This window comes from Gadus morhua, chromosome 8, assembly GCF_902167405.1.
Source record: "Gadus morhua chromosome 8, gadMor3.0, whole genome shotgun sequence".
NCBI classification, from domain to species: Eukaryota; Metazoa; Chordata; class Actinopteri; order Gadiformes; family Gadidae; genus Gadus; species Gadus morhua.
In genome coordinates, this window is record NC_044055.1 from 13,058,032 (window position 1) to 13,181,493 (window position 123,462).

Here is a 123,462-nt window from a genome sequence, read left to right on the forward strand (position 1 = left end):
TCTGCCTCAAAAAAGTCTGACTGCTGGAACTCCATCCAGGTCAACTCCTTGGCCATGCCCTTGTCCTTGTAAAGGGACAACACTCTGGAGGGGCAGTATATGTATTTCCCTCGGATGTCAGGGAAACAGGCATGGACATGAGGGCTGCCAGGACCCTGCTTCGGTGGCTGGTGACAAAATCTGAACAGGCGACCTGTTGGACGCTGCAGTGCAGACTTTCTCTTTGTCCTCTCTGCCACCTTCTTGCACACTGCACTCCTCTCTTCTACAGCCTCAAGCTCTCTGGCAAGAAAGGGGGAGCCAGCAAAGTCCTCAAAAGACATCCTGAGGTCTTTGAGGCCTTCATCTCCATACATTTGAAAGACCCGTGTGGAGCAGTAGAAGTACTTGACGGCACCTTTTTCTTCTGCTGTGGTTGTTGTTGCTGTTTCTGCAGGATCTCTGTCACGACCTTCTCCACTGTGGCCCGGCTCAGTGACTCCTCCGGGGGAGGGAGCCACAGCTGGAGGGTTGACGGTTGCAGGAGGCAGGGTTGTGACGGGTACACAGACTGTTTGGCTGCCTGTGGTCAAACTCTGCCACAGCTGCTGAGTCTCCAAAACCTTCTCTGTGCTAGTGTTGAGAGAGGAGTTGGTGTTCTTCAGCTTGGCCAGATGCTTTAAATATCTGGAGATATGTTGGCATGTGGTAGGATGAAGGAGGCTGTTGGGATCAATGCACGGCCTCTGCACCGTGGCAGCATATTCTGCATCCACCCTCTTTTAGAATACCCTTGGCTCCATGGTGTTTAGCCAGAAGCCCATTGGTGGCTGCTCTCATGGGGGCCGTCCACCGGCCGTGGTCCAGGACTTGAACCAGGCCTCCCGTCATAATGGGTCCAGTGCGGGCGGCTCGAGGAGAGCAGGATATGGGCAGTGGCGCTACCCCTCGCAGGTCTTGGGAATAAAGCATATGTTTATTATATTGTTTATATTATTATTACAAGCTAATTTTATACAGTAGCCATATGTGAAGTTGTTTTTAACGGTTAACTGTTGTGCATGAGGAATGGTAGGTGGGTAACCTGTATCCATCAAAGAGTGAGACTCTTCTTTGGCTGTGGCAGATGCTGGCATCAGTGGCTGGAAATGGAGGATCGGCACTGCTCCCACTGGGCTGTACTGGGCAGTGCCATCACTGGTCTCCTGAAATACAGCATCAAATATAATGATTGAGTCTGTCAGTCCGTCTGTCAGTGGGTTGGAAATTGACAGTGCGTGATTCATCTGGATTACCTGAGAGTCTGTGCCCGCTTCAGCAGCAGAAATGTCATGCACTTCATCCTGGGCAGAGGAGTGCAGCTGTGTCTCCACGGTTACTCTCAGGTAATCATCTGGATTGCCTGAGAGTCTGTGCCCGCTACAGCAGCAGAAATGTCATGCACTTCATCCTGGGCAGAGGAGTGCAGCTGTGTCTCCACGGTTACAGCAGCAGAGGTGTTGTGCTGTGTCCTGGGTGTGTCCCAGTTTAAAACCACAGGACGACAGCCTGGCTCCACATACTGCAGCCTGAATCTCTCCCCTGTGTCCCTGTTTGATATGTGCAGGGTTGGGTATTTTGTCACCCCTGTCCCCCTTTGACAGGCTGCGTTCAGTTCCCAAATGAGCAGAGGGTCAAACACAGCTGGCAGCTCCACATCAGGCTGCTTCAGGTCCAAAAGCCTCTGAAAGAAGGGGGGTGACTTCGCCACTCTATAGAGTGGAGCCCTTCCGGTAGAGCCCATGGGACCTATGAGATCGAAAAATATGAATAGGTTTCAATGGAGAGAAAATAATTATTTTCTGGTCCCAATCTTTATATGCCCTGGATTACACATAAATTGTTTTTGGATTAAATGATACTTTTTCATGCAAAGAAAACAAAAAAAAATTCTCCAAGAAGTTTGATAATGTTAGGTTTTGTGTGAGGCTGCTTTGTGAACTACAGCTCTTCGCCGTTCTCGACGCGAACGATATACGTCACCACCCGCACTTGGAACTCCGGTACAAACATGGTGACCTCTCTGCTCCACTTCACCGCTTTTTTCCAAGGGGAGGATAAAAGCATCGAAAGAGGTGAAAACCATTATTAGTCGGGGCATCTGGAGAGTTTCAGTTTCGCCGATGGGGAGATTGTCGGTCTTGTCCGCGCCATTCGCAGGGAGCGTGACGTCACGAGACGTGTAGTCTTTCTCATTGTGTTTTCTCTACAGCCTTTAACTGAACAATTGCACAATAAACGGTCAAACTCTTGACACGAAAAATTATAATTTAAATCCACAAAAAAGATATCTGTAATCCGGGGCATATAAAGACTGGGACCAGAAGATAATTACTTTCTCTCCATTGAAACCATGGGCTCTACCGGAAAGGGCTTGACCTCACCACTCAATACCCAGGTGCATACCTTCGAGCAACAATTATCTTGTCCAGATCTAAATAAAGCTACTGTAGGCCACATCGGTTCTAGGAATGAAAGTCTCCAGCGTCCGTGTCATATGCTCTCTGGGGCCTGTCGCTCATGCAGTCTTCCGGCAGCTCAGGAACATTCCCTGCACGGGCTCATGTCGCCATTCCAAGAAATCTGCCACGCAAAACCCGTCACTAATGGCAGTGAATAATAGGACTCCTACAGCAGCCCCCCAGACAGACCAGTACCGGGACTGGGTGCAGAACAGTACCGGGACTTAGTGCAGACCAGTATCGGGACTTGGTGCAGACCAGGACCAGGACTGGGTGCAGACCAGGTGGCATTGCGGGCAGATGTTGGTGTTCTCCGAGCCGCTTGGCGCCTCGTGGTATGAACCATGACCGGTCTGCGCAGTAATGAAGGTCGATCTCTGGGATATAGTTCACCCCAACGCTCTCTTACAGAAACCCAGTCTGAAATCAGAACGAAAAATACTACTGCTCGGTAGGTCAAGTGCCTACCGGGAGGAAATGGCACGAAACAGACGTTGCATTGGCCGGGAATCGTACCCGGGCCTCCCGCGCGGGAGCCGAAAATGGTTGAGCTTAACTTCCTTAACTTTCCCCATTCATTCTCAATGGTAGTTCTTAACAGTACGGATGTAATATATTTCCGGTCACTGGTGGACATTTGGCGCTGTCCCGAGTTTCCGTTATTTAGGTTAGGTTATTACAATGGTCTTACCTGTCAACAACACTTATCGCGGACCTTCATATAGCATAGGCTTACACTTTTTAGCTTGATGGTAAAACGCGACGCTGCTTCAAAACTGAAATGCTACGTAGGAGAATAGATAGTATTCTCGATCGTCAATACTATATATATATAGAGAATATATAGTATTGACGATCGATTTGATGTACAGTTAGTAGTCATATGCAACGTTAACGTTGTATATCAATCTACTTTTGGTCTGATATTTGCTGTGTATAGTGCTACCAATGTATGTCTTTTAATGTTTGAGCCAATTTAACTTACTGTCTATTATTATTATCAGACATCACATCAATCAATGACATGGTGTCATTAATTATTAGTATTATCATCTGTTTTGTTATGTTTAATTATTTTTTCTTCTCTCCTACTATTTTTCTCCATCTTTCTAGCAGCCTTTACACCCCTTAAATTGTGTGCAGCTCCTGCAACTCACAGACACAAAGTAGTGTTTATTTCAGCCAGCATGAAGGTAAAGGTTATTTTCCCGGGAAAGGTCAAGGTTTCTTTCCGGAGAGGGCCGACTGGGTATTTGAGGCAAGACCCATCAGTCGAGGCTAAGAGGATTAAAGACCACCCTGACCTCCAGGACAAGTCAGCGGCCCAGAATGAAGACCGGGTGAAAGACAATGCCAGGTTTGTCGTATTCATGAGAGGGGGGGGGGTATATCAGACAAGCAGGAGGTGCTTGGGGAGTATGTCCTGCAGTTTGGGAAATACAAGGGAAAGTTATTCCGGTGGCTTGCAGAGAATGATGTAGGGTACGTAACATACCTCATCAAGAAGGTCAGGGAGGAGGAGAGAGCAGGCCAGTTTAAGCCAGATGGTCCCAAGAAGGACAGCTTTTTGTCACTCCTGCAGTACAGCTACAGCTTCCAGGAGATCAAGGACCTGCTGCTGTATCTGGACAGTCCGGTAGAAACACCACCAGCTAAGGATGACGAAGACAACCTAGTTGGTTTTGGGGTTCACACGAAGAGGACGTGGAGGGATGTTTGGAAGCGGAGAGACGATGGATTTTCTGCGTTCATCCTGCGAGAGCAGTGTACGCCAGGCAGCAAAATGTTTAGGCTCCAGGACTACCTGAAGAGGCAGAGTGCTTCTGAGGGACGTGCATCCTCAGGGCATGCAACATCGGCCTCTCATTGCCCAGGTGTGTTGAAAATACAAGTCACCATATTTAGTCAAATTAGAATGTTGTGTGTGAACTCACTTATCTTTGCCTTTGTTCTAGCTTTCACAGAAATGGAGGATGATGATGAGTTGGCGAGGATGATGCTCTCTATATCCCCATCCAAACTCCAAGGTCAGCTGTGCAAGGCAACCTGATAAAAATAAAAAAATGTATATTTATCATGTCTATATTCATTTTTGTCCTAATACACATCCAGATGAATGTGAACTTTTGTTTGTTTGCATTTTCTCAATTAAGCGGAGGATGGAGTTGAGGAATGGGAGAGAATGATGCCAGCCACACCTATTCCAGGCCATCTTGGTGAGAAACACACACACACACACACACACACACACACACACACACACACACACACACACACACACACACACACACACACACACACACACACACACACACACACACACACACACACACACACACACACACACACACACAGTCAAGTTATATTGCTGTTTAATGTATTGTAAAATGATACATGCTTGTTATCTAACATTATTTTCTGCACTGTGCAATCAGGTTCCCAAGTTTATGGAGTCCCTGTGGTCAAAGGTTTTATTCTTACTACAGTACTACTGATTGTCCGGACATGAATTCGGATGATGTGTTCCACATTTATTTGTTGGTTAAGCCACGTTCTGGCCTGTTTGTTACGCCATGTTCCGGCCTCTTTTAATGCCTCGTAGTATGAATACACACAGAGATGATAATACTAATAATACATTTTTTCTCTGTCCCCTATTCTTCTTCCTCTCCCTCCACTACTCTCCATTACTCCAGCATCCTCTGCCCTGTCTAGAGTACCTGCTCTGTCTACGGCATCCAGGTCCTCTTCCGCCCTTCCTGAAGCACCTGCTCTGTCGGCGGCGTCGAGGTCGTCTACAGCACCCTCAACATCATATCCACCTCCTGCAGCACCCTCGGCACCTTGTTCACCTGATCCACCACTCCCAAGGTACGACCAGGATGTGATTCGTTGGAACTGCTCTCACCATCAGAGTATCTGGATGAAGATTGAGATGGAGCCCTTGGGGCTTTGGCCAGGTCCTCGAACGGTGAGACATCCAATGAATATAATCTCCTTGTGGCGTTACCCACCTCAGCCTGAGCTTATTGACAGTGTTTACGAACTACCGTCGCCCAACTATTTCCAGCTCCATCCATTTTTTATATGGAAGCCAGAGCACACCATCATGGAGCGAGTGAAGAACAACTACACTCTGCCCTGTCTCTATAGCTGTGGAAGTCCTTTCGTAGTGTCATCAGGAGTTGGGCGACCCCGTGTCATTATCGGCTTGGGTGGCCAGTATTACATCCTGGCGTCACGGCTCTGTTGCAAAGGATGCAACAAGTTCTGGCACGCAGACAAGCCTCAATGGTTGGACATGTTGCCGAGCCGATTCACCAAGATCTTACCAGCTTTCCTTACCTTTAAAAAGGCAATTTGTAAGACTGTGATGGATGAGCTGCGGCACTCTGGAAAGTCTCCCAATGACATGGCCAACCAGTTGAATGAGGCTCCCCACCTCAAGTATGAGCGGGCACACTTGGCATACCTGGCAAGTGTGAAGAACGTGCTGGATGGAGAGAGTGGACTGTATGGACAGTGAACCATCACAGGGGCAATGAGAGCAACATCAACTCCTGCTCCATTTGGTGGGTATGTGGATGGGTGGCACGGAGTGATGTTATCGGGGCATTACCTGGTCGAGTGCCTAATTCAGGAGTTCCCCAGACAGGAAGACACCCTTGTTCTCCTCCTCCAAGGCACATTTGGTCAGGCCTTGAGAGCTGACCACACCAGGAAGGTGGCTCGGAAAGTGGTTCTTGCCTCAAGCACCATGTCATCATATGCTGTGATGAATGAAAATTGGATGATCCTGTCCTGGGTTATGCTTCAGACAGAGGGGGACAGATCCTTGGAACCCATGTACGAGGGGCTGTCTTGCCGTCGCAACTACGCAGACATCCCCAAAGCCCAATACCAGTGGGTTGACAGGTAAAAACTAATCACCACCTTCCCCTTTTCACTTATTTACTGTTATTGCAACTTGAATAAAACACAGTGCATCTTAAACATTATTCTCTCTGTGTGTGCAGGGACTGCTGTGCAGCCTTCAGGGTTTGATTTAGTGGCTGAGGCTACTTCAGGGCCCCTCAACAACACCTGTGTATCCCGCAGCAAGTTCAACAGCGACATTGACATCAAGCTGGACCTGTTTCATTGCATGCGCCGCCTCTCCAGAGTGTGTGTCAGAGCACCATCCACTGCACAGCTCTTTCTGCAAGTTCCTTTCTGCAGCTTTCACTATCGTGGACCAGACAGACCTGCAGAAACTTAAACAGGCATACGTCTTCTGCGGTGTTGTGCCTGCTAATCCCGCCAAACAGCACACCAAAGAGCACTGTCGCACCAGGGTACCTGGTCCCTGAGAGCTGCTGGAGAGAGTCGAGCGCGTTCTGCAGCGATTCCATTTGGAGAATGATCCCGATGGTATGCCACTGTTTAAGCCGTCAATGTTGACGGTGTGGAGGATTCAGCGTTTTCACATCCTCAGAGGCTGCTTGAGCGACCCAGAGGTTGCAGAGGGAATCCTTTACAGATATGGCGGAACAGTGCAGCTCAACCATGTCAAGGGAGACGGAGCTACTGTGCCCCTGTGGATCCCTGTGAGAGGTACATCACAGCAGCAGGGGTTCCATTTCCATCAGGCAAAATGGGTGACGGGTAACAAGGTCTCCACAGAACTCTTCCAAGCTTAGGGCATGATTGGTGTGGCTCAGTGGAATTTCAAGCGCTTTGTGGACCTGAAGTTGCCTGATGTGATGCTGCCTGCAGTCTTTGATCCAGTACTGATGATGGAGCTGAATAAGCTCTCTGAAGTGCTGACAGGTCATGCCAAGTACCCTGCCTTGCGTGTTTCACACACTGACACAGGAGAAAGGTTTGGACTCCAGTATCTAGAACCTGGCTGTCGTCCTGTCCCGCTGGACTGCAGCAAGCACAAGACCCAGAAGGTTCCTGTTGCAGGAGAGAGAGAGCACCACTCCTCAGAACCGTCTCTTCTCAGTGAGACATTCACTGAAGACCCATCTGAGGAGACGAGGGAGGAAGACTGTGCTCTGGTATGTTCTACATAATAATGAAACATTATGTATTAAGTGTGAGTGGATGTATAATGTGCATATTATTTTGACTAATGTAAATTGTTGATTACCCTATGTTTCAGGATGACCTCTTTGGTGTGGCTTCCCTTGGCTCACATGCAGTGGCCCAACCCTCACAGCCATTCAAAGTTCTAGGTAATTCCATTGAATTCTTTCCCCCTTAAAAATACTTTTATTTATTTGATGTACAGTAAACTTGTTAAAATGGAAATGACACTCTCACTCTCTCTATCTATCTCTCTCTTTCAGTTCTCCCAGTCCCAGTGATGCCACCGATGCCCATGTCTGCCTCTCCACGTGCTGCACGCACAGGTCCAGTCAAGGCAGGCGGCCTACTTTTTGTCCTGGACCATTCCCGGTGGACACAGCCAATGAGGGATGCCATCGACGGCCTTCTGGCAAAGCACCATGACCAGAAAGACCTCCTCGCCAAGGTGGATGCAGAGTATGCTACCCTTGTGCTTGCTGCCTCCAGAGATTCGAACAACTTGTTACATCCGACCACCAAACAGCACATCTCACGGTATGTGAAACACCAGGCCAAGCTGATGAACACAAGTTTGTGTCTGAACACCGGTCCAGAGAAACTCCTTGAGACACAAGAGCTGTGGCATCATCTCACAGAGGGTAGTGAAACTGTTTGTGTCCCGGTGGTAACCCTCCCACCTGCACCTGTGAATCCGCCCAGCAGTAAGTCGCAAGAGCCCTCTCTCACAAAGGCTGAAATGGAAAACCTGGTCAAAGAGCTTGTGCAAAAGCAGGAAAAGCAGCAGCAGCAGCAGCAACAACAGCAGCCTGTGCCAAAAAAAAGTAGGAACTGTCTTGCATGTGGCCCGCCTAATTCCCGTTACCTTGGTGATGGCTGCTCCATTCACTTCTTTTACCAGGCAGGAAAGGTAAAGTACTTTAACTGCTCTACAAAGATGCATCGGACCTATGTAGCAGAAGGCCTTAATGATCCCCTGCATGGAATTTCTTGACTTTGCTGCCTTTTTTCAAGAGAGAGCTGGAGGCAGCAAAGCAGCGGTCTGCTGAGTCCAGGCAGGTAACAGAAGAGCGGGGAAAGAGAAAGGCCATGGAGCAGCTTCCCACTGGTCGCCTGTGTAGGTTCTGCCACAAACCTATAAAACAAGGCCCAGGCGGTCGGCATACACACACTGGGTTCCCTGGTGTGACCGGGAAATACGTGTACTGTCCTTCAAAAGTTTTTCACCTGTATCAGTCAGAGGGGATGACTTCGGAGATGTCTTGGGAGGAGTTCTGTCAGTCTCCCTTTTATGAGACTGAAAAGAAGAGGTGGGTGGCAGAAAAGGGAAGGTGATTGGTCCGTTTGGAACACTTATAGTTATTCAATTTGGTTCATCTTTTATTTTTTTTATTTTGTTATGGGTATTTTCTGATCAGATGCTGGAAATGCACTACTTTAAAGGTCTACCTTAATTAAAGTTAATTTCTATGTCATTTTTGTTATTCATTCAGTTCATTTTATCTTAGCTATTTAAATTACGCTGTTTAGTGTGTGTGTGCTTATTTTGAAATAAAACCAGTTTAATCCAACCCTTGAAACTTGACTCTTGGTGTATTTATTAGTTAATTATATTAGCTGATTTCCACTGGTTTAGGTTTTAACTCTCTTAGGGGTATACTATTCCTCAAACTTATTTCAACTACTCAAGCCTTCACTGTTATTTCTCACAACAAGTGTACACAGATTGATATAAGCACTTCAATGCCTTATATAAGCACTTAAAGGCCTCATTGATTTAAGTTAAATGTTTTATTTGTGTAAAAAACATCTCTAGCTAAACATTCCCATTTTCACTTCAACCGGGATTCAAACCAGAGCTTTTTTATATACGCACACATTTTCTTTCTCTCTTCTGATTTGCTAGTCAGCGTTCTATGGCTATGAAAATTCTAACTATGCACCAATCAGCGTGGGCACCTCCCTCATTTCCCACGGTATCGTGTCTATATAACGCGGTGTATACCGTCGCTCATTCTCCGTTTTCTTTCAGCACTTGTGCTTATCAGCTAGAATTGAGAACACTACAAAGTAAGAGGAAGATGACTTCAGCACGGATCTCCCAAGCCGGTGGCAGCGGCTTGGGCGAGGATGCGGACAAACTGCCATTTTCAGGGCCACCTGAGAGCGCTCCTGGAGCTAGGTCCTTTTCAGGACTCCTATGCGCCTCCTGTCCCGCCTCCTTGGCACCGTGTGACGGGCCCTTGGAGTGTTTTCGGCGCCGACCACGCCGCGGCTGCTATGGCGGCCTCCATCTCCTGTGTCGCCTGCCGGGAGCTGCCCGAAGAGGGGATCCTCTCCAGGCATCTCTTATTTTCCCCTGCGGTGGACCTGGATGACGCCATCGACCTGTTCAGGGCCGGCCCTGACGACAACGATGGCATCATCGACGCCAACGACGACGTCTTCGGCGACTCGGCGTCCGGTTTTTCCTTCTCCCGGGTTTCAACCGCCACCGCCGTGCAACACGAGAGACCGCGCCGGATGGCCGATATCTTCGGGGAGATCATGAAAGACAATCATTTCCGTGCTTGGATACGTTTCGTCCAGGCAAAGAGAAGCAACTTCGCTGCCTCCTCTTTGACGAGACGCACGGTGTTGTGTGAAAAAAATCTTCACACCGGACAGCTACAACCAAGGAGATCTGCTGGAATTGCGCCTGGGATTATCGCAAATGGAGCTGTGCCATCTGTGCACACAAGTCAGTCTACCAGTACCAGCAACATCTGGCGGGAGTGAGTCTAGCACTAGCAGAGAATCTGCGCGCCGAAAACGGGAGCTTTGCACAGTAAGTCTTATAATACCTATACTATAAAAAATGTTCCATCGAAATGTAGCCGCCGCACTGCATGTACATTTTCTATATATATTCTTTTTTCTTGACGTTATAATGGATTAGCCTTGGCATTGCTTTTGTTGACAGTAATGATGATAGTGAAGTTAGCACCATGAAGGCAGGGGAGCCCACCTAGCTGCCGTCAGCTTATAGCCTAGCTAATCTAGTTTATTTTTTAATAATGTGATTGTTAAATCAACTATCTATAGTTTCTGTAGGCTTTTCAAATATTTTTGGTCTGTTGATATCAAATTTTGGATAATGGTGGCGATTCTAGTTGAGTTTAACGTTTCATGCGATGTTGGGGCAGCTCAGCCCCATACATATTACATATTAAAGGCCCACTATGCAACTTCGGGAATTTCTTCGCTGTTTTCTTGGTTTTGGCATGCACATTTCTCTACACAGCGCCCCCTACAGCTTCTTGGTAGATATTTTACAACACTGTCGTAACAACTCGTTGACGACCCTTCCCCATGCACTTCTACGCGAGCCATGTGCATTTGTTTTCAAAGAAGCCGGCGAATGCGTGGAGCCATGTCCGAAGTAAATGTTCATAAAGTGTAGGCAAGGTTATACATTTTTAAAATGGTGTATTTGTATTGCAATAAACATAAAGCCATCCTTTTTATAGTTGACGGGGAGAATTTATATCCTAGATTATAATTGTTTTATCTTAGGTTGAACAGAACAATCAGTGTGAGAGTGTTGGCCAACGTGGTAATCTAAATAAACAAGAACCTGGATTCGGGGATTCAGTCTGTATCTGGGGGACGAGACAGACGAACAGCAAAACACCAATGGAAACAAAGGTGTTTATATGGTTGCAACCAAGCAAGCTAGAAACAGGTCGCGAAAACAATTTTTACAGGGCTCACAACAAAATGGTGGAGCAAACACATTTGTGAAGAAACTATCAACATCAAGAATACCACGAGGACAAAGTTCACCCAAGGGTACTTTCAATTTCAAAAGCAACACGGCCAAGTCGGAGTCTGATTTGAAGTCTTCTTTTTCTTTCAGTTCACGCTATTCCTGAAAAGCTTGCCCAACGTTTACTCGTGTCTGGCCTCTCTGTCGGTCAGTCTCCCTTTTCTCTTCTTCTGTTCCTCCGACATTGGGTTTCTCTGTCTCTTTTTAGTCGGCTGATCTATGATGAATGTAACAATCCCTTAGTTACTTGTGTTTATATCGAGCCGGTTCCGTGTTTGGGGGTCTGTGCCGCAAAGCAATTCGTTACTTCGCGAGACCCGAGACTCCTGCGAGAGTGGGCGGTGGGTCGCCGGCAGAAACATATTCATTTTCTCCGCCAAGATGCGCAAGGGGGAGTTGAAACAACGAACAATCGAACAAAAATGTATAATGGAACCATCACAATGACTCCTAGCCTGTTATATTAAGGTAACTCAAGCCAAAAAAGTTGCATAGTTCCCCTTTCACTCGTTTCTGATCTCTTTTCTGGTCCATTCTTCTTTTGTTCCACCGACAGTCGCCTCTTGGGTCCCTTATCAGTCGATTGATCCATGATGAATGCAACAATTGCCTCGCAACTGGCTGTTTATATCTAGCCGGTGCCATGTTTGGGTGTGTGTCTGTGCCGTAAAGCATTTTCGAAACTAAAATCTGACCACATTTTCGAGGATACTTCCGCTGCGTCACATCCGGATTGGCTCGGTCTGAACAGATCAAGTTGCATATGCGCTTTTTCACTGGAGAGGCGACATGGGTAAATGACACACCCACCAATCGACCCAGAAATGGATGCAGAACCATCAGCATAACTCTCAACCTGCATACTTAATGTAATTTTGGCTAAAAAAGTTGCATAGTGGGCCTTTAACTAGATGCCCTACGGCGGCGTCTAGAACGTCACCATAGGCCGCCATCTTACCACAGTAAAGCTTTCTGGTGGAATCTGTTGTAGCGGACGTAAGTCAGTGATCTGCACAAACGCTAATACTCTTATCTCGCTGAAATCTTGATGGATTTACAAACGGTTTGGTGTCTTACAAACGTTATTAACGTGATTATAATTCTGGATGCTTGAACATGTTTAAATTGCAGCTTTTCTCTTCGAAAAACGACTTAATCATGCAGCTTAGTTGTGTATCACGGGTAGGCTACTATCTACCCAGTAATTTTTCATCGATGGGAGAGGCAGAATTACTATTTTCAATGTAATTTAAGTTGAATATGATTAAACTGAAGTTGCACATGATTTCCATCAGGTTTGTTTGTCTTAAATTATGAATTATACAGGAAATTGCTGACAAGTGAAGATGCCAGACTTTAGTGCAGCCTACGAATGCGTTAATCTGGGAACTCCTGTGGGATCACCTTTCACCTGTAGGATATTTCAACATTATGACATTTATTTTTAGGATAATCTTGAGTTACTTAGTGGAAGTATATACAACACAGGTCCTGTTACACAGGAACAGCGGGGCTAGTATGACATCCTAGTATTGCTAGGTTGTTGTTGACAAGGCTTTTTAGAATGTTTATTAACACAATCACTGAATGGAATTTTGGACACCTTTTTATTATTTTTAGTGTGGTTAATCTTAAATACTGATTGAAAATGTTTACATTAATTAATATATCTGGGTGCAATTCTCACTTTTTTTAAGGTTTCAAACCTATGGTGGCATCAGCCACAACAGCCACAAAGGTTGCACATATTATATTCATATTTTATATATATATTTTTTATATTTTTATTTGTCTAAATGCATACTTGACTGTAGATATATTTGAGTGAAGTTACCAACACAATAGATTGCTGAGTTTTAGTTACCCATATATTGATTTAACATAAATAACATGAATACCTGGTGCATGTGTGTATTTATTGCACATATCTGTTCTGTTTAATGTTAATTTTTACATGAAAACACATGGTTATAATTAAATAAATACAACTCTGTACAGGGTGGGAATTTCAACATGCATTCTTGATGTATATTTGTAAAGGGAAATCTTGTACCTATTTTAGAACATTATTCTATTTTTCTTAGAACCTAACAATTATTCATAAGTATGTACCGTCATACCTACATCTTTGACGTTTATAACAAACAGAACTGTTAGAAAATCGGTTGAAAATTGAGCAAGTTATGGTTATTTAAAAAGTACATGAATCACTACCAACACAATGTTATTGGAGAGCAGCTTACTGTGGTAAGATGGCCGCCAGTGGTGACGTTCGACTCCATTGGCCAGCACCGCGGACGAGGCATCTAGTTAATATTAGAGCTGTCAAGCGATTAAAATATTTAATCGCATTAATGTCATAGTTAACTCTAATTAATCGTAAATTATTTTTCTATGCTAAATATCCTTTGATTTTTTTGTCCCATAATTCTTCTCATTTTAATTCTCTTATCAACATGGTGAAGTGCATCGGCTTGCCTTGTGCAAATGATTTTTTATTGATGACAACATTGGCATATACACTGATCAAAAAAGGACGATACAAAAAAAGAGCCTATAGCGCAATTAAACGACTGCTTTGAACAAATGTCATTTGAACATAGCAGTCAGGCTACTGCTTCTTTGTTTTGAGCCAAAGAAAAAAAAAAAAGTTTTTTTTTTTTTTTTTTATAAAGTAATTGCGTTAATCGCGCGCTAAAAAATTTAACGCCGTTAAATTTGGTTTGCGTTAACGCCGTTAATAACGCGTTTAACTGACAGCTCTAGTTAATATATATATATCTATGAGCTCAGCGACCTCGTCCCTCCGTATGTTTCTTGCATAACCCTGCAGGCTGCAATAAGAATTGCAATCCTCGCTACAAGACGCCCATATGGTTGTGAAGTAGTCTGCCCCATGGTCATATTCTAGGACTGTTTTAACTCGAATTATTCTGCTAGTATCTTTCATTTTTTCGGCTATGGCGACACATGAGTGCCATAAAGCACTCATGTGATAAAAGATGCATTCGGGCGTATTATATTATTCCACCCACGTAGATATTAACTGCGAGCGTGTAAATGATCTCTGCGCGCACGCAAATTACCTCTGCGCAAGCAAAACAGCCTCTCGCACGCGCAAATTACCTCTGCGCGCGCAAAACAGCCTCTCGCGCGTAACAGCCTCTCGCGAATGATGTTCTGCTCTCGCACGTAAATTTAGTTTTGGCACTATGGGGGAGGTAACCAAGGCAGGGCGGGCTTTCCTATGATTGGCCGTTTCTGAAGCGCGATATTTGATCGACAGCCCTCCTCAGCCCTCCTCTCATTCAATTCTGAATTGTACAGTAAATGGCTGAAACGATAGTTACGTATTGTAACTCTAGATTCTATGAGTATTAGGGGTGCAACGGATCATCATTGATCCGTTCGGATCATCTATTTCGGTTCGGCACACGCATGATCCGCGGATTGATTTATGAAAAAAAAAAATTGTGCGCATGTTCAGTCCACACACAGCCGTAACCATTCCTGCTAGTTCCAGGGACAGAGCTAACGCGCTCTGGGTAAAAGTCTGCAACAGTTCCCTTTTCAATAAGCAAACAGTCCTATGGCTCGTTGTGATTTATTGTCCTCAGCGTACAACATGAAGAACAGTGGGCATGGAAAATAAAAGTAGGCTAGACTTCGGTGACTGCTGTAACGCGATAACTGCTGCCTCCAGTGCTACGTCTGTTTCCATATACTCGCGCTGCCACACAAACCTGTCGCCTAGGTTACCACACAGACGTAACACGTAGCTGACATGGCGATTGCTAACATAAAGAAAAACACATAGAGCATGGCCACGCATTTACAGCGACATCACCCCGGTGTTTCACTGACAGGAGTGAAACCGAAAGCGGCTCAACAACCGCTCATCACCGGAATTGAATGAGAGGAGGGCTGTCAATCAAATATCGTGCTTCAGAAACGGCCAATCATAGGAAAGCCCGCCCTGCCTTGGTTACCTCCCCCATAGTGCCAAAACTAAGTTTGCGGGCGAGAGCAGAACATCATTCGCGATAGGGCTGGGCGATATGACGATATCATACCGTGGACGATATGAAAGTGTCTACCGGGAGAGATTTGGCCATATCGTTTATACCGAGAGAGAAAAAAAAAATAAAAATTATATTGCACTGCACTGACTGAAGCAAGGCAGGTGTGAGACGCACCTGTTAACTTGAAAAAAAAATCTCATTTGTATTGAAGAAACAGTTCTATTTTTACCATCAGCTATTTGCACAGCACATAACTTTATTTTATAAGTGTATAATTAGTATTTAAAATATTTGTGTGATGCTGTGATTTTTATTTTATATTACACTGCACTGACTGACAGCCAGGCAGGTGTGAAGCACACCTTTAAAAAAAAATGTTATTTGTATTGAAAAACAGTTCAATGTTTGCACTATATGACACTGCAGTTAATGACAGATTGTTCGCTACTTACTCCTTTGTAAGCATGGAAATTCAAGTTCAAAATAAAAGAAAAAACTGATCAAATGTGAAGTATGGTTATTTTAAGCCATTTATTATTTTAATTTACTTAAAAAAATACCATATTGTGATATATATCCATATCGTGATATAAAATTACTCATATCGTGATATAAGATTTTGTCCATATCGCCCAGCCCTAATTCGCGATAGGCTGTTACGCGTGAGAGGCTGTTTTGCGCGCGCAGAGGTAATTTGTGCACGTGAGAGGCTGTTTTGCGCGCGCAGAGATCATTTGCGCGCTCACAGTTAATATCTACGCGTGTGGAATAATATAATACGCCCGAATGCATCTTTTATCACATGAGTGCTTTAAGGCACTAATGTGTCGCCATATTCGGCAGACATGGCGAGTGGTGTTGCACCTGCGGTTAACACTGTTGAGTCTGTTAAAAAAAACATTTGAAAGGTTCAAATTTGAAGATAAATTAGCCAGCAAACAACTTGGACCAGACAAACCGGACAGAACTTTCTCCCGAGCATGGTATGAGAAGGGAAAATGGCTATGTGGTTGCTCAAAAAGAAACCGTTTTTTGTTGTAAAAGATGTAAATTGTATACCTGATTTCATACCTGATTCAAACAGAAGGTATTCGGGTGGAATTGTTAAGGCATTGTAGCCTATTCATTTATTTTTTTCAGCAGGTATTTGTGTGTTATTCAGCTGAGTGTAACAATAAAATGGGGAGGAATAACTTCCCTATAATGTCGAATTTGTCCTTGAAAATCTTGACTTTGCAGACCTAGTTGATGTTTCCATTGCACAGGCTATTCTAATAATCCCGACATCATATGACGAGTGTTGCGGATGGCACTTCAAAAGCGCGCAGTAACATTAGGCTATTCGTTTATTCTTAATTCTTACTCACAATTAGTTTAGTTAACATGTTTAATGTAGCTCAAAATATACATGTTAAAAATATAGTTAAATTGTGGTTGTGGTCATACGCCAGTAATTTCTGCCCCACCGAAATCAAGGGGCACCGCAAGAAAATGCAACTGATGCATCGGACTGCATTGAAAAGATTTCGAAAATATTAGCTGCTAGCAGTCTTTTAAATAATGCATGAATGGGGGATTTTCATGAAAGGATTCAATTTTTTAAAGTTGTAATATTGGTCTGTTTTCAGATTTTTGGGGGAGTGCTGCCAGCAAAGATGGGGTGCGTGCGACTTCCACTTTAGAGCCTGAAGATGATGGAGATAATGGAGACACCTCTACGATAGACCCTGAGCCAGTAGTGGACCATCGTGGATCTCAGTGCAACATACGATGTTTTCATCGTTCATTAGGTATTTAGCTTATATCTAGCATTCACCATACATGCCATATACAATCACAAATAAGGATGACATGTCAACATTTTTCATTTTTTCCATGGTTACTATTTTGCCATTTACACTTTTCAGACAGAAAACATTGACATTTATGAACTTCATATTGTTAGAAAAAGATATAGTGTACTGGGTTGCATTAGATACTGCATGTGTTGTTACCAATGAATGTGTAATGGTGAACAACTATTAACTTGAATCTCTTTCATCTAAGCTGTTCAGGTAAAGCCTCAGATGGTGGATGTGGGGACTCAAACCGAAAGGTTTGAGATACGAAGATCGACTCCACTGGCCAGTCCTGAACAAAGTATGTGTACTAATAATTACTTTTGTTATGTGATGCGACAGACTATATGACAGAATATGTTTCATGCAGGATCACCAGCAGCCACTAAACTGGAGAATTGCTGCCAGGAAAGCACTGGTGAAAGATGTTCGACAATTGTCAACTCAGCATCAGACATTCTCCCCGGAGGCCTACCATTCCCTCATCCTGCACCTTGCTCCCAAACACACTGGTTTCTATTTTCTTGGGTGGTACAGCAGGTATTGCTACTGAAATGTTACTGATAACATCATTACATATTGTGCGCAAAAGTCGAGTCCTTAACTTAGATCCATTTGAACTGAAAACATTCATCTCATGTAATCTATTTCTGTTGCATTAGACTGCGTTGGGTTAACTTTGGAGACCTAATGTTCTATCGACTTGTCTCCTACAGGCTTCTCTTGGCGGCCCTACATTTCAACAGTAATGGCAACAGAGATGTAGCTCGAACCAGTGAGGGTGAGGCACGCTATGCCGTTCGCTACCCGCTCTTTCGGAAAGGTGGCTGGGTAGTCCGCCCCATCAAGGATAAACCATCTTACGGTTAGGTTCACTTAGTTTCTCAATATCTTTGGTGAATCTATCTTTTTTTTATGCAAGTCAACCATGTTACTAAATGTGTTCTTAACATTTCTCTCTTTAAGGATACGCAACAAATCTTATGGTCTCTGGCAGAGGAATACTCTAGATCACCCCAGGCCCTACAAGAAAGCAGTGCGGTCTTGTCTTCTGCTGCCCCGCCCCCCCTCACCACTTCCCTCCAGAAGGTTGCCAAGGATGAGGCAGACAGCCTCCATCTCGGACGACACTTGCGTTTTAACATGTAATAAATTATATGTTAAAGAAATTGTGAGAAAACACGCGTATCGGTACTCTTTAGTTAGTTTATTAGCCTAAAAAAATAAAATAAAAACAAGAATACATACAATGGCACTGATTTCCCTGTGCAATGACAAATAAATCTAATCTAATCTAATCCATTTTACCAGTACAGTTTGTTTCACTATGAATTTATTCATCGTCTTCAAAAAGTATTTTAGAACTGTAGTAAAATGTGTTTTTAATGTTTTAGGGACTGCTGTGCTGCTTTCAAGTTCCTGGACACCAGAGCTCAGAAGCACCTGTCACGGGACTGCTGGAAGACCACAGAGGCTATTATCAGAGAGGCCACTTCTGGAAATCTCGGAAACTGTTATGAAACGATAAGTCCTCCTCAACTCCTCTTTTCTGAAACCCATCGGTCCCTTTCTGCCTCAAAAAAGTCTGACTGCTGGAACTCCATCCAGGTCAACTCCTTGGCCATGCCCTTGTCCTTGTAAAGGGACAACACTCTGGAGGGGCAGTATATGTATTTCCCTCGGATGTCAGGGAAACAGGCATGGACATGAGGGCTGCCAGGACCCTGCTTCGGTGGCTGGTGACAAAATCTGAACAGGCGACCTGTTGGACGCTGCAGTGCAGACTTTCTCTTTGTCCTCTCTGCCACCTTCTTGCACACTGCACTCCTCTCTTCTACAGCCTCAAGCTCTCTGGCAAGAAAGGGGGAGCCAGCAAAGTCCTCAAAAGACATCCTGGGGTCTTTGAGGCCTTCATCTCCATACATTTGAAAGACTCGGTGGAGCAGTAAAAGTACCACACCTCGGGACTGAAAGAAAAGTGAACAGTGGATCCATCGCAAAGGTACCTGGATTTTGGCTGACCACAGGACAAGCTGTTTCTGGGCACCTTTTTCTTCTGCTGTGGTTGTTGCTGCTGTTTCTGCAGGATCTCTGTCAGAGGAGGCTGTTGGGATCAGTGCACGGCCTCTGCACCGTGGCAGCATATTCTGCATCCACCCTCTTTAGAATACCCTTGGCTCCATTGTGTTTAGCCAGAAGCCCATCGGTGGCTGCTCTCATCGGGGCCGTCCACCGGCCGTGGTCCAGGACTTGAACCAGGCCTCCCGTCTTAATGGGTCCAGTGCGGGCGGCTCGAGGAGAGCAGGATATGGGCAGTGGCGCTACCCCTCGCAGGTCTTGGGAATAAAGCATATGTTTATTATATTGTTTATATTATTATTACAAGCTAATTTTATACAGTAGCATATGTGAAGTTGTTTTTAACGGTTAACTGTTGTGCATGAGGAATGGTAGGTGGGTAACCTGTATCCATCAAAGGGTGAGACTCTTCTTTGGCTGTGGCAGATGCTGGTATAGGTGGCTTGAAATGGAGGATCGGCACTGCTCCCACTGGGTTGTCCTGGGAAGTGCCATCACTGGTCTCCTGAAATACAGCATCAAATATAATGAATGAGTCAGTCATTCTGTCAGCGGGTTGGAAATTGACAGTGTGTGATTCATCTGGATTACCTGAGAGTCTGTGCCCGCTACAATGTCATGCACTTCATCCTGGGCAGAGGAGTGCAGCTGTGTCGCCACAGTTACAGCAGCAGAGGTGTTGTGCTGTGTCCTGTGTTTGTCCCAGTTTAAAACCACAGGACGACAGCCTGGCTCCACATACTGCAGACCGAATCTCTCCCCTGTGTCCCTGTTTGATATGTGCAGGGTTGGATATTTTGGCACCCCTGTCACCCTTTGACAGGCTGCGTTCAGTTCCCAAATGAGCGCAGGGTCAAACAGCTTGCAGCTCCACACACACTGGGTGTGGAGCACCCACTGTCACCCACTGGGCCTCTAGTAACCTCTGAGGATGTGAACACGCTAAATCCTCCACACTGTTAACATCGACGGCTTAAACAGCGGCCTACCATCAAGATCAGTCTCCAATTAGAATCGCTGCAGAAAGCGCTCAACTCTCCACAGGGGTTGACACTAACGGTTGCCCGCTTGCCCGGGGCAAGTAAAAAAAATGTTTGGGCAAGTTGAGATTTTTTCTGGTTGCCCGAACGGGCAAGTGGATTTTGGGTGGATGTTAATATAAAAGCTATTTATTCAAATGTTTTTAGAAACGGCAGAACAACCTTTTGTTCCGCAAAACCACACAAAATAGAAGTATTTGCAATTGATCAGCGCGCTGTCTTCTCTTCTCTCGGAAAGCGAGTTAACAGACACGCATCGCTTCAGTGCGAATATAGCCCCGCCTTCTGTCACTCACTCGCAGTGCGGTCTCTGGCAGTGATTCGCTAAAGGTTAGCCAACACAGCTAGCATCTCAAGTGCAGCACCTCCGCGAACGGTTTAGGTTAAATGGAGTAGTGATGGAGGAGTGCAGTTTGGAAGTACTTTGGATTGAGGCAAATTATCAAGGAAAGTCAAGAACGCGGTTTTGTGTTTCATAACTGTGCACATGCGCACAGCAATAGCGATCTTTTTCACGAAATTGGACTCTCACAAACTACTGTATATATTACATGAAAGCTGAGCCTCCACTTATTCCAACAGTCCAAACCATATCATTCTGTGACTAAAACTCGCAAATAACAACTTAAGAAGAAACGTCCCCTTTTCTTTTAACAACCAAAAATGAAGTATTACCTTTGTGATTTTTGTCCATAAAGTTGATTCTGATCGAATAAAACCACCATAAACAGATTATCCAGTATCTGGGCCAAATTTTGCAACTTAACATGGTGTTTTTAATCAATGAATAAGAGAAGGTTTCTTAGGAAATAGGTAAATTGCCTTCAATCAGAAAACATATTCTTCAGCGCAATCTAGTGGCCATATATTTATTTGCGAGTGTTTGGCTTGGTGCATTCGATTGCCCTGAACTTTAAATAGAGGTGTCAAGTGTCAAAATTTTAAGATATCTACCTTATTTGTGTCTCATAGTAAGACGGCGCTCCCAACTGATAACGACCAACTGATACTGATAATTATTTCAGGTGGAAATGTTATCTTCCACTTATGCTGTGTTCCATGGCTTTATTCACTTTAACCAAGTATTATCCCCATTGAATATTTCACTTGCACAACAATCTTTCTTTTGGCCCAAAGATGACATTATCGCCCTTGCAGTTGTGGAGATATAATCTCTTTACTTTGGGTATGTTCTTTCCTGAAAAAGACGTTTCCCCTGATATCGAAAATGGTATAGAATATCGATCTTTTTCCAGGAATAGTGTTGAAATTAGAAAATCCAGTATCGTGACTGACAACCCTACTAGAAACGCGATTGTGATTATTCAGTTAGAGCTACAAGAAACTTGAAAGTTAAAAAAGACATATCTTTGCTACTACCTCTGACATTTAGTTATGTACATTTGCATCAAATCATGCAGGTCTACATATAACTGGGCGATAGCTTTAATAGGTTGCAACTGTGGACTGAAATCACTTCATGGCACGATGTGACCGCTCGATAAATAAGTAAACAAAGAGAAGTTTGTTATTTTTTAAACACATGTGTGGAAGCTAACATTCAGCTTCAGTCTGAGCTAGGATGATTTTTCTGAGCCCCCCCAAAACCAGGCCGGGTGCCTGGCAAAAAGAGGCCCGTTCACGATTCTGATTATAATTTGGGCAAGTGAACATTACATTCGGGCAAGTTGAACCTGACCTGTACTTGCCCGATGGGCAAGTGCTTTTGAACCCTAGTGTCAACCCCTGCTCCAGTAGCTCTCAGGAACCAGGTACCCTGGTGCGACAGTGCTCTTTGATGTACCGTTTGGTTGGATTAGCAGGCATACCACAGAAGACGTATAGCTGTTTCAGTTTCTCCAGGTCTGTCTTGTCCACGATAGTAAAAGCTGCTGAAAGGAACTTGCAGAAAGAGCTGTGCAGTGGATGGTGCTCTGACACACAATCTCTGGAAAGGCATTGCATACAATGAAGCTGTTGAACTTGCTGAGGGATGCACTGGTGTTGTGGAGGGCCCCCGAAGTTGCCTCAGCCACTAAATCCTCTGTGGTTTTCCAGCAGTCCCAGTGGAGCTGCTTCTGGGGACCAGGGTTTGAGATCCTGAAGGCTGCACCGCAGTCCCTGTACACACAGAGAGAAGTATGTTTAAGATGCACTTTGTTTTATTCAAGTTGCAATAACGGTAAATAAGTGAAAAGGGGAGGGTGGTGATTAGTTCTTACCCGTCAACCCACTGGTATTGGGCTTTGGGGATGTCTGCGTGGGTGTAACGGCAAGACAGACCCTCGTACATGGGTTCCAAGGATCTGTCACCCTTTGACTGAAGCATAACCCAGGACAGGATCATCCAGTTTTCCTTCATCACGGCATATGAGGACATGGTTCCTGATGCAAGAACTACTTTCCGAGCCTTCTTCCGGGTGTGGTCAGCTCTCAAGGCCTGACCAAATGTGCCTTGGGAGAGTAGAACAAGGGTGTCTTCCTGTCTGTTGTACTCCTGAATTAGGCACTCGACCAGGTAATGACCCAAAAACGTCACTCCGTGCCACCCATCCACATACCCACCAACTGGAGCAGGAGTTGCTATTGCTCTCATTGCCCCTGTGATGGTTCACTGTCCATACAGCCCAGCTTCTCCATCCAGCACGTTCTTCACACTTCACAGGTATGTCAAGTGTGCCCGCTCATACTTGAGGTGGAGAGTCTCATTCAACTGGTTGGCCATGTCATTGGGAGACTTTCCAGATTGCGCAGCTCATCTAACAGTCTTACAAATTGCCTTCTTCATTGTGTTGAAAGCTGGTCAAATCTTGGAGAATCGGCTCGGCAACATGTCACACCAATTGAGGCTTGTCTGTGTGCCAGAACTCTTTGCATCCTTTGCAACAGAGCCGTGACACCAGGATATAATACTGGCCACCCAAGCCGATAATGACACGGGGTCACCCAACTCCTGATGACACTACGAAAGGACTTCCACAGCCATAGAGACAGGGCAGAGTGTAGTTGTTTTTCACTCGCTCCATGATCGTGTGCTCTGGCTTCCATATAAAAAATGGATGGAGCTGGAAGTTGGGCGCGGGTAGGTCGTTAACACTGTCAATAAGCTCAGGCTGAGGTGGGTAACGCCACAAGGAGATCATATTCATCAGATGTCTCACCGGTCGAAAACCTTGCCAAAGCCCCAATGCCTCCATCTCAGTCTTCATCCAGATTCTCTGATGGTGTAGCAGTTCCAACGAATTACATCCTGGTTGTAGCTTGGGAGTGGTTGATCAGTAGACTTGGTGGCCCCGTCCATTCTGCCAGTGATTTGAGTTTGCCCTGCAGAAGCAATACTTTTCCTTCTAGTTTCGATACTTTTTTGCCGGAGCCAATCACCAAGCTGGCTTTTCGCCCTGGCGCGCTATTGGCTGGTTTAACACAATGACGACAGGGAAGCGGCGGCAAGCAGCCAATTGCGTACAGAGTGTAGTGTTATGGCCCCATGCAGGGCTATGTTTTGTCTTGCAGGTCGGGCTGATTGGTGACACTGGATGATTGGGGATTGACACTACATGCAGTGTCCTCCACTCCCTTATAAGCCAGACTCTTGTCCTTGTCACCCTGATAACATGCTTTCTTTTTAGTTCTCACGGGTTAATAGTCCCTGTGTTAAATTAGCTTTTGTCATGTAGGTTTTGGTTAGCAGCATATTTTGGTATAGTTGAACTTTGTTTTTGTTAAATAAATATACTTCTACTGGCTTAAACTATCCGTGGCTGTTATATTTGTTGTGGTCCAAGAGCCGACCATAACAAATTGGGGGCTCGTCTAAACTAGGAGTTTGAGTTTGCGACTTTCCACCGTAACGGACTGGAGTGGTTTCCCCAGGGTGGTGAGGTCATGTTTGCGATTCCTATTTTTTTTCTTAAGCGCTTTTGTAGAGCCTCGCGTAGTGAGTGATTTTGTATTTTCTGGGCAGTCTGTGGGACTGATGCTCGGAATGAATGGAGTCATCATTTGCCTTTAGAGCAGGGGTGGGGAACCTTTTTCACATCAAGGGCCATTTCAATTTTTCCAAAGTCCTCAGAGGGCCATACCATTATGAACACATAACTAAAGATAAAAAAAAAGACAAAAAAAGTCTATAACTGCTCTGTTACTAAGCCTCATGTTTGCTGCATTTCTAGACTCACCTAATGTGATGGCTGGAACTGTTTTTCTCTAGCAAGGCGTCTGATGTCAGCTGGCAGTGATGATGATGCTACTCCAGGGATGGGCAACTTTCATGATAAAGAGGGCCACATTTTTTATCATAAAAATCGGAGGGCCACATGACTGCACACTTCAACTATACGTGGGCTGAGAGAAGCTACATAATTTTGAATTTGGTAGATGATTTCCTGTATTCTGGTGCATTTTGGCGATGGCCACTACCTAAAAAATCGTCCAGAATCATAACCTATGTACGGTATGTTAATTGAACCAACATACATTAATTTCATGTTTTCCATGCTCAAACAGCCACATGAATGGTCAGTATTTTTATCAGTGCAAAGGGCACACATACATCATCATTCAATGAAGTCAAAAAACTGAAAAACAGTGGCCCAACATTAAGTGCAACAACTCAATGAACTCAAACCCAACAAGCAGTTGTAGTAGTTGTAGTGGCGACTTAAGTGGATATCTTTAATGACTGATATCGCTTATAAGCAAACTAGACGCATGGGTTTGCCTTTGAATTCTATGAATTCTTATCTTTCTTGAACGAGTTTTCTGTAACTCGATCAATTATTATTATTATTATAATTTTTTTTTTTTACTTTTTTTTTTTTATTATGTGCAGGCTGAGTGGGCATGCGGGCCGCGGCCCGCGGGCCGCCAGTTCCCCATCCCTGCTTTAGAGTTTGGTAGACCGTAACGGTTCAAGGGAAGGGAAGTTTTGACCATGAAAAGCACACATGCTGGCCTCTGTTGAGTTCCTCTGTAGGCATAGCGCGTTTCCCCTTTGGGGTTCGTGGGCTTTGAACTGTAGTGTGGGGTGAAAGTGGTTAGAGCAGTCGTCTCGTCTTGAGTCTGCTGCAGTGCACACGAGAACAGTTAGTTAAAATAGTAGAACATTTCTGTGGGCGATAAACAGCTTAAAGATAATGTTAAGTCTCTTCTTAAGTCAAACTTATGGGAAATGAAGGTTTTGAAATCATCCGTGATGCCACCTGTACCTATCTATCCAACTGGGTTTGTGTCACAGGAGACGCTGTCTTTGACTTTTGAGCAGCTGAAAGAATTATTCTGCCTGTGCATGCAGTTAGAAATGGAGATGGAGGTTACTCTTGAGAAGTTGAGACAGCGGACTGAATTGGCTAAATTGGGGGTAGAAACTGAGAGGCTAAAGTTAATAAAAGAGGGCATATTGGGTGACAAATCGAGGACTAGGGGTGGGAAAAATAATAGATTCTTCGATGCATCGCGATTCTCGCTAGAACGATTCTTTCTCGAAGCAGATAAATTAATAATCAGAATAAACAAAAAAAACATCATTTTATTTTTTATTTATGGCTGCTGCAACATTCTGTTCGCCAGAGAGGGATAATTTTTGTGATTTTAAAATTATTGAATTTATCTTCAGTGTGTATTGGCCAATCTGATTTGTCTTGACACGATTGCAATTCAGCCTACGCATAGCATGTGCGCAAACTCACAGCCAGACACAAGAACTCCTAATTCAAGAGCAGCTTTTCCTTTAATGACATAGAAAAGAAAGATTAGAAATAAAATAAAACTGAAACCTATTTTTTGCATGCTTCCATTTTGTGTTATAATGCAAGCTGCATTGATTATTGCATTGTTCATAGAAAGTCATATTTGTGACAAAAGCTTTCTCTCTTATGAAATATTAGATAAGTTAATTCAACTGTTGTCTTTAATGATCGTCACATAAGTAGGAAGTGATTAGCAAACTCTGAGTAGCAAACCCAGATGTATATATTTTTGAAAATCACCCATGGAAATGTACATAAAAAAAAAAATTGTATCGAGATGCATCGATAATCGCTTCAGAATCTCATCGTTGACATCATAATCGGAATCGAATCGTGGGGTGCCAAGAGGTTCCCACCCCTATCAAGGACGCGTGAAGGCTCACCGGATGACGATGGAGCCTGTGATATTCTGAGTAGTCTCCGTTTAGTGGCTAAATTAAAAAAAATTCTTTATTCGAACGTGTGGCAGACGCATGGTTGGACTCTGACCGCACAATTTTGTTGCAGTGTGTTTTCGCGGGGCGCGCTCAGGAGGCTTTGTCGTCATTGTCAACAGCAGTCAGTGCCGTTTATGCTAAAGTTAAAGTTGCGTCGCTCAAAGTGTACAAGTTAGTCCCCGAAGCATGTAGACAGCGTTTTAGATATTGGGAAAAGGGAGATGGGTCTTAATTGGAATTTGCTCGGGATTTGGGTACTCACTTCACTCGCTGGTGTGCAGCATCTGGGGTTGATGATTTTGATTTGTGTAATTTAATGTTGCTGGAACAGTTTAGGAACTCAGTCCCTGAGAAAATAGCCATGTACATTAGTGAACAAAAAGTAAAGACTGCGGCAGAAGCTGCTGCTTTAGCTGATGAATATTGGCTGACACACAAAGGTATGGATCCCCACGCTCACTGTTCAGGGTCTTGACAGGGAAAATGGCCAGGCTCGGTATTCCTCTGGGCGATCAGGTGGAGGTTTTGTCCGGGGGATGAGAGATGATCGTGGCGGCCGCGAGTTGGATGATGTGTGCCTTTTTTGTCAAAAAGGGGTCATTGGAAAAAGGACTGCAGTGCGCCAAGCTTGTGGCAGGCACATTGGCACACAGGGGAGACCAGTGGCATGTGCTGTTCGAATTTCGGGCCAAGCAAAGGCTGACCATCCAAAGGGCCCGGTATCAGGTAGAATGTCAGACCAGGAAGGGAGTGGGTTGCCAGATGCGATTGCAGCTGATCCTGCTTTGCGGCCTTACTTGCCTTTCATGTCTAAGGGGCATGTTTCTTTGGTTGGTCGTAATGGTCAAGTGCCAGTGATTGTATTGCGTGACACAGGGGCTTTTGATACGTTTATCCTGTCCGTGTTGCCGTTTTCTGAGGAGACTGATAAAGGAAGTGTTTTGCCTGTGTTGGGCATGGAGATGTCTAACTTTTTTGTGCTGGGGCATAGGCTTGTGTTGCACACTGCATTGTTTGATGGGGAAGTAAAAATGGTAATGGTTCGTAATAGAGTTTTGAGGGTGTCACATGATGAGTCCGGTCATATGGGGGTTTCTAAAACATATAACCGCATTTTGAGGCATTTATTTTGGCCCGTGTTAAGAGGAGTGTTGCTGATTACATCAAAACATGTCATACTTGCCAGTTAACCGGAAAACCCAATCAGACCATTAAAAATGGCACCATTGTATCTGATTCCGACTATTGGTCAGCCATTTGAGCACTTAATTACTGGTTGTGTTGGGCCGCTTCCTCTTACAAGGTCTGGTGCGGTGTATTTGCTGACAGTTATGTGCCAAAGCACAAGATATCCAGCCTTTGTGAACATTAACAACAAAAGTGGTTGTGCGTGTTTTCAGCCAATTTATATCCATTTTTGGTATCCCAAAAACCACTCAAAGTGTCCAGGGGTCAAATTTCACAGTGCATCTGTTTGCACAGGTATGCAAACAGTTGGTACGCATCAGACATCATCAGTCCTCTGGATATCACATGCAGAGTCAAGGTGTACTCAAATGGTTCCATCATACATTAAAGTCATTGATGCGTGTATACTGTGGTCAAATGGCTGCTGACTGGGAAGAAGGTTTACCTTGGTTATTACTTGCAGTAAGAGAGGTCACTCAGGAGAGCACTGGTTTCAGTCCTAATGAGCTGGTGTTTGGTCACACTGTAAGGGGGCCGTTAGCGGCTTTGCAGGAGGATGGGTAATGTTCAATGGTTTCAAACAGCGTCTGTATGCCGCAACGGAGCTAGCGAAAGAGTAACTAGCTGGGGCACAAAAGAAAATGTAAACTTCGTTATGAGCGTCGGGCTGAGCGGCGTATTTTCAGTCCAGGTGACCAGGTTCTGGCTTTGTTACCGCTGGTCAGTTCTCCCTTTCAGGCCAAGTTTATGGGGCCATATACGGTGATTAAGCAGCTGTCCGACCAAAATTTCCTAATGTCTACTCCAGAGCGTTGTAAAAATCTTCAGCTTTGCCATGTGAATCTGTTAAAGGCATATCATGTGCGTGAGTCTTCTGAGCAGGGTACAGTTGCAGAGTTCGCTCATCCTGTTTGTTATTAACACAGCTACAGTTAAGGATGATGCGTTTTGTGAAGACGGGTTGCCTAACCATGACTCTGCGTTTTTGACTGGTCGGCTTAAGAATTCTGAGGTATTTGCAGATGTGATGGAAAATCCACCCGTTACGTTTTCGTCTGTCTATGAACTTAAGTTTTGTTACTATTTTGTGTGATGCATATATATTGCCTGCCTTCTACACTCCTTGTGGGTCATCTAAAGTGTGAACCTTTTGAGTTTCGTGTGATGCATTTTATTGCCTGTCTCTTCCTCTTCTTCTATGTGATTTAATCTGTTTCCATGCAATCCTTTGATGTGTGGGCCTGTTCCTTGACCCCCTGGCTAGCGTCGAGGGAGCAAAGGGTTACATGGCACGGCCGCCACCCCCTTGAATGGCATCCAGGGGAGCTTCAATTGTAAAGATTACCATCTGGTAAACAAAGGGTTTTGGTTTATTGGGGGACACACCCCCTCCAGAATCCAACCCAAGTGAATAAGAACTCATGACTTGGAACACTCGGTGTACTTTTTCCGAGCGTACCTTTTAGAGTATGAAGTAAGACGCAGGGAGAACTCCCATCTGAGGCCTCAGATTATTGTAGTGTATGCCTGTTGTGTTGTCTGTTGATGCATGTTGTGATGTATTTTTGTTCGTACTTCTATTAAAAATATATATAACGACCAAGTATTGTGTGCTTTTTGCATCTAAATATCTCATCTGTCTTAGACGCAAACTCTTCTAGATAAATTGCCACGACACAGATTTAAATGGCGTTTTGGATCATCTGTCTGGGCCGGAGCGAGCTGAGTTAGTGGGGCTTAGACAGGGGTATCCCCGTCTGTTTGTTGATGTTCCTTCACGTACAAATGTTTTGGAGCATGATGTTGGAGATGCAGAGCCAATAACACAACGGTTTTATCGGGTTAACCATGATAAGCGTACGTTTTTGGACGCTGAAGTCAGTTATATGTTAGAAAATTGCATAGCAGAACCGTCATCTTCCAGCTGGGCGTCGCCTTGTTTGCTTCTGCCGATATCTGATAATACTCCTCGATTTTGTTCTGATTTCAGGAAAGTTACCAGCATCACTAAACCCGATTAATTTCCTTTACCACGCATGGATGACTGTTGATCAAGTTGGAGCTGCAGAATATATAAGCAAATGTGATCTCTTGAAAGGCTATTGGCAGGTCCCTTTATCCAAGAGAGCAAGGGAAACTGCAGTTTTTATCACTCCATCTGGGCTGTATTCGTACTGTGTCATGCCGTTTGGTTTGCGTAACACAACCGCTACCTTTCAGCGTTTAATGAATAAGGTGGTGGTGGTTCTAGACGGTTGGGCTGTTTATCTAGATGTGGTATATTCTGACAATTGGTCTGACCACATTGAACGTGTTAGCGCACTGTTTGACCGCTTGGCAGAGGCTCACCTTACTGTTAATCTAGCCAAGTTTGAGTTTACGAAGGCAACAGTGACATACCTTGGTCAGCAAGTGGGGCATGGTTAGGTGCGCCTCTGCTGGCTAAAGTACAGGCCATCAAACAATATCCTCAGCCAGTGACAAAAAGGAACTGATGAGTTTTTTGGGGTTGGTGGGCTACTACTGGGGGTTTTGTAGGAATTTTCCCACTGTTGTAGCTCCACTGACTGAGTTGTTAAAAAAAACTAAAGTATACGTGGTCTCCAGCTTGTCAAATGGCATTTCAAACTGAAGGCGATCCTATGTGATGCTCCTGTCCTGGCTGCTCCACACATGGAGGTCCCATTGAAGCTGCAGGTTGATGCCAGTCACGTGGGGGCAGGATGTCTTTGGTATTGATAGACCTGTGAGTTTTTTCTCAAGGAAGTTTAAGAAGCACCAGTTAACCTATTCTGTAGTGGAAAAGCAGGCATTAGCTCTGGTGTGGTCATTACAACAGTTTGAAGTGTATGATGGTTCTGGGCCTGCGGTGGTGTATACAGACCATAACCCATTGACGTTTTTGAACTCGCTCCAATGTCCGAATCAGAGGCTGAATAAATGGTCTTTGTTCCTCCAGGCCTATACTTAAGACATTTGGCACATAAAAGGCAAAGACAATGTAGTGGCGGATGCACTGTCAAGGGCCCCGCACCAGTGAACATTTTTGCTGTGCTCATTGTCTCTTTATTTGTTTCAGGGTACCGGTTGCTTAGCCATGGCAGGACTGTGGAAAGGGGGTAACGTGTAGTTTGGATAAACTGTTAGGATTTGTATATACGTAGTGTGTGTCTATAGAGGGGTAGGCTTATAGAGACTATGGTGTTGGTAATGGCCAGGGGTCCTGTGGGGACCCTGTCTTTATGGGGGGAAGTTACGGCCCCATGCAGGGCTATGTTTTGTCTTGCAGGTCGGGCTGATTGGATACACTAGCTGTGTTCGAAATCGTTCCCTATACACTCGTTCCCTATTCCCTATATAGTGTAAATGATATAGTGCACTATATAGGGAATAGGGAACGAGAAATCTGACACTACGCTGAACATTTCTAAACGTCATTTGCGTCAGTAAATGCGCCTGGTATTTGTGTGACGTGATGCGCCGACATCATCTAAACAAACCGGGCTGGAGATGCATTGATGTTGAATGTTACATTTCCTTGTTCAAGTTTTTTTAAAATTAATTTTGAATGTTAAATATTCTATGTTAAATCCCAAATAAATTGTTGACATTTCTTAACACAAGCCGGAGACTCCATCATTAAATGTATTCGTTTTCGCGGTTATTCAGCTTCTTCTTCTCCCCTGGAAAAATACAACCGCATTGCATTGTGGTATACGGGAGTAACATGTAGGGAACATCGTATGTACCCTATTTTAAGTCCACTATATAGTGCCCTATATAGTGGACCACTGAGAATTGGAACACCCTACAAAATGGCGTGCACCCTATTTAGTGCACTACATCCATGATAGGGAACGATTTCGAACACAGCTACTGGATGATTGGGGATTGACGGCAGATGCAGTGTCCTCCACTCCCTTATAAGCGGTGCCAACCTGCCAGTCTGTGGTCCGTCACCCTGATAACATGTTTTCTTTTTAGCTCTCACAGGTTAATAGTCCCTGTGTTAAATTAGCTTTTGTTTTGTAGGTTTTGGTTAGCAGCCCATTTTGGTATAGTTGAACTTGGTTTTTGTTGAATAAATATACTTCGACAGGCTAAAACTTTGCGTGGCTTCTGTATTTGTTGTGGTCCAAGAGCCGCAATTGTAGTTTGATCTCTTTTCATTATGGGTTATCAAATAAACCTTGATTATTGTTGAATAGAATCACGCTTCCAGCCTCCCTCATTATCTGGTTACCCTAACCTAGGCCATGACGGAGAGGAAGAAGAAAGGGGACAGAGAAAAAAAGCGGCCTAAAATTTGTCAATGAAACAAACTTTGAATAAAGTTTAAAGGATTCCAACTTCAAAAGATATAATGTAATGTGGGTATGTGTGCGTGCGTGCGTGTGTGTAGGTGAGAGAGATCCAAGACTTGCCTGTGGCGAAAGCAGGTGCTGTGGAACGAGCAGGTGTTGAACACACAGACCTCACAAGGAGTAGAGCTGCTGGATGAAATAGGATACATTGAAAACAACATTAAATTGTATTGTAAACATTTACGTTGACACAACATGTTGTCTGGCGCTGATGTTGTGGTCTTGCTTCAAGGCAACCCCAAGGCAAACAACTCCGGAGGTACTGTCAAGAACATTTGTACATGACGTGTACGAATACCAACTTGGCAAGGGAGATGTAAGGGAACGACCAGGGCCCCGTTTCCCGAAAGCGTCGTTAGCCTAAGTGGATCGTGAAGTGCGTCGAAAGGGCATCGTAGAGTTTTCACCGCGTTTCCCGAAAGCATCGTTGGGAACGAACGTCTTGAAAACGCTCGTAGCTAACGAGTACTCCAGGGGTGCTCGTAGGTACTCGTAGGACGCTAAGAGCTCTCGTCAGCTATAGCCTCAGTGGCGTCACCATCGGACATTCCGTCTATTGGATGCGTTTTATTAAAACGCATTGCGCCTTTATGTTCTTAGTTTGGTAATTAATAAAGATTATTAATTTATTTATTAATAAAGATGTTAAAATGGCCAAAATAAAACGGGACAGTCCAGAAAATGTTTGCGCAGGCAGGGCACTCAAAATGTGTGAGAGAAAGTGGGGGGATTTGTGCAGACTGACATAGGCTACTCATAAAACGTAGCATAAAATAATGTAAGAAATAAAATAAAATTAAAAAAATTAAATAAATTATAAAAAACAAGCAAAGGAGCAGGCAAAAGGCTGGGATATGGTGGGGATTGTTCACGTTGACGGGAATGTTTAGTGACATGTGGGAGGGTGGAGGGGGTTAAAAAAAAGTCTCAATCACTCTTCGACGCGCATGAAAACCAGCCGCGTAGTTATGAGGGAGGCCGTCCTCACACCGATCTTCCTCGTCGTCATCGTCCTCAGCGTCCTCCGGTTCAAGCAATGCCACCCCAGCCTTAGCTGCAATGTTGTGCAACATAGCCGTCACACATATCACGGCGCATGACTTGGCCGGCGAAAACTGGAGCCCTCCGCCTGACTTGTGAAGGCATCTAAAGCGCAACTTCCCCCTCCCGATCGTGCGCTCAACGATGCACCGGGCCAGACGGTGGGCTTCGTTGTATTCCTCTCATCATGGACGTCTCCCGGGTTATTCACAGGTGTGAAGAGGAATTATTTAAGGGGGGAAAATGCCGTGAAACGCACAGTGCATTCAGGATTAGGACCGATATATGTCGGTTTAAGCCTAATCAATTGTGTTTTAATGTCTTTAGCATTCATATAATTGCAGTCTATTTTTTTCGTAGGCTACTCTGCTGTTGTCCTTGATGGGGATATATTTTAACCCTTTTTAACACAATTTTCCTGCGACATTCCTGCGTCTCCCCCTCCTACGGAGCCCATTTCAGCACCGTGTCAGTAGACAGTTACAATCCTACGACGTCGTGAGTGCAGCGAATGCGCGTTACCGTTAAGAGGAGTTTCGGGAAACGCGACAAAGAAATTATCGATGGATCGCAAGATCCATCGGGAGAATGATCGTACGAGCGAAGATCCATCGTTATCGGGAAACGGGGCCCAGGCCGCTCTGCTTTTGCTGTTGTTGGTGTTGACTTACGCCCCCCTAACACAGCATATAAAAGGTATTCTAATCCATTTCATTGACATGTGTCAATATTATATATTATATCATATTATAGCTGTGAGAATTGTTTAGAAAAATCACCTCCATAGTCGGAAAACCAAATCATATAGGCTAGATTCACCTGAAATTATTCAAAAGGATGCTTACAACTTACCACATTGAATAATATTTATTTTTGACTTGGCCCCATGTTCGTAGGAGCAAACATGGGGCCCCACATATATGGGGGTAAAAGGGATGATGATACATAATATTTTTTAGACAATATGCAGAATCTTTTCACTTACGAATTAACACGGTCGGCTATTTTTTTGCCAGCACGCCACCCTAGCCATGGGCAACCGTTTTCCCCTTGGCTGTGATTTGAACTTTGAATTCCTCGTAGGAGTTCATACTGCTCGCCTTGGATGAAATACACCGCTCTCGTGCGATTTATTTTGCATAAGGGTGAGTCAAATGACGCGATAAACGCCCCTTTTATGTGACCGCGCATTGAACCTAAAGTGGAAAACCTGGTTCAGCTAATTGAATCTAAAGTGAACGTCGTGGTACCATTTAACTCTGATTGCGAGTTGCGTCTCTGTCGAGACAGGTTATCCCAAGAAAGCCTGGGTATGTTCAGCGAGGTTCGTGCTATACCCCCCTGGTCTGCCTGGAGGGCTGCTGTACGAGTCCTTATTTACTGCAGATTTGCGTGGCAAATTTCTTGGAATGCCGACATGAGCCCGTGCAGGGAATAGCAGGCCCCAGAGATTGAACCGACGTTACCTCCAGTAACTGTTTACAATTTAACAAGATAATTGTTGCTTGAAGAAAACAAATAATTAATCGCCAAAAGGCAGTAAAATCTTTCTTACTTGAATTTCAAGCAACATTTGGACCATTGCACCGCTCCTCGTTAGTATAGTGGTCAGTATCCCCGCCTGTCACGCGGGAGACCGGGGTTCAATTCCCCGACGGGGAGTTGCAGAGTCTTTTATATTTTCTCTGAATTAAAGGCAGAATATGTAGGTTTTCAGCATTTAAATATTTAAAATACTACTACAGAGTTGGCCTATGTTTTAAACAGAATTTTTTACTTATATTTTATAAACTTGCATTGTCCCAAATGTGTCAAACCATTGCTGATCTCTGGGTAATCCATTCGTGAAATAGAAACTTTCCGGCAACTTTGTCGAGTCTTAATGGCTTCTTGTAAATAAAAGAATGTGTTGAAAATAAAAATATGTATATCATATATATATATATATATATATATATATATATATATATATATATATATATATATATATATATATATATATATATATATATTAGTATTAGTGCTGTCAGTTAAACGCGTCATTAACGGCGTTAACGCAAACCAATTTTATCGGCGTTGATTTTTTTATCGTGCTGTTTTGATCAGTGCATGCCAATGTTGTTAAAAAAACATTTGCACAAGGCAATCCGATGCACTTCTCCATGTTGATAAGAGCATTAAAATGAGAAAAAATAATGGGACAACGAAATCAAGGTATATTTAGCATAGAATTTTCAATATTTTAATATATATATATATGTATAATTTTTTTTAACACATTCTTTAATTTAAATTCGACAAGACTTGACACAAAACATCAAAAAACGTCAAAATTCTCTCATCAAAATACTGCCCTTTTGATGAGAGAACTGCTGATATCAGAGCGCATATTATACGTGCAATCCACCGGGAGCGATTGATAAGACCACGGCTCGACATCTTGGCATATTGGATGACTTTTTGCTGGAGTGGAGAGATATAGATTCTCGCGCAAATCTTTAATATATTTAAATAGCCTTACCATAGGCGTCGATTACGCCGGGGACGCCGGGGACGTGTCCCCACCAGTTTTCGTAAAGACTAATTTTGTCCCCACCAGAAAAAAAAATGAAAAAAAAATATATATAGTTTTTTAAAAATGAATGTTTATAGCGCGAGACAGATGCGAACCAATCCACAAAAAAACGATCTGCATACGGCGCACAGGCCAGCCGTCAACAATTTGCAACAATTATAACATTTGGATGAGTAGTTCTAGAATGGGGGAGGGGTGGGTGGTACGGTGGGCGGCTCCTTCTCTGTTGCCCCTTTCACACCGCCGCAAAATCGGGGCCGGTTCCGGGCCAGTTCGGAGCTAGGGCCAGGGCTTTGGTTTCACACCGCCAAAGAACCGGCTCCGGCCCCTAAAAACCGGTTCAACTCTGGCCCCGCTTTAGAGCTGGGCTAGAACTAGAACCGCTTTTACGCCGGGGGCAGGGGGCGGAGTTATCCGTACCTTCATAAACAGGAAGACCAACGAAGACCGGCATTTTTTAAAACACCGAAGTAAACAATGGACGTGAATCCGTGTATGGTTCTTTTTTGTTTTTCTGATTTTGTTTTAAATCGGAATATTCAAAGAACGAACCATACACGGATTGAATCGAAGAAGAAATTGTTGTTGTTGTGTTTGAAACTGGCGCGAGGGTTCTTCTGCGCGCCTATTGTGTGGTGGTTCAACGCGTCAACGCGCCAACGCAGCTAGATGAGTCCATGTCCATGCAAGTGAACGGAGCGTTCCCTCTTCGTCATAACTATCAAACCAAACATCCTTCACGTTCTCCGAGCGAACATTATGAAAGTAAAATGCACATTTCTCGCTAAAAATGTTTCCATAAACGCATTTGATGGCGTAACTATGTTACTATTTCCACCCAGAATAAAGAAAGATGTCGGCCGTATGCTTCTGTCCAAGCTCACTAGCCGAGACGTTTGCAGTGACGTCATGACGTTGCTCACGCCGGCTCCATGGCTGGCTCTGGCCGGTGTGAAACCAACCGGTTCTTAACTGGGGTAAGGCTGGAACCAGTTTGGAACTGGCCCTAGCACCAGCCCGGAACTGGCTCTCGGTTCTTTTTGGTGTGAAAGCGGCATGTGTAATCTGAACCTGACTGCTTGCTGCGCACTTCCATGGACAATCTGCTGCGGTTGCAGCCTCATGCATTTGAGGAAAGGAGGTCCGGAGGAGGTAACGTAAGGTATCTATATTTATTCATGATGATGACAATCTGTACAAACTCCTTTGTCGTAGTTTGACCGAGGGCAGCGAACGATTTATCTTGATAGTTTCTATCATTGACGTTGAAGCTATAGCCAACATTAGCTTCACTAAGTTCTGATTGACTTAGTTCCTCTCCCTGATCAAATGTAAACGAAGACAGAAGATTGATAACTTAATTGATTTAGCTCTGTCTTATTTATTTATTTTAAAATGCAGTGTTTTCTCCTTTTAGGAACTTGTTTCTGCCAACTCACCTTCATTGCCATCTACCAGTTCCTGCCTTTCATTAAGCTCTGATGTTCCTTATAAATAAATAAAAATGTGTTAACTCAATTGATTATGCCCTATATTTTATGAGATTTATGTGGTGTGCAAACAAAAGTCTTGTAACCTTTATTGTAATGATTTGACCACTATGACGGTATGTTGGTTGTGGTATATGTTATCAATATTGTAATTGGTTTTTGACAAAATATTGGTGTGGAGTGTGCGGTTGCCTGGTACCATGGATGTTACTTGGTACAAATAATATGGATGATTTACGACCATCTAGTGGGGAGTCTGAAAACTGCTAACGAAACGTCATTGAAGTGAAAATAAAATAAATCATTCGTACTGTTGTAAATTCAAAATTAATTTAAATAGGAAAGCTAAACGTTGAAGCACATAGGGCAAAACACTCCAGTAGCACTAGGCATGCTAGCCAACAGTGTGTCGCGCTGGTAGAGGCTAGCTAGCTAAAAAAAACTCAAGAATTACAATATATTTCTAGAATAAATATTAATTTAGCTGAGCTCATAAGACACTAGCACACTTACTGTGCATGTCAGCTTCAATCGCTTGGCTTTAAAAAAAGCTCTGATGTCCTGTCCACTCCTTTTTGACATTTTGCTGTATAATTAACTAGGTAGGATCAGAGAATGTCGGGCTCTGGTTGTATCGCTATCTCGTCTTTTTTCAGTTGTGACTAGATGTCCCCTCTGCGGCACCGTAGTTGTGGATTATTTTCGTATGAGGTGCCAGCCTGACTTGGACAATGAATGAGATATTAATACCAATACTATGGCTGGTATGCAATGATGAGGCATCAGACAGTCATTTAATTTTATGCCTGAATACATAGGTAAAAAGCACCAGACCGCTAGTACCATGGATGGACAGTGTCAGAGCGAAAACCTGTTGAACTAAATGGATGTGGTTAGGCAGCAGGCACGCAGGCTACACCGCGGGATACATCTGCAGACCACTGGCACGTTAATAAAGGTAAGATGCGATATTTATTGCTTAAGGTTTGCTGGTACTTTGGTGAGATCTTTTGTGTTTTTTGCCCTCATGTGGTCAGCTGTTTTAACTTGAAATAGTACTACTAGCCATAGCCTCCAAGTAGCCTAACTTAAATTATCCAGTGTTAGCGTTCTTACGGTGTTGGGTATAGACTAGTGGAGATTACGATAGTGGAGTCGGTGGAGTCAGTCTCTTGTTGACTCAAAGTGACTTTTGGTCATTCGCTTTGCTTGAATTATGGAATGATTGTGTGTGTGTGTGTGTGGGGGGGGGGGGGGGAGTGCATGGGTTTTGGTCAGAATGCCATGTAAATTGGATGGATGTGTGTTGTGAATTGAGAACTGTCAGCTCATGATGTGATATAAAGCGTTCAGCTATAATTATTTTTAGCTTTTTCGATCTTGACATTTGTAGTGCTGTGTGTATACGTTTACCCCTTCTGAACTTAAACACGTAGGTAATAAGCCCCTCTTTGTTTATTTTGGTATAGCTCATGTCATGTCACGTCAACATTGAGTGCATAATGGAGCAGAACATTGTGGGTCATCATGTCCAATGCTTTTTGAAAACGCTTTCTTCATAAAACGTGTCAGACATAATTTTTTTGTAAAAATCTTATTAATTAGTAAGCTACACAGGTATCCCGTCTTCAGAACCTTTCATGACCTGCGCTAAAGAAAAATAAGGTGCATCCCCAGCACTTCTAAAAATGCATTCCAGATTGCGTCTCTGTCCCCACCACATTTCAAACCAAATTGACGCCAATGAGCCTTACATAGCCAACACTACCAATCGAGGCCCTGGCCTCAGTTCACTCCAGACTATTTGCGTAGCCCTCCGTTTTTTTCAAATGGTAGTTTTATCTAGGCTATAATGCTGGAGATGCTGAGCACATCACAGTCGTTTCAGATGACCCATCCAAGATTTGTATCGGCCTCCTATCATAGAGCAATATTGTCTGAGTACTATGCCGAGAGGGAGACCGGGGTTCAATTCCCCGACGGGGAGTTTCAATGACTTTTACACGAGATTCTCCTCTCTGAATTAAATGCAGAATATGTAGGTTTTCAGCATTTAAATATTTAAAATACTACTACAGAGTTGGCCTATATCTTAAACAGAATGTTTGTACTTATATTTTATAAACTTTCATTGCCCCAAATGTGTCAAACCATTGCTGATCTCTGGGTAATCCATACGTAAAATGGAAACTTCCCGGCAACTTCGTCGAGTCTTAATGGCTTCTTGTAAATATATATACACACACACACACACACACACACACACACACACACACACACACACACACACACACACACACACACACACACACACACACACACACACACACACACACACACACACACACACACACACACACACACACACACACACACGACAAGACAAGACAATATACATGTATATATTTTTTCAACATTCTTTTTTTGAAATTTGATAACAAGACTGTTGACAGAAAACATCTAAAACGTCGAAACCCCTTCCAATCCACAAGAATATTGAAATTAGGCCTCATGAAATGTCATAAATATGCATTGGTGGTTCAGTGGTAGAATTCTCGCCTGCCACGCGGGAGGCCCGGGTTCGATTCCCGGCCAATGCAACACGTTTTCCTGCCACCTTCATCCGGGCAGGCACTTTAACTTACAGGGCCACTACCTACTGTATTGTTTTTTTTTTTTTTTTTTTTTCTGATTAGGTGTGTGCTGCATGCAGCGCTCAACAATTGTCCTTTCTTTCTTTTTTTTATTGGTGGTTCAAATGTGTCAAACCATTGCTGATCTCTGGGTAATCCATACGTAAAATGGAAACTTCCCGGCAACTTTGTCGAGTCTTAATGGCTTCTTGTAAATATATATACACACACACACACACACACACACACACACACACACACACACACACACACACACACACACACACACACACACACACACACACACACACACACACACACACGACAGGACAAGACAATATACATGTATATATTTTTTCAACATTCTTTTTTTGAAATTTGATAACAAGACTGTTGACAGAAAACATCTAAAACGTCGAAACCCCTTCCAATCCACAAGAATATTGAAATTAGGCCTCATGAAATGTCACAAATATGCATTGGTGGTTCAGTGGTAGAATTCTCGCCTGCCACGCGGGAGGCCCGGGTTCGATTCCCGGCCAATGCAACACGTTTTCCTGCCACCTTCATCCGGGCAGGCACTTTAACTTACAGGGCCACTACCTACTGTATTGTTTTTTTTTTGTTTGTTTTTTCTGATTAGGTGTGTGCTGCATGCAGCGCTCAACAATTGTCCTTTCTTTCTTTTTTTTATTGGTGGTTCAAATGTGTCAAACCATTGCTGATCTCTGGGTAATCCATACGTCAAATGGAAACTTCCCGGCAACTTTGTCGAGTCTTAATGGCCTCTTGTAAATATATATATATATATACACACACACACACACACACACACACACACACACACACACACACACACACACACACACACACACACACACACACACACACACACACACACACACACACACACACACACACACACACGACAAGACAATATACATGTATATATTTTTTCAACATTCTTTTTTTGAAATTTGATAACAAGACTGTTGACAGAAAACATCTAAAACGTCGAAACCCCTTCCAATCCACAAGAATATTGAAATTAGGCCTCATGAAATGTCACAAATATGCATTGGTGGTTCAGTGGTAGAATTCTCGCCTGCCACGCGGGAGGCCCGGGTTCGATTCCCGGCCAATGCAACACGTTTTCCTGCCACCTTCATCCAAGTACCCCTGACTGCAGCCCGCAGACGGAGCCCACATGGAGGGGGCGGGCACTCAGTCCACATGGAGGGGGCCGGCCCTCCGCCCACATGGAGGGGGCGGGCACTCAGTCCACATGGAGGGGGCGGGCAGTCCGACCACTGACGATTGAGCAGATTTCTGCTGCTCTTGTTAATGCAAGAAACGGTAATACTATGTTAAGCTAGCGGGAGCCCATGCTGTTAATTAAACTATACAAACAGATGGTACGGGAGTATTGTGACTTGGTATCTTTCTTGCTGCGTACCATGGAACTATTATAAAGTTAAGCATAGCCTAAACGACTTGCAAATACATATTCTCTTGTTTATTTTTTTTTCGCTTAACTGTTCCACTCATGGACCTATTAAGGTTCCACTTAAGAGTTCACGTTACTACCGTTCGCCGTTGCTCAATGTTTAAATCACAGTGCGTTGTTCGTGACCTGTCTCAAATTCACTAAGTGAAATAGTGCCCCCTAGTGATCTTTTTTTTTTTTTACTCAGTATTAATAGCCCTACTATTGCCGTTTTCGCTTGAATTTTTGTATTTCTCTACTGAATGTTGCTTTGACAATGCAACATTAAAAGTTACTAACAGCGACTTCACACAGAAGCTCTGGCTTAGGGCCGCCCTTGGGCCCCTGGACATGTGCCCGGTGTGCCCGTGCGGTAATCCACCCTTGCCTGTAAACAATGCAACGTGTCCGAACTCCTGTACCCGTCTGTCTGTGAGTTACAGGCCCAGTAAGAGCCAAAATAAGATTTGGGGAACTATGAAGACTGGGACCCAAAGGTATGACCTTAACAGATGTAATGTGAGGAATAACGAAGTGACCACATCTAAGGGCAAAAAATGTACCTCAATAGACATAATGAAAAGCTACATGTGTGAAGCACATTAAGTTACACCAATCACAGGAGCACTAACAACTGTCTTTTTATTCAACAAAACAATTAAAAAATAACAACTACAAAAAATAGATTGTAAACTATTAACATAAAAGATAAATCAATAAAGAGTAGAACAAACAAAGTCAAACAACAAAGGGGGAACACACTGACGCCTTCCTCAGTGAGGTGGATGCCACTCTTGCTTCACGCTCTGTCGCCCGACATCGCCGTCACCGCCGCCATAGCTGCCAAGCGCCGCCATTATGCTGCATCATCAGACTACATTGGAGTCGTGTGGCGCAGGCGTCACGGGGAGGGGGACGGGGAGGGGGAGAGGTGTTTGACTCAAAAGAGGCAAACACCTTCAGGTTTCTCCTGTCCATCATCTCCACACAGAACAGTTCATAGTCAGTATGTAATCTGAATGAGAATTGGAATGGTTTCCACGTTTCTTCCTCATCCCCGCCGTCATGGGATTTGCGCTGTGTTGATGCTGCCATCTGCTCCCAACCTTCCATCCCAATGACCTCTGGGAGAGAAACGCTGTCCTTGAAGGACTGTAAGTGGCACCATGCTGCTGCCTGAATTGTGTCCTTCAGGACAACATAATCTTCCTTGAAGAAGAAAGAAAAAATATTTGTGTTTGTACTTGACACCCTACCCTCCCAAAACCACAAAATGGTATGCAAACAAAGGCTACTACTACTGATGAGTTTTCAGTGATAAAAAACACTATTCAACTAGTCATCAGACTATTTCATCTGGCTATACAAACAACCTCCAACATTACACACATATTATATACTAGGTTCCCAGGTTCCAGTTCCTGGTCTTCAGTTTTGTCTGGAAATAAAACAGATTGTTGTCTGTAATGTTGAGTAGGCCAATACAATGGAATAATAAAAGTAGGCCCTAGTATGCGCAATAGATCAGCCATGGAGTAGGCTATAACTTGTATATTGATGGAGATATGTGTACAACTTAATTTGGAAGTAGAAGCCTAATAGAATCAATCATATCTCACAAACACTCTGAATATGTGTAGGCCTACATGGATTCACCTGGATTAACAGTCTATACATGACCTGATCCTTCAGAGCTGGATGCTGTTGGAGCAACTCTAGCCCTTTTTGTGCAGAGATCTTTATCCTGAAATGTATTAGTGGTGGGAGGGTGGTAAGACTATAGTCTTTCACAATTGCTCTAAGACAACCTCACACATTACAGTATATGACACGTACCTGTAGCTTTTTTTCCTCCCGTCTTCTCTTCCTGCTTCCTGAAAGCTCCTCTGCAGACCTTGGTGAATAAACAGCATACATTACATACATACAAATATATAATAACAATAATAATATAAATAATAATAATAAAAAAATAAGAAAATGTACCTCTGTATTTAACCGAGGCATGGCATTTAATGTGATGGTCGATATCACATTTTGACCCTTTGTATCTGCAGAAGGGGCAGTGATGTAGACCGCTGCTGTCCAGCTGTATTTCAGGGCTCTCGCCATTCACAATTACACTGACGTGTCTCTAAAAGTCAAAGAAAACCAGTATAAACATAAAAGCAGTTTTCTACAAAAAAACATTGCAGCGTTTCGGTTTTCTATTTTTCGGCTGCTTTGTATAAGATGGCTTGTGCATATACACAATGTAATTAGACTAAAATAATATTGATAATCGATTTTTGTGGACGCTTATGAACATTTCAAGACCCAACATGAAGTATCAACTCATTGCTAAGGATATCCACAACTACGATAAAGTTAGAATGGACCAAGGGAGGAGGAGGGTGAGGGGGCTATTTTGACCTAAGACACTAGGATATATTTGATCTATATTCACTAAACATATTTATTCCACCGAATGGTTGACATTGATTGACAGATTCTAAGCTTTCAAACGGTGTATGACATGACTATATCACTCAACCTTATGATGCTGAAAATTGACCTAGCATGTTGGGGGGAACATGCTAGGTGTAACTAAAACTTAAAAGACGATTAAGTAGTTAACAAGACATAATACATAATTGCATGAATATTACTAAATATAGGCATTTTGACAGTCTCACTTACTTGCATGTTTTAGGCATCACTAGCTCGGGCGGGCACACTCTAATTTCAGGTAATTTCAGGTCAGAAACGGGATCAGATGCTGCACATGCTGTTTGACCAGTCCTCAATGTGAACTGAGTGGCCGCCCCCTCGATGTGGACGGGCGTGGCGTCAGATCCGAGATCCGAGTCGGTTCGCAGAGAATACTCGAACGCAGCATGAGTATCCGCCCCCTCCATGTGGGCGGAGTGCCGGCCCCCTCCATGTGGACTGAGTGCCCGCCCCCTCCATGTGGGCGGAGGGCCGGCCCCCTCCATGTGGACTGAGTGCCCGCCCCCTCCATGTGGGCTCCGTCTGCGGGCTGCAGTCAGGGGCTTCTCCCTTCATCCGGGCAGGCACTTTAACTTACAGGGCCACTACCTACTGTAGTGTTTTTTTTGTTTTTTTTTTCTGATTAGGTGTGTGCTGCATGCAGCGCTCAACAATTGTCCTTTCTTTCTAAATTTCCTCTTTATTATTCTCTGTAAACTTTGGGACCTTTCTACTTCTGCGATTTTTCACCTAGAGACTCCATTCAAATTTTAAAAATGTTCAGAATAGCTTGGAATTCAGATTTTTAAATATTTATACTTTTAAGATATTCTACTTTTAAAATTATATATATTTTTAACATAGATTTGATTGATTTAAGCCATTTAACGTTTCCTTATGTCTTAATCTATGTGGCTTCATTAAAAAATATTTTCAACCTCACTTTGGAATACAGCACTCACCGCATTTTCTGCAGGAAATGCATTTTCTAGTTACTGATTGGGATGCCTGAACACTGCAGCTCCATGAGTGTCAAGCCATAGAGTTTATGACACGTGACGTTGGTGATTTTCATTCATAGAACCGAGGTTACCTCCAGTAACTGACAAAATAATTCTTGCTCGAAGAAAACTATTACTGCCGAAAAACTATAATCGGCAACTCATTAATGTATATTTCTTATGAATATCCGCCAACATTTATGTCCGTGCACCACTCCTCGTTAGTATAGTGGTCAGTATCCCCGCCTGTCACGCGGGAGACCGGGGTTCAATTCCCCGACGGGGAGGTGTGTCTTTTCCAGGTTTAAGCTTGATTTATGCATTTATTCACTTTCTACCTTCCACTTTTTGGACTCACTGTTACTGTTATCTTCCATTGTAAATAAATCGCTGGATGTGCCCTCGACAGTATTTCTTCCGTCTTTCACGGTCAGCTCCGAAGCTGAGACGCCGGGTCGTCTGTTAGCTTCAAGTGGAGCAGGCTAACGGAGTGCTAGCCCTCAGCCCCCTCAGACCATTGTTGGTGCTAGTGGTGAGCATAGCTGCGTTCACACAGCGTTGGTGGTATAGGGGTGAGCATAGCTGCCTTCACACAGTGTTGGTGGTATAGCGGTGAGCATAGCTGCCTTCACACAGAGTTGGTTATATCGCTGTGAGCATAGCTGCCTTCACACAGCGTCGATGGTATAACGGGGAGCATAGCTGCCTTTACACAGAGTTATTGAAGTTGTCGCGAATATCTTAGGCTGTACACAGCGTTGGTGGTATAGTGGTGAGCATAGCTGCCTTCCAAGCAGTTGACCCGGGTTCGATTCCCGGCCAACGCATCACTTTTTAACCATGGTCGGTTTAATTACTGCTTCACTTATCTTTGCACTAGCATAAATACTGTTCTAGTGTTCCATCTTTGTACTAGTATAAATACTCTTCTAGTGTTTTATCTGTGTAATATTATAAATACTGTTGTAGTATATAATCTGTGTACTAGTATAAATGCTGCTATATATAAATGGCTGCGTGGAGAGGGTCGCAGCCTTCTGCTTCATGGGGGTGCACATCCAAGAGGACCTGTCCTGGAGGACCAACACCACAGCCATCATTAAGAAGGCACAACTGCGACACTATTTTCTGAGAGTCCTCAGGAACTACCACCTTAGGGAGGAGTTGCTTGTGACCTTCTACCGCTGTTCAGTGGAGAGCATCATCACCTACTGTATCGGTGTGTGGTTCTCCAGTTGCACAGCTGCAGAGAGGAAGGCACTACAGCGGGTCGTTAAGTCGGCCCAGAAGATCATCGGCTGCCCTCTCCCCTCTCTGGAGGAACTGTACAACACCCGCTGCCTCAAGAAGGCTACCAAGATCTCCAGGGATCCAACCCACACGGGTAACGAACACTTTGTGCTGCTGCGCTCAGGGAAGCGGTTCAGGACTATGGCTGCACGGTCAAACAGAGTTATATCTAGTTTCTACCCCAGGGCCATACATTCATTCATTCATAAATACTGTTCTGGTGTATTATCTGTTTACTAGTATTAATGCTGTTATAGTATATCATCTTTGTAGCCTACGAGTATAATTACTGTTGTTTAGCATCTGTGTACCATTATAAATACTGTTCTAGTGGTCTGTCTACTAGTATAAATACGGTTTGTACTAGTAGTATAAATACATCATGTAATTCTCTATTTGCACCTAAACATCCTAATTCGGTACGTAGCGCATTTGGATCAAGACTACTGATTGGCTGCAGGTTTATTTTACTGAGAAGTATTATCAACATCATGTGGTTTCCGTAGTGTAGTGGTTATCACGTTCGCCTCACACGCGAAAGGTCCCCGGTTCGAAACCGGGCGGAAACACTTTTAATTTCCTTTTAAATATGATTAATGTGAGTTGAACTACCTTCATTATATTATGCTTCCGTTCCGTTCACTAGTTATGTGCTTTCAATAGTTTTTATTCTGCACGCTTAAACCCACCCTCACGTATTTGATTTGTGTTGTAATTAGTATTATTAAGTGGTCCATTAATGTGTCGCCCACACATGAAGAGCCATGTGAGGCTTTATACCAGAACAGTGAGACTTTCTGTCAGCAGACCCACAGTTGTTCAGTGGGTCTGCTGGTCCAGACCTCCCCTGGGTCCCAGCCTCTGTAATCCCCTTGGATGTGTTGTGATGAGGAGGAGGATGAAGGTAAGTCTGTAAGCCTCCCGTCTCCTGACAGACCGCACAGTAAAGACCACAGGGTGAAGACCACAGCAGCGCTACCAGAGACCCACCAACCCAAGGTAAGGTCTGAATGTAGTCCTGGACCTGGATGGGTGGTAGACCGGGGGGTCTGCTCTGGGGGTCGGGTGGTTCTGGTTCTTCTCAGCTCCCGTCTAGCATGGCAACTTATTAATGAACATATTTTCAATGGTTAATGTCATGTGAAATATTTGTGGCTATCTGTTTTTTTGGTAGTCCAATATATTCCCATCAATTGATTGTGCAGTGTTTGGGTTTTTATATTTTGGCTGGGTGTGAAGTTGTCAACCTGCACTATGTTTAAAGCTTATGATGAAGCTATATCACTAGCCACTAGAGGCTATCACTGTAGCTACATCACTAGCGGCTAGTGATATAGCTGCATCACTAACCTGTAGTGGCTAGGGGTGCAGCTACATCACTAGCCCTGTTGTTTTGCGGGTTGGAGGAGAACATATCGATATATTGAGCAGAGGTTGTGTATTGATAATGGCGGGCGTGTCAGGAGTAGTGCTGCTGTAGAGAAGATACAGCTCAAGTTGAATGTGGATCTATCTCGAGCTCAGCCTAATAAAGTACTGTGGTGAAACTGTGAGATAATGTGGAGGATGATCGTTTCTGATCAGACTACAGAGCAGCTGGAGTGATGGAGAGCATTTTGCTCAGACCGAGAAGCTTTAAAACCGGAAACCAAAGGAGAGAAGTCCTTATCATACACCAACAGACACATTAATAGTCCCAGAGTCTCTGGCCGGGACAATCATAATCCAAGATAATCTGATTATTAAACCTCAGCCTTGATTACAGTAAACGGATTTGACATGTTGCGCCGGCTGCAATAACACTTATTAAAGTAAACACTATTCCTACCGTATCATAATCAAACTGGGAATATATTCTGATGAAGGCCAAATAATGTGGTTCTCCCTTTGTTCACTGCTTCCTAGTGGCTCTTGACTCTTGCGTCTGATTCCAGGTTTATTAATATAATAATCCATACATCTCTTAGCGAGGTATACGGAGGTTTGCAGGAAAAAAAATGTTCTTCAGCCAATGGCGGTTCTTGGAACAAAGTAACTATTGGAGAATTTCTTTTGAAGGGTAAATATGTGTATGAAAAACAAATTAATATTGAATAATATAATATAATCACCACGGTCATCTGACCTCTAACTAACGGATCTCCGGTCATCAGGGAAACGTTCCTCAGTCTGTGATCTCCTCCTTGAGACCAGACGGAGATAAGGGTGAGTCAAATGTTTCAGATGTTCCCCTACATTTCACTTATACATTTAGGGCAATTAGCAGACGCTTACTATACATTTGACAGAAGAAAGGGAAACAACAATACATCTCTGCCAGTACAGTGAGGATGTTTATAGAACCAAGTGCCAAGGTGTAAACAATCACTAGGTTAACCCTTTCCCCATATACAACAAAGATAGCTCTGATAAGATGCTACACAATTTAGGACCATATCTAAGTACAACATATAATAAGTGCCAGGACGTACAACATACAACAAGTAGGAGGGGTGGGAGGGGGTAACTGAAAAGGTGAGTCTTTGATGTGTGTATCAGATGTTTTTTACATTTCTATTGGTAGTGAACTGCAGTGGTGTAATGTGTCTGGATGACTCAGATGTCCTATATTATTGTAATGTGTCTGGATGACTCAGATGTCCTATATTATTGTAACGTGTCTTTTCTTCACCGATAAGCAGAGCAGAGATGAGCCAGGCATCATGGCTGCTCTGCCCCCAGACCAGCAGTTCTGATACCCCCAGACCAGGAGGTCTGACACCCCTCAGACCAGGAGGCCTGATACCCCCAGACCGGGAGGCCTGACACCCCCAGACCAGGAGGCCTGACACCCCCAGACAAGGAGGTCTGACACCCCCAGACCGGGCGGTCTGACACCCCCAGACCGGGAGGCCTGAGACCCCCAGACCGGGCAGTCTGACACCCCCAGACCGGGAGGCCTGAGACCCCCAGACCGGGCAGTCTGACACCCTCAGACCGGGAGGTCTGACACTCCCAGACCAGGAGGCCTGACACCCCCAGAACAGGAGGCCTGAGACCCCCAGACCAGGAGGTCTGACACCCCCAGACCAGGAGGTCTGACACCCCCAGAACAGGAGGCCTGAGACCCCCAGACCAGCGGGTATGACACCCCCAGACCAGGAGGTATGACACCCCCAGACCAGGAGGTCTTACACCCCCCGACCAAAAAACAGGTTCAAGAAAACCGGGACCATTCAAACCAAAGCAGAGGAGGCTGTTAGGAGAAATGGCTCCAAAACCCACTCAGGAGTGCAGGACAGTGAGGTCTTTAGCATCCCAGCACCACCAAACCAACAAGGTGAACCAGCTGGAGCCGACGTCCTCGTGTCCATGAGAGTGACGCCTCGAACCCCGACTCAGCAGGGCTCACAGGCCCAGGGACATGCCCAGTGCGGCACCCAGACCTGACTCATGAGTGGCCCGCATTCAGGGGTCCAGGACCACATCAGTCCATGGGAGACCAGACCCACTGTAGGGACCGGGGAGGCCAGACCAAGTGGAGACCAGACCCAATAGGGCAGGGGAGACCAGACCCAGAGGAGACCAGACCCACGGGCGACCAGACCCACTGTAGGGACCGGGATGACCAGACCAAGTGGAGACCAGACCCAATAGGGCAGGGGAGACCAGACCCAGGGGAGACCAGACCCATGGGAGACCAGACCCACTGTAGGGACCGGGGAGACAGAGTATTGTATCCAGGAGGGTGACGGTCTGAACATGGAGGAACCGGCCATCAGAAGAATAAAGTTGGAAATGTATTGAAGGGTTAAAAAAGTATAAATATATATTCAATAAATATGTAAATAAAGGTCATTGCTTTTTGCCTCTTATTTCCCACAATTCAGTATGCTAATGTGACATCACTCAGTGACATCACTCTGTCTAACTCTCTGACATCATTGTCCTCTCTTCAGGAACCAAGTAGAATGTCTAACTCTGCACAGGAAGGGGAGGAGCTACCAGTCAACTATACGGGTCAGACTAACCTATCACTAACCAGTTATAATCAGTAGTCACTTAGCAGTAGTAATCCTACCAGTTTTGGTCAGACTAGCCCTCACTAACTAGCCGTGTGTCAGACTAACCCTCACTAACCGACCCGTGGGTAAGACTAACCCTCACCAATCAGCCGTGTGTCAGACTAACCCTCACTAACCGACCTGTGGGTCAGGCTAACCCTCACTAACCGGCGTCGGGTCAGACTAACCCTCACTAACCGACCCGTGGGTCAGGCTAACCCTCACTAACCGGCGGTGGGTCAGACTAACCCTCCCTAACCATTCTGTGGGTCAGACTAACCCTCCCTAACCGACCCGTGGGTCAGGCTAACCCTCACTAACCGTACTGTGGGTCAGACTAACCCTCACCAACCTGCCATGGGTCAGACTAACACTTACTAACCGACCCGTGGGTCAGACTTACACTCACTTACCGGCCCAGGGTCAGACTAACACTCACTTACCGGCTGTGGGTCAGGCTAACCCTCACTAACCGACCCGTGGGTCAGACTAACCATCACTAACCATACCGTGGGTCAGATTAACCCTCACTAACCGGCGGTAGGTCAGGCTAACCCTCACTAACCGGCGGTGGGTCAGACTAACCCTCCCTAACCATTCTGTGGGTCAGACTAACCCTCCCTAACCATTCTGTGGATCAGACTAACCCTCGCTAACCGTACCGTGGGTCAGACTAACACTCAGTAACCGACCCGTGGGTCAGACTAACCCTCACTAACCGACCCGTGGGTCAGCAGGTCCCAAGGGCGTGATCAACGACTGGAGGCGGTTCCGACTGGATCTGGCCGAGCAGCCAGTCAGGAGAGAGCTGCTGAGACAGATGAGCAGGGAGGAGGGGCCGGAGAGACCCGGCCGCAAGGTCCACACGCGCACACACACACACACACACACACACACACACACACACACACACACACACACACACACACACACACACACACACACACACACACACACAATACACAAACCAACAGACACTGTCTGAGTGTGTGTGTTGCATGCTCACAGACTGTGTGTGTGTGTGTTCGGTGTGGGCTGCGTGCTAACAGATTAGTGTGTGTGTTTGTATGCTAGCAGATATGTGTGTGTGCTACGTGCTAACAGATGAGTGTTTGTGTGTGTGCGCTATGTGCTAACAGATGAACGTGTGTGCGTGTGTGTGCTGCGTGCTTACAGATGAGTGTGTGTGTGTGTGTGTGTGTGTGTGCTGCTTGCTTACAGATGATTGTGTGTGTGTATTTGTGTGTGTGTGTGTGTGTGTGTGTATGTGCTGCGTGCTTACAGATGAGTGTGTGTGCGCTACGTGCTAACAGATGAGTGTGTGTGTGTTAAAAGATGAGTGTGTGTGTGTGTGCGCTACGTGCTAACAGATGAGAATGTGTGTGTGTGTGCGCTATGTGCTAACAGATGAGTATGTGTGTGTGTGTGCGCTACGTGCTAACAGATGAGTGTGTGTGTGTGTGCCACCAGATGAGTGTTCAGGAGTGTGAGCTGGTGCAGCAGCAGGGGGAGCGCGGCCTGCGGCGCTACCGGCGGCAGTGCATGCAGGAGATGCACCAGCGGCTGAGCTTCGGGCCCACCTTCACCGTCGTGCTGGAGCTGCTCAGCGGGGAGCACTTCCTGGAGGTGGTGGAGCAGGAGCCCCGAGCCCTGGTGGTCGTCCACATCTACCAGCCCGGGGTCACAGGTCAGAGGTCACTCTACAGAACTCACTGTGATCAGAGGGGGTTCCACCTCACTGTGATCAGAGTGGGTTCCACCTCACTGTGATCAGAGTGGGTTCCACCTCAGTGATCAGAGTGGGTTCTACCTCACTGTGATCAGAGTGGGTTCCACCTCAGTGATCAGAGTGGGTTCTACCTCACTGTGATCAGAGTGGGTTCCACCTCAGTGATCAGAGTGGGTTCTACCTCACTGTGATCAGAGTGGGTTCCACCTCACTGTGATCAGAGTGGGTTCCACCTCAGTGATCAGAGTGGGTTCTACCTCACTGTGATCAGAGGGGGTTCCACCTCACTGTGATCAGAGTGGGTTCCACCTCACTGTGATCAGAGTGGGTTCCACCTCAGTGATCAGAGTGGGTTCTACCTCACTGTGATCAGAGTGGGTTCCACCTCAGTGATCAGAGTGGGTTCTACCTCACTGTGATCAGAGTGGGTTCCACCTCAGTGATCAGAGTGGGTTCTACCTCACTGTGATCAGAGTGGGTTCTACCTCACTGTGATCAGAGTGGGTTCTACCTCACTGTGATCAGAGTGGGTTCTACCTCACTGTGATCAGAGTGGGTTCCACCTCAGTGATCAGAGTGGGTTCCACCTCAGTGATCAGAGTGGGTTCCTCCTCACTGGGATCAGAGTGGGTTCTACCTCACTGTGATCAGAGTGGGTTCCACCTCACTGTGATCAGAGTGGGTTCCACCTCAGTGATCAGAGTGGGTTCTACCTCACTGTGATCAGAGTGGGTTCTACCTCACTGTGATCAGAGTGGGTTCTACCTCACTGTGATCAGAGTGGGTTCCACCTCAGTGATCAGAGTGGGTTCTACCTCACTGTGATCAGAGTGGGTTCCACCTCAGTGATCAGAGTGGGTTCTACCTCACTGTGATCAGAGTGGGTTCTACCTCACTGTGATCAGAGTGGGTTCCACCTCAGTGATCAGAGTGGGTCCCACCTCAGTGATCAGAGTGGGTTCTACCTCACTGTGATCAGAGTGGGTTCCACCTCAGTGATCAGAGTGGGTTCCTCCTCAGTGATCAGAGTGGGTTCCACCTCACTGTGATCAGAGTGGGTTCCACCTCACTGTGATCAGAGTGGGTTCCACCTCACTATGATCAGAGTGGGTTCCACCTCACTGTGATCAGAGTGGGTTCTACCTCACTGTGATCAGAGTGGGTTCCACCTCAGTGATCAGAGTGGGATCCACCTCACTGTGATCAGAGTGGGTTCCACCTCACTGTGATCAGAGTGGGTTCCATCTCAGTGATCAGAGTGGGTTCCACCTCACAATGACCAGAGTGGGTTCTACCTCAGTGATCAGAGTGGGTTCCACCTCACTGTGATCAGAGTGGGTTCCACCTCACAGTGACCAGAGTGGGTTCTACCTCAGTGATCAGAGTGGGTTCCACCTCACAGTGGTTTCTGACATAATTGAATGACTAAATACAATAGTTTGCCATGATGAATATATGACATATATACTGTATGTTTTATATTCCACTAGGACACCCGAGACCACACAGGGTTCTGCGGAGGGGCTCAGACTGACTCTCTCTTCCTCCTGTCTCCTCCTCCTTCTCCTCCTCCTGTCTCCTCCTCCTGTCTCCTCCTCCTGTCTCCTCTTCCTGTCTCCTCATCCTTCCAGGCTGTGAGGAGATGAACTCCTCTCTGGACTGCCTGGCGTCAGAATACCCCAGCGTCAAGTTCTGTCGAATCGACGCCGTGGCAACCGGAGCCATAGAACGCTTCTCCTCCGACGTCAGTCAAATACTAGTACTAGTACTGACCCTATAACCATCTAGTACTGACACTATACCCCTCTATTACTGACCCTATAACCCTCTAGTACTGACCCTATAACCCTCTAGTACTGACCCTATACCCCTCTAGTACTGACCCTATAACCCTCTAGTACTGACCCTATAACCCTCTAGTACTGACCCTATAACCCTCTAGTACTGACCCTATAACCCTCTAGTACTGACCCTATAACTGACCCTATAACCCTATAGTACTGACCCTATAACTAGTACTGTAACTAGAGGTTAGCTAGATGTAAGTGGTCAGGGATGAATATAACTATAAAGTAATGGTTAACTATTACTATAAATAGTGTAAGGGTAAACTATAACTAATCCTCTGATCCAAGTATATAGTAAGGGTTAACTAGAACTAGTCCTCTGCCCAGGTGCATAGTAAGGGTTAACTATAACTAGTCCTCTGCCAAGGTGCATAGTAAGGGTTAACTATAACTAGTCCTCTGCCCAGGTGCATAGTAAGGGTTAACTATAACTAGTCCTCTGCCCAGGTGCATAGGAAGTTTAACTATCACTAGTCCTCTGCCAGCTGCATAGTAAGGGTTAACTATAACTAGTCCTCTGCCAGGTGCATAGTAAGGGTTAACTTTAACTAGTCCTCTCCCCAGGTGCATAGTAAGTGTTAACTATAACTAGTCCTCTACCCAGGTGCATAGTAAGGGTTAACTATTACTAGTCCTCTGCCCAGGTGCATAGGAAGGTTTAACTTGTCCTCTGCCAGGTGCATAGTAAGGGTTAACTATAACTAGTTCTCTGCCAGGTGCATAGTAAGTGTTAACTTTAACTAGTCCTCTGCCCAGGTGCATAGTAAGGGTTAACTATAACTAGTCCTCTGCCAGGTGCATAGCAAAGGTTAACTATAACTAGTCCTCTGCCAGGTACATAGTAAGGGTTAACCATAACTAGTCCTCTGCCCAGGTGCTGCCCGCCCTGCTGGTGTACCGAGCCGGGGAGCTGCTGGGGAACTTCCTGTCCGTCACCAAACATTTCAACCAGGAGTTCTTCGCCACCGACGTGGAGGCGCTCCTCAACCAATACGGACTGCTGCCCGAGAAGGAGATCCCGGCCAGCCCCGGGGAGGAGGGGGAAGAGGAGGAGGAGGAGGAGGAGGAGGAGGAGCAGATAGAGTAGAGGAGGAGGAGAAGGGAGAAGGGAGGAGGGGGAGGGGGAGGGGGAGGAGCAGATAGAGGAGGAGAGATGGGAGGTCTCCTCATAACTGGTCCAGGACCAGTTAGAATAGAGCATCACTGGTCCTGTTAGAGTCTGGTCCACACACAGTAGAACGAGCTGAAGCACCACACACACACACACACACACACACACACACACACACACACACACACACACACACACACATACACACACACACACACACACACACACACACACACACACACACACACACACACACACACACACACACAGACATACATAAGAAACGTGGATTTATACATCAGATCATTTATCACAATCAGTCGTTAGTTTGCTCATTCTTTACAGTTTATAAACCGACTGAAATCTTCCAATAAAGTTTCACAAAATTGTGTTTTCTCCTCTCATGTTTTGTGTTTATCTATTCTGTAAGTCTATGGTATTATATATATATATATATATATATATATATATATATATATATATATATATATATATATATATATATATTAAAGGTGTTCCCTGAATAATATCATGTGACTCTAAAAGACACACATTGTGATCCCTCTGTGACAAAAAACAAATATTTTAATTGTTAATACATTCATAATCTCTAAACATTAGTTTCGGGCTTCAGAAGGCTTCATCATCGGTGATATTCATCCAATTGGAGTTCTAGTAAGCTGCTGTAAAAAATCTCAGCCGACGTAAGCTAGGCTAATCAGACTTTAGCATTCCTGTGGAACGCTTTGACCGTTCAGACACAACAATATCTCCCATAATGAACAATCATTTGACTTTTAATAACTGAACCATCAGTACAAATCATTCTCACTCGTCATGAACGCCTCTTCACGCACACCACGCATGCGTAGGATAGCTGTTGTTCCCTTGCGCAAGCGCAGTGCGCTCTGTGATAAACGCCTTTCCTCAGTCCTCCTCCGTGATTTTGTGATTTAAACTCTTTATTCGGACTAATGATTTAAACTCTTTATTCGGACTAACCTCGACCAGGGGCGATAGCAGGCAGGATGCAGGAGGACGCGCGCTATCTCAAGCGGTAAAACATCAGTAATGACCTCACTGTTTATTACTGTTAAACCCACAGGAGGAGGTGTGGTTAACGGGTTCATTAACACTAACCCTAACACCAGGCGATAGTGATATTCAAGATACAGGGCGGATATGTGGCTCAGGAGGGACCCCTAAGGTACAGCGGGTTGGCTGGTAACCAGATGGTTGCTAGTTCGATCCCCGGCTCCTCCTAGCGGAGTGTCGAGGTGTCCCTGAGCGAGACGCCTCACCCTGACTGCTCCTGACCAGCTGGCTGTCGTCCTGAGGGGCTGACACTGTTTGTGTCGGTGAATGTGTGTATGAACGGGTTAATGTGTGTATGAATGGGTGAATGTGAGGCAGTATTTGTAAAGCGCATTACGGGCCACTGGTCAGTAAAGCAGGGTATGAATGCAGTCCGTTCACATTCACACCAGTTTAGCTCCTAGCGTTTGGATTATCTCATGACGTCATCACACTACATCTAAAGGTAAACATCTATGTGTGTGATGATGTCATGTCATCTTCATACTACATCGATGTTTACCTTTAGATGTAGTGTGATGTCATGACGTCATCACACTGTCATCACAACATTATTCTGATACAGCTAGATGTATGATGTCATCATATCATTATAATACACCTGTGATAATGATGTGATGACTAATTATAGTACAGATTCTAATACAGATCCCCCTCATCTCCACCTCCTCCTCCTCCTGTAGGAAGGTGCGTGCTGGCAGTCTAGACGTCCACCCCACAGAGAAGGCCCTGGTGGTGCAGTATGAGGTGGAGGCCTCCATCCTGGGGGAGGGAGGAGACCCCATGCTGGGGGAGCGCAAGGAGGGCCAGAAGATGTGAGTGCACCTCCTCCTCCTCCTCCTCCTCCTCCTCCTCCTCCTCCTCCTCCTCCTCCTCCTCCTCCTCCTCCTCTCATATCTGCATCTTGCTACAGAAGCTAAACTAAACTCCCTCCTCCTTATCCTCTCCTCTCCTCTCCTCTCCTTTCTTCTCTTCTCTTCTCTTCTCTTCTCTTCTCTTCTCTTCTCTTCTCTTCTCTTCTCTTCTCTTCTCTTCTCTTCTCTTCTCTTCTCCTCTCCTCTCCTCTCTTCTCTTCTCTTCTCTTCTCTTCTCTTCTCTTCTCTTCTCATCTCATCTCATCTCCTCCCCTCTCCTCTCCTCTCCTCTCACCCCCCCCCCCCCCCCCCCCCCCAGTATCCGGGTGAAGAGCCTCTCCCCCAGTACTGACGTGGGGGCGTTGGCCAGGAAGGTGGTGGAGGAGTGCCGCCTCATCCCGCTGTCACGCCTCCCCCAGGTGGAGCACCTCCTGCACTACCTGCAGAGCAGGAGGCCCGCCGAGGGCAAAGGTCAGGGTGTGTGTGTGTGTGTGTGTGTGTGTGTGTGTGTGTGTGTGTGTGTGTGTCTGTGGGTGTTCTAATGTGTATGTGTGTGTGTGTCTGTCTGTGGGTGTTATAATGTGTGTGTGTGTGTGTGTGTGTGTGTGTCTGTCTGTGGGTGTTATAATGTGTGTGTGTGTGTGTGTGTGTGTGTGTGTGTGTGTGTGTGTGTGTGTGTGTGTGTGTCTGTCTGTGGGTGTTATAATGTGTGTGTGTGTGTGTGTGTTCCAGTGGACCAGAGCAGTCAGCTGCTCAGACCCAGGGAGCTGACTCCGTTCGAGGGCCTGGAGGTGAAGCAAACACACACACACACACACACACACACACACACACACACACACACACACACACACACACACACACACTAATCAGTTACGCCGCCTAGAAGACTTGTGCGTGTTGTGCGTTGTGTGTTATGTTATGTGTGTGCGTGTTGTGTCTGCGTGTTGTGCGCTGCAGGTGGGGGAGGAGGCCTCCATCTCCCAGGTGGAGCGCTACGTTGAGCTGCTCTACGAAGGACTTCCTGAGAAGATCAGAGGCTCCGCCCTGCTGCTGCAGCTGGCCCGCAACCCTGACAACCTGGAGGAGCTGCTGCACAACGGTACGCTAGCCTGTTAGCTCCACCAGCAGCTCTGTAGCATCCATGCTAGCCTGTTAGCTTCAATAGCATGTCTTTAGCACAGCTCCGGCCTGTTAGCTTCCCTAGCAGCTATGTAGCACAACGCTAGTCTGTTAGCTTCACTAGCATGTCTGTAGCATCCATTCTAGTCTGTAAACTTTGTTAAAGTGTGTGTGTGTGTGTGTGTGTGTGTGTGTGTGTGTGTGTGTGTGTGTGTGTGTGTGTGTGTGTGTGTGTGTGTGTGTGTGTGTGTGTGTGTGTGTGTGTGTGTGTGTGTGTGTGTAGAGACGGCTCTAGGGGCACTGGCCCGGGTTCTCAGGGAGGACTGGAAGCAGAGTGTGGAGCTGTCCACCATCATCATCTACATCTTCTTCTGCTTCTCCAGGTACCCACTGCTGGGATGGGTTGTGTGATGTGTGTCTGTGTGTGTGTGTATAGTTTCCCCAGTTCCAGGTGGGGGTGTCCGACTGTAGGGTGTTGTGTTGTGATGTTGTGCGTCTGTGTGTAGTTTCTCCCAGTTCCAGGCGGTGGTGTCCCACTATAAGGTGTTGTGTTGTGATGTTGTGCGTCTGTGTGTAGTTTCTCCCAGTTCCAGGCAGTGGTGTCCCACTATAAGGTGGGGGCTCTCTGCATGGCGGTGGTGGAACATGAGCTGAGGAGACACGACCTCTGGAAGGAGGAGCTCAGCAAGAAGAACAAGGCCTATATCCTCAAGTACTGCATCATATATATCATCTACGTTATATACATTATGTATCCTAATACTACTATAACCTCCAGTACTACATCATATATATCATATACATTATAATAATAATAATAATAATACTACTAAATCCTCCAGTACTACATCATCTACATTATATATCCTAATACTACTAAATCCTCCAGTACTACATCATCTACATTATATATCCTAATACTACTAAATCCTCCAGTACTACATCATCTACATTATATATCCTAATACTACTAAATCCTCAGGTACTACATTGTCAGTGTGCGTGTGTGTCTCCAGTGTGTGTCTCCAGTGTGTGTCTGTACTGTGTGTCTCTAGTGTGTGTGTTTGTCTGTAGTGGGTAGCTCTAGTGTTTGTCTGTAGTGTGTGTCTCCAGTGTGTGTCTGTAGTGTGTGTGTCTCCAGTGTGTGTCTGTAGTGTGTGTGTCTCCAGTGTGTGTCTGTAGTGTGTGTGTCTTCAGTGTGTGTCTGTAATGTGTGTGTGTCTCCAGTGTGTGTCTGTAGTGTGTGTGTCTCCATTGTGTGTCTATAGTGTGTCTGTAGTGTGTCTCCGGTGTGCGTTCCCTAACTGCCCGTACGCGAGGCGGTCCCGGAGCAGGGCTCCCTGCGGCGGGACCAGGAGAAGGCGGTCAGGAAGTACCGCAGCCTGCTGGCCAAGCAGGAGCAGCTGCTCAGAGGTACCTAGCCTGGAGCACCTAGCCCCCTGCAGCTAGTCTGGAGCACCTAGCCCCTTGCAGCTAGCCTGGAGCACCTAGTCCCCTACAACTAGCCTGGAGCACCTAGCCCCCTGCAGCTAGCCTGGAGCACCTAGCCCCCTGCAGCTAGCCTGTAGCACCTAGCCTACTGCTGCTCAGATGTACAAACACAATTTAGCAGTATATCTCTCTCTCATTCTCATTCTCTCCCTCCCCCCTTTTCCCCAGTGTCTCTCTACCTGCTCCTGAACCTGGCTGAGGACACTCGTACCGAGCTGAAGATGAGGAATAAGAACATGGTGGGTCTCTTGGTCCGGGTCCTGGACCGCGAGGACCCCGAGCTGCTGGTCCTGGTGCTCTCCTTCCTCAAGAAGCTCTCCATCTTCCTGGAGAACAAGAACGACATGGTGAGGAGAACCAGGGAAATACCAGGTTTTGAACCACGTATAGAAACCTCAGAGGAACCACAGGACCTGTGGAAACAACGGGACCTCTAAGGAACCACCAGAATCAGAACCATGTGTTGGGGTTCTCCTTCCTGCGTATCCAAGCTGTCTCTCACTCTCCTGCTTCTGATTGGCAGGCCGAGGTGGATACAGTGCAGCGATTGGCTCGCTTCGTGCCGTGTGACCACAAGGACCTGCTGAACCTGACGCTCCGCCTCCTCCTCAACCTCTCTTTCGACTCAGGCCTCCGGACCAAGATGGTGGAGGCCGGCCTGCTGCCAAAACTCACCGCCCTGCTAGGTACCTAGCATGCTGCCTAGTTAGCCCAAACTCAGCTCCCTGCTAGGTACCTTGCATGGTGGCTAGTAAGCCCAGACTCTCCTCCCTGCTAAGTACCTAGCACGCTGGCTGGTTAGCCTAAATTCACCGCCCTGCTAGGTACCTAGCACGCTGGCTAGTTAGCCCAGACTCTCCTCCCTGCTAGGCACCTAGCATGCTGGCTAGTTAGCCCAAACTCAGCTCCCTGCTAGGTACCTTGCATGTTGGCTAGTAAGCCCAGACTCTCCTCCCTGCTAAGTACCTAGCACGCTGGCTGGTTAGCCTAAATTCACCGCCCTGCTAGGTACCTAGCACGCTGGCTAGTTAGCCTAAACTCAGCTCCCTGCTAGGTACCTAGCACGCTGGCAAGTTAGCCCAGACTCTCCTCCCTGCTAGGTACCTAGCACGCTGGCTAGTTAGCCCAAACTCAGCTCCCTGATAGGTACCTTGCATGGTGGCTAGTTAGCCCAAACTCAGCTCTTGGCTAGGTACCTAGCATGCTTGATAGTGAACATAGTGAACTCAACAGGCGCTGCTACTTGTTAATGTTGTTTTTTGTTGTTGCCTAGGGGACGCCACCCACCGGCAGGTGGCCATGTGGATCCTGTACCACATCAGTGTGGACGACCGGTCGAGGTCCCTGTTCGCCTACACAGACTGCATCCCCCAGGTAGACCACCCCCCAGGTAGACCACACCCCCAGGTAGACCCCCCAGGTAGACCCCCCGGGTAGACCACACCCCCAAGGTAGACCCCCCCAGGTAGACCACACCCCCCAGGTAGACCACACCCCCCAGGTAGACCAAACCCCCCAGGTAGACCACACATCCCTGTTGTCACCTACTGGTCCCACTGGTCCAGACCCACTAGCTAAGGTGTGTGTGTGTGTGTGTGTGTGTGCGTGTGCGTGTGCGTGTGCTTGTGTGTGTGTGTGTGTGTGTGTGTGTGTGAGCAGCTGCTCCAAATGCTGTATGACCACGGGGAGGAGAAGATGGACATTGAGCTCATCTCCTTCTGCATCAACCTGGCAGCCAGCAAGAAGAACGCCCAGATTATGTGTGAAGGTACTCACCTTACACTAACTAACCACTTACTAACCACTCACCCCAACACTAACTAACCACTCACATAACCACTCATCTAACCACTAACTAACAACTAACCAACCACTCACCCCAACACTAACAAACCACTCACTCCCAACACTAAATAACCACTCAGCCCCAACACTTACTAACCACTAGCTAACCACTCACCCCGAACACTAATCTAGCTAACCACTCAACCTTAACACTAACTAACCACTCACCTCCAACACCAACCTAACTAACCACTAACACTAACCTTACTGAACACTCACCTCTAACACTAATCTAACTAACCCCTCAACCCTCACACTAATCTAACTAACAACTCCCCCCAACACTAACTAACCACTCACCTCTAACACTAAACTAACTAACGACTCAACTCTAACACTTACCTAACTAACCACTCCCCCCAACACTAACTAACCACTACCTAACCACTCACCCCAACACTAACCAACTGTTCAACCCAACACTAACTAACCCCTCACCCCTATTACTAACCATACTAACCACTCACCCCAACACTTACCAACCACTCACTACTACTACTACTACTACTGCTCTTCGTCCCCTAAGGGTCATAAGGCTTCAATGAGCACTCTCCATTCCACTCGGTCCCTGGCAGCATGTTGGGCCTCTCCCCATGACAGGTTCCTCTGTTGCAGCTCTTGTGTCACAGTTCTGCGCCAGGTGGTTTTTGGCCTCCCTGGTTTTCTTTTGCCTGGTGGTGTCCATCTTAAGGCGACCTTTGTGATGCGGTCCTGCTCCATCCTCAACACATGTCCTAGTCTTCTCAGGCGTCTGTGCATAATCTCCTTGGTGATGCTCCAGCTTCTCGTTTTTTTGTACAGGTCATTGTTGGAGATCTTATTAGGCCAAAAGATTTGGCATATTCGTCGGAGGCATCCATTATGGAAAACTTCCATTCTCCTCATGTCTGTTTTGACAACCCGCCAGCTCTCTGAACCGTACAGCAGAACAGACTTTACATTGTTGAATAGGAGCATCTTTGTTTTAAGGCTGTATTGTTTTGATCTCCAGATGGGACGGAGTTGGGAGAAGGCACCCTGAGCCTTTCCCAGCCATGCTTGTGATCCATTTGTTGTCTATTGCGACCAGGAAGAGGATAGGTTGAGATGATGCACCCCTGTCTCAATCCGGACTGCACGGAAAATGTTCATAGAATGTTTTTATGATTGAGATGATCTTTGATGGTATTCCATAGGAGTGCAGTATCTTCCAGAGGATGTTTCGGTGGACACTGTCAAAAGCCTTCCTGAAGTCCACAAAGTTGATGAAGAAGGATGTGTTCCATTCCAAGCACTGTTCTATGATGTTACGCAGAGCAAAGATCTGGTCCATACATCCTCTTCCCTTCCTGAAGCCTGCTTGCTCCTGTCTAATCCTGGTGTCAATGGCTGTCTCCATCGGGTCAAGAAGGACTCTGCAGAACATCTTGCTTGGAACAGATAGAAGGGTAATTCCACACCAGTTGTCGCAGTTCTTAGTGTTGCCTTTCTTGGGAACTTTGACAATAATACCTTTGGACCAGTCTTCAGGGATGGTGTCACTGTTCCAAATGTTTTGGAATAGGTCCGTCAGCACTCGTGTTGATGTTGGAATGTCGGGCTTGAGCATCTCAGCATGAAGAGTATCTATGCCACATGCCTTGCCATCTTCAGGGTTTGGATGGCAGCTTTAACCTCAGCAGAGTCCGGGGGGTTGGTGTTGATTTCCAGGGTATCCTCTGTTGTTGTGATGTTCGCTCGTTGTTCTGGCTCAGGGAGGTTGAGTACTTCCTGGAAGTGTTGAACCCATCTGGCTTCTTGTTCACGCTCTGATGTACCTTTTGTGCTGTTTCGGTGTATATGGTCTTGATAGCATTCCATTTGCTGTTTATGGTGGGTTCGTCTGACCATTTCAGAGGAAGCCTCTGGCGTGCTGAAGCGGTTTCCGAATTCCAACACAAACTCTTTGTTTTTCTTTGGATACTGGAGTTTTGCAATGTCCAGTTTCCTCTGCCGGTGGCTTTTTGGGATTGACTTCTCCAACTTCAGTTTAATGGTGGCAGCGATTAGGTGGTGGTCGCTATAGGCATCTGCACCCCAGTAAGCTCTAACATCTTGCAGTGACCTGCGCCATTTACCATTAATGATGATGTGGTCGATTTGTTTGATTGTCCTACCATCAGGTGCCATGTGAGCGTATGGATGTTCTTGTGGGGGAAGATGGTACCGCTGATGACGAGTTGGTTGGTCATGCAGAAATCCGCAAGGCATTGTTGTTCCTTTTGCTACATCCATGCCTGCCCATTGCCCTCTCGTTGTTGGAATTGTCGGTACCCACTTTGGCATTCATGTCATCAGTTAGGAGAAGAACGTCGTGTTGGGGTACCTTTGAAACCACCATTGGCAGTTGTTCATTCCAGTCTTCTTTGACCTCCTCCTCAGCCTTGTTGGTTGGTGCATAGCACTGTAAGATGGTGAGTTTACAGTACTTTGAGTTGAGGCGTATTCAGATCAGCCTTTCACTTACTGGTTCCCACTCCAGCAGGGTTTGAGCCTTCTCCTTGGCGATTAAGATGGCTACACCATGTGTGTGGGTGTTCTCGTGGCCAGAATGGAGGATGACAGACCCATCATGCAGGACTTGATGACCAGAGCCGGTCCAGTGACTCTCACTTATCCCCGGGATGTCCAGGCGGTACCTTTTCATCTCACTAAGGACTTGTGCTGTCTTGGTGGTCTCAAACATGGTTCGGACGTTCCATGCTCCAATGCAGATCTTGGTTTTAGGCCCTAGTAGGCCCTCTTTCGCACTCCTGACTTCCTTTCGGCTTTCATCAGAAGTGGTCATACTGCCACCCAAAGAGTTTGGGTGGCTGGGGTCTACAATGGGCCTGATGTCAATAGGATTTCTCATTTTAGTTTCTGTAACAATAGGGTTTTTTTACGGGATGGCGTTGTTAGCGCCGTGCCCAACCCCCAACCTGGAGGACCAGGTGCTGCCTTTTGTCTCACTCCTCACCCAAGACCAGTCTGGTATGATTGAACCTGCCAGGAGCCGTCGGCTCCCTCCAGCATAGCTCTCAGGATCATAGAAGCACGCAAGCCTCTCTACCATGGCAAGGTCACAGCACGCGGAGAGGGTAACCCTAACCAACCACTCACCCCAACACTAACTAACCACTCACCCCTAACACTAACCTTACTAACGTCTCACCCCTAAAACTAACTAACTAACCACTCACCCCAACACTATCTTACCCCTCACCTCTAGCACTTACCTTTCTAAACTCACCCCTAACACTAACCTTACTAACCAATCACACCTAACACTATCTAGCTAACACCTCACCCCCTAACACTAATCTATCTAACCACTCAGCCCCAACACAAACCTAACTAACCACTCACCTCTAACACTATCCACTCACCCCTGACTCTAATCTAACTAACCACTCGCCCCCATCACTAACTTAGCCACTCACCCCCAACACTGACCTTACCCTAACCTATCCGCTAATGGTGTTTCCGTGTCCAGGCAACGGGCTGAAGATGGTGATGAAGAGGGCTCTGAAGATGAAGGACTGCCTCCTGATGAAGATGATCAGAAACATCTCCCAGCACGACGGACCCACCAAGGCCCTGTTCATAGTCAGTCTGTTATAGTCCTATAACCAACCCGTCCTATAACAAACCCGTCCTCTAACCAACCCGTCCTATAACCAACCTGTCCTATAACCAACCCGTTCTAAAGTCCTATAACCAACCCGTTCTACAGGCAACTGAGACACTGTTCATAGTTAGTCTGTTATAGTGCTATAACCAACCTGTCCTTTAACCAACCTGTCCTTTTAAACAACCCCTTCTATTACCAACCCGTCCTATAACATACCTGTTCTATAGTCCTATAACCAACCCGTCCTTTAACCAACCTGTCCTTTAAACAACCTGTTCTATTACCATCCCTCCTGTAACCAACCTGTTCTAAAGTCCTATAACCAACCTGTCCTATAACCAAACCGTCCTATAACCCACCCGTTCTACAGTTCCATAACCAACCCGCCCTATAACCTACCCCTCCTTTAACCAACCTGTTCTACAGTACTAGAACGGGGTTGTTGGTTAGCTGGGATAACCCGGTCTACCTTGTTAACCAACCCATTGTTTAGCTAGCTTACCCGGTCCAGCTCGTGAACCAACCCGTTGGTTAGCTAGCTGAGCTAAGCTGAGTCTATAACCAACCCGTTGTTTAGCTAGTTGAGCCGGTCCAGCTCTTTAACCAACCCGTTGGTTAGCTAACTGACCCGGTCCACCTTGTTAACCAACCTGTCTGACAGGACTACGTGGGCGACCTGGCAGCCCAGATGGCGGCGGAGGAGGAGGAGGAGTTTGTTGTGGAATGCGTCGGAACGCTGGGGAACCTGACTGTCCCGGAGCTGGACTGGGAGCTGGTCCTCAGAGAGTACAACCTGGTGCCCTACCTCAAGGACCACCTAAAACCAGGTGAGACCCCGACCAGGTGAGACCTAGAGACCACCTGACCAGGTGAGACCCCGACCAGGTTAGACCTAGAGACCACCTGACCAGGTGAGACCTAGGATCATTTGAGACCCCGGACCACAGACCAGGTGAGACCTAAAGATCAGGGGTCTCATTTATAACCGTTGCGTACGCACAAAACGGGGCTGAAAGTTGCGTACGTGACTTTTCACGCCAAGGTTGTGATCTATAAAAAACCAACTTGACGGGAAAATGTGCGCAGCCCTAAGCAAACTCTGACCCATGCGTACGCATGGTTTGGAGGAAAAGGAGAATTGGCGACACAGACGGTGTGGTGGTGAACTGAAGTCAGACCGAAGAATTGCAGAGTGAGAAGAACGATTATGTTTTATCATCGCCCTTCATCGATTTAATTTCAACCAGTATCATGCGTTAAATCCTAATCAGAATAATTTAAGTCCACTGCGTTATTTATCAGTTATAACTCCAGAAATATCTCCTTAGAATAGAAATAAAAAGAAATTCTCTATATTTAATCCCGTCACTCCATACTGTCCACTGACGGCGCGACTGCATGGAATAAAGCATCTGTCCAACATGTGTCAATAACATAATATTTTTATGTGACACTGTAAACACATGATCAAATGTCAATTAAATCCCAAGTGTGAAAAACCAAGCCACACTCATCACAATCGTTGTCCGTTACTCTTGATGCTTTTCATGACAAATCAGGCATTAAAAAGGGGTTATGTTCAAGAACATTTTACGTGGGTAATTACAAACTGATTATCCAAGGCGTTCTCGTCAGTCTTATTACCGTAACCCTATAAATACAGAGGTGAGCGCCGTGGTAATGCTGCACCATATGGCACTTCTGGCGGACCATGCAGGATTCGGAGGGAGAGGGTATTTAGGGACCATAACGATTTATTGGTAGGCTACATAAAAATATGTAACTCTATGTCAGACCACTTCTTTTTTAATTCTGGGACTGTGCGCTCCGTGCTACTGACAGAGTTCACTGCTGCAGCAACATGTTGCCACTCACTCTGCTTTTTGTTGTTGGCGATTCCAATCCCGTGACCGCCGAACAAAACTACCTTTCGGGCCTCCATCTCACCCACAAGTGTCTCCACTTCAACCTCCGTGAAATTTCGCTTTTTTGATTTTCTCAGTACTTCTGCCATTGTTTCCAACAAGACATAATACCGGCATCTGAGTCTGTTTTATATGCAGATCGCATTCATGAGGTCATTTGCATTGACCATTTATGGTTAAAAAGGGGCTATAGAGGGCGGAACGTGAAGCTGATTCAGCTGCGCACAATTATAGTCAGTATGTGATTTATAAAGCAAAGATTGCGTACAAGTGTGCGTACGCAGTGTTTTATAAATCTGAATATTTTTTGGTGCACGCAAAACTTGGCTTCTGGGCGTACGCACATTTTTAGTAACGATCCTACGCACAGTTTTATAAATGAGACCCCTGGTGAGACCTGGAGACCCTCCAGCCCTCAGCAGGGGTCCTGATGGTTCTGGTCCTGATCTCCTCTAGGCTCTGCGGAGGACGACCTGATCCTGGAGGTGGTGATCCTGGTCGGGACCGTCTCCATGGACGACGCCTGCGCCGCCATGTTGGCTAAATCCGGCATCATCCCCGCCCTCATAGAGCTGCTAAACGGTACACTAACCCTGCTAGCAGTAGCCCTCATAGAGATGCTAAACGGTACGCTAACCCTGATAGCAGTAGCCCTCATGGAGCTGCTAAACGGTACGCTAACCCTGCTAGCAGTAGCCCTCATAGAGCTGCTAAACGGTACGCTAACCCTGCTAGCAGTAGCCCTCATAGAGCTGCTAAACGGTACACTAACCCGGCTAGCAGTAGCCCTCATAGAGCTGCTAAACCTCTCCTCTCCTGTTGTGCTGATGTTGTGTTGTGCTGATGATGTGTTGTGTTGTTTTGATGTTGTGTTGTTGTGCTGATGCTGTGTGTGTTTTTGTGTCCTGCAGCCCAGCAGGAGGATGATGAGTTTGTGTGTCAGATCATCTACGTCTTCTACCAGATGGTTTTCCACCAGGCGACGCGCGACGTCATCATTAAGGACACCCGTATCCTCAGGGGGCGGGGCCTGGACCTCGGGGGGGGGGGGGGGGCTGGACCTCAGGGGGAGGGCTGGACCTCAGGGGGAGGGGCCTGGAGGGTGGACCACAGGTGGAGGGGCCTAGAGGCTGACTCTGGCTGTTTCCCAAAGTGAAGGCTGCAACCTTGCTAGAACACTTCCTTGCTAGTCTAGTCCTATGGAGATGAGGCTAGAGTGCTGCCTAGCGTTTGCAGGCTCAAAGTTTGGAACGACTTGCTAGTGTGGAAGTGCTTCTGCTTCCGCTTTTTAATACTGCTCCAGTGGTCGATATTTTAATTGTTGAAATTGTTATTGGCGACAGTAGTTTGTTTAAACACCAGCTATTTGCATATTAAAACAGTCGATCCATGCAGAATATAGCCTATCATTACGTTACAAAAACGTTTTGAACGCAGAGGATTGTGGATATTTCGACTCATCGAGGATCCATCGATGCATCCTTGAAAAATCTCGGAATTCTCAAAAATAAAGGACGCGAAAAGGGCGCGAATTTCCGAGTGTTTCTCAACATTGGAACAGTGCTTCTCGGCGTTCTAGGACGTAGCGTCCTTAAAAGGGCGGCCGTTGAGTATGTTTCCTTCACTTTGGGAAACAGCCTCTTTTCTCTGGTAGCAGAGCCTCTTCAACGAGGGCCCGCCTACCAGAGGGAGGACTACCGTGCACTAGGGCTGTCAAAATTGCTCAAAAATGACATTCGAATGTTCGTTTGGAAAAAAATCACGAATTCGAACTATTCGAATATCTGGTTGCCTATTTTACGCAGTTGCCGTCAATATGTCAATAATGCGACAAAACCATGGTTCAAATTAGTGGGATATATATATCCTATAAACAGCCCAGTAACGTGGAGGCCTAATCATGAAAAGCCACAACTTTGTATCGCTTGCATTTCACCACCACACCTGCAAGCGCGCAAACTATAGTAATCTGAAGAAGACGCCCGCTTCTGAATGTTACAAAGTATGCTAGTGGTAACGTTCCTTGCTTTGCTTACCATTTATCGAGAAGGCCTATTAAAATCGATAGAGAAAAAAATGCATGTCGCCTACGTCTTTCACCATGCCAGCGAAAGGGCCAGCACTACGCACCGTTCGGATTCATGAAAAAAAAGCTGTCTCGGACTTTGCCGAGAACATTGCGTTATAGCAGCTTTCACCAGCCAGACTACTAGCTCCCTGAGCTCTACTACGGATGCTTATTGAATGGCATAGCCGAGCTGGAATACCTATATCCAAGTACGGAAACCCCGAGGGGATAAAATACATTCGCTCTTCACAATACTAGTCTGTTACACTTGTACCGCGGGAGTGTTTTTTCACATTCGAATATTATGAGGGACATCGCGAACAGACAGAGACTCATTCACAAAGCAGATAGAGGCGCTTGTACCGCGGGAGTGTTTTTTCACATTCGAATATTAACTTTCACGTTCGAATTCGCGTTTTTGGATACATTTCGAACGAATATTCGAACTTCGAATATTCGTTGACAGCCCTACCGTGCACTCTGATCTCACTCTTAACACTCTGCTCAGAGAGTTCATAGTGAGATCAGAGTGTGCGGTGGGCGTCCCCAGGGACTGTAGTGTTTTAGGTGAGAGAGCTTGATGATTGGTCAGAAGTGTTTCCTTGACCCCACCCCTCAGAGGCGCCGGCCTATCTGATTGACCTGATGCACGACAAGAACACGGAGATCAGGAAGGTGTGCGACAACACCCTGGACATCATCGCTGTGAGTGCCCCACACACACACACACACACACACACACACACACACACACACACACACACACACACACACACACACACACACACACACACACACACACACACACACACACACACACACACACACACACACACACACCCCGGTGCTGACCCCTCCCCTCCAAACCCCCAGGAGTATGATGAGGAGTGGGGCCGCAAAATCCAGTCGGAGAAGTTCCGTTTCCATAACAACCAGTGGCTGGACATGGTGGAGAGTCGCCAGGCAGAGGAGGGCGAGGCCTATCTCTATGACAACGACAACGACCGCACAGACCTCTTCTACAGCGCTGGTCTGTAACTCCTCCTCCAACTCCTCCTGGTGTTTAACTCCTCCTCTAAATCCTCCTCCTTTAACCCCTGGTTTGACTCTAGATGGTATCACTCCTGGTTTGACTCCTGGTTCTGTGTCTAGATGGTATCACTCCTGGTTTGACTCCTGGTTCTGTCTAGATGGTATCACTCCTGGTTTGACTCCTGGTTCTGTCTAGATGGTATCACTCCTGGTTTGACTCCTGGTTCTGTGTCTAGATGGTATCACTCTTGGTTTGACTCTAGATGGTATCACTCCTGGTTTGACTCCTGGTTCTGTGTCTAGATGGTATCACTCCTGGTTTGACTCTAGATGGTATCACTCCTGGTTTGACTCCTGGTTCTGTGTCTAGATGGTATCACTCCTGGTTTGACTCCTGGTTCTGTGTCTAGATGGTATCACTCCTGGTTTGACTCTAGATGGTATCACTCCTGGTTCTGTGTCTAGATGGTATCACTCCTGGTTTGACTCTAGATGGTATCACTCCTGGTTTGACTCCTGGTTCTGTGTCTAGATGGTATCACTCCTGGTTTGACTCCTGGTTCTGTGTCTAGATGGTATCACTCCTGGTTTGACTCCTGGTTCTGTGTCTAGATGGTATCACTCCTGGTTTGACTCCTGGTTCTGTGTCTAGATGGTATCACTCCTGGTTTGACTCTAGATGGTATCACTCCTGGTTTGACTCCTGGTTCTGTGTCTAGATGGTATCACTCCTGGTTTGACTCCTGGTTCTGTGTCTAGATGGTATCACTCCTGGTGACGGCTCCATCAGTCCCGATTTCTACAACGACCTCCAGTCCCAGAACGGAGAGGATCCTCCTGCAGGGTGAGTCACAGCCTGACCTCTGACCTCCTCCTGCAAAGTGAGTCACAGCCTGAGTGCAGAGGACATACAGCTGGTGCCTGATTGGTCTGTAGGGTCTATGTTAGATCAGGTCCTAGATCAGCCTGATAGGTCTGTAGGGGAACTAGGACTCCAGGGACGCGCTAACGAGTGTCTCGTCCAATAGGATCACAGGGAGATGTTAGCGAGTGTCTCGTCCAATAGGACCACAGGGAGATGTTAACGAGTGTCTCGTCCAATAGGACCACAGGGAGATGTTAACGAGTGTCTCGTCCAATAGGACCACAGGGAGATGTTAACGAGTATCTCGTCCAATAGGACCACAGGGAGATGTTAACGAGTGTCTCGTCCAATAGGACCACAGGGAGATGTTAACGAGTGTCTCGTCCAATAGGATCACAGGGAGATGTTAACGAGTGTCTCGTCCAATAGGACCACAGGGAGATGTTAACGAGTGTCTCGTCCAATAGGACCCAAGGGAGGTGTTAACGAGTTGGCCTCGTCCAATAGGACCACAGGGAGGTGTTAACAAATGTCTCGTCCAATAGGAACTACCGGGATGTGTTTGACCAGACCAGCTCGTCTCCAGGGCGACCGGTGACTGCCTACGGCTTCAGACCAGACGAAGACCCCCGATACCAGTACACATAGAGACCAGTACACATAGAAACAGCACACATAGAACCAGTACACAGACACTCACATAGAAACCAGGACACATTAATACACACTGGATAGCAGAACACTCACTGCCCTTGAATCCTGGACAACTCAAGTTGTGTTTTCATTCTTTCTGTGCACTATATCTCTGTGTTATAATCCCTGTCGTATCGTCTGAATGCCAGCGTGTTATTTATAGATCTGCAATATGAGCGTAGCATGCGGTCATCTGTTAATGAACATTGTTTCATGTGGATATCTTTATAGTTTAGATCGACTTCAATCGATTCTGCGCTGTTTGGGGCTTCAGAATATAATAAATATTCCATGTTTCATTTGTCGAGTGGTTCATGTATTTTATTTAAATTTTGGTTTTATTTTGGTGTGCTGCATGGAATGCATCTGCTTCTTAGATCACGCTATTAGCTTAGCTTATATTGGTTAGCTTGCATTGCTAGCAAGCTAGTTGTACTAGCTATGGGCTCGTCCCTCTTATACACACACCAGTAGAGCTACATTATGGGCTGGGCCCGTACACAACATAATTAAACAACTGTTGCTACTGACCAACCAGGGTGAACTCAACCCTGATGCATCTACTGAATCACAAGCCAAACAAAACCCTTTTAAGTGTTTTATTCATGAGGAAACGGCAGAGGAGATTACTGCAGCAGGAAACTCCTCTACACATAGATCTAGATATATGTATATAGATGTGTGTGGGTGATTAGCCAGGGTGTGTGTCAGCGTGCGAGTCAGTCGGGGTCTGTGAGTCAGTCAGGGTGTGTATTTTCTGGATACTGATTGGTCGTATGCAGTCCAGTCGGTTGTGGTGGAGTTGGAAGGAGGGCGTGACCCATCGGCCACAGGAGCACCGGCCCCCTGCCCAGCAGAACGCCCCCAGCTTACTGCTGCACCGCGGGCACTGTAGCTGGAACACATAGACATACCACTATAGAATACACACTATATCTATACATACTATATAACTATGAGTATATACAGCAGAACGCCCCCAGCTTACTGCGGCACTGTAGCTGGAACACATAGACATATACACTACAGATAGTAAAGATAATATACAATGTATAAATCGTGTATACTATGTACACGATATAAGTGTTAGAGTGAATATTAGAGTCTAATGGTGAATATTAGTATGTATAAGTGAGTCATAGTGTGTAGTGGTGAATATTACTGTGTGATAGTGTGTAGTGGTGAATATTACTGTGTGATAGTGTGTAGTGGTGAATATTAGTGTTTTAAAGTGAGTGATTGTGTGTAGTGGTGAATATTAGTGTTTTAAAGTGAGTGATTGTGTGTAGTGGTGAATATTAGTGTGTATAAGTGAGTGATTGTGTGTAGTGGTGAATATTAGTGTGTATAAGTGTATGAAGTACCGGCCCGTCCAGCTGGCCAATCAGAGCGCTCTCCATCCACTGGACAGGTTCAATGAAGTAGGAGGTGCATGCTGCGTTACCTGGGAAACCATATTAATAATGATTGATCACATACTGAATCATTTATCAGATTATGAGGCCCAGCCTTCGACCGGCTTTGACGGATTGACAGGTCGTCTTACCAGTAGGATCGCTGGATTTCTTGTGCTGAAAGGATGAAGCTCCGTCCCCAACCTCGTGGCTCAGGAGACTGGAACCACGGAACAGAGTCCTCCTGTAGTCCAGGAACCGGGGGATCAGAGACCTGGACTAACAGAGGCCTCCTGTAGACCAGAGACCTGGACTAACAGAGTCCTCCTGTAGTCCAGGACCCGGGGGAACAGAGACCTGGACTAACAGAGGCCTCCTGTAGACCAGAGACCTGGACTAACAGAGTCCTCCTGTAGTCCGGGACCCGGGGGATCAGAGACCTGGACTAACAGAGTCCTCCTGTAGACCAGAGACCTGGACTAACGGAGTCCTCCTGTAGTCCAGGACCCGGGGGATCAGAGACCTGGACTAACAGAGTCCTCCTGTAGACCAGAGACCTGGACTAACAGAGTCCTCCTGTAGTCCAGAGACCTGGACTAACAGAGTCCTCCTGTAGACCAGAGACCGGGACTAACAGAGTCCTCCTGTAGACCAGAGACCGGGACTAACAGAGTCCTCCTGTAGTCCAGGACCCGGGGGGTCAGAGACCTGGACTAACAGAGTCCTCCTGTAGACCAGACACCTGGACTAACGGAGGCCTCCTGTAGGTAATACAGGTTGTAATATCCCGAAATATCAGTTGACCTCTGACCTGCACTTTCTGCACCGATAGGAGACCTCGGAGGAGGCGGAGTCAGCGGGATCCACCGCAAAGACCTCGCTTGGGACCTGGGAGAGGTCTACACACACACACACACACACACACACACACACACACACATAACGTGTACTAGAATGCTGGTGGGCCACGGCATGGTACATGATGGAATCAAGCATTTATATACAGCTGTGTGTGTGTGAGGGTGAGTGTGTGTGTGTGTGTACCTGCCTGCTGCTCAACCAGCAGCCTGAGTCTGAACTCTCTGAACTCGGCTCGGCTCCGGTCGACTCGGCAGCCCAAAGCCTCGTAGAGCTGGAGCTGCTGCTGGAACCCAGTGTTCACCCTGCACACACACACACACACACACACACTAAGTGAGCTAAGCAGGAGACTTTTACTAACGATTTTTCAGAAGACAAGACATTGGAGTGGAGTGAGGAGGAGAGAAGAGAGAGGAGGAGAGGAGGTCAGGGGCTCTGACCTCCTCTCCCTCCAGGAGGAGGGATCAGAGCTCACGTGACCTCCAGTGGGAGGGGTCAGAGGTCTGAGGTTGTGACCTACTGGACGTCGGGGTTTCTGCGCTGCAGGCGGTCGTAGGCCTCAGAGAAGCTCAGCCTGTGGCTCCTCATCAGGTAGGCCGTTACCATGGCAGCACTACGGCTCCGCCCCGCATGGCTACACATACACACACACACACACACACATTTCCATACTGTTTACAAACAGTGTGATTCTTGACTAACCACACTCTACACACACTCTATTGATCCAAAGGTTATTACTATGCAGGCTCAGAGTTGAGGATTGGACTTAAACCTTTGACCTACCAGTGCACAAGAGCAGCCCCGCCCCCCTCCACAGCTTCCTGTAGGAACAGGAAGCTGTCATCCATATGACTCAGGAGGTCAGAGGTCGGCTGGTCCAGGACGCTGATCCTCTTGTGTCGGAGCCCCGCCCCCTGGGGGAGGGGAGGGTCCTCGGAGTCCACCGACAGCACGTGACTGACCGCTGCCTCGGCCAAAGCCTGGGCGTCGCTCAGGTCGGCTGCTGATCCGATGAAGAGGCCGGGCTCGACCAATATCATGATGGGGCGGGACTAGCTGGGAAAGTGATACTGATAACTGATAGTCCACCGAGTTCAGTGAGGCGGAGAGCACGACTCGACAAAGATGGCAGCGCCCGTAAAGAGATTTTTTTTGTATTTGTACCCGGTTGGTCATTTAAATCTAGATTTGAAATGCCCTCTTACACACATGATTACATTGCTGCTTTAATCCGGTAATCAATTAATGTATTGCACAGTCTTGCTGTGTGTAATACAATGTGAAGTTCTGTTGTTTGTTTTCGAGCTGGTTTGCTAAAGAGGCTAATGTAGCTATAACAATGACGGGGTCAGCCCTATGTTCCCACAGCCCGATGTTCCCACATTTCTAAGAAGGTTTTTTCATTTACATTTTTGAACAATTAGGCCCTGTGTTCCCACAGCCCTATGTTCCCACACTTCTTAGGCATTTTCAAAATTTGTTTTGTGTTCCTTATATTTCCCTTCAATTTATGCCCTATCCTCCCACAAGCTTTTTTTGGAAGCACTTTAGTTTATAGTAAATGAATGAGCAATTTTTTTCCACAATATTTGGTGAAAAGCATAGCAGACAGGGTTAGGGATAACCCTATCTTAAGTCTGACAAGATGTTGTTGCTCAAGTGAGGCAGGATCCAACGGTGCCAGTGAAATGTGGAAACATGGGGCTGTGGGAACTTAAGGCCAAATTTTGGAAAAATCAAAAAATCTTAGAAATGTGGGAAAATTGGACTAGCCAATGACAAACGGGAACGTTCTAATTGTTACAAACCAGGAAATCACAAGAGCTTGTGCGGTTGGTATACGAGGCATTTCGAACACACCATTATCTAGTATTAATGAGAACACGTAGTACTGGACCAAGTACTACTGAGTACTAGTATTAGTACTGGACCTAGTACTACTGAATACTAGTATTAGTACTAATCCTCATATTAGTACTAGACCTAGTACTACTAGAAAGACCATAATATTACACACCTTTTTGTCGCCTGATCACATCAATAATCCTGATGTGAATCCCGATCATGTGGTCCCTTCATAAAAGTGTTGTGTGGGCTTCGTTAAATCATCCGATTTGAAACATCCAACTCAATTTCCGTTCCAGGTAAAATAAACCAATACCATACAAGGAAAAGTAGCATTAAGAAATACAAGTCTATAATGTTTTGTACAAAATAATGTATTGTATTTGAGTCAGATCTGAAATAAACATCGAGATTTGTTGAGGTAATATGCCCTAAAATAACTTGGCTACGACCCCTAACCGTTTGTATCAAAGCTTCATAAAGGTCGACCCTGAACCAGGCTGCCTCTACGAATAGTCAAATCTCCTAACCTTTGTGGAAAACGTAATCGGGTCAAAAGAGATGAAAAGGTGCTTCCTTTTGAACATAGGAAAAGACAGCGCTGTTTAAAATGACTCCACTTTTCCTAACCAACGTCATTGCGCGACGGGGAGTATTGCTGACCTCTAGCGTCTCTACGGTGGAACTAGTTTTCCGAAGTTGTTCTACAAGGGCTCTTTTGATCCATGCGTTCTAGTGTTGATTGAAATCAGGTTGTCGCCAACAGTGAGAATCACTAAGATCGGACATTGCCAACGAAAATATTCTCGGCCAATTCACATGTGAAAAAAAGAGGCTCAACTTACGTTGATGTTGAAATTAACTGCCCCCAGTAGTCTTAAATGTGAAGTCGGTCATTTATTTTCTTACGGTGTATATTGTGTGCTTGATAACCAACAATAAATAATTTAATTTCGATTCAAATAATGTTTCTGGAATTGGCATCCATTATTATCAATTGTATTTTCTTCTACTGAACCGAATCGCTCATGTGTCTCCGCGTAGTCGGTATACTTCGTCGGTGGCATGTTGCTTTAAATATTGCCGGAGTTGCTCAGGAGTAACCTATGCTAAAGGAGGGTTAAAGGGAGCATCGAGGCTCATTTCCTAAGCATTTTTAGAATTCGAACCACCTTTCCTCCAGACGAGGAGGAGCAGACCAGGAGGAGCGGGTCATGAGGAGTTCATGAGGAGCGGGTCAGGAGGAGCGGGTCATGAGGAGTTCATGAGGAGCGGGTCAGGAGGAGCGGGTCATGAGGAGTTCATGAGGAGCGGGTCAGGAGCGGGTCATGAGGAGTTCATGAGGAGCGGGTCAGGAGCGGGTCATGAGGAGTTCATGAGGAGCGGGTCAGGAGCGGGTCATGAGGAGTTCATGAGGAGCGGGTCATGAGGAGCGGGTCATGAGGAGCGGGTCATGAGGAGTTCATGAGGAGCGGGTCATGAGGAGCGGGTCATGAGGAGCGGGTCATGAGGAGCGGGTCATTAGGAGCGGGTCATGAGGAGCGGGTCGCGGTGAGGCCTCATGCTTCAGGCTGCCTTGCACTAGGGTCAATGGCCCCTAAACTATCGCCCTTAGTTTCACATCACTGCCCAATGCCTCTCCACGCCCCCTGACCTCTGACCCCGCTGACCTCGGCTTGACCCCCCCGCTGACCTCTGCCTGACCCCCCTCTGACCTTTGCCTGACCCCCGCTTAACTTCTGTAGCATCTTTCTGTAGTACTAAATGTGTACTGTAGCACCTCTTACTGTAGCATTGACATAATGTAGGCTGCGCTTTCCTCATTGTTAACTTTATTAGCAAAAAAGATCAGCAATACGACATAATATAACTAAAGCGGCTAAAACAAGCGTAGCACATAGCTCCATCACTACCACTATGTTGATACTAACAGACCTACGGCTATAAACACAGGAAACAATAACATGGTTATGAAGAACATCCCAGCATCCTGATTGGCTGACTGGATAGATGACATCACTGAGGGACACCTCCTCTACCGGCACGGGAGAAAGTGACACCTAGAGAGAGAGAGAGAGAGAGAGAGAGAGAGAGAGAGAGAGAGAGAGAGAGAGAGAGAGAGAGAGAGAGGGCGAGACACAGTGAGAGCGAGGAACTTTTAATCTGACAGAATCAGATTAAAAGATCTTTCCTAATTAAGCCTGAGGGAGTCAGACGAGGTCTAGAGGCCCCAGACCAGGAGGTCTAGAGGCCCCAGACCAGGAGGTCTAGAGGCCCCAGACCAGGAGGTCTAGAAGGTCCTTACCCCTGCGGATGAGCGTGGTACGCCCGTCCCCCCTGCCTCTGAAGGCTGGTCCTCTGGAGGCCAGACTGCTGCTCTGGGCGTGGCCCACTAGAGGCCGGCGTGGAGCACTGCTGCTGTCTGTGGAGGAGACCGGTTATTCTACAGTAATATTAAAGAGTAGTATTAATAGACAGCATTTCATTCTACAGTAATATTAAGGTGTATAGTATTAAGAGACAGTATTATATTCTAAAGTAATACTAAAGTGTGTAGTATTACTCTACAGTAATATTAAGGTGTATAGTATTACTCTACAGTAATATTAAGGTGTATAGTATTATATTCTACAGTAATACTAAAGTGTATATTATTCCTCTACAGTAATATTAAGGTGTATAGTATTATATTCTACAGTAATACTAAAGTGTATAGTATTCCTCTACAGTAATAATAAGGTGTAGTCACCGGGGTCCTGGCTGGTGGAGGGCAGCGCTGCATCCTCACTCTGCTGCCCGGAGGCCTCTGGGTCTGGGTGGCTCTCTGAGGACCCCTGGAGGCTGGGAGGACACACTGCTGTCAGGACCACAACAACCCAGGCTGGACCACAACACAACACAGGCTGGACCACAACACCACAACACAACACAGGCTGGACCACAACACCACAACACAACACAGGCTGGACCACAACACAACACAGGCTGGATTACAACAGACGGTAGTGGTACTAGTACTAGAACTAGATGGCAGTAGGGTGACCCTCTCACCCCTCCCCCTCCTGCTCCATGAAGACCTCGTCGTCGCCGGCCCCCATCCCACCGGAGTTGGTAACCATGGGAACCGACTGGGAGGCCATGTTGTCACTGCTGTCCAGAGGCAAAGACTCAGAGAACACCGTCACTAGAAAGAGAGGAGAGAGGAGAGAGAGCCATAGTGAATACACAGAGCGAGAGAGAGCCATAGTGAATACACAGAGCGAGAGAGAGCCATAGTGAATACACAGAGCGAGAGAGAGCCATAGTGAATACACAGAGCGAGAGAGAGCCATAGTGAATACACAGAGCGAGAGAGAGCCATAGTGAATACACAGAGCGAGAGAGAGAGACATAGTGAATACAGAGCGAGAGAGACATAGTGAATACACAGAGCGAGAGAGAGAGACATAGTGAATACAGAGCGAGAGAGACATAGTGAATACACAGAGAGAGAGAGCCATAGTGAATACAGAGCGAGAGAGAGACATAGTGAATACACAGAGCGAGAGAGAGCCATAGTGAATACACAGAGCGAGAGAGGGAGAGATCGAGAGCCATACTGAAGACAGAGAGAGAATAGACACAGACAGGTGAGCAGACAGACAGGTACCTGGAGCAGCGATCTGCAGCGGGGTCGTGGGGACGCTCCTCCCCCCGCCCTCCTCCTCATGAGCCGCCAGGAACAGAGGAGACTCGTACATCCCCAGACCTACACACAGACACGCACATCACAACACAACATACATTATAACACACATAGCAGACGTAGTGTAGTATCGTGTTGTGTAGTGTTGGGTTGTGTTACCTCCGTGCGAGGCCAGCTGCCCCAGGTCCGAGTGTGTAGTGTGTTGTGTAGCGTAGTGTTGTGTAGTGTAGTGTTGGGTTGTGTTACCTCCGTGCGAGGCCAGCTGCCCCAGGTCCGAGTGCCCTGAGCTCTGGGGTAGCAGGTCCTCCGGGGGCCCGAACCTGAACCGCGTGGACAGAGCCGCCACCTGGGGGGAGCTGCACAAGATGGACGCCGTTAAACACTCATCCAAGATAGACGCCGTTACACACTCATCCAAGAGGGCCGAGGACCAGCAGGGATCAACACGGCTCCACTGTACAGCTCAGCCATGTAGCTGATAGCTGCTAATGCTGCTTAGCTCCTTGTTTCCCCTCATCCCTTCTCTTGGACATAGATCAGCGTATAGCCGGACAATGTGGCGGCTGGCGGCGTGCTCGTGGTGAGCATCGGGGCTAGCTCCTTACTGGATAGCCTCAGCGAAGCCGTCGGTGCGGTGGGGGACCACCAGCGTCGGGGTGCTGGGGACCATCCGGTCATCGTCGTCAAAGAAATGCTGCTGCAGGACACAGGAGGACAGGTTAGTACAGGTTAGTGGAGGTCAGTAAAGGCTACTGGAGTTAGTTCATAGTCATAAAGGTGACCTCACCATGCTGCCGATGCCAGGGGTCAGCTGGGGCCCTCGGCCAACCGAAGGCCTCCGCAGCTGGGAGGACTGTCTCTGATTGGTCACAAACATGGGGACTTCTTATTGGCTAAAGATGAACAAGTGTGTGTGTGTGTGTGTGTGTGTGTGTGTGTGTGTGTGTGTGTACCTGTGCGTGTGGGGGTCCCAGTTCGGGGGCGGGCGGTTGTATGTAGAGGCGGGGGGGGAGGGGGTGGGGGGGGCGTCGTGGCTGGGGGAGGCGAGGGGTGAGGGAGGAGGTGGGAGGAGCTGGGGAGGAGGTTGTGGAGGAGGGCTGGGGGTAAAGCATCTCTCTGGGGGGGAGGGGCTCCACCGCACTGCTGCTGCCCTCTCCTGGAAGAGAGGAACACACACACTACGCATTATACACACACTACACATTATACAAACACTACGCATTATACACACACACACACTACACACCCACACACTACGCATTATACACACACTACGCATTATACACACACTACACATTATACACACACTACACATTATACACACACACACACACACACACACACACTACGCATTATACACACACACACACACACACACACACACAATACACACACTACGCATCATACACACACACACACACACACACACCACATTATACACACAACGCACTATACACACATTATACACACACTACGCATTATACACACACACACACACACCCTACACATTATAAACAGACGAACTACACACACACTACACTCGTACCGCTGTGGGAGGACGGCCGGCTGGAGCAGTCTGAGGACGCAGCACCAAGGTTCTCCTCCTCCTTGACGGGTTCTGAGCCCTCAGAACTCATGGCTCCTTCCTCCTCCTCCTCTGCTCCTCCACTCCCGTCGTTACTCCCCTCTCCCCCCATCCCTCCGTCCCCAGTGTCTTCATCCTCTTCCTCCTTATACTGGGACACCAACAAACTTTATTCATGCAGCGCTGGTCCAGCAGAAGGACTAACGAGCTGACTAACGAGCTGCTTAACGACTACGTATACAGAATGCTCTACAATACAAGACTAAGGGCGTATTCACACCAGGAAAGTCCTTTAATTCGCTCTCCTTGGTCCAATGTTTCTTGTTCGGTTTGGTGCGGTTCCTTTTCACATTGCAGTTTTTTTAAATGCATCAGCATTTTTATGTGTTTTTTCTTTTCTTTCTTTGGTTTGGTTCGAACCGAAAAAAGGCAGGTGTGAATACGCCCTAAATGAATCATTTGATTACTGTAATTCTGTGGTGAAGTTAGCTCTGATGGTCGTGTCGTGTTGGGGGGGGGGGGAAGTAGTAAACAAGACAACCGTTCACATGACCGCAGAAAACGTAAGAAAAATATGTTTTCAGACCTCGTCATCCTCCTCCTCTTCCTCCTTCTCCTCCTCCTCCTCCTCCTCTTCCTCCTCCTCAGACTCCTTGCTCTCGCGGCTCTCACTGTCAGTGTCAATCACGATGACATCACGGCCCTGAGGAGCGGCCTGGGGGATCACCTGGTCTGAGGGGACCGACTGGGACACGCCCACATCCTCAGACTCCTCCCCCTCCGTCCCCAACACAGGAAACCCAACTTCTGGGATCTCCTACACACACACACACACACACAAAAACATCATGACATTTATTAGTGGAAAAATGACATTTATCATGTTCCCAGTCTGGTGATCCACCAAGTCTGTACCACCTGGAGCCTTAGGAGGTAGGGAAGAGGGAGCATTCGGACAGGAGGAGGTAGGGAGTAGGGAGCCGTAGACCAGGAGGGGGAGGTAGGGAGTAGGGAGTGGTAGGAGGTAGGGAGTGGTAGGGAGTAGGGAGCGGTAGGAGGAAGGGAGCGGTAGGAGGAAGGGAGCGGTAGGAGGTAGGGAGTAGGGAGCGGTAGGGAGTAGGGAGCGGTAGGAGGTAGGGAGTAGGGAGCGGTAGGAGGAAGGGAGTAGGGAGCGGTAGGAGGTAGGGAGCGGTAGGAGGAAGGGAGCAGTAGGAGGTAGGGAGTAGGGAGCGGTAGGGAGTAGGGAGCGGTAGGGAGTAGGGAGCGGTAGGAGGAAGGGAGCGGTAGGAGGAAGGGAGCAGTAGGAGGAAGAGAGCAGTAGGAGGTAGGGAGTAGGGAGCGGTAGGGAGTAGGGAGCGGTAGGAGGAAGGGAGCGGTAGGAGGAAGGGAGCAGTAGGAGGTAGGGAGTAGGGAGCGGTAGGAGGTAGGGAGTAGGGAGCGGTAGGAGGTAGGGAGTAGGGAGCGGTAGGAGGTAGGGAGTAGGGAGCGGTAGGAGGTAGGGAGTAGGGAGCGGTAGGAGGTAGGGAGTAGGGAGCGGTAGGAGGTAGGGAGCGGTAGGAGGTAGGGAGTAGGGAGCGGTAGGAGGTAGGGAGTAGGGAGCGGTAGGAGGTAGGGAGTAGGGAGCGGTAGGAGGTAGGGAGCGGTAGGAGGTAGGGAGTAGGGAGCGGTAGGAGGAAGGGAGTAGGGAGCGGTAGGAGGTAGGGAGTAGGGAGCGGTAGGAGGAAGGGAGTAGGGAGTGGTAGGGAGTAGGGAGCGGTAGGAGGTAGGGAGTAGGGAGCGGTAGGAGGTAGGGAGTAGGGAGCGGTAGGAGGTAGGAAGTAGAGAACGGTAGGAGGTAGGGAGTAGGGAGTGGTAGGGAGTAGGGAGCGGTAGGAGGTAGGGAGTAGGGAACGGTAGGAGGTAGGGAGCGGTAGGAGGTAGGGAGTAGGAGGTAGGGAGTAGGAGGTAGGGAGTAGGGAGTAGGAGGTAGGGAGTAGGGAGCGGTAGGAGGGTCTGACCTGGCTGTCGTCCACTGAGTCCGGTCGGTCCATCTCATCCTCTCCTTCCATCCCTCCATCTCCTTCCTCCTGGAACCAACACACGTGTTGCTGTGTGTGCACCTGTAGATTGTGTATGTACCTGTAGACTGTGTACGTGTGTGTGGGGCTGTAGAATGTCTATCTCTGTGTACAGAGACAGAGAGAACCAGTAGTGTGTGTGTGTACCAGTAGTGTGTGATTGTGTACCAGTAGTGTGTGCACCAGTAGTGTGTGTGTGTACCAGTAGTGTGTGTACCAGTAGTGTGTGTGTACCAGTAGTGTATGAACCAGTAGTGTGTGTGTGTACCAGTAGTGTGTGATTGTGTACCAGTAGTGTGTGTACCAGTAGTGTGTGTGTGTACCAGTAGTGTGTGTACCAGTAGTGTGTGTGTGTACCAGTAGTGTGTGAACCAGTAGTGTGTGTGTGTACCAGTAGTGTGACTGTTTGTCTGAGCCGTAGTTTCTTGCTTGAGGGGGGGCTGTGGGATGTCTCGGGCTCCTCCTCTTCCTCCTCTCTGACACGCTTCGGCCCCGCTACACACACACACACACACACACACGCATACATAACGGTTCATCACTGCATCTCCAACAATACTACCATGGCAACCACCCATACTACCCTAGCAACCACCCATACTACCCTGGCAACCTAGACACCACCACCACCCATACTAGCAACCCCCCATACGACCCTAGCAACAGCCCATACTATCCTGGCAACCACCCATACTACACTGTCAACCATCCATACTATCCTAGCAAAGTTCCCATGGAAACGTAATGCTAATCCCCCTGGTTAGCATTAGCATGTCAGCGGCCACACATGTTGGTTAGTTATTCTCTATGTGTTACCTCCTCCAATCACAGGAGAGGATGTTGAAGGTCGCTCCTGATCCATGCTGGATGCTACTTCCTGATTGGACGCCTGCTGCTGGGTGGGCTGGACGAAAGCAGTGGCCTGGGAGCTGGATGGCTGGCTGAGGGAGGTGGGTGTGTTCCCCAAGCCGGAGCTGGTGGAGTGGACGGAGCCACTGGTGCTGATCACCACTGAGGACACACAACCATGATACACACACACACACACATTATATACACACACACATTCACTATATTCACACTGAGGACACACACAACCATTATAGACGCACTATTTATCATTTGAAACCCTCCCAACTTCCTGTATACTTTCTTTACTTCCCGTTGACCCTACTTACTTCCTGTTTACTCTCCAGTTGACCCTCAGAACTTCTAATTGACCCTCCCAACTTCCTGTCTACCCTCCCAACTTCCAGTCTACCCTCCCAACTTCCAGTCTACCCTCCCAACTTCCAGTCTACCCTCCCAACATCCTGTCTACCCTCCCAACATCCTGTCTACCCTCCCAACATCCTGTCTACCCTCCCAACATCCTGTCTATCCTCCCAACATCCTCCCAACTTCCAGTCTACCCTCCCAACATCCTGTCTACCCTCCCAACATCCTGTCTACCCTCCCAACATCCTGTCTACCCTCCCAACATCCTGTCTACCCTCCCAACATCCTGTCTACCCTCCCAACATCCTGTCTACCCTCCCAACTTCCTGTCGACCCTCCCATCTTCCCGTTTACCCTCCCAATTTCCTGTTTACCCTCCCAACTTCCTGGTTACCTTCCTGGCTGTCCGTCTGGGTGGTCGGCATGACGGTGGCAGTGGGTGTGGGCATGGAGACGGTTGCCGGGGTAACCATGGGGCGGATGCTGGCCCGGGGAGTGGACTTGTTGCCGGAAGCGGGGTTGGGCTTGTTGCTAGGAGACGTGGTGCTGGGGGTGGGTCTGATGTTGGCGGTGGGCGGGTCTGATGTACTGGAGCTGACCGCAGAAAGACGGAGGTCAGAGTCTGGTATACACCTCCCATACTACCGCAATACTACCATCATGCTACCATCATACTAGCATAATACTAGCCCAATACTACCATAATACTAGCCCAATACTACCATAATACTAGCACAATACTAGCCCAATGCAACCGTAATACTAGCAAAATACTACAATAATGCTACCATCATACCAGCCCAATACTACCATCATACCAGCCCATTAGCATCATACTACCCTAATCCTTACCTTCCCCGGTCCTGGGCGGGGCTCTTCAGGTGTCTCTGGTCACCTGACCGGGCGTGGTCCGACACCTGGAAACAGGAATCAGTCATTACCACTGGCACTCAATTAACTGGTATTAGGTTAGGGTGGTTATGGTATTGGGTTAGGGTATTGGGTTAGGGTATTGGGTTAGGGTGTTGGTTATGGTATTGGGTTAGGGTCCTGGGTTAGGGTCCTGGGTTAGGGTCCTGGGTTAGGGTCCTGGGTTAGGGTCCTGGGTTAGGGTCCTGGGTTAGGGTCCTGGGTTAGGGTCCTGGGTTAGGGTCCTGGGTTAGGGTATTGGGTTAGGGTATTGGGTTAGGGTATTGGGTTAGGGTATTGGGTTAGGGTATTGGGTTAGGGTATTGGGTTAGGGTATTGGGTTAGGGTATTGGGTTAGGGTATTGGGTTAGGGCAGGGGTGCCCAACCTTTTTTGACCCAAGATCTACTTTTCAAGTAGCCAACCTCCCGAGATCTACCAGCCTAGTGTCAACATTGCAAACCTAACTTCAAGGGTAGGTTTGCAATAATCTTCCTCCCACTCAGGGTGAAAATGGTAGGTCTTAGCTCGTTTCCCCTCAGCCATGCCAACGTTTAGGAGTGCGTAACTACTGTTGACGGCTTTCAACCGCGCGTATATGTCCCGTGCAAATTTTATTTTATATTAAAAAATAATAATAATTCTTCTTCACCCCTCGCGGTCGACTTGGGATCTGTCGGCGGTCTACTGGTAGACCGCGATCGACTGGTTGGGCACCCCTGGGTTAGGGTATTGGGTTAGGGTAGTTGACTCCCAGCTCATGGGTTCAGTGCTAGAGATTTTGTGGGCCCACAACAGGAGGATGAGGGCCCTCATGGTTGGCCCCCTAAAAGAAAGATGAGGCCTCTCATGGTCGGGCCCCCAACAGGATGATGGTGTGTGAGGGTGGGGCCCCCCCAACAGGATGATGGTGTGTGAGGGTGGGCCCCCAACAGGATGATGGTGTGTGAGGGTGGGGCCCCCCCAACAGGATGATGGTGTGTGAGGGGGGGGCCCCCAACAGGATGATGGTGTGTGAGGGGGGGGCCCCTAACAGGATGCTGGTGTGTGAGGGTGGGGCCCCCAACAGGATGCTGGTGTGTGAGGGTGGGGCCCCCAACAGGATGCTGGTGTGCGAGGGTGGGGCCCCTAACAGGATGCTGGTGAGCGAGGGTGGGGCCCCTAACAGGATGCTGGTGTGCGAGGGTGGGGCCCCTAACAGGATGATGGTGTGTGAGGGTGGGGCCCCTAACAGGATGCTGGTGTGCGAGGGCGGGGCCCTACCTTGCTGGAGCTCTGGTCGGGGGCCTCCTCGCGGCTGTCGGGCCCCGGGGGGCCCCTCCGCTCGCGGTCCAGGCGCAGCAGCCGGCCCTCGTACTGAGACTTCAGGGCGCCCATCCGGACCTCCTGCTCCTCACGACTCTGCCTCAGCTCCTCACGACTCTGCCTCAGCTCCTCCACCTGCTGGGACAGCTGCTGCTTGGCAGCTGGGGACACCAGGGTTAGACCGGGACCTGGTCTACAGAGGACCTGGACCTGGTCTACACTAGAGGACCTGGTCTACACTAGAGGACCTGGTCTACAGAGGACCTGGACCTGGTCTACCCCAGAGGACCTGGTCTACACTAGAGGACCTGGTCTACACTAGAGGACCTGGTCAACACTAGAGGACCTGGTCCTGGACTACACTAGAGGACCTGGTCTACACTAGAGGACCTGGTCTACACTAGAGGACCTGGTCTACAGAGGACCTGGACCTGCTCTACCCCAGAGGACCTGGTCTACAGAGGACCTGGACCTGGTCTACACTAGAGGACCTGGTCTACACTAGAGGACCTGGTCTACAGAGGACCTGGACCTGGTCTACACTAGAGGACCTGGTCTACAGAGGACCTGGACCTGGTCTACACTAGAGGACCTGGTCTACACTAGAGGACCTGGTCCTGGACTACACTAGAGGACCTGGTCTACACTAGAGGACCTGGTCTACACTAGAGGACCTGGTCTACACTAGAGGACCTGGTCTACCCCAGAGGACCTGGTCTACACTAGAGGACCTGGTCTACACTAGAGGACCTGGTCTACACTAGAGGACCTGGTCCTGGACTACACTAGAGGACCTGGTCTACACCAGAGGACCTGGTCTACACTAGAGGACCTGGTCCTGGACTACACTCTGAGTTCCCGTTGACCGGTAATTACCGTTCTTTGACCGGAAAAAAATTAGGAGGACCGAAAATTCCAAATGTCTCCGGTCAGAATGACCGATTGGAAATAAAGCCCAGTTCAGACCAAAGATTCACCTTGCAACGGCTTGCAACTTGCAACTCCTTGCGACGAGACGGGCTGCGACGTTCTAAAACTGGGCCGTTCACACTGGCTGCAACGCGCTGCGACGCTAGGTGGTTTCCATAGCAACTGTGAACGCTCTGGCACAGCTGAGAGCCGTAACATCAGAAAAAAGCGCATTCAGTCACGAGGAGATTCAACCTTTTAAATTGAGCCGAAATACTTTTGAATGTGTTAATTTGAATTGTGTTTAAATATGCTACAGTGGTCATTTGTTTAGCCAATTCATGTAAAACAATGAGGGTTTTGATTGTAGCGTAGCCTGTGTGATAAAATAAATAAGTTGTTACATTTCGTGCACACGCTCAAATTGATCACTATAGAATACCGTAGGTTTATGAACTAAACGGCGGCAATCCAGCGAAAGCCGTTGGCAAGCTTTGTTGCGGAGTAGGCTACCGGTATCTATTAAACATGGCAAATCAAAATATGATCACCCACTTCTTCAAACCAAGTAGCAGCAGCGGCGGGTCTGACGTCACACACACACCTCCACCTGTGTCAGAAGAGGCGGCTGCTGTGCCCGTGGCTCCAGCAGAAAAGAGGAGGAAAACGCGGGCGTTCAGGCCGGACTGGAAAGAGAAGTTCCCCTGGGTGAGGTGCGATATTGTAGAGGATGAGGAGAGGCTGTTTTGCGCTCAGTGCGAAAAATCAGGGAGGAAGAATGGCTTCACTCGGGGGTCTGCAAATATGCGATTCTCAAGTTTAACAGAGCACAGTCAGTGCAATGATCACATTTCGGCTGCCAACCTAAAACAGCTACAAATGGCCATGAAAGGCCAATGTGAGAAAGCCACCGACTCCTCCAAAAAAAAGTTGTGCTCGCAAATGAAAGTTGTGTTTCACATGGCCAAACACGACATCCCGGGTCATCAGTATGTGGGGATGACAGAACTTCTGAGAGCAGTTCAGGCCCCGGATTTCACCACATCAGAGGGGCTTTACCGGCACAGCGAATCCATCTGTGACATGGAAATGGCTCTCGAGGATGTGGTGTTGAAGGGATTGGATGAGAAAATACGAGCCAGTGATTACATCGGGATCATAATTGACGAGACCGTCAACATAACGGTTGACAAAAAGTTGATACTGTATGTAAAATTGCAAGTGAGTGGAAGAGTGGAGACGTGCTTTGTGGGAAACTACGACGTACACTCCGGGACGGCACAGTGTATTTTTGATAAAGTAGCGGAGATTCTCCGCGGCAGGAATGTGGAGCTGTCCCGCGTAATCGGACTGGGCTCGGATGGAGCCAGCGTAATGATGGGGAGGCATGCTGGAGTTGGCGCTCTCCTGAAAAAAGAGAGTGCGTTTTCCATCCAGGTGCACTGTGTTGCCCATCGTACTGCGCTGGCCGCGATAGATGCCGCTAAAGCTGTGGACCGAGTAGGAGCCTACAAGCGCACAATTTCCGCTGTGTACTCATTCTACAAACACTCAGCTAGCAGGACCAATCGCCTCCGTCAATTAACAGCAACTCTGAGCGAAGAGGATATGACGAGTCTGAAGCAGCCATGCGCGGTCCGCTGGCTGTCATTGCATAGGGCAGTGGAGAGTATTAAAAAGAACTGGCCTGCTTTGGTGATGGAGCTAAATGAAGAAGCTGTGGGAGGAAATGCCCAAGCCCAAGGCCTCCTGGGACAAATCCAGCCATACAGCTTCATCGCCTTGACGCACACACTGGCTGATGTTCTCCCCGTGATGACCAAACTGAATTTGGTTTTCCAGAAAGAGGATGTAAATCTGGCCACAATCCGACCAATGGTTCAAGCATCCGTCTCGGCCCTCACACATCTACGAGATGCACCCGGTCCAGAAGAACAGAGGTACCAAACGGATTTCCAAGAAGGCATGTACAAAGGCATTCAAGTGACCCATGAAGGCGACCGGTCCGTTCAAGCCTTCAAAAATGCCCGAACAAGATACATTCAACACCTGATCGATGCTTTACACGCCCGCTTCCCTGACGATTCCCTGGATCTGCTTAACTGCTTCGACGTCCTTCTTAATCCCTCCCGATACCCACAGACAGCTGGTAAGTAGGCCTATAGGCTAGCCTATTTGATTACGTATGATGTAAAACATATAGCCTAAGTTAAATAGAATATTATTTTTAAATGACCAATGCTCGCATATTCTGGTCAATAATAATAATAGGACCAATAGGCCTAGGCTACTACTAATAATACAGGCCTAACAATAGCCTAATAAGAGCCATAATGCAAATTATAAGGGCACTCGAGAGCTATAGGCCTCCGCTAAATTCTAGTCTGATACGCAAATGTTGTGAGTTTAATGGGTTCTTTAGGCCATGCTGTAACCGTCAAAATTGTGGTAAAAATCGTCCGTGTTGCCATAATAGGCTGCTGACAGACAATAATGAAAAGCGCGACAGGAGGCTAATGTAGGCCTAACAAAACTGATGTGTACAGTGTTACATGAACGTTGGAGACACAGAGGAATAACCAAGGAATAATTAGTTGTTTATTGGCTAAAAATAAAAAGCACAGACTGATTGTCCCTCCGTTCCCTCAGCACTTCGGGAGTATGCAGAACCAGCCATCCAAACCATGCTGGGTCATTTTGGCCAAGAAATTGCAAGCCAGGACGATTCGGCCACAGCCACCACATTCATCGATGCCGCAAGCGCGAAGCGAGATGCCATCCCAATGATGACAGCCCTCCGCAGTTACGGGGGCTTGCATTTTTCATTGGCCTGCGAGATGCTCATAAGAGATTACGCGGAAATCTTCCCAGAGTGGATCAAACTGGCAAAGGTAGCCTGTGTTATCCCCGTCTCCAGTGTGCCAGCGGAGAGAGTCTTCTCCCTGCAGAACCGCATAAAGACTGCTCAGCGAAGCCGCCTTGGGGAAGGAAGAGTCACAAGGCTTATGCGCATTGCAAGCAGCAGAGACACACTAGATACATTTGACTTTAATTCAGCAGCGGCACGCTTCACAGCTGCCAAATATCGAAAGAAGTAAAATATATTTTTTATTTATTTTATGCTGCCTAGTTCAAGTCACGGCCGGCAATTCACTGTTTCTTATCCACTTTAAAATACTCCCGTCTCTTGTTACACTGTAGCGTAATTATTTTCATTACAGTCTGCATTTTATAATGTTACGCGCCAGTTTGTTTTACTGTAGGTAGCCTACTTTGTATTGTTTTAGGCTATTATTATTTATGCCTTGCCTTGCATTATAGACCTAAATAATTTTTGTTCGTCTGCACTTTAAAATGCAATGTTTAATTGTTCTGTCACCTGCCAACCTTTTAATTAAAAACACCAGGCTATAAATCGACATGCCTTGATGATTTTATTCTTTATATAGCCTGCCTATCAATTTTTTTAAGTGCAATAAACACAGACATTATATCCGACCGATTTTTTTCCAATTTGACCGGTAAAATGAAACCTTCCCGGTCATATGACCGGCACCAATTTCTTCTAGCGGAAACACTGACTACACTATATGTGTGCAGTATACAGGTCGTAGTACTCACTGATGAGCTGTTGGATCTTGGTCTTGGCTCCATGGAAAGACTTCTTAATCTTCTCCTCCTTTTCGGTCATCTGCTGTCTGAGCTGCTCCTCCCGGCTGCTGCTCTCTGACAGCTGGAAACAAACGCACCCCTCATTAACATCCAGGGCAGGGCGATTAATCGAGTTTGTATCGCTGGATACATTTCTGTACATTAATTTGATTTGAACATTTGCTTTTTGACAATTTTGTGTATTGTTTTAAGGCGAAATTTCGAAGATGTCATTTACAAAGTCTTTTTGGGAGACGTGCTGAATAAATACATAATGTTTTCAAACTCAAAAATATTCCTGATTTCAATCTTGACCAAAATAATCGTGATTATGATTTTTTCCAAAATCGAGAAGCCCTAACCCCATCATTAACATCACATGTATCAACCACATCATTAACATCACATGTATTAAACCTGTCATCAACACATCACATTTATTAACCCTGTCATTAACACCACATCACATGCATCATTTGCATTTCTTCCTAATGAAGACCAGGTGCAGAATCTGTAATTCAATGCAGTTATGAAAAGTTCCCATGTAAAGTACCTCTTGTCTCAGCTTAGCCAGCTCTTCCTGCAGGGCCTTGTTAGCATCGCTGGCCGCCGTAGAATCGCTAGCTGGAGAACTCTGGCTGGCTGTGCTACCGTCGGTAGCCTGGTTAGCCGCAGCTAGCTGATCCTGTAGCTGCTGTTTCTCTGCCTCCTGCTCACTCACCCTCTGATTGACAGGACAGAGGGTCAAATGTAACCAACTGAAGGGTCAAAGGTTAAATATGACAGACCGGAGGGTCAAAGGTTAAAGAAGAGAGGATGAGTGGAGAAAATACTGAGACAGGAAAGAGGAGCAGAGAGCAGAAAGGAGGGGACTAGGGGAGAGGAGAGACGAGCAGAGAGGAGGGGACTAGGGGAGAGGAGAGAGGAGAGGATTAGAGGAGAGGAGGGCAGAGCAGACAAGAGGGGAAAAGGAGGGAACTACGAGGGAGGCGGGGAGGAGGACAGTGGACAGGAGGGGAGAGCAGAGCAGAGAGGAGGGGACTTGGACAGGGGAGAGGAGAGGACATACCTTTTGGAGGCCATCCAGCCGGCTCTGGAGGTCAGACACCTGGTAGGTAGACAACATTATCATGATCCTCATTATCAAACTAAAGAAAACTAGTACAGGTAGACATTATCATGATCCTCCTTATCATACGGAAGAACACTAGACAGGTAGACATTATCCTAAAAATCAGTACCCTTCAATAAAAGATAATGGCGAGGGGAAAAGGAGGAGGGTACCTTTCTCTCTGATTGGCTGACAATGGACTTGAGGGTGTTGAGTTCCTGGTTGTGACTCTGCTGGGTGGTCACCTGGGTCTGTTGGAGGTCTTTCTGATTGGCCAGGGTCTGCTGTAGCTCTCTTTGACGAGCTTGGGCCTGGGCCTGGGCCGACTTAAGCTGGGTCAGGAGCTAAACAAACAATCACAGCACGGTCAGGAGCTAAACAACCAATCACAGCACGGTCAGGAGCTAAACAACCAATCCCAGCTGGTCAAGAAGCTAGTTTTAGCACTTTATGAAGTCAGACTTCATGAATATAAACAGTGATGCTTGCCGGCCCTTAATAATCTGTTATTATGTGCACAGTGATTGTTGTCTACAGGTGAGGAGTAACTAACAGACCGCCACCGCTTCTACCATCAAACATCACACTATGACGACAATGTGTGCGCCCGATCATGTCAGCTTGTAACTTGACAAACGATGCAGGCGACTAGTAATAATAATAATAAACTAGAACTGCAAGCAGTTATGCAGGGGTCCAAGAAGTGTGCATTTTGCCGGCACAACGCGACAAGAAATGTGCGTTTCGCCGGCACAACGCGAAGCAAGTATTCAAAACGCTACCGTGAACAACATGTGGATACAAAGGTTTTGACTGTGGGAGCTTCGGTGTGGGAGTTATAGCCCAAAACGCGTTTTCAGAACATTCCATTGGCCAAATAGGAGATAGACAATGTCGTTGTTTTTTGGCGCCGCCCTGTGGCGAAATTTTTAATTTTCCAAAGACAATTTTCCTTTGCCAAATAACTCCCGCCCACATTAATAATTCTTGGCCATATTTTCTATATAGATTCGGGTTTGCCCCTTGATGGTTTCCCTTGAGTTTGAAGAACATTCCTTTGGCCAATTAGAAGATATACAATTTCCTCGTTTATTGCGCCCCCTAATGGCGAAATATTTCGAATTCTTTATTGAACGCCATTAAGGGTAGCACCGACATGTGTCTAAAATTTGGACTTGATCCGATGTCTAATTTTGGTATTTTCTGAATTTTTGCGTATCGACGTAAAACGTAGCTAATAAACAAATATTCAAAACGCTACCGTTTCGTAGTCGAAGGTCGGATCAAAAAGTGTTTGAGTTTTTCTTTTCGTGTTCGTCTGACGATGTCGTGTGCAAAGTTTGGTGTCGATTGGTCAAGAAATGTGGGAGGAGTAGGGAAAAAACAGTTTTGCGGTTTTCGCGATTTTGCGAAAAAAAATTATAGACGCAAATGGGCGTGGCCTATGTCAAAAGATGCAGCAGACTCCAGTGAATATGTGGGTACAAGTTTTTGACTGTGGAAGGTTCGGTGTGGGAGTTATAGCCCCAAACGTGTATTCCTTGGTATAGCGCCACCTAGTGGCCGGCATGTCTGGATTTTGTCGTCTGCATAGTCCGAAGAGACCTGGATCTAGTCATGCAATTGGCGTGTCGGCACCATTTACGGTTTGGGATGTGGGCACACTTTTAGGGAGGTAAGTATAACTAGAACTGCAAGCAGTTATGCAGGGGTCCAAGAAGTGTGCATTTCGCCGGCACAACGCGACAAGAAATGTGCGTTTCGCCGGCACAACGCAAAGCAAGTATTCAAAACGCTACCGTGAACAACATGTGGATAAAAAGTTTTTGACTGTGGGGGCTTCGGTGTGGGAGTTATAGCCTAAAACGCGTTTTCAGAACATTCCATTGGCCAAATAGGAGATAGACAATGTCGTCGTTTTTTGGCGCCGCCCTGTGGCGAAATTTTTAATTTTCCAAAGACAATTTTCCTTTGCTAAATAACTCCCGCCCACATTAATAATTCTTGGCCATATTGTCTATGTAGACTCGGGTTTGCCCCTTGATGGTTTCCCTTGAGTTTGAAGAGCATTCCTCTGGCCAATTAGAAGATATACAATTTCCTCGTTTATTGCGCCCCCTTATGGCAAAATTTTCCGAAATCTTTTTCGAACGCCACTAAGGGTAGCACCGACATGTGTGTAAAATTTGGACTTGATCCGATGGCTAATTTTGGTATTTTTCTGGATTTTTCATTTTCGACGTAAAACGTAGCTAATAAACAAATTTTCAAAATGCTACCGTTTCGTAATCGAAGGTCGGATCAAAAAATGTTTCAGTTTTTCTTTTCGTGTTTGTCTGACGATGTCGTGTGCAAAGTTTGGTGTCGATTGGTCAAGAAATGTGGGAGGAGTAGGGAAAAAACAGTTTTGCGGTTTTCGCGATTTTGCGCAAAAAAATTATAGACGCAAATGGGCGTGGCCTATGCCAAAAGATGCAGCAGACTCCAGTGAATATGTGCGTACAAGTTTTTGACTGTGGGAGGTTCGGTGTGGGAGTTATAGCCCCAAACGCGTATTCCTTGGTATAGCGCCACCTAGGGGCCGGCGTGTCTGGATTTTGTCGTCTGCGTAGTCCTCACGGACCTGGATCTAGTCATGCAATTGGCGTGTGTGCAACATTTACGGTTTGGGCTGTATTCCCACTTTTACGGGGGAATAATAATAGGAAAAATCCTTACAAAAACAATAGGGATCCAACCTGTTGGCTTGGACCCCTAAAAATAATAATCCTTACAAAAACAATAGGGATCCAACCTGTTGGCTTGGACCCCTAATGAAATTTATATAGCGCTTAATATGGTACTCTAAGACGCTTAGTAGCCCTCTATACTCTATTATGGACCAATTGAAGACATCATAGACCATGACACCAAACAGTGGCAGCTCTGTGTGGAGACGGAGAGCTCAGTCCTGTCTGAAACGCACAGTGTTCACATCACATGAAAGAGACTGTAGAGGCGACGGATCGAACAGTCAGACTCAAGGTCCCCCTGGTAGAGGCACCATGTGTACCTGCTACCCCCTGGTAGAGGCACCATGTGTACCTGGTAGAGGAACCATGTGTATCTGGTAGATTAATGCACCATGTGTACCTGGTAGATTAATGCACCATGTGTACCTGGTAGATTAATGCACCATGTGTACCTGGTGGACCCCTGGTAGATCAATGCACCATGTGTACCTGGTAGAGGCACCATGTGTACCTGGTGGACCCCTGGTAGAGGCACCATGTGTACCTGGTAGATTAATGCACCATGTGTACCTGGTGGACCCCTGATAGATTAATGCACCATGTGTACCTGGTAGAGGCACCATGTGTACCTGGTGGACCCCTGGTAGAGGCACCATGTGTACCTGGTAGAGGCACCATGTGTACCTGGTGGACCCCTGGTAGAGGCACCATGTGTACCTGGTAGAGGCACCATGTGTACCTGGTAGAGGCACCATGTGTACCTGGTAGAGGCACCATGTGTACCTGGTAGAGGCACCATGTGTACCTGGTAGAGGCACCATGTGTACCTGGTAGAGGCACCATGTGTACCTGGTAGAGGCACCATGTGTACCTGCTGGATCTCTGTTAGATTCATGCACCATGTGTACCTGCTGGATCTCTGTTAGATTCATGCACCATGTGTACCTGCTGGCTGTGGGTCTTGGCTTGATGAAGGTCTTTCTGAGACTGGCTGGCCTGGTTCTGGTTCTGAGCCAGTTGGCTCTGAGCCTGGGACAGCTGGGACTGGACCTGACAACACATCAACCCAGCAGGGATCCTCAGACTGGTGGACCAATCACCATCCATCACATGGTCCTTGGTTAGCCCTAGCTATAAATATTTTTGTGGTGCTAGCTAAACTGTGTTAGCGGTTGAGGACTCTAGCTACCTGTGTTAGCAGTAGAGGACACTAGGGGTGTGTTCGAAACCGCCTACTTGCTTACTGCTTACTACCTACTAAATATTTGGCTTACTTCTCGAATCCTTAAATAATGATTGAGTAATCCATTTGAGTAATCGACGTTCAGAAGACCGTCCTTACTTAACCACCTCAGATGACGTGAATCAAATGACGCGTCAATAACCTACCGGCCGGGCGCCGTTAATAAATATTATAAATAAATATATAAACGTCACATTTAACGTCACAGTACACCTTCAACCTAAGGATTTGCGGTGATATGTTAAAACAATTATTAAACAATTATTAAAAGCACTGCTGCTGCGGCTCCCCGTTTAGCGCCATTGCTTCCACTGTTCTTTTGAATAGACGCAGTGCATTCTGGGGCGGTTGAGTACGTCTAGTAAGCTAGCGATGCTTACTCAAAATCTTTCCGGAAGTAGAAGACATTCGGATACTACTCGCTTACCTAAACTCGCTTACTAAGTTCTCGCTTACTCAATTTGACGTCATAGTTAGTAGGAGTAGTAAGCAAGTACGCGGTTTCGAACACACCCTAGCTGTGTTAGCGGTAGAGGACTCTAGCTACCTGTGTTAGCAGTAGAGGACACTAGCTGTGTTAGTGGTAGAGGACTCTAGCTACCTGTGTTAGCTGTAGAGGACACTAGCTAGCTGTGTTAGCGGTAGAGGACTCTAGCTACCTGTGTTAGCAGTAGAGGACACTAGCTGTGTTAGCGGTAGAGGACTCTAGCTACCTGTGTTAGCAGTAGAGGACACTAGCTGTGTTAGCAGTAGAGGACACTAGCTGTGTTAGCGGTAGAGGACTCTAGCTACCTGTGTTAGCAGTAGAGGACACTAGCTGTGTTAGCGGTAGAGGACTCTAGCTACCTGTGTTAGCAGTAGAGGACACTAGCTGTGTTAGCGGTTGAGGACTCTAGCTACCTGTGTTAGCGGTAGAGGACTCTAGCTACCTGTGTTAGCGGTAGAGGACTCTAGCTACCTGTGTTAGCGGTAGAGGACTCTAGCTATCTGTGTTAGCGGTAGAGGACACTAGCTACCTGTGTAAGCTGCCCCTGGTTCTGAGACACCTGGGTTTGGACCTCCTGCAGCTGCTCTTTCGACTTCTGGTTCTCCTTCCGCGCCTCCTCCACTTCCTGCTGCAGCTTCTGGAGCTGGTGGCAAAGAGGAGATATGTTAGAATGAAAGGAATGAAAACCCGAAGTAGACTACATGACCCCAGTTGCAGTGGTCCAGGGGGACCACAACAACGTGACCCCAGTTGCAGTGGTCCAGTGGGACCACAGTGTGACCAGGTTTCATCTCCATCAAGCTGTGGTTCATGTTACCTCCTCCTGTTTCTTCTGCGCCTCCTCTTTGTGGGAGTTTAGCTCCTCCCTGGTCTTATTCAGCTCCTCCCTGGCCTGATTCAGCTCCTGGCTCACTTCCTGTCCGGACCCTGCATCCCTTCCTGGTTTAGCTGCAGCCTCCTCGACCAGCTACAGCAAGAATAAACAGGGTGGAGCACTGTTATACACAGGGTGGAGCGCTGTTATACACAGGGTGGAGCGCTGTTCGGGTGGAGGACTGTTATACACAGGGTGGAGCACTGTTAGGGTGGAGGACTGTTATACACAGAGTGGAGCGCTGTTAGGGTGGAGGACTGTTATACACAGGGTGGAGCGCTGTTAGGGTGGAGGACTGTTATACACAGGGTGGAGCACTGTTATACACAGGGTGGAGCGCTGTTAGGGTGGAGGACTGTTATACACAGGGTGGAGCAGTGTTAGGGTGGAGGACTGTTATACACAGGGTGGAGCACTGTTAGGGTGGAGGACTGTTATACACAGGGTGGAGCGCTGTTAGGGTGGAGGACTGTTATACACAGGGTGGAGCGCTGTTAGGGTGGAGGACTGTTATACACAGGGTGGAGGGCTGTTAGGGTGGAGGACTGTTATACACAGGGTGGAGGGCTGTTAGGGTGGAGGACTGTTATACACAGGGTGGAGATGTTAGATGCTGATCAGAGCAGATGTTGGAGGAGATGTAGATGTTGGAGGAGCTACAGACCTTGTCGTGCTGCACCTTCAGCTCCTCGTACTGGGTCTTGTAGCGGCGGCCGATCTTCTTGACCTGAGTGATGGTCTTGTTCTTCTCCAGGATATCGTTGTTCTTGCTCTCCGTGTCCTTCTTCAGGCTGTCCCTCTCCGAGCTCAGCCGGGCCACATTGTCCTTGAGCCCCAGCAGCTGGGCCTGGGCCGAGTTACTGCTGGCGTTGGCCCTGCACCCCAGATCAGGTTAACAACAACCCCACACTGACCTCAGTGTGTGGTTTTAAACCGCTCCCTAATTCACACTGGCTAGACGTTGTGTATATTATGTGGTTTTGTGGTTGCGTGTATGTGGCGTCTGCCGTCTATACACCAGCTAAAGGTTGTGTACTTTGTGTGGTTGCGTGTATGTGGTGTCTGTACACCAGCTAAAGGTTGTGTACTTTGTGTGGTTGTGTGTATGTGGCGACCCAACCCCAGCTGGACGTTCTGGACGTTCTGTTCATTGGGCTGTACCTGGCCAGTTCCGTTTTCAGCTTGGCAGATTCCTCTGCCATGTGCGTGATGCGCTTCTGCTGAGCTTCTCTCTCATTGGCCAGTTTCTGTTTCTCCTCAACATCGCTGTCCTTCTGTTGGCTCATCAGTTGCTGTGGAAACCAAACCAAAACGCATCACACATCCGGAGCTCCAGAGTAGTGATGATGAACAATCCCGTCTCCATGGTCACCCTGAACCTTCCCGTCGCCATGGTCTCCCTAAACCTTCCCGTCAACATGGTCACCCTGAACCATCCCGTCGCCATTGTCACCCTGAACCATCCCGTCGCCATGACCACCCTGTACCCTCCCGTTGCCATGGTCCCCCTGAACCATCCCGTTGCCATGGTCCCCCTGAAACATCGCGTTTCCATGTTCCCCCTGAACCATACCGTCCCCCTGAACCATCCCGTCCCCCTGAACCATCCCGTCCCCCTGAACCATCCTGTTGCCATGGTACCTCTGAACCATCCCGTTACCATGGTTACCTGGGCCCGGGTCCTCCAGCGTTTCAGGTCCTCCTCCAGGAGGCGCTTTTCGGCCTGCAGCGAGCCGATCCGCTCGGCCTGCTGGGAGAGGGAGAGCTGGAGGGGGGCGATGTCCCTCTGCAGCTTGCCCACCTGGAGACAGAGGAGACACTGTAGCTGTGGATGCTATGCTAACTCTAACCTTAGCAGTGACCTGCTGTAGCTATGGATGCTATGCTAACTCTACCCTTAGCGGTGAACTGCTGTAGCTATGGATGCTATGCTAACTCTAACCTTAGCAGTGACCTGCTGTAGCTATGGATGCTATGCTAACTCTAACCTTAGCAGTGACCTGCTGTAGCTATGGATGCTATGCTAACACTAACCATAGCGGTGACCTACTATAGCTGTGGATGCTATGTTAACCCTTACCTTAGCAGTGACCTGCTGTAGCTATGGATGCTATGCTAACTCTAACCTTAGCTGTGACCTGCTGTAGCTATGGATGCTATGCTAACTCTAACCTTAGTGGTGACCTGCTGTAGCTATGGATGCTATGCTAACTCTAACCTTAGCGGTGACCTGCTGTAGCTATGGATGCTATGCTAACTCTAACCTTAGTGGTGACCTGCTGTAGCTATGGATGCTATGCTAACTCTAACCTTAGCGGTGACCTGCTGTAGCTATGGATGCTATGCTAACTCTAACCTTATCGTTGACCTGCTGTAGCTGTTGGATGCTATATTAACCCTTACCTTATCGTTGACCAGCTGTAGCTGTTGGATGCTATGCTAACCCTTACCTTAGCGGTGACCTGCTGTAGCTCCTGCTCCAGCCGGTCTCGGTCGGCTTTCAGCAGCCGGTTGGCTTCCTGGACTTCCTTGATGTCCTCCATCTTCTTCAGCCTCTCCTCCTGCTGGGACACGTTCTTCAGCAAGTCCTGGGGGAGCGGGACGGGGAACACCAACGTTATGGAGACAGGCTACACTTCAGTCTGACGCAACATCCTAGTCCCCCACGTCACGGGCCTGCTTTGGCTCTCCTGCTCATGTGTTCCTTATAAGCAGAGTTTAGAGACCCAGGTAGAGACCCAGGGGAGGTAGAGGCCCAGGGGGGGTAGAGGCCCAGGGGGTGTAGAGGCCCAGGGATAGAGATCTGGTAGGGTGCTGTCTCACCTGCATCCTGTCCCTCTCGGTGTTGAGGGCATCCTGCAGGTCCTTGCGCTCGACCTCCTGGGCCTCCAGTCTCTGCCTGCAGCGCTGAGCCTCTCCTTCTGAGACCTCGCACTGTGCCAGGGAGATCTCCTTCTCCCGACGCACAAACCTAGGGAGGAAACACACCACTTATTAATACCTGCCTAGTGAGGACACATACACACTTATTAATACCTACCTAGGGAGGAAACACACTCACACTTATTAATACCTACCTAGTGAGGACATCATCACACAACCTGTTCAGTTCATTACAGTCCTCACCTGAGTATCTCCAGGATCTGCTGGGTGGTCTTCCCCTCCTCGCTGAGGGACGTGTCCAGGGCCTGAGGCGGCAGCAGCTGCTTGGCACTGGAGGCCATCTGGTCCATCTGCTGGTGCAGCAGGCTGTTCTGCCGGCCCAGGTCCCCACAGCGCTGGGCCTGGCTGGCCAGGTCCTCCTGGAGGGCAGACCCATGAACCGTCAGTCAGGTGTTTGCTCAGAGGTTAGTGAACCCCAGGGTGAGGTGGTCCTAGTGCTCTTCTATCTATCTCCTCTATCCAGACGGGTCGACCCTTTGGTCCAAAGTGAATGACAGCTCCATTAAAGAGTTGGACTGACGGCTCCAGCTGCTGCTCCTCACCTTCATCTTCCTCTCCAGGGCGGTCCAGCCAGCGGTCTTCTCCCTCAGGGAGGAGGAGGTGTTGCTGAGCTGCTCCTCCAGACGCCTCTTGGACGCCGCCTCCTTCTGGCTCTGTTTCTTCAGCTCCTGCAAGGCCTCCACGTCCGCTGCATGGAGCATCAACTCCCTCTCGTACTTAGACTGAGCCTCCGCTGCCAGCCTCGTCTGGCAGGAGGAGGAGATACAAGAGGAGAACCCAGAGGAGGAGAGACAGGATGTGAGATAGGAGGGAAGACAAGAGGAGAAGATACAAGGGGATTATAGTATAGTGTAGTGCAATAGGGCTGTACGGTATGGACTACAAGTTATATCACGGCATGATTTGAGGCATGGACGGTAAAGGTATTATATCACGGTTTGTTAGTTTTATCATCTTATTTATATATAAATGCCTCTGAAGGGGTATCAGCCAATCAGCGATCACTCCCTGCATTCCAGAGTGAATCACAGCAGGAGGAGAAAGTGATTGTTACCGTTTGAGGACTCCCGGAGCTCTATATCTAAATTAGGGATGGGCATTTGAAGGCATATCAATATTCTATAAAACTAATTTTAGTAACCCGTTAACCGAACTACGAAAAAAAATAATAAAGTGTAGTGCACTCATACTGTAGTCTGAAGGGCTTCTGTGATCTGGCCTTCACTAAACAAATGTGTTCGTTTTCCATCTATTCGACAAATAAATAAGGAAATCAAATGCTATATCAGTATGCTCAATCAAAACGAGTTGAAACGAAACCATCCTTTTTAGACAAGAATATGAATGAACAGTATTGCATACTTAAGGTACCGACTGAAATTAGATTCAAGTAAATTTAAGGCACAAACTGAATAGATTCAAGTAACTGAAGTACAACAGCAAAAAGTACTGGTGGGCTTGGATATCAACAGAACTGCACTTGCAGCGCTAGGGGGATAGGCGAAAAGACTCTCCGCTGGAATGGAAGTTACCGGTATAGCCAGTATTTTTGCGTTGCAAAGAGTTTGCATTGCACATTTTTTTCACCAATCTGGTCATAATATTTCCACCCTTCGCTTCTTTTGGTCACCATTTCTTTAGTGTGCGCGCTGCCTGCAAGTTTAAACTACGTGATGCGCAGAGGCATAAAAATGTATCTAATGTATTGCAATTGTGCTTTTTCTTTCTTTCTACTTTACATATTTGAAATGGCATTAGTATACACATTTAATGAACAATATGTAATTAATACAGCTAATGAATAAAATTGTATTAACTTAAGACAGAAATTAGAAGAAGTCTGCTACAGCTAAAGTCTAATACCCACGTCATTTCGAATAATCAAATATTCGAATAACCGTGCCCATCCCTAATCTAAATAATATATAGTAGGGATGGGCCGACGGTCGATTCTATCAATGATAGATGGATTCCGTCGTCGATTTTTGCGTGTGTGTGTGTGCCTGAATTTCCTCATGCTCTGGCGACAACGGAAATCAATGCGAGCAACTGAAAACTATGCCGGTAAGAAACTAATCCTGAAAAAAGTATAAAAGCTATCGAAATTTCGTTTCGATATTATTGAAGATACAAGTGTGTCGATTTGTTCAATAGTTTGGAGTAGTTGCATCCGCGTTACATGAAACTGTGATATTGACGACCCCCTTGATAATAGTTTATAAGAAAATGTTTGAAAAATAAAACGGCAATTTTATAATGTAATAAATATTGCATTACATGATGCGTGGATTTTGACGACATAGGCGCACACAGCTTTTGGCCCTGATATTATATCATAGATATTTAGATATTATATTATTTAGATATATCCGGCCTCCCGCCAGAGCTCCCTGACTGTTCTAGAATATCTTATAGAACACGGCCAAAAGCTGTGTAGAACTGAAAATCCGGTTGCCAGGACAACGTGACGTTTTCACTTTAGTACTCTATTGTTCCAGGTATTAGTCAAACCCTCAGGCGTTACTAGGGAAACAAAGTTATGGCTTGTGAAAAAATGTTAACGGTCCAAATGTTAAAAATCGAATTTGACCCTCGGGAACGAATAATCAAATATTCTGACCCATCCCTATAGTGTAGTATATAAAGTATAGTGTAGTTAAGTGTAGTGTAGTTCAGTATAGTGTGGTATAGTGCCTAGTATAGTGTGTAGTGTATAGTGTAGCACAGTGTGCAGTGTACCTGCGTGATGCTGTCCTGCGTGGCTCTCTGCTCCTGGCTGACGGCTGCCGCACACCTCTCCAGCGCCTCCTGCTGCTCCGACTGGCTGCTCTTCAGACTGCGCTGCAGCTCCCCCACCTGGACACACACGGCATTACACCCCCAGAACAAGGTGTGGGTGTGTACGTGTGCGGATGTGCGTGCGTGCGTGTGCGTACCCGTTTCTCCATAGCGACCAGTGCGCTCCGCCCCTCTTCCAGGCTCTGCTCCTTCTCCTTCTGCTCATCCTGGATCCTCTTCTCCAGCTGCTGCTGCACCTCCTGCAGCTCCTTCAGCCTGAGCTCCAGAGGAACCCGCGCCTAGCAACCAGACAACCTCGTTACTACAGCATAGCAACCAGACAACCTTGTTACTATAGCCTAGCAACCAGACACACCTCGTTACTACAGCCTAGCAACCAGGCAACCTTGTTACTACAGCCTAGCAACTAGACAACCTTGTTACTAAAGCCTAGCAACCAACCAGACACAACAGGGAGAACTACGGAGGATAAAGGAATAAGGATTTAGGAAAAGAGTGAATTAATTTCTCTATCTTCAAGCAGCAGCAGGAGGAAGGGGGCATAGGGATGGATGGAGAGTGGAGGTAGTGAGGGAGAGTAGGGAGGGATGGAGAGTGGAGGTAGTGAGGGAGAGTAGGGAGGGATGGAGAGTGGAGGTAGTGAGGGAGAGTAGGGAAGGATGGAGAGTGGAGGTAGTGAGGGAGAGTAGGGAGGGATGGAGAGTGGAGGTAGTGAGGGAGGGGTGGGAGGGAGAGAGGAGGGATGGTAGGGAGAGAGGAGGGGCGGTAGGGAGAGAGGAGGGGCGGTAGGGAGAGAGGAGGGGTGGTAGGGAGAGAGGAGGGGTGGTAGGGAGAGAGGAGGGGTGGGAGGGAGAGAGGAGGGATGGTAGGGAGAGAGGAGGGGCGGTAGGGAGAGAGGAGGGGTGGTAGGGAGAGAGGAGGGGTGGTAGGGAGAGAGGAGGGGTGGTAGGGAGAGAGGAGGGGTGGGAGGGAGAGAGGAGGGGTGGTAGGGAGAGAGGAGGGGTGGGAGGGAGAGAGGAGGGAGGGAGAGAGGAGGGGTGGGAGGGAGAGAGGAGGGGCGGTAGGGAGAGAGGAGGGGTGGGAGGGAGAGAGGAGAGGTGGGAGGGAGAGAGGAGGGGTGGGAGGGAGAGAGGAGGGGCAGCGGACCTGTTTCTCCTTCTTCAGGCTGTCCTCCAGGCAGAGCACCACGGCCTTGTACTGCTCCACGCTGGCCGTGGCGCTCCTCAGCTGCTCCTTCAGCTCCCCGCTCTGCTCCTCAGCTCCTCGCACACGCTCCTTCAGCTCTGACACCTCCTGCTGGGCGGGGGAGGCTGCTCCTGGAGGAGAGACGGGACAGTGAGGAGAGACAGGTCAGTGAGGAGAAAAAGAGAGAGACAGGTCAGTGAGGAGAAAAAGAGAGAGACAGGTCAGTGAGGAGAAAAAGAGAGAGACAGGTCAGTGAGGAGAAAAAGAGAGAAACAGGTCAGTGAGGAGAAAAAGAGAGAGACAGGTCAGTGAGGAGAAAAATAAATAAAGAAAGAAAGAAAGAAAGAAAGAAAGAGGTCAGAGAGAAGGGACAGTAGAGTGAGTAGATAGACAGGACAATGAGGAGGGAGAGAGCCAGGTCAGAGAGGAGATAGAGAGCCAGGTCAGAGAGGAGATAGACAGGTCAGAGAGGAGATAGACAGGTCAGAGAAGAGATAGACAGGTCAGAGAGGAGATAGACAGGTCAGAGAAGAGATAGACAGGTCAGAGAGGAGATAGACAGGTCAGAGAGGAGATAGAGAGCCAGGTCAGAGAGGAGATAGACAGGTCAGAGAGGAGATAGACAGGTCAGAGAGGAGATAGAGAGCCAGGTCAGAGAGGAGATAGAGAGCCAGGTCAGAGAGGAGATAGACAGCCAGGTCAGAGAGGAGATAGACAGGTCAGAGAGGAGATAGACAGGTCAGAGAGGAGATAGACAGGTCAGAGAGGAGATAGACAGGTCAGAGAGGAGATAGACAGGTCAGAGGAGAGACAGGCCACCTTTGGGGGGGGCCCTCAGCCCTGCACCGCGGGTGGCCGGTCCGGAGGCGGCGGTCGCCATGGTTCCGGCCTCCAGGGAGGAAGAGGAGGAGGAGGAGGCCAGCTGGGTCCGCAGCACATCCACCTGGTGCTCCAGCAGCTCCTTGGTCTTCTGCTGCAGGACATTCTGACTCTCCAGCTGCTTCTTGGCCTCCAGCAGCTGGGCCTGGACCAATCACAGCACAGAGAGTCACACAGCTGGGCCAATCACAGCACAGAGAGTCACAGCTGGGCCTGGACCAATCACAGCACAGAGTCACCTGATCCATATCCTCTCTGGTCTCGAGGCTCCACGTGTCAGAGGACAGGAGTCAAACCACTGAATAAACATAGCTCAAGGGCAGGGTGGCTTCAGGCTGACCTAGTCCCTCCCTCTCCATGTATACAGACTCTGTACCAGGGCTGTCCCTCCCCTCCATGTATACAGACTCTGTACCAGGGCTGTCCCTCCCCTCCATGTATACAGACTCTGTACCAGGGCTGTCCCTCCTCTCCATGTATACAGACTCTGTACCAGGGCTGTCCCTCCCCTCCATGTATACAGACACTGTACCAGGGCAGTCCCTCCCTCTCCATGTATACAGACCCTATACCATACGTACGTCCATGTTGCGGCCCTGCGCATGTCTCTGCTCTACTTCCTGGTCCATCTTGGTCCTCATGGCAACAAGCTCCGCCTCCAGGTGCTCCACCTTACTGCTGAGTCGCTGGCAAGTGTCTGCCTCATTGCGTTCCATTGTCAACTAGAGAGAGTGGGAAATAGACAGCTCCATCATCAGTACATCAACATCTATAGATACAGATATCTACAGCTATAGATACAGCTATATACATCATAGATAACCAATATCTATGGATATCTATTAATGCTGTCGGTTTAACGCAAACCAATTTTAACTGCGTTAATTTTTTTATTGCGCGATAAACACTCTTTTGGCTTGGCAAACATAGTTTTTTCACCTGCTGTCTAGCAACAACTAGTTGCGTTACAAAAACGACAACACCATACCGGATCTAGCAACACCGGAAACAAAACAACAAGTACGCCGCACAAACTTGTTGGGGCAAGCAAGGATACGGAGCGAGTGAAAAACTCCTTAAAAGTGTGTGTGTGTTTGTGTGTCACTCTGTTCGAGCCTGCACGATAGTTCAATGTTGTCATTAGCCGTTACGTCTTTCTGACCAATCGCAGTTCAAGGCCCACCTGGGCTGTACCACTTCGGGAGGGGCCACCAAGTTACTCCCCTCTAGACAAAATCGACTTGGTTGCGACGTTGACAGTTTGTTAGTGTTGCGCCGTGTTGAGTGAGTGAGAGGTTGCGGGCGCAAAGCTCAGGCTGCCGGACGGCGCTGCAAGGAACTTTTATAAACGCAATATTGTTATCCCGCAGTAATCAGCCCGACAGCCCCGAAACGTTAGCGGCCCACAGGGAATTCTCCTGACTCTCCAGATTACCACTCCGCCACCGTGTGCGTGTTTGTGTGGGCGTTATTTGATAGCCTGGTAATGTGTATAAGCCTACGTACGGTAGGAATATTCATACTGGTTTAAATAATAAATGTTAGTGTTTCCCATCTTTGCTGAGCAAGAGTTTTATTCGAAAGTTCAGTGATTGAAACAAATAAAAGCCTGGGCTATTGAAGATATACGGTAGGCCTACTACTGTCATGCACCTACCCGATGTCAAGTGGACCAGGTTGAATTCACTGCGGGTCTCTCTTCTTATATCCATCTTACCAAATATATTTTATTACCGTCCTTCTCAACACTCTCTGATCTCACTAAAAGGCTAGCAGCACAAAAAGCAATGTATTCTCTTGCGGTTGGTGAGCTGCAGGTGTGCGTGTTTCTCTGCGTTTGTTTCTATGTTACCTAGATGCAGTTCTATTTGTGTGTTTCTAGGTACGGTACTATGTTACCTGTATACTCTTGAGGTTGGTGAGCAGCAGGTGTGTGTTTCTAGGTGTACACAGTTCTATGTTACCTGGATGCAGGTCTATGTATGTGGTTCCATATGTGTGCTTCTATGTTACCTGGATGCAGGTCTATGTGTGTGGATCTATATGTGTGGTTCTATGTTACCTGGATGCTCTTGAGGTTGTTGAGCAGCAGGTTCTGGCTGCGTTGTTCTGACAACATCACTTCTTTCTCCTGACAGAGACGACTCTCAGCCTGCCTCAACATGTCCTTCTCCTTGGACATGTTCTCCACACGCACCTGGAGAAAGGCAGACACACAGACAGTCAGGTAGAGAGACAGACAGGGAGCAACACAGACAGGGAGAGAGACCGACCCACAGACAGGGAGAGAGACAGACAGACAGTTAGAGAGACAGACAGGTAGTGAGACAGACAGACAAGTAGAGAGACGACACACACGTAGAGAGAGAGAGAGACGTGTCAAGTCTAGTCTACTCGGTATACTACTAGGTATACTTAGTAATATATATACTGCTGAGAATATCTAGCAGTATGTATACTCAGCAGTATATATACTGCAGTGTACATTCTACTAGGTTTAATCAGTAGTATATATACTGCTGAGTATACATACTACTAGGGATAAACAGTAATATACAGTATATACTGCTGGGTATACTACTAGGTGTATGCAAGTACTTTCTAGTACTGCTCCCTCTCTAGTCTACGCGTTAAAAGAGGCGAGTTGCTAGTGGGCGGTACCTCTTCCAGGGCCAGCCTCTCATTGGTCAGGCGGAGATCATGCGTCAGTGTGTGGATGATGCTCTCCTGCTGCTGGTTCAGAGCAGCCGTCCGGGTGCTGCGGGCCTGCAGGGCGCTGATCTCCCGGCGGTACGCCGCCACCGTGTCCTGCAGCATGTCGTACCTGAGGAGCAACGAAGCAGCTCATTGGTCAGCGCTCAGCAAGCCTGCAGCCGGCTGGGCGGAGCCTGCAGCCGGCTGGGCGGAGCCTGCAGCCGGCTGGGCGGAGCCTGCAGCCGGCTGGGCGGAGCCTACAGTCGGCTGGGCGGAGGTGCAGACGCTGTTGGACTCTGTTGGTTGCAATGTTCCACAGAAGGACTGCTTGACATATCCATCTATACTCGCACTGATCAATTAAGAAAAATAGATGCATCACCTAACCCTCTGCAGGACAAGGACTATTGGACAAGGAACCCGAGATAAGCTTAGCTAAGCTCAAGTTAACCCGAGTTAGGCTAAGCTCACCTCTTGTTGCTGAACTCTGTGTGGGCGGCCATCTTGGCCTTGCTGGCCCTCAGCTCCATCACTTCCTGCTGCAGACGCTCCGTCGTCTCACTCAGCAGCCGGTCATTCTCCGCCTTCTCCTTCTTATACACACTGTAGGCATCATTCAGCTACACACACACACACACACACACACACACACACACACACACACACACACACACACACACACACGAGAGAGAGAGGATGGTAGAGTGACTTGAATGGACTACTGTACCCAGAGAGAGGGAGGTCGGTAGAGAGACTACAGTACCCAGAGAGAGGGAGGGCGGTAGAGACTACAGTACCCAGAGAGAGGGAGGGCGGTAGAGACTACAGTACCCAGAGAGAGGGAGGGCGGTAGAGACTACAGTACCAAGAGAGAGGGAGGGCGGTAGAGAGACTACAGTACCCAGAGAGAGGGAGGGTGGTAGAGAGACTACAGTACCTGCTTCAGGGCCGCCTTGGCGTGGGCTATCTGTGCCGACTCAGTAGCAGCAGGTCTCTGGGGGGTAGAACGAGTAGCAGGAATGGGCGTGCGAGGTGGAGTTGGCTGGGGAGAGGCCTCTGTACCTGGACACCAGAGAGACTCAGTAGTAGACAGAGTAGCAGCCAGCAGTGGTTGAGGATTAGTGTAGTTAAAGTGTAGTGCTAGGGTAGTTTAGCAGTAATAGTCTCAGTGTAGTGTGTACCGTAGGGGGGGGGGGGGGAGGCTGTAGTATTAGTGTTAGTATTAGGGCAGTAGTATGAGTTACCGTGGGGGGGCAGGCTGTAGCCAGTGTTCTGGGTCAGCAGGATGCGGTACATGTCTCTCTGTCTGCAGCCTGAGTCGGCCAGCTGCTTCTGCTGGTTCCTCTGCTCCCTCAGCTGCTCCACCTCTTTCTGAAGCTGCTCCACCCTGACCTCCAGTTCACTAACCCTGGAGGGGAGAGGTGGGACAGGAAAAAAGACGAGATGAGCCTTAATGTGACCTGGTTAACAGTGAGGATGTGATCTTGTTAACAGTGAGGATATGATCTGGTTAACAGTAGGGATGTGATCTGGTTAACAGTAGGGATGTGATCTGGTTAACAGTCATACCGTGAGGATGTGAACTGGTTAACAGTGTTACCCTGAGGATGTGGTCTGGGTAACAGTGAGGATGTGAACTGGTTAACTGTGCTACCGTGAGGATGTGATCTGGACGGTGTGCCGGTCCCTCTCCTCCTCCAGGCCTCTCAGCTGGCCCAAGAGGGTCTGGTTCTGCGTCTGCAGCTCCTTGACGCTGCTGAAGGAGATGTGGCGCGGGCTGACCACCTCCGAGGAGCTGGAGATGTCTGAGGAGGTGGCGTCCTCCTCCGTGGTCACCCGGACTCCTCTCTGCTGCTCCTTCTCCACCAGCAGGGAGCAAAGCTTGGGAGGGCACCGCTGTGGTTAGCATGCTGCACCAGAGAGCTTTATACAATACATCGATATCTACTGAATCTATAGAGCTATAGATATATAAAGACGGGGGTATGACCGAGTGTGTCTCCTACCTGGGTAGAAGTGTCCTCCAACAGTCTCTCTGTCCTCAGCTTCTCCTTCTCCAGATCACTGCAGTGCTGCTTCACCTCCTCCTTCTCCTTCTGCAGACCGTGGATCTCCTGAGGTCATCAGAAACACATGTTTGTTTGTTCACCCATCCATCCATGTATCCATTCTATGCATCAAGGTCCTCACGTCACGGGCCAGCTCCAGCTTGTTACAAGGCGTATATGGTCTGTTAGCTATCTTCTATAATGAATCAAGGTCCTCACGTCGCGGGCCAGCTCCAGCTTGTTGCACAGCGAGGCCATGGACCTCTGCAGCGCCTCGTACTCCTCCCTCTGCCTCCTCAGGACCGGCGCCTTGGACTCCACCTCCTGGACGATCTCATCCAGCACCCGGCTCACCCGCCGCGACTCCTGCTTCTCCAGCTGCAGCTGGGACTGGGCGCTGGAGAAGGCGTTGTACAGCTGCATAGAGATAGATACACATTATAGAGCTAGATATACATTACAGAGCTAGATATACATTACAGAGCTAGATACACATTATAGAGCTAGATACACATTATAGAGCTAGATACACATTATAGAGCTAGATAGTTATATAGAAAGAGCTGGGACTGGGGAATGCGTTGTACAGCTGCATAGAGCTAGATACACATTATAGAGCTAGATACAGTTAGAGAGAGCTGGGACTGGAGAACGCGTTGTACAGCTGCATAGAGACACACATGTAGAGATAGATACAGTTTTATAGAAAGTGCAGATTTCTACATAGCTGTGTATATAGAGAGCTATATACACAGTTCTACATAGCTGTGTTTATAGGAGTCCTATATGAGTTATGGGGCGGGGGGGGGGGGGGGTCTCACCTCAAAGAACTTCATCCCCGGCTTCACTATCTCAGCGATGGCTGCCGCTGACGGACACATGGAGTCCAGCTGCTCCTCAGTCAGGGAGGGCACACCTGGAACACATACAGAGTCAACACACCTGGAACACTGTGTGTGCGCACGTCTCTTTATTTTGTTTAGTTTGTATATGCACTCTAGCACTCCCTGCTGGTCCTATTATGTTTTGTGGATTATTTTCTGGCTTCGCCCTGCTTCCACCTGCCAATTGGAAATTGTTGGCTACACCTGGTGGGGTAGGCTACTTAAGCAGACCAGAATCCGGAGGAAGTCTCTCTCTCAACACGAAGATTTGTGGTTGGGCTTAAGCATTGCCACCTCTTCCGTTTGTCTCCTGCGCGAGACAATAATTGTTTGGCCGTTTGAGTCTTGTATGACTTTATGTGGAAACCTGAATAAAACCCCCACTTTTCAGTAATTCTCGTGTCTTTCAAATCATGGTTGCCCCTAGACAATGAGCCATAACACAGACAGACGAACAGAGATAGTGTACATACAGCATTGCTTGCTCGCTGCCTTCATGGAGGCGTTCTCCACCTCCTTCTCCATCTTCTTCATCTTCTCTTTAAGCTCCGCCTGCAGACGAGTCCTCAGCTCCTCCCCCTCAGACAGCTTCTTCTGCAGCGCGTTATTTGCTATGGCAATAGAGACACCGTTAACCACTGAAGCCATCCATTAACCAATTAACCACCACACCTGGTGCACATTCAGGTTAGTTTCACTTGATCAGATACAGGTATTTGTATCATTTAGTCTCTCTCATTAGTCGCTGTCTCACCCTCTCCAGAGTCCTTGACCAGTTTGCTGAGCTCCTCCACCGCCCGGCCCAGTTCCTGGTTCTTGTCCTCAGATTCAGATGCTGCCCCCTGCAGGACACACCACATGCAGCGTGAGAGGAGTAGACCCATTTACTACAGGTAGAGGTTGGAGGACTAGTGATGGAGAGCAGAGGTTAGAGGACTAGTGATGGATAATAAAGTAGAGGTAAGAGGACTAGTGATGGAGAGTAGAGTAGAGGTAAGAGGACTAATGGTGGAGAGTAAAGTAGAGGTAAGAGGACTAGTGATGGAGAGTAAAGTAGAGGTAAGAGGACTAGTGGTGGAGAGTAGAGGTAAGAGGACTAATGGTGGAGAGTAAAGTAGAGGTAAGAGGACTAGTGGTGGAGAGTAGAGTAGAGGTAAGAGGACTAATGGTGGAGAGTAAAGTAGAGGTAAGAGGACTAGTGATGGAGAGTAAAGTAGAGGTAAGAGGACTAGTGGTGGAGAGTAGAGTAGAGGTAGGAGGACTAATGGTGGAGAGTAAAGTAGAGGTAAGAGGACTAGTGGTGGAGAGTAGAGTAGAGGTAAGAGGACTAATGGTGGAGAGTAAAGTAGAGGTAAGAGGACTAGTGATGGAGAGTAGAGTAGAGGTTAGAGGACTAGTGATGGAGAGTAGAGGTTAGAGGACTAGTGATGGAGAGTAGAGGTTAGAGGACTAGTGACGGAGAGTAAATTAGAGGATAAAGGACTAGTGATGGAGAGTAGAGGTTAGAGGACTAGTGATGTAGAGTACAGGACTAGTATAGGTTAGGTTAGAGGACTAGTGATGGAGAGTAGAGGTTACGTTAGAGGTCTACTGATGTAGAGGTTAGAGGACTAGTGATGTAGGGTAGATGTATAGTAGAGGTTAGGTTAGAGGTCTAGTAGAGGCGAGGTCAGAGGACTAGTGATGTAGAGTAGAGGTTAGAGGACTAGTGATATAGGGACAGGGTAGAGGTCTAGTAGAGGTTAGGTCAGAGGTATAGTAGAGGTTAGGTTAGAGGTCTAGTAGAGGTTAGGGTAGAGGTCTAGTAGGTTAGGTTAGAGGTCTAGTAGAGGTTAGGTTAGAGGTCTAGTAGAGGTCTAGTAGAGGTTGGTTTAGAGGACTAGTGATATAGAGTAGAGGTGTTGGTCATTACCTTGTAGAGGGAGGAGAGTTTGATGTGCGCGTTGAGTTCATTACGGTACTTCTCTTCCATCGCACACTGCTGCTCCTTACACTGCAGGGACACACAACACAAACACACTGCTGCTCCTTACACTGCAGGGACACACAACACAAACACACTGCTGCTCCTTACACTGCAGGGACACACAACACAAACACACTGCTGCTCCTTACACTGCAGTGACACACAACACGCACACACTGCAGGGACACACAACACAAACACACTGCTGCTCCTTACACTGCAGGGACACACAACCCAAACACACTGCAGGGACACACAACACAAACGCACGCACACACTGCTGCTCCTTTACTGTCGCTGGTTACCTGCTTCAACTTGTTGTTGAGGTCCTCCGCCCGCCTGTGGTGGCCTTCGCTGACCTCCCTGAGGGCGGCCAGCTGACCCTGCAGACCGCTGACCTGGGGAGGGGAGACCATTACCACCATGGAGGAGAGACCTGTACCACCACGAGGATTATCTCTAATGACCAGGGACAGGGCAGTAGGGCCCTATGAAATCCGCGATAACGAAAACGCTGACGGAATCACGGAATTGGACAATAAAAACGGAATCAACTGATAATTTTTTTTTATTATTTTATTAAGCAGGAAAGTATTAAAAGTAACAAAGTTACAATTTAAAACGGGCCTGTCTTAGTAAAATAACTGATTTCCAGCAGGATCCTGTTCTTCAGCACATATAACATGCAACAGGGACAAGGCACATCAGACGTCACATTTACAATATGCAGCGGAATGCAGCGGAATTCGCCATTATTTTGGTGAAATTCAGTTTCGAGGGAAAAGGGAAACAACACAGGTGACATTAACGTCACTGAATGTTTAGCAGTCACTCGCACAACAATGTTAAAAAAAAATCCCCGGTCCACCACGCAAGCAATAGGTCCCGCTCCTAACAAGAAGCCGAAGAAGAAGTTGAAGCGCCCGTAATTCGGTTCTAACCCCAAATTCAGAGCCGAACAATATCCAAAACACTTCTATCACTCAGGTGTTTTGTAGAATATGTCAACATACTATCGATTGGAAACGCAAAGATACGTGCGATGACCACTTGAAGTCCAAAATCCATATGAAAAACAATGAACGCCGTAGCCAGGGCACGCCCCTTCAAACAACAATTTGAGTTTATAAAAAAATAGTTTATAAGCACTTTAATATTTATGTCATGTTTTTATTTGAAGCACTAAAAACAGTGCAATGTTGTGATGTTTTAATAAATGTAGTCTTCTATCTGATTAAATTGTATTAGTTCGCACTTATTTGACACTCGTTCTGATGATTTTAAGTGTAAAAACGGAATTAATGAAAATTAAAACGGAAAAAACGGAATTTGGAAAAAAACAAAACGGAATTTGGAAAAAAATAAAACGGATTTCATATGGCCCTAGGGCAGCACTGGATAAGCTACCCCCCAAGTTACCTGCTCCGTGGTGTTGTCCAGGGCGCAGCGTAGCTCCAGGGTCTCCTGCCCCCTCTCCCTGGCGGAGGACAGCAGCTCCTCTGACTTGGTCTTCAGCTCAGCGCTCAGCCTCTCAGTCTGCTGCTGCAGCAGCTGCTTCTCCTGCACCACACGCCTCTCACGGCCCTACACACACACACATTTGCAAGGTTGTGTAATGCGTGTGTAGCAGTGTTTGTATACTATGTGCGGTGTGTAGTGTGTGCAGCAGGTACCTGGATAGAAGCCTCTGAAGACTGGATCTCATCCAGCTTCAACTGGACCTCCATCTTCACCCTGTTGCTCTCTGCCAGCCTTTCCTTCAGAAGCCTCACATCCTCTAGAGACACACAACAGTGTAAAACACAACCTCCTGCCTCTAGTCTAGAGCCTGTGAGGTGTGTGAGAAGGTCCTCACCTGTCAGGTGCTCCAGCTCCTGGGTCCTCTTCTCCAACTGACGGGCGAGCTCCCGCCTCTCCGCCTCGATCTCATGCTTGGTCTTCGTCTGGGGGGACAGGACGCAGGTCACACAGGTAGGGAGGTGGGGAGGGAGGTGTGTGGTCTCAGAGCTGGGCATGGATAGGCTCTAACTTGGTGGGTAGGTGGTTATGGGCCTAGTAAGAAGTAACGTGTCAATCTGCCGAGTGAGCGTGGCAGTGTTAGTGACTGATGATTGATGGCCGACCACCCGTCCATTCCCTGTTCCTACATCCAGCCGTTGGTTGTGTAATCGGACTCAGGTCAGAGGAGTCAATGGGCTCTCTTGAGCACATCCTCTAGTTACCATGGGAACCACACTGCATCTCACCTGCTCAGGTGGTTTGCCATCTGTCGACGCCCCCTCGATGCCCTTCAGGGTAACCAGCTCCTCATCTGAACACACACACAACTGTTACTGTATCACATACACACACTGATAACTGTTCAAACCCAAGAGGAGAGTGAGGTACTGACTGAGTCGGCTGTTCTCCTCCTTCACAGTCTGCAGATCTCTGGCGGTTGAGAGGAACTGCTCCTGGCTCTCTGTCAGACGCTTCTCCACATCGAAGTTCTGCTGGTCTACAGGACATGAGGAGAACCCGGTCACAGCTCTGCTGGTCTACAGACCCTAAAGAGAACCTGGTCACAGCTCTGCTGGTCTACAGACCATGAGGAGAACCTGGTCAAAGCTCTGCTGGTCTATAGACCATGAGGAGAACCTGGTCCGTCGGGTCGCAGCTCTGCTGGTCTGACAGCCTACCACAGTATGACAGGGGCTAGCTCACAACGCTAGGATGCTATATGGGAGCTAGTTGTGATGCAAACAGGTAACATAGCTAGAACGCTATATGGGTGCTAGTTGTGATGCTAACAGACAACAGTATTATAAAAGTTAGCTATAGCTAACATAGCTGTGATGCTATCACGGAGCTAGCTGTGATGCTAACCGCAGTCGGCTCGGAGCCGCTCGTGCTGGGTCCGCAGCTCCGTCAAGTGGCGCTCCAGCTTGGTCTGCGCGCCCCGCGGCAGCTTGTTGAGCTCCGCGCGCTCCAGCACCTCCAGCAGCACTGCCGACATCTTACAGCCCGGGGACCCAACAACGCTCCCACAGACCACCGCTCCGTCACCCCAACAGACAACACTGGGAATCTTTAGTACTATCCCTGCACAGAGGGATGAATAAAGATCCGATAGACACCAGCTAGCCGACGTGCGCTAGCAGAAAAGTGTAACGGAAGTACGTCAGAACACAATGAATCTCGGGAGATGTAGTTCATCTCGATTTCAAGGCGCAGCGCATTTTGGGAGAGGTAGTTTAGTCGCTTGGTCAACGTAGCTTATAGCAGCTGTGAACATTAAGGTGAGCCCCTGTATTAAAACATGAATGCACATCTCACCTTCAGTTATTAAGCGTCTGCCTGGTGTGCGCGGTGTTTATGAACCTGATAACCCGCTAAAGGAGACAGATCAATAAGTGGTCTGTAGCTGTCAACTTTGTCTCTTACTTCGTCTCTCTGCTCCCCTGTCCTCGCACTTCTAACTATTTCAATAATTTTCCTTTGGGAGAACATTGCGTTGTAATGAACTGTTCTGTGTTGTGTTGTGTGGTGCTGTGGTGTGGTGTGTTTCGTTGTATTGTATTGAGCTGTGTGTATTGTGCTGTATAGTATTGTGCTGTATTTTACTGAGCTGTAGTGTCTTGTGTAGTATTGTGTTGTATTGTATTGAGCTTTCTGTATTATGTAGTATTGTAGTGATCTTTGTGTATCGTGTAGTATTGTGTAGCATTGTATTGAGCTGTGTGTATCACTGCCAGCAGCAGCCTGATGGGTCGCGGCTACATGGTGGAGGAGGCGGTGGAGCGATACCTCTCCTCCCTCTGCTCCTCCAGTCCTCTGACCGGCCTTCTCCTCGGACAGGTACCTCTCCTTCCTCTGCTCCTCCCTCTGCTCCTCCAGCCCTCTGACCGGCCTGCTCCTCGGACTGGTCCTCTCCTCCCTGTTCTGGAGCTCTGAGTGACAGCTCCTTCGACCTTTTAGTCATTCAGACAATGATTAAAAGGTTGATAGTCTATGATAGTCTAATACAGACAATAACCCTAGTCTATGATACATACATTAAGTCTTTAATGAATACTACAATAGTCCATACAATAATAGTCCAAAATACAACTAATAATAGTCTATTGTACTAGGCTTGTTACAATAAGGTTTAACAACCTCACTCTGACACATTTATATATAGTACATGCTAGTCTTCATCTTGGCATCCTAATTGATTTCAGAGCTCTGCCCAGAGGGACTTTGTTGTCATGGCGACGCGCACCCCCCAGAGAGAGGCGTGTCCCCTGACCCCCAGCCCTCGGGACACACTGGACATGGAGTGGATCAACGAGCACGCCCGCCAGGTGAGCCCGCGCCCTGTGGCCCCGGGGGGCCGGAATGTCAAGTAGGGGTCAGATGTCATTGGGTTGCTAGGTGAACATCGGGCTGGTTGCTATGTGGGGTTGCAGGTTGCTATGTGACAGTGGCGTGTGTTGATAGGTGTCCAGGATGCTTGTTGCTATGTGAGAGTGCCATGTGTTGCTAGGAGTCCAGGATGCTTGTTGCTATTTTACAGTGGCCTGTGTTGCTAGGTGTCCAGGATGCTTGTTGCTATGTGACAGTCCCGTGTGTTGCTAGGTGTCAAGGATGCTTGTCGCCATGTGACAGTACCGTGTGTTGCTATTTGTCCAGGATGCTTGTTGCTATGTGACAGTACCGTGTGTTGCTAGGTGTCCAGGATGCTTGTTGCTATGTGACAGTGCCGTGTGTTGCTAGGTGTCCCGGATGTTGCCAGGGGGGCTGTCTGTACTGGGAGTTTTCTACATCAGCGATGCTGAAGCCAAAGACACACTCATCACACTCAGACAGGTCAGACACACACACAGCCGCACGCACACGCAAACACCCACACAATACATAATGACATAATAAATGTGTGTGTGTCTAGCTGGTGTTTGCGGTGCAGAAGTCCATCTCCAGGGACTTGCTGTGGCTGAGTGGGGATGATGACATCAGCGAGCGCGTCACCCTGCACGTCAACTCCACCACCAGGAAGTATCCTCCCTCCTAGAGTGTTACCTGGATATCAGGTCTAAATGATAGGTCACCATATCTGTGGATAGTGTATAGCTGATGTATTTAATGTCGGCAATGTTCCTTAACATACCTGATCAGAACCTTTTGTAGAACCTTCGACGTGAGAGACCCCAAGGTGATCCGTCTGTCCTCTGTCTCTATGTTATTAAATTGTTATTTGTGAACAACAGTTGTTTAAATGTGTACTGATGCAACAATGTAAAATGACACATCCATATATAATGTAACATTTAAATCAATGTATCAGGCACTGTGATTGGCTGTTTCAGAGCACAGCCAAGCCAGCTGATTGGAGGTATCAATCAGGGGTGTGTGGCTCCTGGCCAATGGTGTGGAGCTGTGTGGAAGTGGAAATACCCGTCTCACTGCCCCCCCGAGGGGCCCGACCGGGAGACCTGGAGACCAGTCTGCAGGTAGAGACACACCTAATGTTGTGGTTCATGGTGTGTAACGGTATGTTGTGGTTTGGTATATCAGTGTTTTACTGTATGTTCTGTTGTGTTGTTGTACATCAAGGTGTGTTACGGTGTCGTGTGTTGTGTTGTTGTACATCATGGTGTGTTACGGTATGGTGTGTTGTGTTGTTGTACATCACAGTGTGTTACGGTGTGTTGTTGTACATCACAGTGTGTTACGGTGTGTTGTTGTACATCGTGGTGTGTTGTGTTGTTGTACATCACAGTGTGTTACGGTGTGTTGTTGTACATCGTGTTGTGTTGTTGTACATCACAGTGTGTTACGGTGTGTTGTTGTACATCACGGTGTGTTACGGTGTGTTGTTGTACATCGTGGTGTGTTGTGTTGTTGTACATCACAGTGTGTTACGGTGTGTTGTTGTACATCGTGGTGTGTTATGTTGTTGTACATCACAGTGTGTTACGGTGTGTTGTTGTACATCACAGTGTGTTATGGTGTGTTGTTGTACATCATTGTGTGTTACGGTGTGTTGTTGTACATCGTGGTGTGTTGTGTTGTTGTACATCACGGTGTGTTACGGTGTGTTGTTGTGCATCACAGTGTGTTGTGTTGTTGTACATCACAGTGTGTTACGGTGTGTTGTTGTACATCACAGTGTGTTGTGTTGTTGTACATCACGGTGTGTTACGGTGTGTTGTTGTACATCACAGTGTGTTGTGTTGTTGTACATCACAGTGTGTTACGGTGTGTTGTTGTACATCGCGGTGTGTTGTGTTGTTGTACATCGTGGTGTGTTGTGTTCAGGAGGGACTGAAGCTGTGGGCCCAGCAGATAGAGAGAGGAACATTTCTGCTGGACGGGAGAAAGATCTCAGAGGACACAGAGCTCACAGGACCGACGGTAAGCTACCTATAGCACCACCTACAGCACCACCTACAGCACCACCAACAGCACCACCTACAGCACCACCTACAGCACCGCCTACAGCACCGCCTACAGCACCACCTACAGCACCACCTACAGCACCACCAACAGCACCACCTACAGCACCACCTACAGCACCACCTACAGCACCACCTACAGCACCGCCTATAGCACCGCCTACAGCACCACCTACAGCACCACCTACAGCACCATAACACCAGCACCATAACCACTACCGTATCACCACCACCACCTAACACCACCAGAACACCACCTCCACCCTAAATAACTCCACCTACACCACCTCCTATAACACCACCTCCATAGTGTTATATACTGTGTGTCTGTTGTGTAATATTTTTTATGTTGTGTTTCAGAAGCGGAATGTGAAGCAATCCCTCCAAGCCCAGATACTGACCACACCGGTTAGAACACACACGCACGCACGCACGCACGCGCGCACGCACGCACACAAAAATCTAACGCAGTTGGTGTGGTCCAGGTGTGTCCAGGTGAGCAGGTCTCCCAGGTGGGGGCCTCTGGGGGGAGGGTCGTGCTGAGAGGGGCGGTCCACACTAGAGCCTATCTCCATGGCAACAAGCCCACCGCCAGGCTGGCAGAGAAGGTACCTGCCCGTCTGTCACTACCTGTCTGTCTGTCACTACCTGTCTGTCTGTCACTACCTGTATGTCTGTCACTACCTGTATGTCTGTCACTACCTGCCTGTCTGTTTGACGGGGTAGGATTAGTAGTCTGTCAGCAGGTGGTCCTGAGGACTCAGAGTGTGTTTGTGTGTTTGTGTGTTTGTGTGTGTGTGTGTGTGTGTGTGTGTGTGTGTGTTAGGCCCTGAAGAGGGACCTGCTCTCCACCGTGGCCCTGAGGCTCAACATGGTCTTGGAGGAGCTGATGGAGACCCAGGAGAGAGGTAAACACACCAACACACACACACACACACACACACACACACACACACACACACACACACACACACACACACACACACACACACACACACACACACACACACACACACACACACACACACACACACACACACACACAGTCTCTCTCTCTCTCTCAGACAGGCTCTCTCTCCCCACGCGGGTGATGTGCCCCCTGCGGGGGCTGGGTGTGGGTGTGTGTGACTACCGGTTCAGTGATGAGGGGCCGCTTGAGGTTCTGGACCGTCTGAAGGAGATCCTCGACCTGGAGGTAAGACAGGAAGACCTGGACCACACACAGGAAGAGGAGGCGGTCACCGTGGAGACACAACCAGCACCAAACGGTGGGTTTCTTCATCACACCATAAAATATATAATGTAATATTAATCTATAATATATCTAATACTACATATACAATATAAAATATGTAATATAATATCATTTAATATATAAAATATATGATATATAATATATAATGTAATATATATATATATGTAATACATATAATGTCATATCATAATATGTTATATCATGTATCTTGTATAAGCGATCATATATCATGTACATGACCCCTCCTCTCTGTCTCCATCAGAGGGCGTTCAGAGGTCAGAGCTACAGGCGGCCGTGGTCCCGCCCCTGAAGCCACAGGGGAGGAGCTACATTGGTAAACACCTCTCACCTGGCTCACCTGACCTGACTCACCTGTCTCACCTGAGCAGTCTTACCTGACCAGACTCACCTGACTCACCTGTCTCACCTGACCAGACTCACCTGACCAGACTCACCTGACTCACCTGTCTCACCTGAGCAGTCTTACCTGACCGGTCTTACCTGTCTTCCCTTTCTCACCTGACCAGACTCACCTGTCTTACCCGACCAGTCTCACCTGACCAGACTCACCTGTCTCACCTGACCAGACTCACCTGACCAGACTCACCTGACCAGACTCACCTGACCAGACTCACCTGTCTCAACCGACCAGTCTCACCTGTCTCACCTGTCTCCACCTGTGTGTGTCTTCTAGGTGCTGCCATGGCGACGGTGATGGCCCTCCTTGCGGCGGCGGCGTCGCTCCTCTACCTGGATGACTGATTGAATAAAAAGTCTGGTTCTTACCTGATGACTGAGTGAAAGGGTCTGGTTCTTACCTGATGTCTGAGTGAATAAAGGGTCTGGTTCTTATCTGATGTCTGAGTGAATAAAGGGTCTGGTTCTTACCTGATGTCTGAGTGAATAAAGGGTCTGGTTCTTACCTGGTGAATGAGTGAATCAAGAATCAGGTTCTTACCTGATGAATGAGTGAATCAAGGGTCTGGTTCTTACCTGATGAAGGAGTGAATAAAGAGTGATTCTTACCTGATGACTGGGTGAATAAAGGGTCTGGTTCTTACCTGATGAAGGAGTGAATAAAGAGTGATTCTTACCTGATGACTGGGTGAATAAAGGGTCTGGTTCTTACCTGATGACTGAGTGAATAAAGAGTCGTTCTTACCTGATGACTGGGTGAATAAAGGGTCTGGTTCTTACCTGATGACTGAGTGAATAAAGAGTCTGGTGTGTTCCTGGTCTGTTGTCCTCATGGCCTCAGGGAGACTGGGTGTTCTAGGCTCTGTTAACTCTAGTACTGGTCCAGGTACCTGTGGACTCTGCTGCTCACCTGGTGGATCTGCTGGTCCAGCGACAGGGGGGTCTTCAGTCCCAGAGGAGGTCTTCAGTCCCACAGGTCTTAAGTCTCAGAGGTCATCAGTCCCAGAGGAGGTCTTCAGTCCCACAGGTCTTAAGTCTCAGAGGTCATCAGTCCCAGAGGAGGTCTTCTGTCTGGAGGTCTTCACTCACCCCCTCACCCAGCCGCCGCCCTTCTCAAGCTCATGACGTGTTCTCAGGGGTGCAGCCAGATGGGGGCCAGGCCCCCCCCTGGTCAGAGGTTGGCCACCCCGCTGGCCCCCCCCGAGTCTGAAAAAAATAAATAATAATAATCCTGAACAGAAACGGTCTAAAGAAAGCTGAAATATATGCACTATTAGTTTGATCTAACGTTGACTTATTATTCTTATTCAAAGTGTTATACTTTGACATTATGAATAAATATTGCACTCAAAATAGCCCCCCCCCGTTCACAATCCAGTGCCACCCCAAATATAAGCCAGGCCCGAGCTGGCCACCACAGTAATAATGTAATAATGCAAAGAAACTAAAAGTGAGACTGGGCTTTTATTTCATCCATAAATCCCGTTTTTCATTTGTTTCTAAAAAAAGGCTTTGCTGCTACTTTTATTCCATTATTAGACTATGGTGATGTACTACACAAGAATGCCTGCTCTACTTCACTGCATATGCTGGATGCTACATATCATTGTGCTTTAGGATTCATTACCGGCTGTAAATCTCTCACCCATTTGCACCCTGTACTCTAAAGTAGGCTGGCTGTCTTTGTCAGCTCGCAGGCTTCTTCACCGGTAAACCTTCATTTACAAAGCAATTACTGGACTACTCCCTTCATATCTCTGCACCTACCTCACTTTTATATCAAATTCATCATACAGTTTGCGCTCTCTGGACTTTCTATCCACCTCAGTCCCCAGAACTCATACTGGGTTTGGGAAGAGGGGCTTCATGTACTCTGCTCCCTCCGCCTGGAACACTCTTCAAAAAACACTCAAATTTTTGAGTTTTTCAATGTTTCACTAAATAGTATTTTATCATTGTCTCAGAATTGTACTTCTTCACCCACTGGAATGTATTAGTCTCTTTTTTCTCATGTCTGTGCTTTCCTTTTATGTTTTTCTTGGGTGGGCGATGAAGTTCCCTGCTTTCTTCTCAACAGATAAGTCAATGTTATTGTCTAAATTACAAGCCTTTCTCATTGCTTTGTTGTGTATTTCACACACATTTACATAGGCAGCATAATGGTAGAACACTTAGAGTTAAAAGCCTAAATAGCCTTGGTGGATATAGCAGCATATATGCTGCTATATCAACAAAAAAATATAAAATCATTGTGTGTCAAGTTGTTAACTGATGCTATAGGCTAGACTACGACATAGTAATATTACCAATTAAACACTTTATGAACATGGCAACATAATTCACAACCTTGCTCGAGGATTAATTACTCATACATGATCAGACTAATTCAACTAATGATTCAATGCAGTTTGAAGTTTGTTTGAAATAACGTGGCTCATCACCCGAAATAAAACTTGATAAGATAGTATTGGATGACATGTTGTCATAGCTTCTTGGCACATACCGCCTACCGTAGTTGCAACCAGGTAGCAACGCACATTTGAAAAAGCGAGGCGCTGAGAGCACTATTCGTTTGAATGCAAACTACAATTATTACACAGTGTCCCTTTAAAGGAATACCTAAAGGTCAAAAGAATAACACCGAACCACGACAAAAGGCACCCACAGATACACTGTGAAGACCCAATAAAGGAGAGACC

The 123,462-nt window shown here is 47.3% G+C and overlaps 7 protein-coding genes, 1 long non-coding RNA gene and 7 other non-coding genes across 30 annotated transcripts; 12 read left to right on the forward strand and 3 right to left on the reverse strand.

Moving 5' to 3' along the window:
- The first annotated feature begins 3,541 nt into the window (after positions 1-3,541).
- On the forward strand, positions 3,542-9,130 carry LOC115549233 (uncharacterized). The gene is made up of 6 exons (XM_030364332.1): positions 3,542-4,354; positions 4,436-4,507; positions 4,634-6,395; positions 6,497-7,522; positions 7,627-7,699; positions 7,814-9,130. Exons 4-6 carry the CDS (start codon positions 7,163-7,165, stop codon positions 8,542-8,544), a joined length of 1,164 nt encoding a protein of 387 aa, XP_030220192.1. The 5' UTR covers positions 3,542-4,354; positions 4,436-4,507; positions 4,634-6,395; positions 6,497-7,162; the 3' UTR covers positions 8,545-9,130.
- Positions 9,131-17,594: 8,464 nt separating this feature from the next.
- LOC115549248 (uncharacterized) lies at positions 17,595-20,331 on the forward strand. The gene is made up of 4 exons (XR_003977724.1): positions 17,595-17,758; positions 17,935-18,083; positions 18,185-18,363; positions 18,613-20,331. It is a non-coding gene; the product is annotated as an uncharacterized LOC115549248 (long non-coding RNA).
- A 14,373-nt stretch (positions 20,332-34,704) lies between these two features.
- Positions 34,705-34,776, forward strand: trnad-guc (transfer RNA aspartic acid (anticodon GUC)). The gene has a single exon. It is a non-coding gene; the product is annotated as a tRNA-Asp (tRNA).
- A 4,932-nt stretch (positions 34,777-39,708) lies between these two features.
- Positions 39,709-39,779, forward strand: trnag-gcc (transfer RNA glycine (anticodon GCC)). Its single transcript has one exon. It is a non-coding gene; the product is annotated as a tRNA-Gly (tRNA).
- Positions 39,780-40,288: 509 nt separating this feature from the next.
- Positions 40,289-40,359, forward strand: trnag-gcc (transfer RNA glycine (anticodon GCC)). The gene has a single exon. It is a non-coding gene; the product is annotated as a tRNA-Gly (tRNA).
- A 528-nt stretch (positions 40,360-40,887) lies between these two features.
- Positions 40,888-40,958, forward strand: trnag-gcc (transfer RNA glycine (anticodon GCC)). Its single transcript has one exon. It is a non-coding gene; the product is annotated as a tRNA-Gly (tRNA).
- Positions 40,959-41,923: 965 nt separating this feature from the next.
- LOC115549245 (uncharacterized) lies at positions 41,924-44,242 on the reverse strand. 7 transcript variants are annotated; one of them, XR_003977719.1, is made up of 6 exons: positions 43,978-44,242; positions 43,285-43,432; positions 43,135-43,192; positions 42,955-43,042; positions 42,699-42,736; positions 41,924-42,507 (listed from the first exon to the last, which is right to left on the reverse strand). XR_003977719.1 is itself a non-coding variant. In XM_030364351.1 (5 exons), exons 1-5 carry the CDS (start codon positions 43,981-43,983, stop codon positions 42,124-42,126), a joined length of 684 nt encoding a protein of 227 aa, XP_030220211.1. In that variant the 5' UTR covers positions 43,984-44,242; the 3' UTR covers positions 41,924-42,123. The 7 variants fall into 7 exon arrangements, 1 of the variants encoding a protein (XP_030220211.1); XR_003977721.1 differs by having other exon boundaries at positions 42,688-42,736; XR_003977722.1 differs by lacking the exon at positions 42,955-43,042.
- Positions 44,243-44,983: 741 nt separating this feature from the next.
- Positions 44,984-45,055, forward strand: trnad-guc (transfer RNA aspartic acid (anticodon GUC)). The gene has a single exon. It is a non-coding gene; the product is annotated as a tRNA-Asp (tRNA).
- Positions 45,056-45,523: 468 nt separating this feature from the next.
- Positions 45,524-45,595, forward strand: trnag-ucc (transfer RNA glycine (anticodon UCC)). Its single transcript has one exon. It is a non-coding gene; the product is annotated as a tRNA-Gly (tRNA).
- A 959-nt stretch (positions 45,596-46,554) lies between these two features.
- Positions 46,555-46,627, forward strand: trnav-cac (transfer RNA valine (anticodon CAC)). Its single transcript has one exon. It is a non-coding gene; the product is annotated as a tRNA-Val (tRNA).
- A 243-nt stretch (positions 46,628-46,870) lies between these two features.
- pdca (phosducin a) lies at positions 46,871-55,177 on the forward strand. The gene is made up of 6 exons (XM_030364345.1): positions 46,871-47,057; positions 49,997-50,057; positions 50,839-50,960; positions 51,572-51,788; positions 53,462-53,574; positions 54,552-55,177. Exons 1-6 carry the CDS (start codon positions 46,935-46,937, stop codon positions 54,762-54,764), a joined length of 849 nt encoding a protein of 282 aa, XP_030220205.1. The 5' UTR covers positions 46,871-46,934; the 3' UTR covers positions 54,765-55,177.
- Positions 55,178-55,656: 479 nt separating this feature from the next.
- On the forward strand, positions 55,657-71,713 carry LOC115549223 (kinesin-associated protein 3). 3 transcript variants are annotated; one of them, XM_030364304.1, is made up of 20 exons: positions 55,657-55,845; positions 56,567-56,698; positions 57,057-57,208; positions 57,470-57,528; positions 57,698-57,839; positions 58,143-58,242; positions 58,437-58,561; positions 59,174-59,272; positions 59,519-59,697; positions 59,874-60,036; positions 60,624-60,724; positions 61,010-61,118; positions 64,689-64,801; positions 65,488-65,653; positions 67,208-67,333; positions 67,663-67,761; positions 69,439-69,524; positions 69,693-69,849; positions 70,611-70,695; positions 71,262-71,713. In XM_030364304.1, the coding sequence occupies exons 1-20, from the start codon at positions 55,817-55,819 to the stop codon at positions 71,362-71,364; spliced, it is 2,325 nt and encodes a 774-aa protein (XP_030220164.1). In that variant the 5' UTR covers positions 55,657-55,816; the 3' UTR covers positions 71,365-71,713. The 3 variants fall into 3 exon arrangements, with proteins under 3 accessions (XP_030220164.1, XP_030220165.1, XP_030220166.1); XM_030364306.1 differs by lacking the exon at positions 55,657-55,845 and adding an exon at positions 56,310-56,328; XM_030364305.1 differs by lacking the exons at positions 70,611-70,695; positions 71,262-71,713 and adding an exon at positions 69,932-70,604.
- A 281-nt stretch (positions 71,714-71,994) lies between these two features.
- On the reverse strand, positions 71,995-75,902 carry dusp12 (dual specificity phosphatase 12). 2 transcript variants are annotated; one of them, XM_030364341.1, is made up of 8 exons: positions 75,685-75,902; positions 74,451-74,723; positions 74,185-74,298; positions 73,848-73,966; positions 73,615-73,702; positions 72,956-73,047; positions 72,774-72,853; positions 71,995-72,304 (listed from the first exon to the last, which is right to left on the reverse strand). In XM_030364341.1, the coding sequence occupies exons 2-8, from the start codon at positions 74,705-74,707 to the stop codon at positions 72,101-72,103; spliced, it is 954 nt and encodes a 317-aa protein (XP_030220201.1). In that variant the 5' UTR covers positions 74,708-74,723; positions 75,685-75,902; the 3' UTR covers positions 71,995-72,100. The 2 variants fall into 2 exon arrangements, with proteins under 2 accessions (XP_030220201.1, XP_030220202.1); XM_030364342.1 differs by having other exon boundaries at positions 74,451-74,719; positions 75,685-75,796.
- Positions 75,903-77,326: 1,424 nt separating this feature from the next.
- Positions 77,327-115,828, reverse strand: tpra (translocated promoter region a, nuclear basket protein). 6 transcript variants are annotated; one of them, XM_030364277.1, is made up of 55 exons: positions 115,541-115,828; positions 115,068-115,172; positions 114,922-114,986; positions 114,531-114,618; positions 114,349-114,452; positions 114,095-114,259; positions 112,981-113,073; positions 112,622-112,702; positions 111,464-111,551; positions 111,183-111,320; positions 110,647-110,741; positions 110,045-110,242; positions 109,784-109,891; positions 109,432-109,658; positions 109,022-109,185; positions 108,715-108,839; positions 108,249-108,397; positions 107,745-107,907; positions 107,146-107,280; positions 105,665-105,805; positions 105,024-105,228; positions 104,166-104,335; positions 103,157-103,297; positions 102,960-103,076; positions 100,763-100,966; positions 100,404-100,579; positions 100,101-100,248; positions 99,728-99,865; positions 98,947-99,078; positions 98,439-98,569; positions 97,942-98,152; positions 97,221-97,370; positions 96,933-97,046; positions 95,619-95,723; positions 92,136-92,285; positions 91,900-91,938; positions 91,384-91,554; positions 90,801-90,912; positions 86,229-86,431; positions 84,910-84,974; positions 84,452-84,651; positions 83,656-83,850; positions 83,231-83,334; positions 82,780-82,848; positions 81,369-81,599; positions 80,744-80,933; positions 80,151-80,353; positions 79,985-80,056; positions 79,803-79,894; positions 79,357-79,553; positions 79,162-79,260; positions 78,564-78,696; positions 78,262-78,353; positions 77,818-77,934; positions 77,327-77,572 (listed from the first exon to the last, which is right to left on the reverse strand). In XM_030364277.1, the coding sequence occupies exons 1-55, from the start codon at positions 115,668-115,670 to the stop codon at positions 77,529-77,531; spliced, it is 7,482 nt and encodes a 2,493-aa protein (XP_030220137.1). In that variant the 5' UTR covers positions 115,671-115,828; the 3' UTR covers positions 77,327-77,528. The 6 variants fall into 6 exon arrangements, with proteins under 6 accessions (XP_030220137.1, XP_030220136.1, XP_030220139.1 ...); XM_030364276.1 differs by having other exon boundaries at positions 82,780-82,845; positions 92,115-92,285; XM_030364279.1 differs by having other exon boundaries at positions 79,444-79,553; positions 79,803-79,891; positions 92,115-92,285.
- On the forward strand, positions 115,678-121,479 carry odr4 (odr-4 GPCR localization factor homolog). 2 transcript variants are annotated; one of them, XM_030364330.1, is made up of 14 exons: positions 115,678-115,953; positions 116,413-116,512; positions 116,878-117,000; positions 117,413-117,505; positions 117,585-117,691; positions 117,812-117,848; positions 118,003-118,146; positions 118,955-119,050; positions 119,452-119,499; positions 119,577-119,699; positions 119,918-119,999; positions 120,156-120,359; positions 120,609-120,680; positions 121,041-121,411. In XM_030364330.1, the coding sequence occupies exons 2-14, from the start codon at positions 116,420-116,422 to the stop codon at positions 121,106-121,108; spliced, it is 1,290 nt and encodes a 429-aa protein (XP_030220190.1). In that variant the 5' UTR covers positions 115,678-115,953; positions 116,413-116,419; the 3' UTR covers positions 121,109-121,411. The 2 variants fall into 2 exon arrangements, with proteins under 2 accessions (XP_030220190.1, XP_030220191.1); XM_030364331.1 differs by having other exon boundaries at positions 115,852-115,953; positions 116,410-116,512; positions 121,041-121,479.
- Positions 121,480-123,462: the final 1,983 nt, after the last annotated feature.

What these genes read in the sequence shown, in the direction of transcription:
- LOC115549233 (XM_030364332.1), top strand. Translation starts at nt 7,163, where the DNA reads ATGATTGGTGTGGCTCAGTGGAATTTCAAGCGCTTTGTGGACCTGAAG. An exon ending in GGGAGGAAGACTGTGCTCTG is followed by an intron (nt 7,523 to 7,626) that starts GTATGTTCTACA and finishes CCTATGTTTCAG; the next exon opens with GATGACCTCTTTGGTGTGGC. An exon ending in ACAGCCATTCAAAGTTCTAG is followed by an intron (nt 7,700 to 7,813) that starts GTAATTCCATTG and finishes TCTCTCTTTCAG; the next exon opens with TTCTCCCAGTCCCAGTGATG.
- LOC115549245 (XM_030364351.1), bottom strand. An exon ending in GGGAGGAAAAAAAGCTACAG is followed by an intron (nt 43,043 to 43,134) that starts GTACGTGTCATA and finishes AATACATTTCAG; the next exon opens with GATAAAGATCTCTGCACAAA. An exon ending in TGTATAGACTGTTAATCCAG is followed by an intron (nt 42,508 to 42,954) that starts GTGAATCCATGT and finishes TTCTTCTTCAAG; the next exon opens with GAAGATTATGTTGTCCTGAA.
- pdca (XM_030364345.1), top strand. Translation starts at nt 46,935, where the DNA reads ATGTGTTGTGATGAGGAGGAGGATGAAGGTAAGTCTGTAAGCCTCCCG. An exon ending in CGGAGAGACCCGGCCGCAAG is followed by an intron (nt 50,961 to 51,571) that starts GTCCACACGCGC and finishes GTGTGCCACCAG; the next exon opens with ATGAGTGTTCAGGAGTGTGA. An exon ending in TAGAACGCTTCTCCTCCGAC is followed by an intron (nt 53,575 to 54,551) that starts GTCAGTCAAATA and finishes TCCTCTGCCCAG; the next exon opens with GTGCTGCCCGCCCTGCTGGT.
- LOC115549223 (XM_030364304.1), top strand. Translation starts at nt 55,817, where the DNA reads ATGCAGGAGGACGCGCGCTATCTCAAGCG. An exon ending in CTCCGTTCGAGGGCCTGGAG is followed by an intron (nt 57,529 to 57,697) that starts GTGAAGCAAACA and finishes TGTGCGCTGCAG; the next exon opens with GTGGGGGAGGAGGCCTCCAT. An exon ending in CGTCATCATTAAGGACACCC is followed by an intron (nt 67,762 to 69,438) that starts GTATCCTCAGGG and finishes CCCACCCCTCAG; the next exon opens with AGGCGCCGGCCTATCTGATT.
- dusp12 (XM_030364341.1), bottom strand. Translation starts at nt 74,707, where the DNA reads ATGATATTGGTCGAGCCCGGCCTCTTCATCGGATCAGCAGCCGACCTG. An exon ending in CGCAGAAACCCCGACGTCCA is followed by an intron (nt 73,967 to 74,184) that starts GTAGGTCACAAC and finishes GTGTGTGTGCAG; the next exon opens with GGTGAACACTGGGTTCCAGC. An exon ending in TATCGGTGCAGAAAGTGCAG is followed by an intron (nt 73,048 to 73,614) that starts GTCAGAGGTCAA and finishes CCTGGACTACAG; the next exon opens with GAGGACTCTGTTCCGTGGTT.
- tpra (XM_030364274.1), bottom strand. Translation starts at nt 115,670, where the DNA reads ATGTCGGCAGTGCTGCTGGAGGTGCTGGAGCGCGCGGAGCTCAACAAG. An exon ending in GCTGAGGGCCCCCCCCAAAG is followed by an intron (nt 104,336 to 105,023) that starts GTGGCCTGTCTC and finishes TCTCTCCTCCAG; the next exon opens with GAGCAGCCTCCCCCGCCCAG. An exon ending in CCGACCAGAGCTCCAGCAAG is followed by an intron (nt 84,975 to 86,228) that starts GTAGGGCCCCGC and finishes TCCTGTTTCCAG; the next exon opens with GTGTCGGACCACGCCCGGTC.
- odr4 (XM_030364330.1), top strand. Translation starts at nt 116,420, where the DNA reads ATGGGTCGCGGCTACATGGTGGAGGAGGCGGTGGAGCGATACCTCTCC. An exon ending in TCAACGAGCACGCCCGCCAG is followed by an intron (nt 117,001 to 117,412) that starts GTGAGCCCGCGC and finishes GTGTGTTGCTAG; the next exon opens with GTGTCCCGGATGTTGCCAGG. An exon ending in TCGACGTGAGAGACCCCAAG is followed by an intron (nt 117,849 to 118,002) that starts GTGATCCGTCTG and finishes TGGCTGTTTCAG; the next exon opens with AGCACAGCCAAGCCAGCTGA.